This window comes from Salvelinus namaycush, chromosome 30 (assembly GCF_016432855.1).
Source record: "Salvelinus namaycush isolate Seneca chromosome 30, SaNama_1.0, whole genome shotgun sequence".
NCBI lineage: Eukaryota > Metazoa > Chordata > Actinopteri > Salmoniformes > Salmonidae > Salvelinus > Salvelinus namaycush.
In genome coordinates, this window is record NC_052336.1 from 17,586,475 (window position 1) to 17,730,653 (window position 144,179).

Genomic DNA, 144,179 nt, shown 5'->3' on the forward strand with positions numbered 1-144,179 from the left:
TGTCCTTCAGTCCCATAGCAGCATCTAATCTTGTCCTTGTCCCTTGCTAAACTGCACTAGCAGTCAAGTGCATGCATACTTTTATTACAAAAGATTGTTTACGATAGGCTGATCCACAGCTATAATGAACTGTATTTCTGAGTAAAATCAAACTCTCTCACCTTTCCTACTGTCTCATCAAGGACAAGGTTACTTTTATATTGTGATAGCTACTGACATGTACTCATTCTTGGAATCAGAATGCTACTCTCCCCTCCAACTGTATATGTGCTTTCTATGTCAAAACAAGGTACATTTTACATATAGGGGAAGATGCTCTATGTTCCATGCCTTTATTGGTGGGCTTACAAGTTGTTACTTTTTAACATCTGATTCCATTGAGGAAAACATATAGGCTTCTTTATGGAAGATTATATGCATAAACAGAATGCAAATTATTTAGTATCCCCTCCAAGTAGGTACCTGAACAATCAGAGCAATGGTTGCCAAGGGACCATAGACAGCTGCCCAGCATAGTAGGCACCCAGGAGGCCAAGCTTGATTGGTGCATCTAAACACTGGCTATCCGTTTTCTGTGTTAGAGAGTTACATTGTATTTCAAATCAATATATTGGTTTTAGATCATTAAAAGGGTGGATTGTTTCTCTTAGCTCTTGCCGATATACAGTGATGTGCCCCCAGCCACTATACTGATGAACACTTAAAGTACAGTACTTTGTAGTGTTTTTTTGTTAGTTTATTATAACCTCTCAAGGACAGATTCTCGTGGACAGATGAAACGGTGAGAATCTGTCATGGCTCACGTTGAATTAAACTGGTGCAGTGATGTTCAAGCCTGTGTGTGGATGATAAATGTTTCCCACTAAATTCCATAGCCACAAAGTCAAAATTGGCTATATCGTAAAAATTCATGAAAACAAACATTTCCTTTTTGACCATGATACATACGGGGAAATTAGCGGAAGGGAGAGGTTTGGCCGAGAGTTTCCGTTTGCGAGGGAGGAGACTTCGCTTCCTTCCTTAGCACAAAGGTAATCACAATTGTTAATGGTATTCTCCCAGAAGTAAAACAGGAAATGACAAACTTTTGCGAGAGAATATTAGGTTTATTCCAATTCTAGTCTCATGTTTATGTATTCATTAACATGTTTCTCCCCCCTGTTGCCTGAGTAAGTGATCCCAATATTCCCTCATCTTACAATGCTGGGGTAACATAGACATCAGTAGCTTAATCCAATTATAATGAAGAATACACAGACTGTGTAATGGAACATGAGTAAAAAGAATAATCTAGTGGATAACTCCTGCCTCTAGTGGCCATCAGTTGACATTTCTGGGATGCATTACAATGAAAAATGGAATAAAGTAATTTCTGGGTAGATAAAATATGTTGAAATTCATATTCCCAATTAGATGTGGAAAACATTTAAGATTTTACCTAATTCCTTATCTAATGAAGTCAATTACAAATCTGCACACTCTGATTCGGGCACCTTACTCACAGTCAGAGACATTTATAACACTTTAAACGTGTATCCAGTTTGGTGAAGTACTATGTAAGAGAAACAAAGCTTTAAGACAATTTAACACTCCTCTTTCCTCTGGTTCAATTTGCTTGGCCCAGTTCCTATTGATTTTGTTTCCTCGAGATTGAGACTGATGGGCACTAAGGTTACATTGAAATGAGATGTGGAAAGTTTTGTGTACTCATTCCCTGGGTGGCTTGTCTCTCACTTTCTTCTGGGCTCTGTGCAGTCACTGTATAATTAATTTTGCTCAGTGTGTTTGCCTTTAGGAAACAATTTACTGCGGCTTAGGCTTTTTTCTCCAACAAATAAGTGACTTTTCTCGTGTCATTAAATATATTGTTTCAGATTCTATTTTGAGTGACTCCTGGATAATTTAAAAAAGATGCATTGCAGTAGGGAACAAGCAAATGTGAATTGAACAGGCAGCAAATAATGACAAGACTCATGATGTTAAACTGAGGAAGAGTAGAGAAGGGATGAATAAAGCGTTATAACACACTTTAGTCTACCCTAATATTTGATACTCTGTGCACTTAGTGATACTGTATGTATGTACCTAACTCTACAACAACAACAAAAACGGAGATGTGTTTGTTACCTTGATTATTACTCAACTCAAAAGTCACCACCATTTATCGCATATTAGAGTTCATTCAAGTACAACACACAGATTGTTTGACAGAATAAGACATTTTCAGACGTGGTGTTATGCTGTTGGAGTGGTGTGTCACTGAGCTGTCATCCCCCTGGCAGTGGCCTAATTCTCTGGGTGCTCCATTCCTTCATTCCTGTAGACAGACAGGCGGTGTAGGAGGCAGACGCAGAGGGACCACCGTGTCTGTCTGCCTCCTCAAACAGCCACTTCACACACACACACACACACACACCACACACACACACACACACACACACACACACACACACACACACACACACACACACACACACACACACACACACACACACACACACACACACACACACACACCCACAGTCTTGTACAGCTAACCTTGTGGGGACATACAATTCAGTCCCATTCAAAATCCTATTTTCCCTAACCCCTAACCCTAAACCTAACCCTAATCCTAACCCGTACTCTTACCCTAACCCTAACCTTAACCCTAACCCTAACCCAAAAACCTAAACTTTATCCTAACCCTAAACCTAACCCTAGCTCCTAACCCTAACCCTACAACTAACCCTAGCTCCTAACCTTAATATTTAACTTAATTCTAACCCTAACACTAATTATAATCTTAACCCTAAACCTCCTAGAAATAGCATTTGACCTTATGGGGACTAACAAAATGTCCCCAGCTGGTCAACTTTTTGTTCGTTTACTATTCTTGTAGGGACTTCTGGTCCCCACAAGAATAGTTAAACATGTCCACACACACACACACACACACACACACACACACACACACACACACACACACACACACACACACACACACACACACACACACACACACACACACACACACACACACACATACACACACACACACACACACACACACACACACAGAGAGTGTTTGTCAAGGCTGGCGATGCCTGTCACAATATCTATCTCACAATACTACAACAGGCGAAGAAATATTCCTGGCCCATCCAAACGAGCTCTCTCATGAGAAGTGACAAGGACACAATGTGCAGCTCAATACGTGGCTCAGTGATCAATATGTTTGATAAACTGCTGGGTAAAATCATCAGGGTAAAATCAAAGCCCATGCTGTCAATGTGAGCACCACTCTGAATGACCTCACAGCACTTGGCCTTGCACTTCATCCTTCCCTGGCTGGCACTCCTTCTGTGGTCATTCCACAGTCCAAACTTCAAGGGCTTCCATTACTGTGGCTTAGCGCTGATATGAGCACATCATCCCAAATGAATTGCAGTAATGACTTCTTCTTTTCTCCCCTCTCTCACTCTCTGTAACCCCCCCCCCCCCTCTTGTTCTTCCTGTCTCACACATTCTTTGTCTCTCTGGGTAGAGTGCTGCCATGGATCAATATTTTGTACTTGCATATTTGTGTGTGTGTGTGTGTGTGTGTGTGTGTGTGTGTGTGTGTGTGTGTGTGTGTGTGTGTGTGTGTGTGTGTGTGTGTGTGTGTGTGTGTGTGTGTGTGTGTGTGTGTGTGCGTGCGTGCGTGCGTGCGTGCGTGTGTGTGTGTGTGTGACCTTGCCCACTGTTGTGCAGTATCAAACACCCTCCTCTGCTTACAGTTTTCTCCTGGCAGATATCATTAGCATATCAAACTATCTCAGCATCTGTCGCATCCCTTGTTCCGGCCAAGGAAACAACATCAGAGCTGCTCACTGTTAATGCCTCTGTGTTTCATGCTACTCAGGTCAAATGGTTTCAGTGGGGAAGGAGGAGTGAGAGGCATATTAAATCTATGCCTAGTGTTTGTATGGTTTTGACCTCGAGGCTGTCTGTTTGGATTCTCCCATTTGACTCTATTCTTCTACCCAACACTAAAATGATCGGCATGTCTGTAAATTAATGTTTAGAGAGTGCCATTTCTGGTTTCTTTAACATTGTCAAACCATAAATCCTTTTCATAATCAATACAATTGCATTGTTAACCCCGAGTGCAGCAATGTACAGTCATACACTTCCAATATATACTGTATACTGTATGTTTTGTTCAGCGGAGGTGATAAAACACAATCTCACACACTGAAAATCTCAATAGCTATTATATTCTATAATCTAATTGTATTTATGGGTAACAATGGGCAACAAATAGTTTAAAACCTGAACCTTTTTTTGTCATATCAAAAGCTATCATCTTCAGGCTTGTGGGCACTTTGCTCCCTGGGAAACTACTAATCTCAAACAATGAGTAAGAGGGCAGGTTTGTCTGCAGGCAGCCTAATCAGTTCTGCAGCCAGGTTGCATTAGCGGGATGAGGATGATAAAACCTGCACCGCAGAGGGTAATACTGCAGCGTCTATGAGGCATGGAGCTTGTTATCACACATAGTTCTATCAGCATATTAATGCAAAGGTAACGCTCCTTCATCCATGCCCCAGTTTCCCCTTTTGTGTTTTGGATCCCAGCCATCAGACAATCATCGAAAGTCAGGAGAAGGGATGAAAGAAAACCTGGGGTCATCACACGTGAAATTACACATATAGACACTTACTCATAACACACACCTCCTGGCTCCTACTGAGGCATCTGTCTCTGTGGAATTGTTCATATTGTTTGACAATACAAACCACAATATGAATGTGATTAATGCTGTGGTGAGGTTTGGTCCTTGTCTAGCATACACAGTGAGCATGCTACTCAGGTTACAATATCTGTCCAAGATGAAACCTAAATCAAATCATATCATACATACAGTACACAGGTAGCCAATTTCTATTGTAGGCTAAGTGTCTAACCTCTGTTTAAATCTTTTGGCGCCGGGTCTGGTCAGCCTTAGAAGGCCAGCCTAGTAGGAGGCCTCATTTAGTGTTGCCTTCTGTTTGTATCTATTCACCCCATATCACTGTTATGTGATCCCTACTTGACACAAGCATGGGGATGTGCTAACAAATGTATTCCTGACCTATCCAAATAAAGCAAACCTTAGCTCAGCTGTATGAAAACACTGCCTCAGTGATTGAGCTGACCTGTCCCCCCTATCTACCCCCACCACCACCACTATGAGAACTGTCAGTCTTCTAATGGGGGGCTAGACCTCCCCTGTACTCTGAATGAATAAACTAATGGATTTCTTTGAAGTTGCAGTGTATGGCTTTCAGTTATCATCTATCCATGATAAAAGCCTGTTTTTCATTCCCTCTTAAATTGCAGGTTGATGTTTACTTTCATAGTCTTGTCCTGGAGGCAGAACTGAGCGATTTCTGCCAGATGGGCCAGCTGCAAAGATAAAATTGGCTATATTGTAAAAATGTATGAAAACTAAAATGTGCTTTTTGATCCTAATTTAATGTTAGGGTTAGGCATTAAGGTTAGCAGTGTGATTAAGGTTAGGGATAGGTTTAAAATCAGATTTTATGACATTGTGGCTGTAGTGACCACTCTGCAGAGCTGCCTCCAGTGCAAGATTCATGATGAAAAACATTAACCTGCTCATAAATTAGGTAATGTCAAAGTGTCTTTAACTTTAAGAATTACAGCTCAAGTGAGAAGATTACTGATCATGCAAGGCAGAGACGTAAATAAATAAATAAATATTGTCATTGCATGAACTTTTACTTTATAGGAAGATCAGTAGCCTACATAAAAGATCAACCTTGCCTATAAATGAGAAGTTCATCTCTCATATGTAGATGATTTCATTGAGTTGAGTTGAGTTTATTTTATTTTTACAGGGACAGTGCACATTAATCAACGTTTCAGTAAAAGTGCCGGTTTTAGCCAGCCGGCTAATTTTCAACCGCAGTCCCTGGGCAGGTTATTAAAAACAATTACAATATAGACAATCATTGAGCAGTGAGCAGACGCAGAGCAACATAAGACAAGCAAGACATAGCATACAGACAGAGCAACATAGGACAAGCAAGACGTAGCATACAGACAGAGCAACATAGAACAAAAAGCAGCAAGACAAAATTCATAAAAGCAACAAAGTGTTTCCACACCTCACAAGCTACAGACAACAGACAACATGGAAAGCGGCAATACACAGCTAGGGATCATGTTCACAAATCTGATTGACCTTTAGCCATGTCTTCATGCATTTTGTGAAAGTGTGATATATGGTGCAGTTATGTGTGTCTGATGGCAGTGTATTCCAGACATGGGAAGCTCTCACAGAGAAAGCGGATTTACTAAAGGTGCTTTTCCTTAAGGGAACTATACAGTCACCACTCATGGCAGACCTTGTGGATCTGCTGCCATATGTTTGGGTTTTCTGTTTAACAAAAATACTGAGTGGAGGGGGAGCCAGGCCATTTAGGATCTTGAATACAAGACATGCGTCGGTGTAGTGCACAAGATTTTCCCAACTCAGGAGCTCATGCTTTCTGAGAATGTAACAGTGATGATGGCTATTGGGCTTCCTATCAAGCACTTTGAGAGCCTGTTTGTAGACAGACTGAATAGGTTTTAATGTTGTACAGCAAGCTTGGGCCCAACTAGTCAAGCAGTATGTTAAGTGAGGAGTATCATAGATTTGAAGTACAGATTTGCTACCTCTGTAGTCAAACAATTTCGCATAAATCGGAAATTAGCTAGGTTGAATTTGGTTATCTGAATTACCTTTTTCACATGCTTATTAAAAGAGAGGTTGGAATCAAGTATGATGCCAAGGTACTTAAAATCAGATAGCACCTGGAGCTTCTCCCCTGACACATAGACATCTGGCTCAGTAGAATCTGTTGCCCTCTTTGTGAAGAACATGCAAACAGTTTTTTCACATTGAGATGCAAACACGAGTCACTGAGCCACTTTGTAACCTGGACCATTACAGTAGTGAGTTCTTGTGCAGCTTGTTGTTTGCATTACACAGACCGGTAAAGCAGCAGGTAGCCTAGTGGTTAGAGCTGTTGGACTAGTAACCGAAAGGTTGCAAGATTGAATCTCTGAGCTGACAAGGTAAAAATCTGTTGTTCTGCCCCTGAACAGGCAGTTAACCCACTGTTCCTAGGCTGTCATTGAAAATAAGAATTTGTTCTTAACTGACTTGCCTAGTAAAATAAAGGTTAAAAAAATTGCACAGAAAACTAATTTGAGATGTTGTTCAAAAGTATATTAACTAAACTAGGAACGGCTTCTGTGTTTGCAGACTTAAAGGATGAGGTTCATATTAAAACTCTTAAAATGAGAAATGACTCAGACATTTACAAATCATTGCGCAAACTAGGACTCTAAACCCAATATGCATTGCCAGGAAGCATATTATGAGTTTCAATGCCATAAGCAATGTCTTTTATGAAGCTGATAATTGAGTCACAAAGCCTTTCAGAAGTATTGATGGGTTTGCAACTGCAATATACAGAGGATTAGGGCTTATTGTATTGTGTGCACCGCCGAGAGAAGTTCACCACCAGGTGGTCATAAAATGGGTCTTTATCCCTGTAAAGTAAATACCATTGAAATATTGAACTCCAACTTGAAAGGTGCCGTTTGCCTAAGAGGTAATCTATGATTAATTTTGAATTTCGGGTCAGCGTATTTGATAGCACTTTTTAAGATCAAACATTTCAGTACAGCAACAAAATCTCAAATATTCCTTCACACTAATTTCAATTGATATTTGGTTGTGTTGAGAGGTTTTCTGAGCTGTGTGCATGTCTATTTATTTCAATAAAGATCCACTCACTCTTTATATTGCCTCCCAGGATAGTCTCTCCAAGTGATGAGCTCATACAGAGAAACGCTGACTCTTTAAAAGGTTCTCTCTCCTCTCAGTATGTAACGAATTCATTTGCAGACTTGCTCCAAATCTGTCTGCTTCATGACGCCAAGATACCTGGGTAATTTACAGCTTGATTTATTCACGCACTGCTTAACACAAGGTGTGGTTATATACAAGAGAAAAGTAATTTCACAACAGTCCATAGGAGGGTTTGGTGCAATTGGAGGGCTGGTACAGTAACTATAGAAATGTATACAGTAAGACTTGGCAAAAGAACAAAAGCAAAATGCACTGGTATAAAAAGACAATTCAACCTTTATTTAGAGGATTGGAACTCTTTATTTAAACACCATTCCATTGGGCAATGGCACAATCCGTTACTGCAGGCGCCGGCAAACAGCCAAATGGTTGTTAGGCAGTAATTGAGGTGTGCAGACATACTGTATGTGTACCTTGTGTACATGTACACTGTCATCCATCATACTGCTGTAATCCATAAGCATAAATAAAGTGCGGCACAGGAAATTAGCCTTATCATTTATCAGGGCTCCCTCTGCCTCTGTGATGATCCAGCAGTCTGACAAATACAGAAAGCCGTAATATTCAGCTTCATTGCTCTGTTTGGAGCAGAGAAACTTACACTGACTGCTTCAATAACTTGCTGTATCAATCTACTGATAGACAGACAATCTGACATTTGCTTTGGAGGAGCTTTGGTTGCACTAGTGGATGTCCAATCGAAATAAGCACTGTCAAAACAGTGAGGAAATGGGAAAGGACTAGAAAAATACTTCAGAGTAGTTCATGGATGAGTTGAATGGCTTCAATTCACTTCAGATATGGTTTGTGTCTGGTCTGAGATGTGCAAGGGGCCTAACCTCAAACAAGCTGATGGTACTGCATGCTATTGTGGTTGTCTTTTTAATACGTGTGAACCTCCGGAAAGCTAACCATCAGTGCATAGCACACAGAACGCCTCGTGAATGGTCTTTCACTATCTCCATGTCCCTTTTGTACCACACACAGACTATGCAGATATAAGATGTTTGTCAGTCAGTTCCTGTGCATAGCTCAAGGCATTCAAGCGTAATATTAAAAGGTCAGAGATTAATCTTGTATCAACAGGAAATATGGATTTGTTGAGTTTGTATGTTCACCTCTGGTGTGACGGCTTGGGATCTGAAAATAGCTGACTTAAATTAAGCAACATTACTATGGCAACATGCAGTGGTTGAAAAAGTACCCAATTGTCATACCTGAGTAAAAGTAAAGATACCTTCATAGAAAGTTACTCAAGTAAGTGAGTAAAATACTACTTGAGTAAAAGTTAAATATACTTAAGTATCAAAAGTAAATGCAATTGCTAAAATATACTTAAGTATCAAATGTAGAAGTACAAGTATAAATAATTTCAAATTCCTTATGTTAAGCAAAGCAGACGGAACCATTTTCTTGTTTTAAAACATTACAACACTCACACATTATTTACAAAAGATGCATGTGTGTTTAGTGAGTCCACCAGACCAGAGGCAGTAGGGATGACCATGTGTTCTCTTGATAAGTGCGTGAATAGACAATTTTCCTGTCCAGCTAAGCATTCGAAATGTAACGAGTGCTTTGGGTTGTCAGGGAAAATGTATGGAGTAAAAAGTACTATATTTTCTTTAGGAATGTAGTGAAGTAAAAGTAAAAGTTGTCAAAAATATAAATAGCAAAGTAAAGTTCAGATATCTCAAAAAACGACTTAAGTAAAAATAGTTTAAAGTACTACTTAAGTACTTTACACCACTGGCAACATGAAACATCCTCGAAGAGATGGTATGGGTAAAATGCACTTTAGATTTGGAAAACAACTAACAGGGACATTTCACTATGTGTTGGATGTAGGGTCACACTAAACCAGAGTAAAGCTATTTGACTATAAATCCGTCTCTTTTACAGCTCAGTAAGCTTGCGATATATATGCGAAATAGAGATGACAAATGATTTAATTGAATTTTCAATTGAAAGTTGGCTCCCCATTACCAGCCCCAGTTCTCGTATCCCCTGGGCCCTCCTGTGGTGGTTCTTCTGCTTCACTTAGCCACCTGTAGCTTACCTGCAGGATCCACAACTGATAAACTCTCTCCTCCAGTGAGTCCTGTGGGACATTTATTCATTCTCAATTCAGACAAAACTCCGACTCCCTCCATATGCTACCCAAACCTTTTCTGATTCCCCTATCATAGTGGGCTTGTTTTGTGCCAAGAATATATCTCTTCTCAGTCTGTTTTATTGCGGCTGTGTCAGGGGCAGCAGTAACTGCGAGTGTGCATGATTATCGAGGTGCACTCTCTCATTGCCTTTCTCCCAAGAGGCAGAAACCTGAATTATAAATGTGGGCAAGGGTAATGGGACTGTCTCACACACACAGACCAAGGACACCACTGCTTTATTGGGTTAGGAATTCTAGATTTCTCAGAAAGCTCTGGTTTTCAGATGAAATAAAAAACAAGGAGCGATGCCATTCATAGAATCATCAAACCCGCATTTCAGCTATTGGAAGAATTTTTCAGTGTTCAAAGCAAGATGGTTATTACTCAGTGACGTATCCAGGAATGCAATCAGTATCTTTATGTAAAGTTTGTACGATAACAATACCATTTCTCATATGACGCACATGTTTTTTAGTCATCTTAGAAACACTGTTACTGGGATTGATTGAACAGGTCCATGTTATTGTCATGTAATAAATCACACTTCCATTTCTTTGGCTTTAATTCATGAAATGGTATGTGAATCCTAATGCTTTTACTGTGAGTATGAAGAGGCCATTTCAAAGCAGGTGGTATCTCACCATTATGCTCATCTGAAAGGTTTTAATCATTCATGATTAACATTATGCAAAAAAGCCACCTACTGTATGCGTTAACAAGAAGAGCTCCAGTGTCATAAATAACTCAATGTCACGCTGAGATTCAAAGATTTGAATATCTCACTTTGTGAGATCTGTTTGAAGAGTTCACAGTATGTGGTTCTGCATTATTTTATGAATTTAGAGCAATACAACTACTGTGACAAAATTTGAGATGATGATTATGGTATTCCACATATGAGAAGGTTTGTGCATATCAATTCCCAACCTTTGGGAAATCAATTCCGTTTTGAATTTGAGAATGCACAAAAATATTTTCCAGATTTAAATCTGTTGGCGAAGGAAGTGGGTTTACATGTACACTACCGTTTGAAAGTTTGGGGTCACATAGAAATGCCCTTGTTTTTGAAAGAAAAGCAAATTTTTTGTCCATTAAAATATCAAATTGATCAGAAATACAGTGTAGACATTGTTAATGTTGTAAATTAGTATTGGAGCTGGAAAAGGCAGATTATTTTATGGAATATCTGCATAGGCGTACAGAGGCCTATTATCAGCAACCATCACTCCTGTGTTCCAATGTCACGTTATATTAGCTAATCCAAGTTTATCATTTTAAAAGGCTAATTGATCATTAGAAAACCATTTTGCAATTCTGTTAGCACAGCTGAAAACTGTTGTTCGGATTAAAGAAACAATAAAACTGGTCTTCTTTAGACTAGTTGAGTATCTAGAGCATCAGCATTTGTGGGTTTGATTACAGGCTCAAAATAGCCAGAAACAAATAACTTTATTCTGAAACTCGTCAGTCTATTCTTCTTCTGAGAAATTAAGGCTATTCCATGCGAGAAATTGCCAAGAAACTGAAGATCTCGTACAACGCTATGTACGCAAACTGGCTCTAACCAGAATAGAAAGAGGAGTGTGAGGCCCTGGTGCACAACTGAGCAAGAGGAAAAGTACATTCGAGTGTCTAGTTTGAGAAACAGACACCTCACAAGTCCTCAACTGGCAGCTTCATTAAATGGTACCCACAAAACACCAGTCTCAACGTCAACAGCTAAGAGGCGACTCCGGGATGCTAGCCTTCTAGGCAGAGTTCCTCTGTCCAGTGTCTGTGTTCTTTTGCACATCTTAATCTTTTCTTTTTATTGGCCAGTCTGAGATATGGCTTTTTACTTTGCAACTCTGCCTAGAAGGCCAGCATCCCGGAGGTCGCCTCTTCACTGTTGACGTTGAGACTGGTGTTTTGCGGGTAGTACTTAATGAAGCTGCCAGTTGAGGACTTGTGAGTTGTCTGTTTCTCAAACTAGACACTAATGTACTTGTCCTCTTGCTCAGTTGCGCACCGGGGCCTCCCACTCCTCTTTCTATTCTGGTTAGAGCCAGCGTTGTACGAGATCTTCAGTTTCTTGGCAATTTCTCTTCATGGAATAGCCTTCATTTCTCAGAACAAGAATAGACTGATGAGTTTCAGAAGAAAGTGCTTTGTTTCTGGCCATTTTGAGTCTGGAATCGAACCCACAAACGCTGATGCTCCAGATACTTAACTAGTCTAAAGAAGGCCAGTTTAATTGTTTCTTTAATCAGCACAACAGTTTTCAGCTGTGCTAACAGAATTGCAAAAGGCTTTTCTAATGATCAATTAGCCTTTTAAAATGATAAACTTGGACTAGCTAACACAACGTGTCATTGGAACACAGGAGTGATGGTTGCTGATAATGGGCCTCTGTACGCCTATGTAGATATTCCATAAAAATAAAAAAATCTGCCGTTTCCAGCTACAATACTCATTTACAACATTAACAATGTCTACACTGTATTTCTGATCAATTTGATGTTATTGTTATGGGCAACAAAATGAGCTTTTCTTTAAAAAAAATGACATTTCTAAGTGACCCCAAACTTTTGAACAGTAGTGTGTATATTTAATGGCATGCCTCCCCTGGCCCAGCATGAATGTGGATGCTAATGAGGACTGGCATGTTGAAAACCGAATGTGCCACTCCTCTCCTCCCCTGGTACACACAACAGTCAGAAGAGAAAGGCTGACAGAAACAAGCCCGGATTCTAGACTGCTGTCTGCTTCTGTGAGAAACTGATTAGATGCCATTTCTCAAATGTTCTCCCTGTGCGTGTGTGTGTGTGCTCCCAAAATGTTTTTGATACATTACTGCACAAAACCATAAAAATAAGGAAACATGTAGGATATTCATTTGAAAATAATCCTGCAGCAACAGAAAATGTGAATTGTTAAGTGGATTATTTTTCGTTAGGGCAAATCAAGTCTGACATTTTAAAGAGGCAATTACACACTTTAGAAGCCTTTTTAAACCTTGAATACACTACAAGTTCCTGCTGTGCAGGAAAATTCTCAGCAACAAAAGAGTGATCAAATTAAGATCCTACATCTGTATGTGATCATTAATATAATTTGTGTAATCAGCTACCATTAAATAGTGAACATAAATTATTAACTTCTGTATGTTGAGAGAGCTATAACCTTAAAGACATGAGCTTTAGGGGAAAAACACACATTCATTTTGATAACATGACATTTGCCTTGTGTCACATGGGACCAGACGCACATATGGGACAGCTGGTGGCAGTTTACATGGAAAGGGCACACTCAATATTGTACCATTGGAAAAAAAACACACTACCACACATTCACGTAGCATCAGTTCTTTTACTGGCATATATTATAAATATTTTGAATATTTACACTTAGAAAATAGTATATTATTTTCATATATATATCCCAACATGTTGGCATTTCGCCAAAACTGTACAGCTTAATCGCATAATAAACGTATCCTACAAACCTGAGACACTAGAAGAAAAGAAAACAGCAGAGAACTTTTCGTAATGCTTGCTACACAGTAGCAGTTATGTACCAAGTACAACAATGAACATATAGAACCCAGTACAACCTTCAAGTCAACAGAAAACCAACTACACTCTTCACAAAATATGTTTCATAGTATCTCATAATGAACAATATCAACCATCTATGGCTGATCCATAGGCTAAAGAAAATGTTTAACATTTATCATGTGATGTCAACTGGTGAACAAAAAGACATCATGGTGCTCCAATGACTGTCATTAACCATACACCATTCTCCTTTATCCACAACAGAAAGTCCCGAGGAGTAACAGAGTAAGCACCCCATCCAGTCCAGTGTGCTCCAGTATATTTGACCAGTGTTCTCTCAGAGGAGCCCATTATAGGGCACTGCCAGGCAGTGTGTTGGTGATGGACCATTTCTGTCCAGTGCATTTTTGAAGGGCCAGCTGGTACCCAAACTCGTTGTCATTGCTGGCCACCAGCTCAAGGCATCGCTTCGATTTCCTGTTCTGAATGGAACCTCCCTGAAAGAAAAAACAGGTAGATCTAAGACAGTGGGATGCGACAGCATCATTGGTGTGCATGACGTTGATTGCTGTGTCACTTTAACCCCGCCGCGCTATGAATTAATGGATGGGGTTGATGTGTATAGCTTAACAAGCACCCACAGCACTGTTTTGTACTGATTTCCCTTCGGCGCCAGCACTGGGGCCTTCCCAGATAGCATCAGCATGCTCACGAAGCAAGAACACTATCTACCATTATACTCAGTAGCACTCTCAGTAGGAATGGCAAGATTATGTGATAACATTAGATGAGAAGAAAACATTTTTCACACGTCACCTGAGAAAACAACCCTCACACTTACAGGAAGAAACTCAATCTTTGTCACCTAAGGAATCGTGTGCTTCGAAGTGTCTCTCCATCTCATCTCTCTTCCCCATTTGTTAGAGCGGAGAGTCTCTCACATGTACGTGGAGGCCTTAAAGCTTTGGGTTGGACTCAACTGTTGGGACCAGTGTGATGGGAGTCACTGCACAGATCAGATAAGCTCACTATCTCTGTAACTGGGATCAGAGAATCTCCCGTGTCACCTCTCAGTCAGGAGAACGACGACTCAAGCTGGAAAGGCAATCGTTTTAAAATGGGCTTTAATTTTGGTTCAAGACTAGATGCTCTATAAAGAAAGATGCAAGGGCATGTTAAGGTTCAGAAATTCAGACCAATACACATCATTAAGATTTGCACTAACCAATTGATAATTAACATCACTTTTTATGAGAGATTAATCTTTATATGTGGAGTCAACAACCACCTCTAAGCAATCTCATTGTCAACTTGTCATCAATGTTTTGTTGCACATACAGCATACGGATGATTTGGTCAGGTTAATTTGAAAGTGAATTAATCAAAATGACAAGAAGTCTAGTCGATGTCACTCTGATTCAGGATATGATAAGTTTTCATTAGAATAGAATACTGTCTGTTTAGTTAAGAGTGCTTGTCAGGTCTTGCATGCCTAAAAGCTATGGAATGAAACAATTATCTGCTTGAGTGCATTCTGCAAAATACATGGGGGATGGATACAGTTTACATATTCACTAATAGTTTTTCATCAGTAATCAACATCTCCACATGTAGTAATGGTTGTCAGATGTAGCATGAAATATAACATGGTGGATTCCATATGTTCAACCAAATGAAAGAACCATTAGCCATTAGATACACCTCATTGGCCACATGGTGCATATAGCCTGGAATGAGTACAAGGAAAACAACATTACCTGCAAATAAGATATGAGAAAGAAAACAAATAGAGCTACACAATGCAGTAGAACCAAAAAGTCCCATATGAAAAAAGTTGTACATGTACTTTATGTTATCATTGCTGATTAATTTATTTCAGCTCATCAATTGTTAAGACTATGTCTAGACATCTGAAGTTGTTTCAAAATATAAAACAATAATACATTTGTTTTTCATTCTGTCATTATCATACTTTGCCAGAGGCGCATCCTGAAATATTTACGAGGCATCTACCAAGCAGCTAAAACACGTATTTATTTAAAGAAAATATTCATAATTTCATCCTGATTCTATTCATATTTGCAAGATTACCATCTTGCAGCAGGAAGCCTGCCAAGTAACCTCAGGGCTTCGGCATAATGTTCTTAACCTGATGTTTCAGCTATACATGGCTAAATAGCAAACATTTTCTGAGGCAGTTGAATTCCAGTGGGTCACTGAACACTTCAGAACAATTTCACACAATAAAAAATATCAGCATTACTCAGCCTTTCTCTATCTGGGAAGTCAACATCAAAAGATGCTAAACACCAATAACCATTATAACCTTCAGGGTGCTTAAAAAGCCTGCGTTCTCTCCAGGAGAGACTGCATTACAGTACGTAAGTCCTGAGGTTGAATTCTGTACTGGCAGAAGACCAGTCCTGTTTGTTCCCTGTGCTTGATCCTGTGGGCTGCTGCCAAATCAACATATTGATTTGCTATAGAGAGTGAACCAGCGAGCCAGAATGATAATGGTCCTGGGTTCACAAGCAGCGGTGAAAAGTTAACCAACTCTCCTGTGTTCTTTCATCTAATTGATTATTTTTGAGTGAACAGTTTGGGAGTCTGTGTGTGCATGCAGGTGAATGTGTGTGCATGCATGTGTTTACGTGTTGTGTTACATAGGGAGATAGGAAGCGTTTGCAGTGTGTAGGCCGACATGAGAGGTAGAAGATACACCATGTAGTAGAAAAGCACAAAGGATAGTAGAAAACAGGAGCACTTGGGAAGGTGACGTCATTGAGTCAGTGAAAGCACTGAGGATGAACAGAAAGCTAATTAGATGTGTTTAATCGGCGTGTTAAGATTGTCTCCCAAGCAGGGCTCTTTACACCTAAACCCTCTGTGTCTCCATACTACAGCCCACGCTACAGCCACCTTAACTGCTGACAAAATCTTTACAAATACAAACACCCACTTCTTTTCTTCTGCTTCCCAAGATACATCAAAATTATTTAACTTGAGGAGAGCATGTTGAATTTCCACTATAAGGCTCTAAAGCGAAGAAAAGTCACAAAATTGTCAGGCACATTCAACCAGAGAGATTCATTGATTGCTGCTCTTCTCCTCCTCTCCATCTCGTAGAATTTAAGTGTGGTAACGCTTAAGCTAGAATGGGAATAGGAACATTCCTCCTCGCTACAGTACTGTACAACCCTATGCTTGAGTTGTATCGATGCATTTCCTTTTGAGGTAAAACACATTTCACACTATGTCTAGCAGAAATGTGATCAATAATGCATGGTGTCTGACTATTCCTTCTTAAATTATACAATGCTAAACCAAGAAACCACCTACAGAAGAGCCATGTAGATATGTGAAACGTGAGATCAAGCATTTCAATCCTTTTACACTCCAGAGCTACCTATACTTCACCCCTTTATCTCCCCAATTTCGTAGTATCCAATTGGTAGTTACAGTCTTGTCTCATCGCTGCAACTCCCGTACGGACTCGGGAGATGCGAAGGTCGAGAGCCGTGCGTCCTCCAAAACACAACCCAGCCAAGCCGCACTGCTTCTTGACACAACGCCCGCTTAACCCGGAAGCCAGCTGCACCAATGTGTCGGAGGGAACACCGTACACCTGGCCACCGTGTCAGCGTGCACTGCGCTAGTGCGCAATGGGACAAGGACATCCCTGCCGACCAAACCCTCCCCTAACCCAGACGACGCTGGGGCAATTGTTAGCCGCCCCATGAGTCTCCTAGTCGCGGCCGGCTGCGACAGAGAATGGGCTCGAACCCAGAATCTCTAGTGGCACAGCTAGCACTGCGATGCAGTGCCTTAGACCACTGCGCCACTCGGGAGGCGCCAACTAAGAATTTTACACAGTTCCATCAACAATGATCTCCCCAACATAATCAAAGAAAAATTGCATTAAGATGTAAAACTGTGCTTGGCAGCATTTCAATAAAAACCTTTGAACGGAACATACAACATGATTTCCTTCTCAGTAAGTTCACAAGGCATCACACTAATGTCAAAGCTATAGACGCAAATAGGTTGAATCCATAATTGACAATACCTTGACTTTTAGGAGTTTTAGTGATAGAGATTCAACCAATCCAGGCATATGACATACAGTACATATATATATATATAATATGTTTTCAATGTCTCACTCGTTGTTATCATTTTTTGGGGGGATACGGTACAGAACCTACAAGTTTCTAACTTGTGCGGGCATCCACTCAAAATAAATAAGTGATCCACCAATGGAGAGAAAAATACGTCTTTATCTGAAAACACAATTCCTAGAAGTTGAATTCAAGGTTAGCACCCCACTATTTTGAGTGGATATTTTGAGCGCATACATTATGATGACACATAATCAGAACGATTTTAATTGCGCCTTCTAAACTGGGTGAAGTGGGTGACGCACCCTTCAGACCATGTTGATGTAGCCCTCATTACAGGCCACTGTGCTCAGTGAGCCAGTCCAATAATGAAGACAGAGAGAGTCATTATGATGCATTTACTGTTCACGTCTAAATGGTTTGGAGGAATGTGGAGAGGTCTGTGGACCGTAAAACTCTGTTATATCTGTGACACTCCTTAAATGGAGACCAATCCAACCACACTGAGCCATTGATTTCCGCCAATATTACCCCCTAAAATGTACCCAAGATACCTACCTCCACTGGTGCCACATTTACTAATGATCCAACTCCCTGACAACAAAGTATTAATTTAGATCATTGACTTACCATTTCCTATCGCTTGCTGGTCTATATTCAGTGAGCAGTCTGAGTGTGTTGGTCAGGTCTGTATGGTTTCTTACCTGAGTAAATAGCCAGTGGAGCTTCATGCGCTTGGCTGTGGCGTAGCTACACTCGATGAGGCGCGGTCGGCTGTTCACATCCACCAGGCACTTGTTGTCATCGTCATCGATGGTGGGACTGAGCACCCCTACATGTAACTGCTGAGTGCTGGTGTAGTACACATTCTGGAATGACAGAAGAAACAGCACATACATAAGCTACTGAGAGCTGGAGGCATTCAAGCATTTCACAAAATGTTGATTTGTTTTAGGCTTTTCACTAGGACTTACTTCACCCATAGGCATGTCTATTCATGCAGCTACCCTCACTGAACTGAAGCACAGGGCAGGAAATGGCATAGTGTGGGAAATGGCTTATTGTTTATGGAGAGGAGCGCTCTCCATAAACAATACAAATCGACCAGCTAGCCCAAACACTTCTAATTGCACTCTGATGCGGTCCTTCCAGCCCGTATTTTCCAAGGGCACTTGAGTGCCCATATTTAGCTAACAGGCCGTAAAACACCACTGGAAGGAAAAAGCATCTGTTTGAACTGAGTGGAGCAGCAGAGGTAGTGGTGTGTACTACAGATGGCAGCTGCATCTGTGCTCTGACTCCATTGCCGTGCATATGAGGGATGAGGAGGCTTGTCTGCACATGTGGGGTAGCTAGACATGTTGGGTAGCTAGAAGCCTGGGAGAGGCGGGGGAATGTAACAGCTGGAGGGGAGGGAGGACATCACAGCTGGATAGGGGTGGGGATAAAGGTGGTAGGTAGCACAGGGTTACATTAGGAGGGGGTTATTGCTACCTTGTCATTCGCAAACAGTTGTCATAAATACACTGTGTATGTCACCTTAAACTATCCCATCAATCTTACAGGTAGAATAAATCTCTTTAGAATGACAAGGCTGCCAATGTTTTTGTATTTATTTTCGGTAATACTAATTACCCCACCGATGACATTCTTTAAAAAAGTATACTCGGTCATAACGGACTTTATATGGGCAAATAAAATTCATAAAATACAAATCAAAGTGTTACATCTTCCTAAGTCCGAGGGTGGTTTTAACCTTCCAGACTTGGAACTGTATCAACTCGCTACCCAAGGCTTTTCCTTGCCACATATAGTTAAATGTACTAAAGAGGAACAATGGGATACACATTGAAGATGTGCATGCTCATCTCCAGAATATTTTTACGTGTCTATTTTCAAAGGATAAAGCTATGAACATTAACAACTTCATAGTTAAAAACACTAACGATATGGAAGAAAATAAAAAGGATTTTACAAGATCCAAACCAAACAGACCGAGTGCTCACATCCCTATCATCCAATACACACAGGATCTGTAGTACACAGAGTGACTATGACAAACAAGCCGACTGTCTGGATGAGCTTTGCAGACAGCAGGGTTACCCAGAGGAATGGCTGCATGATGCAAGGGATCATTAAAAAAATTATGACCAAGAATGACATCCTCACACCCAAATCACCCCTCCCCCCCTGACCAACGAGTTCAGTGTTCCTTCAATTCTCCCCACTTGGCAAACAGTTTGACCATATCATAAAAAAACAGGCACATCTTGAGGCCTGATTCACAAATGGAAAAGACATTTAAAGAACCCCCGCGGGTAGTCTTTTGACGCGCCCCCAACATCAGTCAAATGGTGGTGACGTCTGATCTTCCACCGGTGCCACGTAGCACCTTCCTAGACAATGTGCCGGACGGTAATTACAGATGTGGCCGATGTACCCAGTGTAACTTCACGAACAATGCACACAATGTTCAATCACCCTATCATGGGCAAGGCCATTAAGATTAAGGGCATCATTACGTGTTCCACCAAAAATTTGAGACAAGGATAGCATAACACAGGAGTAATATCAGGACTCTTGATCAGAGAATCCCTGTGGCTACGGATTTCATGGATTGCTCTCTGAGATACATTGGTATCCAACATGTTAAGACTCTTAGGAGGGGGGAGATACTGATCATCTATTACTAAGAAGAGAATTGTATTGGATTCACTATGTCGGCCATGTCTCCTAAAGGTCTAAACCAAGAGTTTGATATCAGACCATTCCATGAATATGTCACGTTGATTTGTCCTGCCATAGTGGTCTCAACTTGGTCATTTTGTAAATATATTCCATTTTTTGTAACTACTGATACCAAATGATTAGAGGTACACAAGTTGTTTTTGAAATAGATATAATTAGTGACCTATGGCCACTGCGCGTTCCGCATGTAATGGTCATATGGGCGGGTATTCCAACAGTTTCCAACGTAATCTAATTGTTTTACCGTTGCCTAGGTTTTAACTTGGACCCATTTGTATGTATATAATACTTTATGACCATATGTATAGTACTTCTGTGATTAATTATGATTGACTATGCGCAAAAGGGAATTTAATTGTTTCCACACCCACCATGTGATGGTCATGTGAGGTGAAATGTGTATTTTTTTAATTTTTTATAAATTTTATCCCATTTTCTCCCCAATTTTCGTGGTATCCAATCGCTAGTAATTACTATCTTGTCTCATCGCTACAACTCCCGTACGGGCTCGGGAGAGACGAAGGTCGAAAGCCATGCGTCCTCCGAAGCACAACCCAACCAAGCCGCACTGCTTCTTAACACAGCGCGCCTCCAACCCGGAAGCCAGCCGCACCAATGTGTCGGAGGAAACACCGTGTACCTGGCCCCCTTGGTTAGCGCGCACTGCGCCCGGCCCGCCACAGGAGTCGCTGGAGCGCGATGAGACAAGGATATCCCTACCGGCCAAACCCTCCCTAACCCGGACGACGCTATGCCAATTGTGCGTCGCCCCACGGACCTCCCGGTCGCGGCCGGCTGCGACAGAGCCTGGGCGCGAACCCAGAGACTCTGGTGGCGCAGTTAGCACTGCGATGCAGTGCCCTAGACCACTGCGCCACCCGGGAGGCCCGAAATGTGTATATTTTGAGATGTAAGCACTCAAGTCTGTTTGACCTGACGAAGATCAGTTTTGGATGGAAACGTAGTCCATAAAGCGGTGAATTGGGAGCAGAAACAGTGTGCGGGCCTTCAGGTTCTTTACTGGACGATCATTTTCTCATCACTCATCTTGAAAAAATGTATAGACACAATGGAAAAAATAAACAGATTTATCATTGAAATAGCATGGGTGACCGAGAAAAACAAATTGGTACAATTTAAAGCCAAGTGGCAAACAATAATGCAGGCACTAAGGATGGGGGTGTGAGCATGCGGGTCTCGATAGATGAGATGTAGCCATTTGTTGTGTGTGTCTGTAAGTTGATGATCATATGTATAAGTTTGTTTAAAAAAATACTTAAAAAGGGAAAATTAAATATAATAAAAAAAGTGAAAACTATCCTCCAGTCCCTCACTATCAGTAGGAGGTAAAGCAGGAAGAAAACGACATCAGTAGTGGTGTGAAATTAAAACGGATTCTAAAAGGAGTAACAGCACTGTAACCCGATAACTATTCAACAGAGACATTTGAACAGATTTCTAACATTAATGAGTTCTTAAATTAGCCTGCTCTCGGGATGTGAGATTGGGTGTTACAGTATGTTTTCTCTGGAGTTATCTGTTAAGAAAAGTGTGCAAGGCATCTTGGGAAAGATCAGCTCCGACTGTCTTTCTTTCTTGTAAGAGATCACAGGAGATTCCTCCAGAGTTTTATTTTGTAAACTAGCGTAAACATCAATACAGGTGCAATGAGAGTGAATGGTTTACCATGGAGATGTTTGAATAGGCAAGGATGACAGTGGATGCAACTTTTTGCTTCACTTTCAAGGATTATACCACTTTTTACGACACATCTGGCTAAAAGATTACTGTAGCTCTGTTGGCATAACTTTTATAAATAACGTTGATACCTTTTGGAAACAGAAGATACTCTACAGGAATGATGGAGTCCATCTAAATCATTTTGGTGCTTGGACCCTGTCCTCCCATTTCAAGGCCGCGTTGAGACAATGACATACCGGTGACCCAAGCCCTGCTCAGATAATCCCTACCATTGTGTTGCTGAGTTGTCGTCGTGCTGCTGCAAATGTACAGTTTCCTAGGAGAGTTATCAGTCATAATGTAAGTAACCTAATTTATGTTCCTCTAACTCCCCTGAATGCCTCTGTCAATCCGACAGCTATTGTCAGCAGTAATCATGCGCCTACACGAACCTGAGTTATGCTGTTAGCACTGATACGGTTTGCCCTAGTAGGAAGCCCACTGGGAGTAGTTCACCCTGCACTTCAGCTCAAATATAAACATCACTGTCATGTCTACCTCTGATAAGCCTCCCAGTAAAGCAATAAAAACAATAACGCAACACAGAAAAGTGCTGAAAATAGCCCACATTACCATACTGTATGTAGCCAAAGAAACAAGGTTGATGAAATCAATACCTTGCTAGTAACAGATAACATTCATATACTGGATCTCTGAAACGCACTTAGATAATTATTTGATGATAGTGGTAGCAATACATAGCTATAAAATCTACAGAAGAGACAGGAATACCAATGGGGGAGGTGTTGCTGTTTATATTTAGAGTCATATTCCTTTAAAACTTAGAGAGAATCTCATGTCAAATGCTGTTGAAGTAAGATGGCTACAGGTTCACTTGCCTCACCTAATGTCTATTCTTGTGGGAAGTTTCTGTAGACCACTAAGTGCTAATAGTCAGTATCTGTATAATATGTGTGAAATGCTTGATGATGTGTGTGATATCAACAGAAAGATACTATATATTCTTAGTGACCTAAATATTGACTTTCATCAAGCTGTCCACTGAAGAAAAAAAAAAGCAACCTGGTTCAGGTTATCAGTCAACCTACCAGGCTATTTACAGAAATCTGCTCTAAATGGAATGTAGTGATCATACAGTAGTAGGCATATCTAAGAAAACCAAAGTGTGGGCCTAATATAGCGTTTAAGAGATCATACAAGAGGTTTTGTACTGATTTCTATGTTGAAGATGTAAATAATATTTACTGGTCTGTGGTTTTTAAATGAGGAGCAGCCAGACACTGAACTTTAATAATTTATGAAATTGCTTATTCCATTTACTAATAAGCATGCATCCATTAAGAAATGACTGTAAAAACAGCTAAATCCACATAAATTGATGAGGAATTTAAAAATTGTATGGTTGACAGGGACGAGACATAGGGAATGGCAAATAAGTCTGGCTGGCTGCACAGCCAATTGGCAAACATACTGTAAATTGAGAAATCATGTGACTAAAATAAACAAAAAGAAGAAGAAACTGTACCATGAAACAAAAACATAAAGGATGATAGTAAAAAGCTTTGGAGCACCTTAAATAACATTTTGGGCAAAAAGTCGAACCATTCATTGAATCAGATGGCTCAATCATCACAAAAACCCACTGATATTGCCAACTACTTTAATGATTTTTTAATTGGCAAGATTAGCAAAATTAGGCATAACATGCCAAAAACAAACTCTGAACCTACACATCCATGCATAACTTACCAAATTATGAAAGACTTCTAGAATGGCGTTGGAGGGGATGGCTGCCGTTTTACCGGCTCTTAACCAACTGTGCTATTTTGTGTGTTTTTCACATTGTTTGAAACTTATTTTGTACATAATGTTGCTACCATTGCTACCGTCTCTTATTACAGAAAAGAGTTTCAGGATATCAGAACAGCGATTACTCACCTCGAAGTGGACGAAGATTTTTTATTTAATGAGTCCGACGCGAAGGATACACTGTTTCTCCGAGACCAGGCCCAAATCCCAGTCATTTGTATGAAGAAAAGACTGAGGTACAAGGGGCAGAGATCGGGGGTGCCTTGTGAAAATTCGTTGGCGAATGGATAATCCACCTCTACCATCCGTTCTATTGGCCAACGTGCAATCACTGGAGAATAAACTGGATGAGCTCTATTCCGAGACTATCCTACCAACGGGACATTAAAAATTATAATATCTTATGCTTCACCGAGTCGTGGCTGAATGACAACACGGATAATATACAGTTGGCTGGGTTTTCCGTGCATTGGCAGGACAGAACAGCTACGTCCGGTAAGATGAATGGGGTGGTGTGTCGATTTGTCGATAACAGCTGGTGCACAATGTTTAAGATTAAGGAAGTCTCGAGGTATTGCGCACCTTAGGTAGGGTACTTCATGATAAGCTGTAGACCACACAATCTACCAAGAGAGTTTGCATCTATATTTTTCGTAGCCGTCTATTTACCACCACAAACCGATACTGGCACTAAGACCGCACTCAAAGAGCTGTATAAGGCCAAAAGCAAACAAGAAAATGCTCATCCAGAAGCGGCGCTCCTAGTGTCCGGGGACTTTAATGCAGGCAAACTTAAATCCGTTTTACCTCATTTCTACCAGCATGCCACATGTGCAACTAGAGGGGGAAAAAACTCTAGACCACCTTTACTCCACACACAGAGACCCATACAAAACTCTCCCTCGCCCTCCATTTGGCAAATCTGACCATAATTATATCCTCCTGATTCCTGCTTACAAGCAAAAACTAAAGCAGGAAGAACCAGTGACTCGTTCAATACAGAAGTGGTCAGATGATGCGGATGCTACACTACAGGACTGTTTTGCTAGCACAGACTGGAACATGTCCCGGGATTCATCCAATGGCATTGAGGAGTATACCACCTCAGTCACCAGCTTCATCAATAAGTGCATCAATAACATCATCCCCACAGTGACCGTACGTTCATATCCCAACCAGAAGCAATGGATTACAGGCAATATCAGCACCGAGCTAAAGGCTAGAGCTGCCGCTTCCAAGGAGTGGGACACTAATCCGTACACTTGTAAGAAATTACGCTATGCCCTCAGACGAACCGTCAAACAGGCAAAGCGTCAATACAGGACTAAGATTGAATCCTACTAAAACCGGCTCTGATGCTCGTCGGATGTGGCAGGGCTTGCAAACTATTACGGACTACAAAGGGAAACCCAGTCACGAGCTGCCCAGTGACTCGAGCCAACCAGACGGGCTAAATGCCTTTTATGCTTGCTTCAAGGCAAGTAACACTGAAGCATGCATGAGAGCACCAGCTGTACACACCTCCAAGCTATGTAAGGGCTATTTGACCAAGAAGAGGAGTGATGGAGTGCTGTATCAGATGACCTGGCCTCCACAATCACCGGACTGCAACCCAATTGAGATGGTTTGGGATGAGTTGGACCGCAGAAGGAAAAGCAACCAACATGTGCTCAGCATATGTGGGAACTCCTTCAAGAAAGTTGGAAAAGCATTCCTGGTGAAGCTAGTTGAGAGAATGCCAAGAGTGTGCAAAGCTGTCATCAAGGCAAAGGGTGGCTACTTTGAAGAATCTCAAATCTATTTTGATTTGTTAAACACTTTTTTGGTTACTACATGATTCTATATGTGTTATTTCATAGTTTTGATTTCTTCACTACTATTCTACAATGTAGAAAATAGTAAAAATAAAGAAAAACTCTTGAATGAGTAGGTGTGTCCAAACTTTTGACTGGTACTGTATGTGTTATGGCTTTACATCATCTTTAATTAAAGCCTCTCCCACATAGTCCAGGTAGAGTCGCGAATACCACAGGGCAGCTGTCTAGGCCACTTACCTTTTTCTATTTTCACTAATGACCTGCCACTTGCACCGAGTAAAGCCTGTGTGTCTGTTTATGCTGATGACTGAACATTATACATGTCAGATACCACAGCAAGTTAAATCATTGCAACACTTAAAGAGCTGCAGACAGTTTTAGAATGGGTGGCAAGTAATATGCTAGTCATAAATATTTCAAAAACTGAAAGCATTGTATTTGGGACAAATCATTGACTAAACCTTAAACCTCAACTATATCTTGTAATGAATAATGTGGAAATTGAGCAAGTTGAGGAGACTAAACTGCTTGGTGTAACCCTGGATTGTAAACTGTCATGGTCAAAACATATTGATGCAATGGTAGCTAAGATGGGGAGAGGTCTGTCTGTAATAAAGCGCTGCTCTGCTTTCTTGACATTGCTATCAACAAAACAAGTCCTACAGGCCCTAGTTTTATTGCACCTGGACTACTGCCCAGTCATATAGTAAAGTTCCACAAAGAGGGAAATAGGCAAATTACAGTTGGCCCGGAACAGAGCAGCACGGCTGGCCCTTTTTCACGGAGAGCTAACATCAATAACATGCATGCCAATCTCTCCTGGCTCAAAGTAGTGTAGAGATTGACTGCATCACTAGTCTTTGTGAGAGGTATTGACATGTTGAAAGCACCGAGCTATCTGTTTAAACAACTAGCACATAGCTCAGCCACCCATACATACCCCACAAGAGATGCAACCAAGGGTCTCTTCACTGTCCCCAAGTCCAGAACAGACTCTGGGAAACGCACAGTACTACATAGAGCCATAACTACATGGAACTCTATTCCACATCAAGTAACTCAACCGAGTAGTAAAATCAGATTTAAAAAACAGATATAACTAAACACACGCACTCTACACACGTACACTGTAATTTTGTTGTATTGTGGTATTATACATTTTGTATTGTAGATATGTAGTGGTAGAGTAGTGGTGTAATAATGTGCTGTATGATGTACTGTTTTTTTGTGATGTAATTGCCTTAATCTTGTTTGGATCCCATTGGCTCACAGCAAAAACTTTACCTTATTCAAACAACTGTTTTGATGTTGTCTGTTTTAGTCAATTACAAAACTACATTTAAGAAAAGTAAAACATGTCTAAAGATTACTTTTCAATTTTGCCTGCTCTCTAGTGTTCTCACTACTTAGAAAAACATATTATAGGGCTTCCCTCAAGTCCCTTTTTATGACGGTGCTAGCAGCCACTAGTGCTAGCTAGCTAGCTAGCTACCAACCAATGACCGAAACATTAAGCTAGCCAAGACCAACAAAACAAACACATAGACTATACAGCTACAAGTAGTGAGTGGACTGTACTTAACAAGTTAAATGTCTTCCCTGTGATTAAATGCTTTTTTACACACATAGCTACGTGTAGCCTAATTGGACACCAATTACATTTCCCACTCTCCCACCCTGAATAGCCTGAATCCACAGGGCTCTTCTCGCAGGCTCTATTTCCCTACGTGGGAGCATTGCGAACCGTAGGTTGTGATTTTTGACCTGGCTACATGTACATTGAGCAATGCAGCAGCTTTTCGGCATGTTTTGTTATTGCTGTATAACAATAACAAAAAAAATCGATGATTAAGTTGCCTCTCTTACAATTGGGGTCAATAGAAAATAATGTGGTCGAGGGGCATATTCGTTATTATTATTATGTGAATACCGACTGGGACTATAGGGATCCTTACAAAATACAAATACTAGTCAGGTTAAGGATCACATAAAACTCTCTAGGCATTGTTCTTAGCCCAGGGCTAGCTAAGCCAAATGCTAGACTGGCCCTGGGCTAGCTTAGCCTTTGTTAATCCTGGGCTAAGCTTGAGCCATTCTAGGCGTTGTTCTTGACCCTGTTTCACACTGGTTATTTTGGCACTGTGTTTTCTGGGGCTAGCCCCGAAAAGTCGATGCTAACACTAAATGACTGAGCAGGGCTAGCTAGGCCTGGGCTAAGGTTGGTGCTAGCCCACTTTAGGATGTGCAAGTGTTGATTAGACTTGATTAAGCCCGGGCTAAAATTTCCCTAAGCCCAGGGCTAAAATCTCACCTTCTGCAAACTTGAGAGAAGTCTATTCAGAAACAATAGAACCAAAGCTCTAACAAGAAATGACTGCTGTGCATATTTATGGCAGAAAAATATACAACTAGGTAGCCATTGTAGAAAGTTATATGAGTTTCCATTTTGGTTTTGGCTTAACGTTTACATAGTCCAAGGTATTTCAGTTTTCAAAACATTATGGAAATTGTTAGAGAAGGTGAGGCTGATAGGGCTGTATCAGCCCGCCAGCCTGACCCAGATAGAAACAGTGTCAGGGGATGCTCTCCATCTCAACAGCACTGTAGTGGCTTCCTGGAATTATCTGCTAATGCCTGTCTGGAAACCGGGAAAGTATACCTTTTATAAAAACTACTGGATTCAGTTTTTTTTCTCTCTCTCGCTCTCTCTCTCTCTCTCTCTGATGATAACAAATACAAACACAAAGTGAAGAAAGAGACAAGTTTTGTCTAATCTCTGAGGAAGCTTCCTGTAAGTTTACTCCTTCCTGAAGACTTGTCACTTTTGAAGTAGAAACTATCTACAAATGGATTCCACTTTGCATTCTGTCAATACAACACAAATGCAGCTTAGGCTGAAGTTCAGAAACATAAAGCCCATGGTGGATGGGGGCCCTTGGCAGTGAGGTGAATTATAAGTGGAGTCCTGCTGGTCAGCTGGTAGATCATGACGGCTGCTGCCATTACTAAGCCATAAAAGAGACCAGACACGTTTCATACAATAATAGCTCTTTAAAGGGACCAGTCGTACTGTAGCAGAGTTGTGGACTGAACTTCGCTGATAAGCCTCATGCAAGATAAGAAAGGGTCAAAAGGAGAGATAAGAAAAGGTGGACTATACACATGTGGGAGATTTGACACAGAGACAGAAATGATGTAGCAGCGATGTGGGCTGAAGAGGGCTCGAGGGGGTTCTAACCTGAGGTGTCATCCCATGACAGAGGTACAGGATGGGGACATTGTCGGTGTCCGGCCCCTGGTCCAGACACAGGTCACTCTTCAGAGAGTTCTTCAGCTGAGGGAGGAAATGCACACAAAAAGGGAGTCATAATTTGATATGTCACTCAATCGGCTAGTTCAGTGAGAGGTTAGCTGTGTGACAGAGAATCAATGAGACCTTGAATTGATTCAAATATTCCTGCTATCACAACGCCCTATTCAATCAAACCAGAGAGCAGGTTTCCGGTATAACTTCAAAACAACACATGGAGGGAACACTTTCTGTTCTTTGCAGAACAACATGACATAGAACATAATTGGGATTTGTAATTCAAACATGAAGCCTTGCGTTTGCACAGTTATTTCAATCTGTAGCAGCATTTATTTTAAAGATCTAATCAACAGGTTTGTGTGAGGAGAGGGGAGGTACTCTGGAGACTGGGATTGGTGGCTGGGAGGATTAAGATGTGTTTGCCTTGCTGTCCGTGAGGACAGGATTAGGTACGGATATGACATTACAAGGACACAGCCAGAGACTGGGCCTGTCAACTCCCCACTGGCACAGGATATGTCTCATTCTGTCTGCTGATCATTAAAAAGCCAGGCAGGGACTGAACATGATGGAATAAAGTCTAACAGACAAGGTATAAAAATTTCACTGAGGTTCCATGAAATGAAAAAAATGATAACGTGCAAGGTTCATGTATGAGTGAATAAAACCTGGGGCTGCTTGTCAGTGTGGTGTGTAGCATAACCTTTGACCTCAAATGCTGTGCTGAACACAGTCTGCATTCTGGATAACGAATTCTCTGACAAAAATGATTGACAAGTTCATGAAATGCACCTAGCAAATGCAGTGTAATGAGGATATGCTATTTTCGAACCCGCTTACTCCTTGAATTAATTTTAATAAGGCTGACCTATTTTCCTCTCTGTATCTTTCTACCTTTCATAATAAATGGAAATACAGAGAAGGAAACCAACCATAAAATGAAGACTGTACTCCAATGAGACCACTTTTTGGGTGTGTCACTGTAGATTCAGGCATATTGCACTGATGCACTGTGGCCACAGAAATAAAGCTGTTTGTGTTGAACATGAATTGCTAATATAAATACTGCCAGCGTGCCCTCATGGCCAGAATACAAATTCAGAAACATTTGTCTAGCATTGCTGAGAATTCCATTTGGCCACACAGGTAGATCTCTGTGAGAGGAGGTGACATAAAACAAGCTCTGCTCACCAGCCCCACCACTGCACAACAATATGTGCATACTCAATGGTATACCCTCATGAATACACATTTCACTGTTTCTTACATGACAGTGCACAATGCTCTGTTCGTGTGTGCATAGACTACACAATAGACAACCTTTTATATACTATGCCCTCAGAACAGCCTCAATTTGTCGGGGCATGGACTCTACAAGGTGTCGAAAGTGTTCCACAGGGATGCTGGCCCATGTTGATTCCAATGCTTCACACAGTTGTGTCAAGTTGGCTGGATGTCCTTTGGGTGGTTGACCATTCTTGATACACACAGGAAACTATTAAGCGTCAAAAACCCAGCAGCGTTGTAGTTCTTGACATAAAACGGTGCACCCGGCACCTACTACAATACCACTTAAATATTTTGTCTTGCCCATTCATCCTCTGAATGGCACGCATACACAATCCATCTCAATTGTCTCAAGGCTTAAAAATCCTTCTTTAACCTGTCTCATCCTGGTCATCTGCACTGATTGAAGTGGATTTAACAAGTGATATCAATAAGGGATCATAGCTTTCGCCTGGATTCACCTGGTCAGTCTATGTCATGGAAAGAGGCTTCTGTTTTCTCCCAGAGTCTGAGTTCCTGCACCTTTTCCACATCATGCCCACATCATGCCCAAGCTTTAGCGTGCCAACCCTGGCAGTGCACACAAAGACTGAGGCTATGGTAGGCATGTCCACGTGTTTCAGAGCCAAACTGCCACAGAAATGCATCTCTCTGTGAAATTAATGTATTCCTAACTGCAGTCATCCAAATCGTAACTCAATGGATGATTATTTGTTCAGGCATGGACCGCATGGTTTATTCTGTGGAGGCTTTACTTGACATAGCATTTCCATGTTTGCAGAGGGCATGTTGCTTACCACTCCATATGCAATGGTGTCTGTGTACATCCTCATCTCTGGGTAGATGTTGACCAGGTACCACCGAAACGTCTTACACTGGAGCCTCTTCCTCAGGGCCTTCCTCTCAGAGATATCTCCAATGTCTATTCCTGAGTCCTGCAGACACACATGCATGCAAACACAGAGATAAACAGTTCGGCCGTGATTGCTGTAAAGATACAAATGCATAAAGATATCATGCATAGGAAAGGGCATATGTGCCAAGCTCTTAGGTGGAAAGAGGAATCAGATTCCCAGTTTCCCCTGATTTCAGAGAGGCAAGACTCACTGAGGAATAGTTTAAGTCCGTTTCAATGTGACATAACTCCTGCGAGCCCTTCATGTTCCCTGTATAAAGAACCGCAGGACTAAGTGACTGACTTTAACATCATCTGCCATTTCCTCACGCTCACGTCCTCACGCTGCCACAGTCACGCTCTGGCCCAGGCTTCCTTCTGCAGCAAGCTGCCGCTCCTGTCCACTCTACCCTAATTATCTTAATTGCTGCCTCGCAGACAAACTTAAAAGCTGAAGCAGACCTGATAGATCCAACATCAACCGCAATGGAGGCAACTTGCAGCCTACTGAGATACGATAAATGGACTGACGAGAGTCTAATAGACAAAACAGCAACAGCTGTGACTTGAAATGGAATAGGTTTCTAATACGTTCGGACAAAATAAATTCACGAGACTAATCCTGAGACCAAATTTCCCTCCAAGCTTGTTGAGTAGAATTGCAGAATTCAGTGATTCGATATCAATTTAGAGATTTGCCTGCTGATGCTCATCTAATTGCTCATCTATTTGAAAGGAGTTTACATAATTGTGAGTATTGAGTGCAAACAGGAAAACTATTAAGCATCTAATCATCTCAGCCTTTGTTCAAAGAAACACCAGGCATCCCTGCTAATGTATTACAACATCTATATGTTATACAGTTGAAGTCAGAAGTTTACATACACCTTAGCCAAATACATTTAAACTCAGTTTTCACAATTCCTGACCTTTAATCCTGGTAAAATTGCCCCGTCTTAGGTCAGTTAGGATCACCACTTGATTTTAAGAATGTGAAATGTCAGAATAATAGTATTTCAGCTTTTATTTCTTTCATAACATTCCCAGTGGGTCAGAAGTTTACATACACTCAATTAGTATTTGGTAGCATTGCTTTTAAATTGTTTAACTTGGGTCAAATGTTTCGGGTAGCCTTCCACAAGCTTCCCACAATAAGTTGGGTGAATTTTGGCCCATTCCTCCTGACAGAGCTGGTGTAACTGAGTCAGGTTTGTAGGCCTCCTTGCTCGCACACGTTTTATCAGTTCTGTCCACAAATGTTCTATAGGATTGAGGTCAGGGCTTTGTGATGGTCACTCCAATACCTTGACTTTGTTGTCCTTAAGCCATTTTGCCACAACTTTGGAAATATGCTTGGGGTCATTGTCCATTTGGATGACCCATTTGCGACCAAGCTTTAACTTCCTGACTGATGTCTTGAGATGTTGCTTCAATATATCCACATAATTTTCCTGCCTCATGATGCCATCTATTTTGTGAATTGCACCAGTCCCTCCTACAGCAAAGCACCCCCACAACATGATGCTGCCACCCCCGTGCTTCATGGTTGGGATGATGTTCTTCGGCTTGCAAGCCTCCCCCTTTTTCCTTCAAACATAACGATGGTCATTATGGCCAAACATTTCTATTTTTGTTTCATCAGACCAGAGGACATTTCTCCAAAAAGTATGATCTTTGTCCCCATGTGCAGTTGCAAACCGTAGTCTGGCTTTTTTATGGCGGTTTTGGAGCAGTGGCTTCTTCCTTGCAGAGCAGCCTTTCAGGTTGTCAATATAGGACTCGTTTTACTATGGATATAGATACTTTTGTACCTGTTTCCTCCAGCATCTTCACAAGGTCCTTTGCTGTTGTTCTAGGATTGAGTTGCACTCTCTAGGAGACAGAACGCGTCTCCTTCCTGAGCGGTATGACGGCTGTGTGGTCCTAAGGTGTTTATATTTGCGTACTATTGTTTGTACAGATGAACGTGGTACCTTCAGGCGTTTGGAAATTGCTCCCAAGGATGAACCAGACTTATGGAGGTCTCATGATCCCATGATGTCAAGCAAAGAGGCACTGAGTTTGAAGGTAGGCCTTGAAATACATCCACAGGTACACCTCCAATTGACTCAAAGGATGTCAATTAGCCCATCAGAAGCTTCTAAAGCCATGACATCATTTTCTGGAATTTTCCAAGCTGTTTAAAGGCACAGTCAACTTAGTGTATGTAAACTTCTGACCCACTGTAATTGTGGGTCAGAGTAGATGTCCTAACCGACTTGCCAAAACTATAGTTTGTCCACAAGAAATTTGTGGAGTGGTTGAAAAACGAGTTTTAATGACTCCAACCTAAGTGTTTGTAAACTTCCGACTTCCGTCTTCTTCACAATACAGGTGTAGGATTTAATTTTAGCCAGTTTACTACAGCAGTAAAATAATCCTGCTGCAACAGTTAATTTGAATTATTTCTTTTTTATTTAACTAGGCAAGTCAGTTAATAACAAATTCTTATTTACAATGACAGCGTAGGAACAGTGGGTTAACTACCTTGTTCAGGGGCAGAACAACAGATTTTTACCTTGTCAGCTCGGGGATTCAATCTGGCAACCCTTCGGTTACTGTTCCAACAGCTTTAACCACTAGGCTACTTGCCACCCACAAGGCTACCTGCCGATTTATGTGGTTTATAATTAATGGACATTTGTTTAGTGGTTGATACATATTTGATAAGGGAAAATTAAGTCTGACATTTCAAAGTGGAATTTACAAACTTCGGAAGCCTTTTTAAACCTCAAATACTCTACAAGTTTAAAATGTCCTGCATTGTAGGAAAATTCTCCTGGGTGATCAAATTAAGATCCTAAACCTGTACACTAACGTACTACACATCACTCTTTATTTACAAATTACCACTAGCGAGACAATATTCCCCACCCTGACCACTTGCCCACCCTCCAATAGACATGGTTCAGTAGACATGTTTCAGTAGACTCCATCCAGTTAGCAGCTGACAGACTCTCACCTCCTGGGGGATGTTCCAGGCCATGTAGACATGGCTCTTAAACTCGTCCATCCAGACCTCCGCCACCCTCAGGGCGTTCCGTCTCACGTGAGACGTCAGGTCCTCAGTGTAGGGCTTGTGGGCACGCTCTATATGGGCGATACGGGCACAGGGCAGGACTTCCACACTGCCCCCACACTGCCACACCTGGTATCACACATAAAAAGACAGAGGGAAAAACTTGGTTAATCATCAGTTGTGCTAAAATCATGTTGCTGGGCAAGAAAAGACCCAGAGCAGATCTAGAGCTCCAGAGGGTGCTCCAGGAGAAAGACTCAGATCTGAAGCCTCTTACTTTGAGGCTGACAAGGCTACATAAGCTCCACCTCTCTACTTGATCCAAAAAGCCTGGAAGAAGAAAACCTGGAGACACCTCTCCTTGGTCCAGATAACACCTCACAGTACTGAGGGTGCCAGAAGCCTCATCAAAAAGGAGCACCATGTCTTCACTGACATCTGACATGCTGTGTCTGACTTAGTGGGGTAACAGTTTTAATTGCTGATGTGAGATGACATTTGGAGTCCCAGTGCCTTATGCTTAATGTCATGATTAATGGCTGCTAGGAGAGCGAGAGGGAGAGAGAGAGAGATAGAGACACACACAGCAAGAGCGAGAGAGGAAGAGGAAGAGAGAAAGAGAGTGTGTGAGAGAATGAGAAAAAGGGAGAAGGAGAATTCAGAGTGTCAGTAACAACATTCCTACAGTATGGCCATATATCCTGCTCTTTCTTAGATGTAGTGTAATGCTGTGAATCACTGTTGTGATAAAACTGTCTGTTCTTTGTCCCCTGTGGCTCTGTATATCTGTGCTCTGCCTGCTTTTATCTCTGCTCCGGCCCTGAAGAGCTCATAGCCTCCAGTCAGGAGCCTCTCTCCTCTCGACTCCCTCCACAGCACAGCACTAACTGACGTCCAACCGGGCTCCAACGGGCTAACATTCCATCCTGAGAATTCCTGCACACCGACATTCATTCCACATCTCCTCTTGTCAGGTTCAACGCGCAAAAATTCACTACAAAGCTCTGATGTTCTTCCAGAGTTTCTGGAGAGGTAATGCTCATTCCACAATGTTATCATTTCCTACATTGCTGCCCACAGCACTGCCTGAACTGGCATGGAGAGTAGATCCGCCTCAGCTATCTGCAAGGAGTTTTCCTTCCTCTGTCTACCTATAGCACTCAGGGCGAGCCACAGAAAGCTCTAAGTCGTCTATCAGGGGATATGAAGCAGGACACATACATACATGCACACACACAGACAGACCCAGAAAGAGAAACAAGAGCACACAGAACAAAACACAATTACAGACCACAACAGTCAGACGACAGCGTTACAGGAGTGATACAGCTCAATGACGCAAGTCCTGTAATTGATGATGTCTGTGACTGCTGTGCTGTGATCTACTTCCAAGGATGAGGCACTCTGTCACATTCTCTCACAGTCTTCTCTTCAGTCTTGCTTTCCAGAGTCACCTCCTCTCCTCTGTTTGCTGTGCTCATTTCTCCATGGCAAACTAACCAACTGGCAATGTCAACACCCACAGTCCTATTTCCCCATCCAGAGTTTCTACTAAACAAACTGAAGGGGCAAAACAGGCATCTGTGAAAAAGTAACGTACATGTATGTCAATATTTTCCCCTGACCTGAGTGAACCAAGTGAACTGTTGTTAATACACTACAGACAGAGAACAGACAGAAATCGTCATCAGTCTTTGATTGGAGAGGTGCAGTATAGGTCCTCAAGAACATCAAACTGCTCTCATCATCATTATCATCATCCTCTAATCTTCTCAGCACTTATGGCATGGGGCAGAGTATGGACACGCCAGATACAGACAGATTACAGACACATGACCTCAGTGAACCTTCTTCAGGAAAACCATTTCACAACCCACTCATTCTCTCTCCCACATGTCAAGACTGTATTTCATGTTACAGGAGCTGTGTATACCAAGCATCACAGAGAATGTGTTATGACATAGTTTTCCAGCCATTGGCTTATTGTGTCAACATTGTGAATAGGGTGTTGAACGGAGCACCTCACAACATACAGCGTACAATTGGCTTTGGAATCTATGGAATATTTCCTGCCTACAATAACTAATATAGTAAAACAGTCTCAAAGCCTATGGACCTTAACATTAATAAAAATTCAATAATTGTTTTACCTGACATTTTCAGTAAATTACTTCTGTGTGACACATAGGCTACATTAATAGTCATTCGATGCAGTATGTGTTAATTTCCATGCAGTCTGCAACTACATTTGCAGTTCCAGCACCTACTTATCAACCAGAGATACCTGTTGCAGAGCATACTGTAGGTGCATGCTATGACTCCTGTTTACACAACATGACTGTATTGTATACTGTTTATAGGGATAGGATAGGGCTAGGATATAAATTAGTCTAAAGCTAGTTATGTTTTATTATGAAAATGTTCATGCTTTCCATACTCATTCAAAAACCTTTATTTTAACAGGGAGTCCCATTGGGTTATTCATAAACAGTCTTAGAGAGCATATAACATTTGCATAACTGATCTATGAGCTTCTTCACAGCGTTCAATGATCCCAATTTCTCCATCCAAAAGAAGTCACAATGGCTGCATCTCCAAAATGTGCAGGTGTTATGAAAGAATATGTATGCAAAGCCATACATTCTCAATAGGGTTGAATGGCAGGAACCTGGTTACCGGTAAATTATAGTAAATTATTTATATGAACAGCATGGTGTGAAATGGAACTGTTAAATTATATGCAATGTCTAAAACTGGTTTCTCTACGGCCTCTGCATGATGAATCAACGCTCAGGGTGGGGACAGACAGCCCATCTCACAATGCATGTAGACCTATCATTTTTAGGGATGTGCGATATATCGGTGAACATATCGGCAATCGGACGATATTAGCTAAAAATGCCAACATCGGTATCTGCCCGATGTCTAGTTTAACACGGATGTGAAAAACCGATGTCAAAAGCTGATGTGCATACCTATATAACGTAGGTACATGACGTAAAGAAGCTATGTTAAGTTTGGAATACACGTGCAACACAGCATTCCTAACCTAGCCCACAATGTCTGCTATGTGGATCGAGCAGTCAGCAAGTCGAGCAGTCATTTGAAAGAGTAAGAACATTTCAGCGAGACAACTCAAAGGCGAAATCCATTAGCGGCAAGATAGTGGAATTCATTGCCCTTGACAATTAACCATTCTCTGTCATGGTGATGTTGGCTTTCGCGACTGGTTGAGCACCGGTACACGTTACCAAGTGCGCTATTGTTCAGATGTTGCCCTACCAGAGTTACACAGTAATAGTGTCACTGCTATTAGCTTCCCGACATACTATGGAACGCCATTTGGGTCTTTGCGTGTCAAAAAAGATACACGTGAAATAACACTATTTGACAATAACACTATTTGACGGTTAAATAAGCTTTTAATTTCACACGTCAAATAACATAGTTCTATTATAGAATGTTGTGTGTTCTGAATTTGCACGTGCAAGCCAAGCGCCACCACTACTATCAGTAACACTGACAAAGCAGTACAAAAAAGTCTCCAAACAACCAAACACCGTCCACGAACAATGTGTTTACAATGCCGCGTTGGTAATAAAGCATTATTTGTTCGACCGCAACTTCTGGGGTAGCTAGCTAGCTTTAGCTTGGTACCTAGATAGCACCAATACAACCAGCCTGAAAACAATGACCAGTAGAAACTGCAGTCATTTTCACTATTCTTAGCAATGATTTAGGAATCCTTGTGATTAAGTATTAGATAGGCGAACAACAAGTGGCTACCTATTGAAACTGAACTTCAGGTCATGAAAATAAATAGCTAGCCAGCTACTTAACACTGTTGCCCAAAGCTAACGTTATAAGCAGCCTGCTAGCTTCATCTGGCTAGTGAGGCTCGACCGCACCGGGTTATGTGTTGTGAAGCTAGCCACAATAAGGATTAGGCACAATAGCGGAATTTGCGGTTTGCCTTCAAAATAAAAGTACCTATTTGAAAGTGATGCAGAAGATTACAATTGGTGGAATCATGCCATATTTAGACTTTGTAATATTAAACAAGGTTGGAATGTGAAGTAATGAAATGGGATATCAGTCTACTCGGTGACACCCATAGAACACAACTGAAGAGTTTACGCAAATATTAGCATTGTAGCTCTTATCAAAAAGGCTTCTCAACAGTTTACCACCCTGAACAGATAATCAAATGGCAATTTGCATTTGCACCCGGACAATTTGCATTGTGTGCCCCCCCCCAACCCCTCTTTTTACGCTGCTGCTACTCTCTGTTTATCATATATGCATAGTCACTTTAACCATATCTACATGTACATACTGCTTCAATCAGCCTGACTAACCGGTGTCTGTATGTAGCCTCGCTACTTTTATAGCCTCGCTCCTGTATATATAGCCTGTCTTTTTACTGTTGTTTTATTTCTTTACTTACCTATATTTAGCACTATTGCTTAGACCCCGTAAGTAAGCATTTCACTGTAAGGTCTACTACACCTGTTGTATTCGGCACATGTGACAAATAAACTTTGATTTGATAACGTGGGACTGTGACTGTGTGAAATCCCCTCCCAAGTCAGTCTATTGAGTGTATTGACATTCATATTGCACTGTACAGCTTTACCTAAGGATTGGGGATCAATGAAATGGGGTAACAGTCTACTCAATATATTTTTTCCCAACAACCTCCTCAGAGTTATCTGACTCCAAAACATCCACACAGTATTGTTTTTCCTCTGGAATAGTGTTCAATACACATAGTAGGTTGACAAATGTGGCTCAATTCACAGTTGTTTCAGAGTCCCGCAATAAGAGCTACGATGCTAATGTTCTCTGGGTGTCACTGCACTGAGTAGACTGATACCCCACCATGTCATTGATCCACAATCCATAGGTAAGGCTGTACAGTGAAATAAGTATGCTCCCAATGCAATTCTAAAGTATAATACATCCAGTGTGATTTCAACAGATTTTTGTCAAATTAACAAATGATTGTCTTTTGTTGATTTTATATAGCAACATTCCAACCTCGTTTAGCATGATCTATTAAATTATGGCATAATTCTACTATTTGTATTCATTTGCATCACTGTCAATGACATACTTTTATTTTGAAGGCTAACCGCAACGTTCACGATTGTGGCTAATCCTTATTGTGGCTAGCTTCACATAGATGGGTCCGACAACCGTTAATCAAATAAGAACTGTCTTATAAATTAGGGTTATTTTAGATGACACCTAACTATATAGTTAGCTATAGCTACTGAAACAGATTGCCATTTTGCTATGTTTTTGGGGAAGAACATTGTTTGCATCCTAGAAGGCCAGCATCCCGGAGTTGCCTCTTCACTGTTAATGTGAGACTGGTGTTTTGCTGGTACTATTTAAAGAAGCTGCCAGTTGAGGACTTGTGAGGCATATGTCTCTTAAACTAGACACTCTAATGTACTTGTCCTCTCGCTCAATTGTGCACCGGGGCCTCCCACTCCTCTTTCTATTCTGGTTAGAGCCAATTTGCGCTGTTCTGTGAAGGGAGTACAGGATCTTCAGTTTTTTGGCAATTTCTCACATGGAATAGCCTTCATTTCTCAGAACAAGAATAGACTGATGAGTTTCAGAAGAAAGTTCTTTGTTTCTGGCCATTTTGAGCCTGGAATCGAACCCACAAATGCTTATGCTCCAGATACTCAACTAGTCTAAAGAAGGCCAGTTTTATTGCTTCTTTAAATCAGAACAAGTTTTCAGCTGTGCTAACATAATTGCATAACGGTTTTCTAATGATCAATTAGCCTTTTAAAATGATAAACTTGGATTAGCTAACACAACGTGCCATTGGAACACAGGAGTGATGGTGGCTGATAATGGGCCTCTGTACGCCTATGTAGATTTTCATTTTTTTTTTTTTTTAATCTGCCGTTTCCAGCTACAATAGCCATTTACAACATTAACAATGTCTCCACTGTATTTCTGATTAATTTGATGTTATTTTAATGGACAAATGCTTTTGCTTTTCTTTCATAAACAAGGATATTTCTAAGTGACCCCAAACTTTTGAACGGTAGTATATATATATATATGTATATACATATATACATACAATATATATACATATATTATACATACATACATATAATATATACACACACACACACACACACACACACACACACACACACACACACACACACACACACACACACACACACACACACACACACACACACACACACACACACACACACACACACACACACACACAGTACCAGTCAAAAGTTTGGACACACCTACTACACACACACACACACACACACACAAACAGTGCATTCGGAAAGTATTCAGAACCCTTTAAGATTTTTTTGCACTCTTCCTAGAGCTGGCCACCCAGACAAACTGATCGAAAAATAATTTAAGCAATTTTAGAACAAGGCTGTAACCTAACAAAATGTGGAAAAAGTCAAGGGGTCTGAATATTTTCCGAAGATGTCATATTCTACATCTTCAGGTAATAAATTAAATGCAGTATTAGCCTTATATTTAGCTAATTAATGATGGGTTATGCATAATAAGCTTCTAACTCATAGAGTCTGTCTCTTGCGCGATACACACGCACCAGTGCTCCACTGGCCTCTCTCCTTAAAAAACGCTCCTTAGCTCTTGGAGTCCCATGCAGGAAAATCTAGACTCGAATAGTTTGCTGGATTAGCATTTCTTATACCAATAGACTACTTGAAGAGGGACGGAAGCTCTTGTTAGCTGAATGTTGAATACAGCAGCCAGAAGAGTGAACGCGATATGGCGGTAGGCTATAGCAGTTATTTACTCAGACCCACAATCATTCAATCTTCGTGAAGAGAAGTGAAAGCCTTCTGCATCTAATTCTAGTCCTATATTATTCATGGGTGTCATTAGAATGATGAAGGTAAGGACAACAAAACGTATTTCATTTAACTGTTAAAAGTGAGGAAGGAATGAAGCAACAATAGAGAGAGAAAGAGGAGGTAGACTAATAACATTAGGGGAAATATTATGAAAGGTATATATATGTGCCAGCCTAGTAATTTGAAAAATAGGCACTATTATATTTCAAAATTCATATCTAATTCTTTAGTCTGTACTTGTAACTTTGTAGGCCGCATGTGCTGCACCAGAATTGGATGTTCTGTCCATGCTTTTCATGGTTTGAACGATGTGCATAAAATAGGCTACAGTATAATACAATACAGTAATAAGGTTCACAATCAAAAGGATTAGCCTACTGGAGCTAGTTTAATTTATTTACCTAAGAGAGCATATAGCTAGCTACATCTATGGGCTTTTATGTTTTCTGTCGTGGGTAATGTGCAGTAGCTTATATAATATGTATTGAATAACGGCACAGTCATTTGGGCTTTTTTGGGCTTGGGCTCATTAAATGTCTAATGTAGGGCCCATAAAATTGATTTAATGGCTCAGGCTTGAATTTTTCGATCAAAGCTCTAATCAAATCCAGACATAGGCCTATTTATATACTTTATAATGACACTCCCGGTTTTGGCGGGAAATACTCAGGATGGAACATTTGTAAAATACCGGGAAAATATTCAACCCTAATTCTCACCCTCTAGCAAAACAAAGTACATTTCTGCTTTGTGTTTTATGACCGAATTAGACTTGAGGGATTATCTTTCAGAAATATAATTTAGATTTGGCCGACGTCTACAGCTGGGTTTTTCATCAGAAAGGACAGAAACATGTTGTGCCCTCTAGCTCCAACAACAGCCAGTCAGCACTACTGTATATTTCCATTCCCTAGCAACACATTCTGCAAGCTAAAGCAGCACACAGGGGACGGTTATGTTAAATCTCTAACACATACAATAAATAAATGAACACCATTCATTGTAAATGCCATTCACATGACATTTCATGATCCTTGCATATTTTCTTCCAGTGAAATAATGAAAACATGGTGCAGCTGTCATCCTGATACACCCAGGACATCCCCCTACAGATTAAGCCCAAGCCTGGACCAGAGAGGTCCCCTGCGCTGTGCAGCAGTGTTGGCCTTGTGTGTGAGTGTCTCTGTGAATGTCCCTTAGCGCTGTTCTGGTGTCAGCCAGAGTGTGTGCAGGTAGGTGGTCTGCAGGCAGGACCAATATCCTGAAACAGGCCGGCCCTGCTGGAGCTCAGTGGGGTTGCTGATCTGGGACCAGTTCCAGGGCCTCTATGGGCTCCAGTCCTGCAGCTCTCAGTTCACTGCATCACCTTGTCAGACCAACGCCTCCCATCAGTCCACACATCCAGGACACAGACAAGGGCTGCAGGCTACGCCACATTAACCCTCCAACCAGGGACCAGGGGTCACTTCCTATATGACTCCGTCCAGATACAGACCCCAGCCATTAAAACAGCACGGGGCTCAAGCAGCACATCCGGAGGCACAGATATCCTTTGTCTCTATTTTTTAGAGGTAGAGTTAACTGAAATGATTCATCAACTGTTTGTACATAGCGGTATGCAGGACACTGATGTATTATGTAGGTGATAAAATCACCAATGTTTTCAGCAGAAAGCAATCAGCAGGGCCATTATCAAGCCCCAAATCCTGAAAGCATGTAATTTTTTGAAGGAAAATTACTTATGGGACTAATCTCCTCCTCTTTCCTAAAGAGTGACTGTTGATTACATCTCTGTCATTACCGAGGATGGATATTTCCCCACGTTGGCATTACATGGTAAGCCTTCTCTCTCTCTCTCTGTCTGAGGCTGTACTGTAATCTACAGAGTACAGCTGGAGGAACACTGTGTTTGTCCCCTGTCTCTGGGTGTTATTGTTGGAGTTGATTGCTGTTTTAGTGGCGGTATATGTACAGTGAGTGTGGCAGGGTTATTATTAGACCTCCCTGGGGAAGTCCTGCCTCCTCTGGCCCATCTGCTCATTGTACTGCTGAGATCACACTGACTCTGGCTCGGAGACAGAGCTGAGGCAGGGGAATGGACCGTCACTCACACATACAGGGAATATACTTGACTGGAGGTATGCTCGACAGTCTGGAAATATGACGTAAGATTAACACAAAGCAATATAACTGGCACAACCCAAAGCAGTCTTTGAAGTGTATAAAAGGTGTTGATTTAAAATCTGACATTTTTCTTTGCTAGGAACTAAGGGGGCCTTTAAAGACTGAAATAGAAAAAAAAAAATATGACTTTGGGGTGGTATAACTCCTCCTAGTCCTCTTACTACACATTGTTAATGTGTTCTAATTACAGACCGCACAATGCTTTGAGCCAGAGGACACTTTACATAAAAAGTAGAGGGAGGCCAAACTCTAAAGGTAGGGCTGCCAAAAACAGTGTGGGTCATTATCACTGTTAATTCTCCAGGATCCGAGCCATTGCCTAAATGAACGATGCCCTGTGCCTGCTGGAGGTGGCGTCATTACTCACCCTGACCCCCAGCTCCACGTTCTCGCCCCCGTACACCTCCATCCCCTCATCAAGCAGGCCAATTTCCTCAAAGTACAGCCTGTCCACCACGAAGCAGCCAATCAGAGAAGGGCTCCTACACCATCACACATGGAGTAGATACAAAATGTATTTACATGTGTTAGTCGACCTACTGGATACTTTGCTTAACTAAAAAAGAATAACTTGGGAGTCATGAACACATTAATCAATCAATCAATGTGTATTTCAATGTGTTTTCCTATGTGTTATGTCCTGTTTTTGTCCTACACGAGGAAATAAGTGTTTTTACGCTTTCATGTGTCATCTTCTCGGTATCTTGTACTTAAATACTGTATTTTTTAATTTGTACAAACTGTTTAACCCCAAATATATCAATCAATCAAAATAATATTGTGTTCACATGACTTACAGTATATTCTAATACACCTGGATGCTTAATTGGCCTGTATACTGTATGTATGCATTTGCCTTGTAAATCGGAAAACACACTGCATGTTTTAACAGGTGTTATGAAACAACACAACCATCACATTCTGCCTGCATACAAAAGCGCTGAAAGAAGTCCCCATATTCCTACTTACCTAATTGGAGCACTGTTGTTGGCCTGGTGAAACCAGGACTTGGGTGGGTTGAGGTAGCGGCACCACAGCTCCCAGTCGAAGCCCTGAGCAGACAGTGGGTACTCTTCAATCTCAAACGTGTCGTATTTGATGTTATCAAACGACGGAGAGATTATGCGTGTTCTGTCCTCCTGAATTCTCATGAGAACAGGCTCAGCCCTTCAAACACATAGTAGAACACAATTAAGTTTGAGTATGTGAGAAGCTATCTCAATTACCTACCCTACACATGTAAACGAGGACCATGTGCAATATATAAAAACTCTGCAGGGTCCATTGTAACTAAGGGTCCAAAAAATGTAAAATATAAAAATGTGTATTTTCCTACTAGCACTGACTTTGCTGATAACTACTTTATTGAGGGAACATGTATTACTATGACTGATCTGTGGTTGTCTCACCTAGCTATCTTAAGATGAATGCACTAATTATAAGTCGCTCTAGGATAAGAGTGTCTGCTAAATGACTAAAATGTATATGTAAAATATAAGCCACTGGGAAAACAGAAACGTGAGAATAGAGCATAGATGTGTTAATGATTCCTTCATACACAAAACAATGCAAACAGTATACAATAATTGTGCAATCATGCTCAGTAATGGCTTGGATTAGCCACATACCGATAGTTACAGGTTACTGGGTGGTAGGTAGCCTAGCGGTTAGAGCATTGGGCTAGTAAACGAAAGGTCGCTAGTTTGAATACCCGAGTAAAGAAAGTGAACATTCTGTTGATGTGCCCTTGAGCAAGGCACTTAACCATAGTTTGCTCCAGGGATGCTGTACTACTATGGCTGGCCCTGTAAAACAACACATTTCTCTGCACCTATCTAGTGTGTGACAATAAAAACAGATTAGGTTGTAGAAGCTGAGTTGGAAAATGAATCTATTGTATTCTGAACAAACCATGTGCGTAGGCACTCCTGCCAAGTATTCAGACTGAAACAATGAATCAGCCTGTAGCAAGTGCACATCTAGGTAAAAGCATTCCTGTGAGATGCTATTTGTGCTATGTAGGTTTAATACCGAATCAGCACAGATTAAAAACAGAAATACTTGGGATGCTGTTCAAACCCCCCTGACAGATTTGGGTCAGGCTGTTGAGACCACAATTCGACGGTATGAGAACTCTGTCAGAGCAATGATCGTTGTGCCCCAGGGAAGTATGGGAAGGGCATATGTGAAGGCCTCACACACTTCCTGCCACACTGTCATCATAGACAACATGCCATGCCAACACACTGGCAACTCTTAGCTATACCTCAGAAGGCAATAGTCCACAATCAAATGTGGCTTTGAGCATGGCCATAGAGTGCTGTACCTGAGAACCCATATGCTTCATAAATCAGTGTATTGAAGTGTGTTAATGTACTTTGTGTGTATGTCATGTGACTCACCAGCCTATGTTGAACTCCACGTGGGCGTCGAACAGGGCCACAACCGGAGCGGTGGCCGCCCTCCACCCACTCACCCTGGAGCGGATCAGACCCTCCTGCTTATCATGGCGCACCACCTTGATGAAGCCAGGCCGCTGGCTGTTGGTCGCAGACACAAAGTCCTGTAGCTTCTCCTTCAGCTCGTCTAAAGGAGAAACACACATGATTATGCACACACACACGCATATGCACACAATAATGTGTTAAACCTTGAGTTTCCTCATAATCTTTGGTGAGGTAAGTAAGAGATGCTACTGATGATACATAGACGACACCACACCCAATAGACTCCATCTTAACCACCTTGGGGTATTTAAGGGTAGGGGGAGGCAGCCAAAAGCACTCATGCTCCACTGGTTTGATCACTAGACCAAAGAACTTGCCTCCAGTTGTAGGGCTCCATAGGGCTTGCTGTACATGAGGGGATATTGCAATCCTGAAGAATCAGGCCGTAATTCTATCAAAAGCGTGAAAGTAAAAGCAGGAATTGGGCACAGTTGGGGTGCTTTTGGCCTCAATACAGCATTTAACTTTTTGACAAACCAACAAATCACCTCATAATCAGTTCAATATTATGCTTTTGAGTCACACAAAACTGTAGGTTTATGGGAATGAATAGGCCTAAATAAAGATGGTGGCATAGTGCCACAGGCTTGTAAAGTGTTGCTATAGGGGTCAACCAAAGACTGTTTTTCTCTTAACCCCTTACACTCATGGGTATTGGCCTATAGGGCTAAATTAAAATGTTTCTTACAGAAGAAATATGGAAAGCATAATGTATGCATAACCATGGTAGCAATTAAAAGGGAACAGATTGGAGATTATGGGGAAATTATTAGACTAAACAGTTCAACTGACACAAGACTCAATCCAAACATTACACTTGATTTTATTTACATTTCACATTTACTGTACTTTTTGCCACATTTGTTAATAACAAAATCTGAAAATACTCTGGATACATTCAATAATATGATAAGAATATTCACAGGAAATTTGTGGTAGATTCAACATAATTACAAGGGTTTGAGTAAGAGATCTATCTGGTGTCTCAAAATGGCCACACACCTCTCCAAAGTGTGCACAGTTCCTAAGTTATTTCAATGCACTTTTATGACTCAAAAAAGAGTCTTCAATTATAAGGTGCATTTTTTTTGCTCTCCTAGCTGTGAGGTTGAGGAACTAGAGCCAGCACACTTGTAGTTGTTTTGCTTGGAACACAGACCTGCATCCCTGTCTTCACACAAATACTACTGTTGTTTATGCAATCCAAAAACGGTCCATTACAAATCACAATCTGGGTTAGGGTGGGCATAATTTGAAAGCTTGTTCTATTTCCAGCATAACTAGCTAAATTCTAAAATATGATCTTACAATGTTAGGTTTTCACAAGGCAATTCAGAGAAGCAGATTGTCATTTGTGTGGGCATAGAATGGAATCATAAGTGCATGACTCCATTCTAAACTCAGCAAAAAAAGATTCGTCCCATTTTCAGGACCGTCTTTCAAAGATAATTCGTAAAAATCCAAATAACTTCACAGATCTTCATTGTAAAGGGTTTAAACACTGTTTCCCATGCTTGTTCAATGAACCATAAACAATTAATGAACATGCACCTGTGGAACGGTCGTTAAGACACTAACAGATTACAGACGGTAGGCAATTAAGATCACAGTTATGAAATCTTAGGACACTAAAGAGGCCTTTCTACTGACTCTGAAAAACATCAAAAGAAAGATGCTCAGGGTCCCTGCTCATCTGCGTGAACGTGCCTTAGGCATGCTGAAAGGAGGCATGAGGACTGTAGATGTGGCCAGGGCAATAAATTGCAATGTCTGTACTGTGAGACACCTAAGACAGCGCTACAGGGAGACAGTACAGACAGCTGATTGTTCTCGCACTGTATATTACATGAGTTTTATGATATGGAAATGTGAAGTGCACGTGGCTTGCTTATATGACATCAAAGCAGTATTTATTATAATCCTCAACATCTCATCTTTCAAAATACATTGAGTTCTCGTCATATACACACACCATTTCCATCACTCAAACAACAAAAAAGTTCCAAGTTGCTCAATTAGCGGGAGTGGTGGAGGCAAGTTTGACCCTTTTCACACTACGACAGATTCTCTAGAGGTTTTGGGAGAACACCCTTGGCTATACTGTTTATAATAATGCGAACTTGCTAACTCTCTACCGCAACCTTAGGAAGTAGCGCACAGCGCTCGCCCGACAGTTTCCCCCTTTGAAACAAGCCAGTATGAATGGAACTCCTAGAGCAATAATTTTGAAACAGCTGAAATGTGTAGACATTTTCCTAAAATTTGACACTAATTTTCTTGAGTTTTTACCTGCACTGAGCCACTTAAAATTCTGGAGGCCCATCCCCACCACCAAAATAAATGTATAATGTTGATAGTAGATCATACAAAAAGGATATATTTTTTTCTTTCATTTTTAACATTGTGTGGTGATTTCAGAGGTGGGATCACAGGTCCCAGAGTAAGTTAGTAGCCTTGGCTTGTGTGAGCTGGAACAGCACATAGCAGCAGGAGCCTACCGTTGAAGTCGGAAGTTTACATACTATAGCCCCACGGTTTCAACCCCGGAACCCGAGACCATCCTTCCCACCTCATGCCTGGCGATGGCACTCAGCTGGGGAATAGGGAAATATGTTTGTGAGGCACAGCACAGCTTTCTTAACCGGATGTCCATTCCTGATGCGGTCCATTCCTCGATTTTGCCACCTGGGCTCCCGGCGGACCATGGCCTTTGTGCGACAATATTTTTGGTGGCCTACCATGGTTCCTGACATCTCTGCGTCCGTCACTGCATGCACGATCTGTGCACAGAACAAGGCTCCGGCTGGTCTCCATCAACCTCTGCCTGTCCCTCACTGTCCCTAGTCTCACATATCCCTGGACTTTGTCACAGGTCTCCCCCCGTCTGATGGCAACACCGCCATCCTGACCGTAGGGGATCGGTTTTCCAACGCCGCCCACTTCATTCCTCTCCCCAAGCTACCCTCTGCCAGAGAGACGACCCAGCTCATGGTGCAGCACGTCTTCCGGATCCATGGACTGCCTGTGAAAATGTCTCTGACCGGGGTCCTCAGTTCTTGTCCTGGAAGGCGTCCTGCACACTCACTGGGTCGTCGGCCAACCTGTCCTACAGGGTTCCGACCCCCAGTCCAACGGCCAGTCGGAGCGAGTCAACCAAGACCTGGAGACGACTCTGCGCAGCCTGATCTCCGCCAACCCCACCACCTGGAGTCAGCAAGTTGTGTGGGTCGAATATGCCCGCAACACCCTTCCTTGCTCTGCCCCAGGTTCCATAGCCCTTTGAGTGTTCCCTGGGATATCAGCCCCCGCTCTTCCCTGAGCAGAAGGAAGAGGTCGGCATACCTTCGGCCCAGATGTTTGTCCGCCTGGAAGGCTCTCGTACCTGGAAGAGAGCCCGGTCGGCCCTTCTCAAGACCACCTCCAGGTATCGACAACAAGTGGTTCACCACCGGACCGGCTCCCCGGTATCATCTAGGGCAGAAGGTATGGCTGTCCACCCGGGATCTGCCCCTCCAGGTGGAATCCCACAAACTCTCCCCCCCGGTTTATCGGCCCTTTCCCCATCTCCAAGGTCATTAGCCCTTCTGCTGTTCGTCTTCTGTTGCCCCGTACCCTCCGTATACATCCCACTTTTCATGTTTCTAGAATTAAACCCATGTCTCACAGCCCTTTGTCTCCTGTTTCCAGGCCCACCCCATCCACCGTCTCATCGACGTCCAACCGGCGTACACGGTGAGGAGTCTCCTGAAATTTCGACCTCGGGGCAGGGGGTTCTGTTTTGCATGTCTTTGTGCAATCTTCCCCATTATCCCCAGTGTATTTATACCTGTGGTCTCTGTCTGTTTCCGGTTCGTTTTGTTTCGTGAAACCTACCAGTGTTTTTCCCCTTGCTCCTGGTCTGTTCTAGTTCCTGTTTTCTAGTTTTTCCCGGTTTTGACCATTCTGCTGAGTCTGCCTGCCATTCTTTACCTTGCCACACCACACTGGATTATTGACCCCTGGCTGTTCTGACCCCGAGACTGCCTGCCGTTCTGGACCTTTTGCACCCTATCTGGATTACTGACCTCTGCCTGCCCTTGACCTGTCATTTTGACTGCCCCTGTTCAAGTAATAAACTTTTGTTACTTCGACACGGTCTGCATCTGGGTCTTACCTGAAACATGATACCCTAGAGCCATTTTACCACATATAGACCAAATTATTTGCATGATATTGATACAAATTAAGCCTGACTTGTAATGTTGTAAGGTAGGCCTACTGTACTTTTATATTTGTATGAGAGGGGGTAGTGATAAAGACATGCTGTTAAAAACTGTGCTTATGTCTTGAAGCTAAAATGTATTGTGTAGGGAAAGGGGATACCTAGTCAGTTGCACAACTGAATGCATGAATCGGAGAGGTGTGGGGGGCTGCCTTAAATCGACGTCCAAATCGGCGCCCCGGGAGCAGTTTTTGTTGGGTATTAACTGCCTTGCTTAAGGGCAGAACTGCTGATTTTTCCACCTTGCCGGCTCGAGGAGTTGAACCAGAAGCCTTTCGGTTCCTGGCCCAACTTGTCTGCTACTGGCCAACTTATTTCCTGCACATGCTTGTGAATTGTTGCCTTATTCAAGAGTGTAATGTGGTTTGGTTCCTTTTTCAAATGTGTCGCTTGCATAGTTAAAGCATACTGGTTGTGGCTATAGACTACTGGGATAGTTCATAGGAATATTTACAGTAAATGTCCGTTGTCGAGCGCCGAACTTTCTTGTGGCACATGACATTCTGTTGCTAATGTGAATTGAAAAGTGAATAAACATTATGCAAACTGATACATCACGCTGCCTCTCCAACTTTCATCAATGAGAATATTTTTTTTTATTGTCGTGCGCGGTGCTCAAGTTCAGAACGGCAGTCATTCAAAACCCACAATGAGCTGTAAAGACCCTGAGCTCTGACGTCATGTATAGCATGTAACTGTACAGCCACTGCGTTCCAATTTAGGCACTTTTCAGTGTCCAAATCTGCCATTTTCAACTCGTATAGGGGTACGAGTGTAAAGGGCTACTAATCAACATAATGTCAAGCCAAGTCTCCAACTGAAGGAAACATGAGGTCAACCACCTGATATCAACTGATGTCAGCGGACAGATGGTGGTTTCACCTGTGTGCTAACTGGAACTCTGTGTTACCACTGACTTAACCTGAGACATTACAATTCACTCTACAGGACAGGAAATCTTTACATTCAGAGTAATCACACATTGGGGAATAGCAGCCTATGAAATGCCAGCCAATCCAAAAGGTTTCAGTCAATTACAAAGAATATTAAATACACTTTTATGAGATGTGTAAACCTCCAGAGAAATGCCTACAGTATGAAGAAGATAGTTAGACTCTTCCAAAGTGCTATTGTTCAAGTCTCAGCGTTCTGCTGCATCATTATAAAGCAGAGAGATGTGGTAAATGACTTCGCACACCCCCACCAGGCACCTGCTTGTTTGCATCTGACGTGCTATCAGTCATCTCTCGCAATATTCACCAGATGGTACGACTACAGGCCAGGAACAGAGGGACCCCTAAACAGTACAGCTACTGTGCTCTGTATGGCTGGCAGCCATAATCCAATAATCACACATTCCACCATGTGTAACACCACACTAAACAGTCCACCTGGGAGTAATGACTTACTGTAAACACTAATGGATCCACAGAAGGCCTCTCTGCCTACATTTTTTGGGGTGGTTCCCTTTCGGTCAGTACACTCATTACACTGAAGAACCTTTGAGAAAGCATTTGTAGCTACCCAGCAAACTGGGAACCTTCCTAGAACATTAGCTAAGGTTCCCATTAAGTTCTAGTTCATGTTTTATCTAACATTAGAATGATAACATCCCAAAAGCATTCATTCAAAGAATGTTTTTGATAACAAAATGTTGTTTTTCTTCAGAAAATGTTTTAAATGAAATATCCTTGGAATGTTCTAACATTCACTAAAACGTCTGTAACCACCACCACAGAACATTCCCCAAACATTCTCATTAGGTTTCCCGGTTATGTAATAACACAGAAATATGTTCTGGGAACGTTCTTGCAACATCAGGCGATTGTTTTATACAAACATTGTATGCTCATCAGCACAACTGGACAGTGTTTGTGTTATGAGAATCTTTGCCGCACCCTAACAAATGTTCTGGGAACTTTCACAGAACCAATTTTGGTATTCTGGGTAGACACTGCACAGGTACCAGGTCTCAAGATTTTATAAGACACTTTGATGGTCATCCTGTTCAGAGGGAAAGCATTGAGTGTCATTATACTCAAAGAGGCATTGATTTCATTACAACCCAAGCAGAGGTAAGTAGAGAATGGAGGGTGTTATCTTTACTTGGCCATTTTGCTTCCTCATTGTTTTCCATAATGCCGCTGTAGTTCCCCTCAAGCAGCAGTCTCCATTCTAATCTTCGCTTGTGAACAGCAGCATACTAAACATTGTCTGAGGGAGTTGAGCTCCAGGTACCATAGAATCTCACTGAATAAAAAAGCACATGAGATCTCTACTAGACCTAAGAGACTTGTGATTTCACGGACAGCATACATTTTCCAGCACATATAGGAATAATACATGGAGCAGAATTTGAAAAAAAGTATATGAATCCTACATGATTAAATTAGATTATTTTATAATACAATGGTTACATTTGTTTATAATAACCACTCCAGCACCATGCAGTCCCAGTTCAGGTCAAGTAGATTGTGTTCTGAGAGAACCTTGTTTGCTGCCTTGAAGCGCAACACCTTGCCCTTGAAATAGTTGTTCTTTTTGGCTGAGCACCCTAGCGTTTTGTTTATCCTTGAGCAAAATGTGTCCCTCATCAATCATTGGGTAAAGTTCAATAGCCCAACTGGACGTGCTGTGAATGGTGGTGCTGTTCTATTTCAGAAAATGAGCGTTGGTTACAAGCTGCTAGATGTTTCACAAATTGTGTTAATGCTTTCAGAGTGGCACATATCAGTTCAATGATGGAATGGAGAGTAGCTAAATGACATTCTCTGTTTGTCACACCCTGGCCTTAGTTATCTTTGTTTTCATTATTATTTTAGTTAGGTCAGGGTGTGACATGGGGAAGTTTGTGTGTTTTTTGTATTGTCTAGGGTGTTGTATGTTTTAGGGGGTTTAGTAGAGGAGATGGTTTAGTGTTCAGTGTAGGTGTCTAGGAAAGTCTATGGTTGCCTGAATTGGGTCTCAATTAGAGACAGCTGGTTATTGTTGTCTCTGATTGGGAGCCATATTTAAGGCAACCATAGGCTTTAGCTTTTTGTGGGTAATTGTCTATGTCGAAGTGTTTTGTGTCAGCACTTATGTTTGTATAGCTTCACGGTCGTCTGTTTTGTTGGTTTGTTTTGTTGTTTCCTTCTTTAAATAAAAAGAAGATGTACTTTCCACGCGCTGCGCCTTGGTCCTCTCTCAGTCCCTTTGACGATCGTGACACTGTTCAGATCATTCCCTTTATCAGTCTCCTCAGGAAAGCAATAGGCACCTTATGGGCACGTGCTGATGACGTTTCATCAGCCGCATTAAGTCATTTGTTTTATACAATTAATAATTAAGAGATTCAGATGTGTGTGAATTGAGAAGAAGAATGATGAAGTGTAATGGTTTCTAATGAATCATAATAAAGCACATGGAGTTACAGGTTCATTACCCTGGGAACAGCTGATGACCTAGAACATCAATCTTTTATGACTGATATCCTAACTGAAGCTTCCTAAGAAATGCTCATGTTTGAATGTAATAGGCACAGTCCTACAGTCAGAGTTGTGGGAGGACCCTGCTGCACAAAACTGCAACATCCTCTCGATTTGTGAAGTCATCAAGTGAAAAGTGTTTTTCATATAGATTCAAAGTTCCTTTTATAAAGATTATTCCGTTTTGTAAATTTGTGGAAAAAGCTAATGAAGAAAACTGCAGAATCATTGTTGCTATAACAACAAAATGCACAGTACAGATGTAGGATCTTAATTTGATCACCCTGTTTCAGGATACGTTTCCTTTAAAACGTGTCGTGTATGAGGTTTAAAAGTCTTCTGAATTTTGTAATTTCCACTTAGAAATTTCAGAAATGATTTTTCCCTCACGAAAAATGTATCGACCCATTACAAAAACGTCCATTCATTATAATACACATAGTAATTCACATTTCCTGTTGCTGCAGGATTATTTTCCTGCTGTAGCAAACTGGCTAAAATGAAGATCCTACATCTGTATAAGAAGCATAATGAATAGGTGATGATATACAGTGAGCTCCAAAAGTATTGGGACTGACTATTTTGTTGTTGCTTTGGCTCTGTACCCCAGCACTTTGGATTTGAAATGATACAATGACCATGAGGTTAAAGTGCAGACTGTCAGCTTGTTTATATGAAAATACCCTCAAATTAAAGCTGACAGTCTGCACTTTAACCTCATAGTCATTGTATTATTTCAAATCCAAAGTGCTGGAGTACAGAGCCAAAACAACAACAAATTTGTCACTGTCCCAATACATTTGGAGCTCACTGTTAAGCCGTTTCCTATATTTCAAATGTGTCTTTCTAAATCGGGCACAGTTGAGGAGTTTATAATCCAGGGGGGATGGACCCAATCCTTGTTGTTGAGTCAAAGTTTCTGTATGTACTGTAGCTAAAAGCTGGGAGTTGGAGAGACACAGAGGCTGCCATCCATCACTCAAAATGAGCTCGGGTTGGCAACTCTGTCAGGGCTGTGAATGTAATACATGAACAAATCCTCGTCACTCCGCCCAGACCAAGAGACAGCGAGGGAAAGAGAAAATAAAGTGAGAGAGAGTGAGTGCGAGAGAGAGAGAAAAGGCAAACGTTAGAGAGACTGATGTATGGAGTCTGAGAGAAGATGATGAGGGACCAGAGAGAGACTGAGACAGAGAGAGTGGACAGACAAAGATGGATCCTCCTTCATGCTTCTTTCTCTAGCCCTGTGATATACAGCCTTTCTCCCTGCAATGGAGAGTAGCTGGATAACAAGGCTGTTAGGATGTGCCTAAGGGGTTCTCATTGCCTGTTCGTAAGGATAATAATTTAGAAACTCACTCTGTGATACAACCCTGTCAGATGACCTCATGCTGATTTGAATACAGAGAAATACACAAGATGACAGCTTCAACTAAGGACCGACAACATTCCAAACAATATAAGTTATGCTGTTTACAATTATCCTTAAAATACAGTAGTGTGTAGTTCAATGTTGAAACATTGAGGAGTCATTGACAGCCATTCCAAATTCTGCTTGGCTTCCAATGAAATCCTGAGTCTTCCTCCAATCAATCAGATGATTGGACACCTGTCAGAGTCCCTGTCAGAGTCCCAGAGTCCCTGAGACATGTCTTCCTCAGGCCGGGTACATCATCCAATCAGCCAGGTAAATTGGCCCTTCTTCCCCTTAACGGTCACAGTGTCTCCTGCATGCTAATGCTGGGTGGAGGTGGAGGAGAACTCTGCAGACAGAGATTCACATTATGATGCTCCTGGTGCTGGAGGACAGCAGCTAGATGGTGACCCCCTGAAACAGCCTAAGCAGCACCATGGGTCAACAGGCTGACAACGTTTAGTAGAGAAGATTAGCAATCATGACGATAATGATAAGGATAAATCTATCAGAGTGAATCTGACAGAATGCTCTGGCGAACAGGTTGCAATGCCATTAGCAAAATGTCACGGCGCGACTAGCTTTCCTGAGGGACCTCAGGGGTTGCTTTCTGCCTCCCAATTACATGATAAAATCAAAGATTCCATGGGACACGGTAATCCACTTGAGCTGAGAGAGGACGGCAACAACCTTTGGAATTTCACCTCACATAGGGGGGAAACAGATGGCATCTCCAGATAAGGGCACTCAGCCTACACCCCGTACCCAGGTAATAATGGACTGTCCCAGGAGGCTGTCAGCTCGCTGAGGCAATAAAGTGTGCCTCGGGTACCTAGGGATTAGCAGAAGGGTGCAGAAGGTTGAGTGCACAGTCGGATAGAGAGGAGAGAAGAGACGAGGGAAAAAAGGAAAGAGGGGTATCTTTAAATGAGTTCTTATCCCAGCAGGGAGAGTATGAGGTTCTTCTGGCTGACCCAACCCACTGACCCACCCATCAGCATTCTCTCCAATCACCAGTCTACACCAACTGATAGCTGGCATTATTGACTTTGTGATGTAGTCCTGCACAAACTCTACAACAGCAGGATGTTAGCCTACATCTCACAGCTGGCGTCATCTTTAATCAGCCTTCCCCTCCACACCTTACTGTGTGACGGTGGTCATTAGTAACAGTAGACACAGGCCGCTCACCGATACGGCTGCACTGTTTTAAAAGACTGTGTGCTTGTGGTGAGACTCCATAGGATCAGCTGGTGTTTTAAACCAGGCACAGTTTGAGACAGATCTCAGAACCAGTGGGCTCACACAGCTTGGAGGCCATAATAAAATTAAAAATACTTAATTACCTCTCTGGATAGTAATCTACCATCAGGCAGATCTCCCTGCTTGTCCTGCTAATTAGTATTCTTTAACCTATCCTTTAAATCCAGTGAGCACAGCCCATAATTAAGGACATTAAAGAGCTAGATTATATAGAAAGATAGTAATTACCCCTTTGTTTCCTGCAGACTAAGACTAGAAGATTCCCACTGATAAACTGGAGGCCAACAGAGCCAAGACCCAGAGCGAAAGAAAAGTACCGCCGCTCAAGTTCTCAAAGGAAAAGGCAATCAAACAAAATATGGGCAAGCAATGGCTGCTTCAGACAAAACACTTTGTTGCAATACACTTTCAACATGGGTCATTTCAGTTCAATACAGTCTAATGATGCTCACCGTTGTCACTGTAGTCGTCAACCAGGATGATCTCTTTGAGGAGGTGGGAGGGGGTCCTGTGCATGGCAGAGTGGATGGAACGCAGGATGACGGACAAGGCCTCGTTCACAAAGATAAACACAATGCTAACTTGAGGGAGGTTAGAAGGATACGTGATGTTTTTACACCTGGGGAGAAAACAGACCTGATGTGAGCGGAGTGTGGAAAGAAGGGACCTGATTTAGAGAAGTGCACATTCAAAGCAATAACATTCTAGCTATATTAAAAAGATGTGTCTGTTTCTCAGACGCCTGGGAAATTTGTGGTCTCAATGTTGAGGTGGTTGTTATGATAATGTCCCTGGCAGACCTCCAAACCCAACAGCAGAAGTGACAGTAACAATACAATACGTGTATTTCAGTGTGATCCAGATAAAAGCATCTGTGAAGCAAATAATGGGATAAGATATGACACTTTTCACAATGTAACATTATTGTATGAGAACCGCAGATAGACAGAGAGGGGGAGTGAGGGTCTTTTATGCTCCTACTGGGTAGACAAGAGTTGGTAATTATGGGAGATAAAATTGCACCCCACTGTTTTGAAGTAACACTTTCCTTCTGGGTTGTCTGTCAAAACAGGGCTTGAGTCAAATGCAGAGGCATATTCTCAACATGAAAACCCACTAGGCAGCTTTGTTTTTTATGCTCTCGACAGTCAAACAAGTGGGGACTCTAATGTGTGCTCTTCCATATAGTCTGTATCCAAAACGATCACAACTAGTGTGTTATAGTCAGACCATAGTGAAATCAGACAGTCTGGATATGAAGGTCCTGTTAGCCCCTGGGCTACTGGTATGACTTGGGGGGACAGCAGAAGTTTAAGTGGGTGATATTCCCAGTGGTTTTCTGTGCTCTATTCAGATAGCTCAGCTTACCCATCAGGTCTGAGGTCTGGGATGGCTCTGTCCAGGGCGAGGCGGTCACTGAGGTAGCCGTTGTAGCCGTAGTACTGGAACATCTTCAGGGCCACCCTGCGGCTGTCAGCGCTCAGCTCCTGACCCCAGTGGGCAAACAGGGACGAGTCAGAAAACGATTTGTCTCCTAGAACATCCTCTCCTTTCAGGGGGGTTTCTGTGGGAGCCAGAGAGAGAGAAAAAAATTATTATTTGTATAAGCCAGCCACACATAGACCCTGTCTGTTACTGAGGGTGCATGAGAGGTGAGAGCAACGCCTCAATAACAAGGTCAATGTAACTGCCCTTAGAACACTTAGTAGAGCTCTTACATGAATAAATGAATTGATGTTACACTGCTTATGTTCACACAGCTATCACACCTTGGAAAGCAGTAACAATATTCATATCAATATACAGTTCTGAATGTTGAGTAAATAATTGTATAGTATTACATTCATATACTGTGATAGAAAATAGACTGTATTCATTTATACAGCTTTTCAAGATAATAGATTTCCATGGTCACTGAGAAAGTTGTAGTCAAGCATTATGATGTGAGCCTTCAGAGAACGCAGCCACGGGCTAGTGGTTTGTAAACCAAAGACACATTTAACGAAGCCAATAAAAATAAAAGCTCCAGTGAGCGTGATAAAGTGAAACATTAAAGCTATCAAACAGACAGGCAGTTGGTACATGTGATTACAGTGTTTACTCCTGGAATCCAATTGAATTTAAATAGATCCTGCGTCTTCCTCTATGACTCTCATAGCCACACTGAGTGCCCCAGGGCTGTCATTTAATGCACTCATTCCTTTAAATCCCAGTGTGGAGGGATTCTACACTGTCAGAGTGAGGACAGAATGATACATCTGAAAGCTCTGTAAAGCTGAACGCTGCAGTGTAATTTGAATGTGACATTGTCGTACAGCTCGATGACATTTATGATCGCTGTGAAGACAAGGAAAAAAGACCCAATACATTTGTGCAAATCTTGAATGTCGCTTCATCATAAATTACTCTAAAGGGGATCAGTGGAAAAGGTTATGTTACGATGGTTCAGTGTAGTGTGTCTATCTAGGAGCTTTCAATAGATCCAGAATGAGCCTAGAGAAAACTGCAGAAAATCAAGCTGAAGTGCTGTAGGTTTTCAATCTCCTCATTTTGTTCTGGCCGCTGTGAAGACCTTAAACCTACAAGGTCTCCCATTTCTTCTCAAATACACATCTCACATGGTGACCACAGTGGGCTCAAGTTTACCAGGAGAACAGTCATTGTTTAAGGGGTTTAGCCAATACCTTGTAACACAAGGGAGTTGGGGATGTCACCGAGTAGTCATTGGTTTCGGTGTACACATCACAGACAAACTGAAATGGTCCACCCACACAGACAGCGTGGTGAAGAAGGCGCAGCAGCGCCTCTTCAACCTCAGAAGACTGAAGAAATTTGGCTTGGCCCCTAAGACCCTCAGAAACTTTTACAGATGCACAATCGAGAGCATCCTGTCGGGCTGTATTACCACCTGGTACGGCAACTGCTCCGCCCACAACCGTAAGGCTCTCCAGAGGGTAGTGAGGTCTGCACAACACATCACTGGGGGCAAACTACCTGCCCTCCAGGACACCTACACCACCCGATGTCACAGGAAGACCAAAAAGATCGTCAAGGACAACAACCACCCGAGCCACTGCCTGTTACCCCGCTATCATCCAGAAGGCGAGGTCAGTACAGGTGCATAAAAGCGGGGACCGAGAGACTGAAAAACAGCTTCTATCTCAAGGCCATCAGACTGTTAAACAGCCATCACTAACATTGAGTGGCTGCTGCCAACATATTGACTCATCTCTAGCCACTTAATAATGAAAAGAAATGTAATAAATGTTTCACTAGCCACTTCAAAACAATGCTACTTTATATAATGTTTATATACCCTACATTACTCATCTCATATGTATATACTGTACTCTATACCATCTACTGCATCTTGCCTATGCCGTTCGGCCATCCATATATTTTTATGTACATATTCTTATTCATTCCTTTACACTTGTGTGTATAAGGTAGTTGTTGTGAAATTGTTAGATCACTTGTTAGATATTACTGCATGGTCAGAACTAGAAGCACAAGCATTTCGTTACACTCGCATTAACATCTGCTAACCATGTGTATGTGACAAATAACATTTGATTTGACAAAACAAGGCAGAGTGTGCACGGCCATTGTAACAGAACAGTAAGGGAGAGCAGCTCCAGAGGCACCGGTCAGGACACTGAGACTGAGGGGTCAGGGAGGGTCCCTGGGCTGAATGGTCTGTCAGATGTGGGCATGTGATAGGATGCACACTCCCCAGACAACTACATGAAGAAAAAATAAGGTAACTCATATCCAAATGTACTATTATACAGTGTTTTATTCAGAAACCTGGGTAACAACATACTGTAAGAAAAAAAATGAGATAATTAACATGAAACCAAACAAAATGTCAAGGGGCCAACGAATCTAGATTGCCTCCAGCTATTTCCAGATCAACTCAGCAGACTAAAACAATTGCTTTGACAAGCCAAATTAAATTTCCTCTAACATGAGGTCATATGAAAAAAAAAAATGGGGTGAGAATTAGACTCGAGTTGAAACATCACTATGAGAATCTGTTTGATGGCAGCACGACAATGAACCATTACCCTTTGACAGAAACCCACTGCTACTGATTAAAAAGAAAATGAAGCTAAACAGTGGGGAAAAAAACATTTCCATTTCTTTTCCAGGTATCAAAAATGCGTTTTCCAAACCAAGAATAGATAAACATTAACAAGTAATGCTACTGTTAACAATCCAACAAATTCAGAAGGAAATATGTGCTTTTAATGAATTATCTAAAACTCAAAATAAACATAGCAGATGGTTGATTATTGTTTACCTCCGATTGAATGGTATACTTTCAGAGACAGAAAACAGTACCTCCAATGGTCTGTCTATCTGTAGGTAAAGGTCTTTATCAGGAACACAGTACTGCATTATAAATCAGTGCAGCATCTCTGCCCTTGCTAGCCTGCTATGGTGACAAAGTAAAGCATTTAATCTTATTACTTGAGTCAGTGGTATGTATGCAGAGCGGCATTGGACTTTCCTATGAAACAAACAACCTTGTTATTGGCTGCGTTTCAAACTCATTAAAAGACACACCCTCCTCCACTTACCCTGGCCTTATGCCCTTGGTGGAATCCCCACGACCATCTTTGCCGTCGGTCCAAACAATTAGCCAAGCAAGGGAAGTTGGCAACTGTGCGAGTGTACAATTCTGTTCACTCTGGGGCCTGAAACGCCCCATAATTCAATTCGTGATGATTGTAGATCCGCTAAGAAAAGTCTACCAAAACTTAAAACCAACATCTACATATAAGTGTAAGTATTATTTTTTTTAAAGTTAGAAACTGTGCTGTTAATGCGCATGACGGCAAAAACACGAATCATAAAAGTAATTATGTTTTAGTTTGGCTAGATTTTGGAAAAGTTAGCTAGCGCATAGAACTTCCCTGCTATCACACTCATACATTGTAATTTTCGATTTACTTGATATCGTCGGATAGTGTTCGATGTCTGCGGATGCTTGTCTTCCAGCCAAGATATGAAATGCAAATCATAATTGACTAGCGCATATAAAGCACACACAACAGCTACCGGTGGTTCCATGATGACTGAAAACACAACCGTGGGACGAACGAGTGACAAATGTCCAGGCAAGGGCGGTTAATTTAAAATGAATTCATTCTTCCCTTCCCCCTTGTCCTGCAAGTGTCAAATCCTCATACGTCATTAGAAGTGTCCACTTAATTTGAGGTCTGAGGGGAAGGGTGTGTCTTTTACGTGTTTGCAATGCAGCCAATATCTACTATAAGTACTGTATTTGGTCACATGCTAATTAGAAAGAACATTGTGAAATATGGTGTATGATTATGAATAATCACGAGAGTCGCTTGAACAACAGCAGAAATGAACAATGTGGTCAGCCAACAAATGTTGTACCAACATCTGATTTCACTCAAAGTGCAGTGTTCACTAATATTGGCACCCTTGGTAAATACTGTATGAGCAAAACGGGCTGTGAAAAAAAATCTTTGCTATTTATCCTCTTGGTCTTTCATTAAAAATGTTCACAAAAATGGAACCTTTAATTGAAGTAAAATGATTGAAAAAAAAGTTAAATAGATATTGTTCTCTGAAACATGTGTGCCACAATTATTGGCACCCCTAGAAATTCTTATGAGTAAAATCTAACTGAAGTATATTCCCATTCATATTTTACGTTTTTTAAGTTCACCCGAGTGATTAAGAACACTTAAGTGGTAACCCATGACTTCCTGTTTCACTGGGGTATACACTACCGGTCCAAAGTAGGTATGTCCAAACTTTCGACCGGTAGTGTAAATATAAGGTCACACATGCCAAGTTTCCATAGTCATCCACCACTATGGGAAAGACCCGAGAATACAGTAATGATGTGAGACAAAAGGTTGTTGAGCTGCACAAATCAGGAAATGGCTATAAGAAAATAGCTCAATAGTTGAAAATGCACATTTCTACTATCAGGGCAATAATTAAGAAGTTTAAAGCAACTGGAGATGTTAACAATCGGCCTGGAAGAGGACATGTGTCTATATTGACCACACGCACAGTGAGGAGGATGGTTTGAGTTGCCCAAAAATCTCTCAGGATCACAGCTGCAGACAGCTGTTAGTTGGGTCTTGGGGTCAGAAAGTCTCCAAAACTATGATCAGAAACTACCTACATAACCACAAGTTGTTTGGGAGGGTTGCCATAAAAAGCCTTTGCTGTCATCAAACAAACTGAAGCGCCTACAGTTTACCAAACGTTACTGAATCTTTCTATGGGACCGGGTTCTATGGTCAGATGAGACCAAAATAGAGCTTTTTGGAAACAAACCGGCAGAGGTGGGTTTGGTGTAGACAGAAAGACAGCCATGCAGAAAAGTACCTCATTGCAACTGTGAATTATGGTGGTGGATCTTTGATGCTGTGTGGCTGTTTTTCTTCCAAAGGCCCTGGACAACTTGTTAGGATACATGGTATTACGGACTCGTGGTTTTACATGGTAAAACCTGACTTTTTTTACATGGTAAAACCTGACTGCCTCTGCTAGGAAGCTTAAACTGTGCCATGGTTGGATCTTCCAGCAGGACAATGATCCAAAGCACACCTCAAAATGAACACAAAAATGGTTCACTGACCACAGAATCAAGGTTTTGCAATGGCCATCCCAGTCCCCTGACCTAAACCCCATAGAAAACCTGTGTGATGAGCTGAAGAGGATTGTCCACAAGCGTGGACCTCGGAATCTGAAGGATCGGGAGAGATTCTGTATGGAGGAATGGTCTCAGATCCCTTGCCATGTGTTCTCCAACCTCATTATGCATTATAGGAGAAGACTCAGAGCTGTTATCTTGGCAAAGGGAGGTTGCACAAAGTATTGAATGAAGGGGTGCCTATAATTGTGGCACACATATGAGAAAAATATTTTTTTTATGATAATGTATTTTTTCTTTCAATTATTTTACTTTAATTAAAGGTTAGATTTTTTGTGAATATTTTGAATGAAAGACCAAGAGGATAAAAAAATATGTTTTTTAATTTTTTTTATCACAGCCCGTTTTGCTCATTTACCGAGGGTGCCAATATTAGTGGAGGGCACTATAATGCCTGGAGATGGGTAGCGTAAGTGTAACAAATACTCAGGGAGAAAAAGGTGTATATTCATGCGCAGAGTGCGGCAGATGTTAATTAAGCCTTCGCAGAAGGCGGGAATCATGGTCGCAGGCAGGCAATGGTCAAACACAGGTAGGCAGGCAATGGTCAAACACAGGTAGGCAGTCAAAAACAAACACAGGTAGGCAGGCAATGGTCAAACACAGGTAGGCAGTCAAAAACAAACACAGGTAGGCAGGCAATGGTCAAACACAGGTAGGCAGTCAAAAACAAACACAGGTAGGCAGGCAATGGTCAAACACAGGTAGGCAGTCAAAAACAAACACAGGTAGGCAGGCAATGGTCAAACACAAGTAGGCAGTCAAAAACAAACACAGGTAGGCAGGCAATGGTCAAACACAAGTAGGCAGGCAATGGTCAAACACAGGTAGGCAGTCAAAAACAAACACAGGTAGGCAGGCAATGGTCAAACACAAGTAGGCAGTCAAAAACAAACACAGGTAGGCAGGCAATGGTCAAACACAAGTAGGCAGTCAAAAACAAACACAGGTAGGCAGGCAATGGTCAACCACAAGTAGGCAGTCAAAAACAAACACAGGTAGGCAGGCAATGGTCAAACACAAGTAGGCAGTCAAAAACAAACAATACCTCACAACAATACAAACAGAAAGAACTGAACTAAATAGGGAGCTGATGAGACCAGGTGAGAAACGAACACAGGTGAAATCAATGAACAAAAATGAAAGACAGGGCTACGTTCCAGAAGACAAAGAAACAGGGCTATGTTCAAGAACACAAAGAAAAAGAACACAAGGTTGACTAAGAAAAGACAAGCAGAACCTTACAGTAAATTAAACATACAGCATTGAAAGTTTCAGTTGCTTTGAATAGCAAGGGAATGCCTCCATTCTTGATGGGAGAAGAACACAGTGATTAGGCTCAGACCGGGATGATGTTCTAAAAGTCTGCCAATCCCAGCAAACATGCCTCCAGGCTCATTCATGTGACTACTTGTGCTGGTGATTAATTAGGCCTTGTGAGACGCTTTCCTCAGGAGTGAAAGGCTAGAGCGCCGGCTGGGTCAGGGGTTGATGTTTTGCAGACAGGGTAACCTAGGCAACTTGTAATAGTATGGGCAGTGTGTCATCCCAAAGGCTCTTTTGTTGGGACAAGAACTCAGAAACCCCTAAAACATGTAGGCAGCCTCATACGCCTATTGAACACATTAGAGGAACCACTCAACTGCTGCATGCTCAGTGCTCTCTGACAAAAAGGGTACAGTAATTCAATGATGATCGCCTCTAAGACAAAGGAGAGTGTCGAGAACTCAGTAACACTATGAACCAAGTCTGTGTAATGAATTATAAATGAATGCATTAATATATTTATAAATGCTTATAGCTAGTCGTTTTATCCCACTTTCTTCTGACACACAAGTCCCAATCGCAGTTCAACAAAACAAGACTTAAAAAAATGTAGAAGGAAGAAGAAATGTATCTCAAAAACATGACACGAAGTAGATAAACTGGTGTTTCAGTAGGAGAAGGAGAGGGAGAGTAGAAGGAAAGAAGGATGCATGTCAATATATGTCTGGCTGAGGAACGCTGAGTTTTGATAGCTGGTCATGCGATTTGTTAGCAACAACATTGAGTTACCAAGCGCATTCACACTGAGATGAGCAACACAAATGAGGAAAAATTTGGTGGTTGAATTCAATAAAAGTTTTTTATTAAAAGTATGAATGTAAGCACACGTCGGAAGGACCGCAGTTGTACAGGACAAACATAGGTACAGGTAAGTGTTTTCAGAATTGACATTTGTACAAGTATCGACTGATGGTGGCTCAATGTTGTTGATAGCAAATCGCGAGACCAGTTGTCAAAACTTAACTCTGTCTCAATATAAGAGAACAGAGTTGAGCGTTCCTCAGCTAATACTAAGCGGTTCCATTTAAGTAACCTACAACTGCAACTCCTATAATAGGAAGAGGAACACCCTGCCTGTCTCTCTCTCCTGGCTTGTTTCTCTGTGGGTGGGAGTGTGTGTGTATGCGGTGGGTTTTGAAGGGCTCAGGAAGGGGGAACCAGCGGGGTTTTGCTTTAAACTGTGATGACTCTGGTCCAGACACAGAGAGCAGCAACATAGGCCCAGAGCTTATCAGCAGCAGCCCAGCCTGGTGAAGTGAGTCAGTCAGTGCGCTCCATTGTGTGTACATCAGGACAAGTCAGTTAGGGCCATGTGCTTACTGTGGCACATCCACAGAGGAGGAAGGCTGAGAGACAACATGAAGAGGGAAACAGGACACACAAAGTGTCTTTATTCCTGGTTCAGGAAGGCAAACAGCACAATATAGCAAAGGGATTATGGCAACGAGAGGGGAGGGAGAGGTTTACAAAAGGAGATCCACCGCAGAGTGAGAGAAAGTTAGATACAGTGAGCAGGTCTGTATGCTGCAGAAAAACATGTGATCCCTATGCTAACCTCCATGACAGAACACACAGAACCAACCCAGGGTGAACCGTACGAGGGAAGATTTCTGCTGTTTTATGGGAAAACAGGGATTTCAGAACAATAAGACACATTGCACCAGAGCTCCACTCTTGCCTGCCGATCACTGTTCTCCTCAGTTGTTCAGTGAGATGAATGTCTCGTCTGGGGTATAATAGGTAATTAAGACTCAACAGCTCTCATCTGTGCTGCTGTACCATGAGGCACCATATCAAACACTATCAGATGATGTACATGATGATGGATTAAAGCTGCTCCCCAGCAGAGTGAGGGGAGGTCAGCAGAGACAGAGGGAAGAAAACACACTGAAGGTCTACATTAACCCTTCACATCCCCTTTCCAACCCAATTAAATCATTATGACGGACTACAAATTATTATTATATTTTTAAAGCTATCATATCATGCCATCATTTTCAATTACACTTTCCCCACAAAACACTAACAGTATCCTTTCTGAAAAAATCACTGTGATAAGAGTACTCTGAAGACGAAAAGAGATATCACATTAAATCTCCTGGTGGCCTCACAGGGAGAACATATTTCAACCAGGAGCCGTTTGTCTTTGACACCTCCAAGTTGAGGCACTGCATACATGGTAACTGACTGAGGCAAAGTTGTGTTGACAAAAACACTAAATCTTTGCCTGTCGACAGAAAATATAGGAAAAATGTACACCCTCAGTACACACCTTAGGCCCTTATAAATTGCCCTTGTGTGTAACCTTATTACCCCAGAATCCATCCGGTATGACGCAACATTGTGACAAAGTCCCTCTCACTACACTGGAAGTTAATAGGAATACGACTTTTAGATCGCGAAACGCCGATGTCATAACTGGAGGATGTCTTCTCTCAAATGAGCCATTGATTATATTTTTGCGATATTCCAACCTCGAGAAATGTATAATTTAATGGAGGGCTTAGCATTGTTCCTATTTGTCTGCCTCTTTTGTTCAGGGTGCATTGCATGTTGCCATTGCCAGAGATATTATAGAAAGGAGATTGGAATCCAATGAACGATGGACCTTATAATACTCCACCCAGCAGACTGTCGACCAATCGCGCTCATGTTGTCATGCTGCACCATGCAGTTGCTAAGCTAATAGTCACACAATCCCTTCTCAGTCAGTGTATATGTCGAGAAACGTGCCTATTTGCCTCGAAAGCCCCTTAGTCACGATTCTAAAGCTATACGATACTACAGATTGCAAGTTAATCTCACGTTGGAAAATATTTATAATGTTCTTGTTGACGTCTTGCTGACGAAATTCGTGCTAATGTTGGGTTTTTGAGCTAGTGCCCAATAGACTCCCATTCACTCCTTGAAAGAGAGCACTCCTTGTCCCAGAATGCACTGCGTTGCTCATTGACGTTTCCCATCTTCTCAAAAGTATATCTGCTGTTGCAAATGTTGACCCCACTCTGTGATGCACATCGATCTGCAGGTTGAACATGGTATGATTTGACTAAATTGATAGCTGTAAAATCGCCTAAACAAAATGCACTAACTACAGCAGCTACGTTACATGCTGATATTGTCTTTGGTGTTATTGTGTGTAGCTACGTTTGTTAGCTAGACAGCAAGTCCATAGAGAGAGCATTGCATTGCTTTACTCCACACACACAGAGGAGCGGGACACTTATCCGGACGCTGATAAGAAATCCCGCTATGCCCTCAGACGAACCATCAAACAGGCAAAGCGTCAATATAGAACTAAGATTGAATCCTACTACACCAGCTCTGACTCTCGTCAGGGCTTGCAAACTATCACGGACTACAAAGGGAAATCCAGCCGCGAGCTGTCCAGTGACGTGAGCCTACCAGACGAGTTAAATGCCTTTTATGCTCGCTTTGAGGCAAGCAACACTGAAGCATGCATGAGACCACCAGCTGTTCCGGATGACTGTGTGATCACGCTCTCCGTAGCCGATGTCAGCAAGACCTTTAAACAGGTCAACATTCACAAGGCAGCGGGGACAGAAGGATTACCAGGATGTGTACTTAGAGCGTGCCAACTGGCAAGTGTCTTCACTGACATGTTCAACCTCTCCCTGACCGAGTCTGTAATACCTACATGCAGACCACCATAGTCCCTGTGCCCAAGAAAGCGAGGATAACCTGCCTAAATGACTACCACCTCGTAGCACTGACATCGGTAGCCATGAAGTGCTTTGAAAGGCTGGTCATGACTCACATCAACACCATCATCCCGGAAACCCTAGACCCACTCCAATTCACATACCGCCCCAACAGATCCACAGATGACGCAATCTCAAATCACACTCCACACTGCCCTTTCCCACCTACAGCTCAGCGTTCAACACCATAGTGATGAGCTTTGTGGGCACTAAGCTAAGGACCCTGGGACTAAACACCTCCCTCTCCAACTGGATCCTGGACTTCCTGACGGGCCGCCCCCCAGGTGGTAAGGGTAGGCAACAACACGTCTGCCACGCTGATCCTCAACACTGGAGGTGCGTGCTTAGTCCCCTCCTGTACTACCTGTTCACCCACGACTGCGTCGCCAAGCACGACTCCAACACCATCATTACGTTTGCTGACGACACAACAGTGGTAGGCCTGATCACCAACCACAATGAGACAGCCTATAGGGAGGAAGTCAGACCTGGCAGTGTGGTGCCAGGACAACAACCTCTCCCTCAATGTGAGCAAGACAAAGGAGCTGATTGTGGACTACAGGAAAAGGAGGGCCGAACAGGCACATTAACATTGATGCGGCTGTAGTGGAGCGGGTCGAGAGTTTCAAGTTCCTTTGTATCCACATCACCAACTATCATGCTCCAAACACACCAAGACAGTCGTGAAGAGGTCACGACAACACATTTTCCCCCCCGGGTGACTAATTTGGGATGGAATCGATGATCCTCAAAAAGTTCTGCAGCTGCACAATCGAGAGCATCCTGACTGGTTGCATCACCGCTTGGTATGGCAACTGCTCGACCTTCGACCGTAAGGCGCTATAGAGGGTAGTGCGTACGGCCCAGTACATCACGGGCAGGCTTCCTGCCATCCAGGACCTATATACTAGGCGGTGTCAGGGGATGGCCCAAAAAATAGTCAGACTCCAGTCTCCCAAGTCATAGACTGTTCTCTCTGCTACCGCATGGCAAGCGGTACCAGAACGCCAAGTCTAGGTCCAGAAGGCTCTTTAACAGCTTCTACCACCAAGCCATAAGACTGCTGAATAATTAATTAAATGGCCACCCTATTTACATTGACTGACAACCCCCCCCCCCCCTCCCCCCCCCCCCCCCCCCTCCTACCTACATGGGCAAATTCCCTCGACTAACCTGTACTCCCGCACATTTACTCGGTCCCCGTGCCCCCTGTATACAGCCTCGTTATTGTTATTTTATTGTGTTTTTTACAAAATGTTTTACTTTCGTTTATTTAGTTAATATTTTCTTAACTCTATTTCTAGAACTGCATTGTTGGTTAAGGGCTTGTAATTAATCATTTCATGGTAAGGTTGTATTCGGCGCATGTGACAAATACAATTTTATTTTATTTGTGGATTTTGTAGTCGACTTAAGCTGCAACAGATTTCCACAACAATTTTCCATGTTCCTAACAACCTTATTATGATACCAAAATGAAACATTTGTTCACATATTAGTGTTATTTAAGACTAAATTAAAGGAATTTGTGTTTTTGGGTGGATTCTTCCTTTAATATTTGTGTTTGGCTGCGCAAGTGTTCAGGTGAGCTGGGGTGTTGAATAGACACTAGTGTGCTACCTAGACAAGAGAGGCACCTGGCTCATTGAACAGCATCACCATCCCGTGTGGATAGACAGATGGAATACTTTGGCTTATGCACACTGCCAAGAATTATTACCCCCAAAAACTTGGACCAGAACACAAACATTACCTTCAACATGCAGAATTGCCGCTTAAATAAAGAACCAATGGTGCTGCTATTTTAATGTACTGCATAATCACCTCTTGACATGGAAAACTCTAGAATGTGTGGGATAAGGAGGTGGAGAAATGTTGTTATTCCCTGTGTGTATATGGCCACTACTTCTACCACTCTCATCTATTCATGCTACAAGGTTACATAACTCCAATCCAGCCATCAACCCCCCCTCCCCTTTCAACAGTCAAAGCCCTTTACAACTCGCATCTTCACAGAACAAGACTTCTCCTGTGAAAATAAATGCACAATTAGCTTACTCTCCAACTCCACACAGCTCAGCTCAGTGCCATGACATACTGTATCACTTCTCTCTCAACGACTGTAGTTTGGTTGGTGCCAGCGCCCGCTAGCTTGAAAGCACATATTACAGCTAATAGCCAATTAACGTGCTCACAGGTTGGGAGGCTGTGTACTCTGTCATACTGGGCCCCAGTGGAGACTGATGAAGTTCTCTGACTGGGTCTGTAAAAGGGGCACTCTCTCATTAGAACACATCAGCGGCTGACACGTCTTCCTGACATTATTCTTTTCTGGGAGTAGGGGAGGAAGAAGGGTGTGGTGGGGAGTAGGCCTACTCTCTGGGTTTATTCCTGAGAGGGGAAAAACACACAGCCAAAGTTTGGATGTAGGGTGGCCTCTGCTCCCCACAAGCTATTGTTAACCCTGCTCCTTCTTCCTTTCTGCTCATTAAAGTAATACAATCACTAGGCCCTTCAGGAAGGCACTCACATGTCTATCCCTGACATCCCTTAGGAAACCAATGGGTGGTTCACAGATGATAAATATGGCCTATTCCAACAATTCCAGGCTAAAAAATGAAAGATAACATAAAAAACAAGAGAACATCAGAAGGGGACATTTCTCTCCCCAAAGTAAAGTACATGTTAAAAAACAGCACAAAAACATTGTTTTGTTTCTTGTGTTTGTGTACATTTTTCAGTCTCTTCAATGAGGTAGACAGCAGTCTCTGAGAGACTAGATGTTAGATGTGCCACTCTATTAAATCAGTCAGTGGAGGTGCGACTCCTGTTGCCTCCTATCATGTTGATCTGACTCCCACTACACTTGGTGCCTGTGGATTAGCGTTCACTCTCTGAAGAGGGAGATTTTTAAAGAGATTCTGTTTGCTTTGTGAGTCTCATCTGCACAGCGCTCTGAGCATGATTTCTCCTGAAGGGTTTCTATTTTCAGTGTAGGGTATGGCCTCTGCTCAGGAACAAACTCACCACCGCAGGAAACGAATCAAAACATTTCACAGAAACATATTACAGTGTCCGAACAACAGTGGTTGCCAAAGGCTTGCAAAGACATAGTCAGGAATCAATATGAAAATACTGTGCATCTTCTTATCTAAGCATAGGCATCTTTACAGTACATGTCACAAGTACCATTGATGATTGCCTCTGTTTTTGATGGTGATTGCGTCTGTTTTTGATGGTAGAGCAGCCACTTAAGCAAAGGTTTTTACAGTAAAATCCCTTGATCAATGTTTGTATAGAAATCAACAAGCGAGTGGTATTTTTTCAAACAAGGAAATGTATTTCAGATCGATACATGTTTATTCTAGGACAAAACGGTCGAAACGTTGGACATAAAACATTTCTGCATCTGAGCTCCTAGAGTCCTTAATTTTAAAAAAGTATTCTAGGACAAAGACCAGGAAATACAGCGATATGCATTCTTCAGGAAATAGTCAGGCAACTATTTCTTCACCATTTGACCAGCCTTAAAAAATTGCTACAAAACCCTTATACATTGATCCAGTCTAGAAACTAAAGAAGAAATATTCAGCGTTCTCAAGTTTCGAACCCCAAAATCTATGTCTAATATCACATATAGCAAGCAGCTCATTGTATTCTGTGAGACGAGGAGTTGAGTATGGTACAAACTACTACCTACTAAATGCAGGAGGACAATTTAAAGAAGTACATTGAAAATGTAAATGAAATATGGATAGTGTGGGATAATGTGTGTGGGCGTTGTTAAAAAGCTGTTGCACTGGTGCTATTTATATCTCCTTGAATCATTCATTAGGTTAAATGTCACATGGTCACAGATGGAGTGCACGGAGCATGCTTTAGTGAGTGCAAATTAGCATGGAAGTGTGGTTACATTTTAAACTCTCATTTCCTTTGGCTACTCCACAAAACTGCAAACCTAGAGGGGTATCAAGAAACACTGCTAACTTTATGGGACAGGCATATCCCCCAAAAGACTAATTTCTTATGTAAATGATCCTGTGTCTCATTTGCTCAGATCTATACTAGCCTGTTGGGAATCATCTATCTGATTTAATGTCCTCAGTTGCCGGACAGTCTGACTCACAGCACATCACTCAGCTAACAAGTTTGGCAGGGCTAGAGCAATTACACCAATGACATACAATAAGCTCTAGGGACGCACTGAATATTCCTCAATGAAAGACCAATAAAAAGTCAACATGGCTCACATTTGCTTTGTATCAAATTAAGTTCTAGTGTGTGCGCCTTAATGTTGGACTACATTGATTTCCAGTAAGCTATTACTTGCCTTGATTGTTCACCACCTAAATTGAAAATGTTTCTCCTCTGCCACAAATTAAGTATTGTAATTCAACACTTTTTAAAAATTTAGAACATAAATCTGAATGTCACACCATAACATTCAGAGAGAAAGAGAAAGAGAGAAAGAGAGAAAGAGAGAGAAAGAGAAAAAGAGAGGGAGAGAGAAAGAGAAAAAGAGAGAAAGAGAAAAAGAGAGAGATGCGTGATGTGCCTCCCTAAGCATTTTGAATATTTTCCAATATGGTAACAAGACTCTGAAGCTGGAAAGAGACAGAAAATGATTTTCATGCCCATAACATTTCGCCTTCCCTTCCCTTTTAGATTGGATCACAAGATTCAGGAAATAAATACTTGGCTGAGCCAAATGAAATGAGATCTGTCTGATGATAATAGAGAGTTATCTGGTCAAAATCGATGATAAGTACAGCATTATGGTACTTGATCCATTACAGAACATGAATTTCCATCAACTTGGATCAAAGCCATGCAGGTTAATAAGTTAGATATTTTTTATCACAGAGATAATACTGAGATAAGATAATACAAATATTTTGCAAAGGAGCCTGCTTAAGCAAAGTTAATCTAAGTGCAAGATAACTTTTTGTGAGAGTGACATTGTTCAAATAATGGGTCTGCATGTCTGCCATGATATCTAAACCATAACTACATCTTAATTATTGTATCAAGCAAATGATACATAATATTTTCTAAAGAAAATTTTGAACAGAAAGAACAAAAAAAATCTAAAATCTCTAAAACATGCTCCAATCCATGAAGACACCAGTAGATAAAGTGAAAAGGAACTTGAGAAGACTCATTTAGACACCAGTAGATAAAGTGAAAAGGAACTTGAGAAGACTCATTTAGACACCAGTAGATAAAGTGAAAAGGAACTTGAGAAGACTCATTTAGACACCAGTAGATAAAGTGAAAAGGAACTTGAGAAGACTCATTTAGACACCAGTAGATAAAGTGATAAGGAACTTGAGAAGACTCATTTAGACACCAGTAGATAAAGTGAAAAGGAACTTGAGAAGACTCATTTAGACACCAGTAGATAAAGTGAAAAGGAACTTGAGAAGACTCATTTAGACACCAGTAGATAAAGTAAATAGGAACTTGAGAAGACTCAAGGTTTCTTCTATCTGCTGTGTTACATATTTTTTAAACAGCCATTCTACAGATGTCACACCCACCACTTGTGATGTGCACCTGAACTTGAGTTGTTTCTCACTACATCTAAAAACAGACTTCACTGGCCTATATGCTAGAACACTATGTCCACATAGATTTCGATTGCAGGCCCAATCACTGGGATCTCTCATCATCATAACATCACAGTTATTCCAGCTGGTGTTGGTTTTCAATGAATTATTCAAGTTGGGAGCGCTCAGATTTTTACTGAGGGAATGTTGATGGGAATCTGGCACAGGTCAGTGCAGCCTGAGCCTTTTGCAAGTACTTCAATCAGATGAGCTGCTGCTCGCTTGGTGCTTCGCTTTTGCCTAGGAACATAAGTTCCTAGGCTGCACCTAACTCTGAATGGAATAGATGACACTGTGGTAGAGGCTAGAATCACACGTACACTGCCCTTCTTCACCAAAGCACAGAGTTGATGGAAGTACAGTAAGCATGTGATTTGTCTGGCATTATATTCTGCTAACCCAGCTCTACTGAACCAGCCTCCTCTGTTCTGCTGCCGGTGTGAACAGGGGTGCTGCATCAGGGAGAGATGGGATGGGTGGAATGATAGCCTGAGGTAGTAGTGTTGTTGTTGTTTAATGGCAGAGCCTCCTTAACTGAACCAGCTGGCTGAATGTGTCACCAGCCATTGAAGGTGGAAAACAAGCCCCAGAACCCAAGAAGTCTCCCATAAGGGTACATGATGGAAACATGCTGCCAACCAAATTCAAGACATCAAGATGGGAGCCTGGGAATAATACAAAATAGATGGTGAGCCTCCCTATTATAAGATGTATTTTCTGTACCGTACCATCCCACATGCAAACAGCAAGAAATGTCCACCATCTTTCTATTCTCCAGCTCAAATACAGTCACCGCCTTTTCCTCCCACGCATTGACAGAATAGATGCATGATGAAAAATGACAAACAACTGAATGGAAGTGAAGGGAAAGTCAGTCAACTGTTGTTATCTATTGTCCTCCCCTTTCCTGTATTCATCACTTACATTCCACTCCAGTTAGACTGCAGTCTGAAAATAAACAGCTTTCTCTTGAGTCCTGTCTCCACATCCTCCCAATCTCTCTGGGGGAGTAATATGGGCACAAGGAGAGCAGGATTGAAATGGTTACCCATCTCAGAATGAACCTGCTCCCTCCCCTCTACCACAGAGCCAAGGAGCGTTCTGGTGACTGTGGAAACCCTGTGACAGGACCAGTAGACCCATGAGTACTTCCATTACCCCCATTCCCTTCTCAATGAGGTCCAGATCCCCTCCTCTCCAGAAGCTTTTAGATCTCTAACCAGAGGGAGCAGGACTGGAGGAGACTGGGTGAGGCTGAAAGAGGCTGGGGAAGACTGAATGGGACTGGGGGAGGCTGGAACAGGAAGAAAGTGGCTGAAGCAGGAAGGAAGAGGGAGGAGGCTGGGGGTGACTGGATGAGACTGGCCTTTAAACAGGGCCTGACTGACTGGGGGGCTCAATGCTGCTGAGCGTAGTCAGTCTGCGTGCTGCAGAGACAGACATCCAGCAGGGAGCTTAAGGCTCCTCTCAGAGGGAGAAGTGCTTGGCTGACTGCATTATGTGTACCAGAAAAACACCATTACGCTTTGTTTGCCCGGGGTGGAAGGCAACTCAACGAGGCTACAAAGATCTGCATTCAGATGTCTTGTATTTTTTTCCATAGATGTTTTTCCTCTCTAAATATGTATGGCAAGGTAAAAGCTTTCTCATTTGTGATAATTACCATTCACCAACCTTGCTACAGCAGAGCGCTTTTATTTCTCTCAAAACTGGTGGGTTTGGCCTCTCTACTTAGCAAAGTTTTTCTCAGACACAACAAACAACACATTCTCATTCTTTAGAGTGAATCACAACAGGGAACGGCAGCTGCATGGACCACAAGTTAATGCCGCGTTCATGTGCTAGTCGGAAGTAGGAAACTACGAAATGTCCAACTTGCTAACTGGTTGAAAACGGCACATGTATAACTACAACCTGTTAGCAAGTCGGAAATGTACGAGTTTCCTAGTTGCAACTAGCACGTGAATGCGGCATTGGATTATGGGAGTGCTGAATAGTTTGTGAACAGTTATGAAAACAACAGGCTTATATTGGGTGGCAGGTAGCCTAGTGGTTAAAGCGTTGGGCCAGTAACAGTAAAGGTTGCTGGATCGAATCCCCGAGCTGACAAAGTAAAAATCTGTTGTTCTGCCCCTGAACAAGGCAGTTAACTCACTGTTTCCTGGTAGGCCGTCATTGTAAATAAGAATTTGTTCTTAACTGACTTGCCTAGTTAAAAAGGTTCAATTAAAAATATTAATCCACAACCTACGTCTCAAGAAAACAATAGATAACCAAGGAGGAAATGCATTTCAATTGTTGACTTTAAGGTGAATCATCTACGGTTTACAGTCTAATTCATTGATGAGACCTTTGACAGTATGTAGTCCCTGGAAGTCTCTGCATTTTGGAGAAAAAAAGCATTCTACATCACATCTATGCTTTTTCTGTCTCCTGGCATAGAAAACACTAGAGCCATCATTCTTATACTATTAAAAGAAGTGTTACCTTCAAAATCATTAAACGAAGTAAAACTCCCATGTGAGGTGAACTTGATGAATTGAAATTGACTAGAGGATGTGGAATTGGCAGTAACACCGATACTCAGATGTGATAAGATTAAGTTTAAACTGTAGCTCTAATTCAAAGAAAATGGCAGTCTCCTGGCATATATAGCACAGTGAGAGGAAGAAATGCTTAGATGTTCAATAATTCTGTAATCAGAGTAAAGCACATCCATGCTTACCTTACTGTTTGAGGGGTTTATGACAATAAACCCAGGTATCATTTCACAACATGTTCTATCACGACTGGGGTTGCAAATTCATAAATTCTGAACCAAACAATTGCCCTAACTTAAATTCCAGAAAGTGCTATGAGAGATTTAATGGACTTGAAACTGTCTGCAGTGAGGGAAAAAATTAAACAGTCCACTCCTTATCACCGCTCCACAGATGCCCCACTAAAGCACATGAGAGGGAAGGTTTTCGCTGTGCAGCTTCGCTAACACCTAAGGTCAGACAGAGCGGTTGGCCGCTGATGGCTGCCATTGCCCTCTGTGCCAGACTGACAAAGCCCTGCCTGGTGGCTATATCCCTCATATCATGTTTTGTCAGAATATCTGTTTTCCAAAGCTTCAAATTGGGATTTTATGAAAGGCAGCTCAGAAGCATCCATTTAGAGCTTTCAGAAGTAACACACAATGCCCTGTAGCCTTCTAATTCAAGACCATTCTCTTTTCTGTTCTTCTCAAGCTGCTGGTGCCAGGACAATATTCTCCAACCATAGCATGAAGACATTCAAAGCTGTGACCGAAGAAAGAATATCTTGTTACTAAATAGGCATTATTTGCATTGTGCTCTGTGCAGCATGTCTGCTGTAGAGTTATTACTAGATACGGGGTAAAACATTTATACAGTTAAATATCAGGATATTATTTTTTACAATATATTGTATCGTATCAGTTTGAATATATCGCAATATTAGTTTTGCACTAGTTGGCTGTACTTGCACCAAAACTCCAGTATTTTTCCTTCATAGCTATAGTGGTTATTTCTTTATTATCAAATGAGGAGAGACAAACTTATCACACAAGTCAGAGTTATACTTAAACTAAATCTTTATTCACTTATTAATAAGGAGAGCAGGTCACACACACACAAGGGAATGACTTGAGTGCCCTGCAATAACGATGGCTGGTCGACGAACCACCCTTAGATGATTCGTTGAGAGCTCCGACACAAAGAATACCAAAAGCTTTTATATGGCAAAGATACACCCCCTTAGTCTACATGACAAACAACAGATGTGTGGAATGGGTCACAAGGTGAGACTTGATATATGAGAAAGGAATATCCCCTAGACAGATAGCATTTGCTATGAAGACTGTTCTTATTGAGTTTGTCCCCTAAGACAAGGCTCTGATCTTGTCCCTGGTACTTCGCAGTACAGAAACACCAACTCATTCTATGGCATAAATCAATTGTCAGCTCCAGATACCCTTATCTCAAAAGCGCCTCTCAGTTCACACAGACACAACATAGTTCTAAGAACCCTATTATATTGCATCAAACAACCATTTGATGCAATAACAGTATTATAACATAATCTTGTAATTTCACCCACAACGTAGCTTGTTCTCCATCTCATTTTTAAATAGGGAGCTAATTCGTTTTTAGCATTTTTATTTCCATGGCTCACTCTTGTCCCTCTGCGGCAGATGTATCAGACAAATAGTTATTTTATTACAGAGCAGTACTGTACTATCCTTTCTACAATGGGGAATTGTTGTCAGAGTTGATATAAACATGTAATAAGCCAATACAATACACTGTGTGGAACTAACTTTAGAAAGTAATACCTGCATCAGGATTGTTGTTAACATTCCTCTAGTCTTCTCCACGGCGTGCTATTTGTCTTCACATAGATATTTATCTGAATAATTGCAGTTTAGGGAATTTATTGAATAACTGATAAAGAGCGGGAGTAGCTAATGAGGCTGAACCTGAGACCTGAGATCTGAGGGGTCATGTCATGAGTGTGAGAAGTATTAGCAGATGCACATCATACACTTCAGGCTATCCTCTTTGATGAATGCACCACTACCATTTCAAGGAGCCTTGTGGGTCCAACAGAATCAGACTGCAGCGAGCCAACACTACCGCTGTTGGAATGCTCAACCCGAGTTCATGAGAGTTCTGTACACAATTCAGTGGAGTTAGTCAGATGCGAATGCAAACAACATTTTAAGTATCTTTTGGGAGAATGTGTAATGACTTCATTCCTTCCAGTATCACCACCTTAAAACATATTGGATCTATTTTAACACTTTGCATTTGCATTCTAAAGGCAGCAGTGAATATTTGATGGCTTGCACTTGTGCAGTGAGGAGGCGGAACAGAGAGGCAGAGGAGAGAGGCTGGCAGAGCACTCCTGGCATAAACTCATTTTATGACCAAAGATTCTGGCTCCACTTCAGCCTCTGACTGGCGTGGGCTACTTCTCTATACAAGCTGATGGCCTTGATTCTAAATCAATAGAAAGAATAGCAGCTCTTTGAGATCCAAACATTCACAGATGAGGGTTTAAAAACAAAAACAACGCCTGTAGAAGGTGAAGGTTTCATGAGGAAGTGGAATATAGAAACCACACATGCTAAAGATATCAGTAATGAGGTTTACAGATCAATGCCTCTCAAATGTACAAAAACCTCATGTTAATTGAGCACACACGTGTGATGCCTGTGTGTCAGAGGCAGTTGTGGGAACAAGTAATACATCACTCAGACTGTTTCAGGAGTAGAGATGCCATGTTTCAGAACACCCCTCATATCTCTGGGCATTCCTTCAGGTATGGCCTGCAGTGACATAGTGACAGCTCTAGAGAGGTGGACAGGACTTAACCAGTGTTGACAAGTTGAAGAGACCTTTAACATTTAAAACAGAAAACATTTTATACTCCTGAATATTGTGTATGATAAATACCCCCACATTGTTTCTGCTGATGCACCTGCTGTAGCCAATGTGGAAAATGTCCCCTGCGACACTGATGCAACTCAGGTGCAAGCTCTGAGCTTCAAAGGGCCTGATAACTTCACCTAGCATCACGCCCTACAGTTACAGAAACACAGAAAAATCTCTGTATTGGTTCCCTGTGAAAACAGACGTATAAAGGGCTCTCCTCCTCCAGGCTGTGGTCTGTGCTCTTCAACATGAGGCATCTGACACCTTCACCCCGAGTCTAAGAGTTTACTGAAACAGCAGAGGACAGGCTGCTATCTGTCCTCGCATCTGACGTATGCTAATGCAAATGTCACACGGGGCTTTCAATTTCAACTGGAGAGAAGAGGAAGAGGGAGTTGAACTTGGAGGGTAAATACATTATCATTCTCTTAAAATTAGAATTTAAAGCTACTATCTTTCATGCTAATGTCACAACTTAAAGTGAAAATAACTAGGGTTTCTCTCTGATGTAAGGTGAATGAAGTTATCAAAAGAGGATGGGATAATGAGAGTGGTTGATATTCTTTGAAGCAATTTTCTCTCAATTCAAAGGTTACAAGACGCGCCTACATGGTAATGCCAGAGGCGAAACACACCGACACAGGTGGCAAAGTTAACACAGTGGGAAGGTTTACACATCATTGGGTCTTCTGAGCAGAGCAGATTAGGGGCTTGCCTTGAAGCATACCTGAACCGTTCCTGGGAAACTGCTTAAAAAATCTTTAAAAAACACAACTATTAAACCCAATCCAGCGTTTTGTTTCAAGACAACAGTCTCTTGAGTGAGCTACGCTTAATTTGAGTGTCTTGATAGGCCACTGTATGCTTCTACAGCTCTGTTCTTCCATACGAGATTAGTCAGTCGATGAGACAGAGATGACTAAACCGCTGCCCTCCGCCCACTGGCAGGAATGGAGAGGTTTGATAGTGCAGGCATGGATGATTTCCCCCTCATAATAACATCTGTTCAAAGTTAATCTTGAGTCGTCTGTGGTTTACAACAAAAAAACAACAGCGGGTGCACTCAATGGGCTTCAACCGAACCGTGCACACTCCTCTGGCTTCAAAACAAATCATCATTTCTAGTCTTTGTACCTGCATGCTTTTACCACTGTAACAGCATTTCAAAGAACATCATTGCTTGCAACTGTTTTTGGCTTCAGCCAAAACTCCTGATGCAATGAGGCCAGAATGACTCTTTGTCTTCACCTGCAACTGTCTCTTCTGGCCTTGAAACAGACAGAAGGGTGCTATCTTACATTCCCTTTCAGTATATGACAACTTCTAGACTGCAATCATACAACAAGATATCCTTTAGTCATTACTAGTTTTACTACAACATGTCTATATGCCCACATCAATACAACTACAGTAGTATGGCTAATGATGGACATCACTAATGCCCAGTGACAGTTGAACATGCTTGGGATTAGGACTGTTCCGTTGATCGTATTACCACCAAACCGGCTTCACGAGTCATGACCGCAGTCAAATTCCACAAGATCATTTAGTCATGGTAACTAGGCTTCTCCAAGCGCTGATGGTCATTAGTAGCCTACCAAACTTGCTAACTGCCTGGTACTCAGCACTCTATTGTCCCTCTAATCACTCTGACATCAATGCAAATGTTTTCAAAAAATCTAAATCAAACACTTCATGAGAGCATATGAGCTCATGTTGCGCAACATTTCTATAGGCTATGCAATTGTGTGAGAAAACAGTTGATGGCCTCTTTTAGAAAGAGGAGGAACCCATCAGCTTTCTATAGGCTAAGCCTACTATATTTATTTATCCTAATATTAAAGCAGATTGCTTTGCTTAATAACAACAGGAGCATAGCCTTCCTGGCTGGCATGAAAATGAACCATGGGAAAAGTGTCCTCCATTCGCTATTTAAGTGCATGTTTCGAGACAGGAGCATGATAATGGTCTATTCTAAATCAAAACCAATTTCACACATATATTATTGAGAATATGAAAAGACAACATTAAGTTAAGAATCATCTGATGGGTGACAATACTTGTGAATGATGTATTATCACTGTGTGTGTGTAGTAAGGCAAGAAACAGTGCATGCCTTTTTTTTGCTCCTTTAAAAAAAATCCCAGTCGCACACCTCATGTAGCTTAGTCCATAGGCCTATATGTTTAATACATTTTGAATCACAACTAAAGTGAGTATTTGTGTCTGCAATGAAGTCCTTTTGTGGGGGAAAACTCATTCTGATTGGCTGGGCCTGGCTCCCTAGTGGGTGGGCCCATCTGCCAAGGGTGCATCCCTGCCCAGTCATGTGAAATCCATAGATTAGGGCCTTGTGAATTTATATCAATTGACTGATTTCCTTATTTAAAACTGTTACTCAGTAAAGTCTTTGAAATTGTTGCATGTTACGTATGCATTTGCAGTCACTTTTGAGAACAGTGTTTTCCTGCTAATTGATTGCATTTTGGAACATTCGCGCGTACAGCCTACTGCCGTGTACGCATTGCTGCATTTATAATGTGAAGAAATAGCCTAATTGTTTATCAACATTTTAAGTCAAATGTTGTAATCTGTTGCATCAGCCTAATTTCTTTAAGTTCCCACAACTGTCCCAGAGTATGTTTGGAATATTTATTTATTGCACAGAAGGACAAGTTGACCAATAGAATAGGTCAACGTTTGTACTATTGGGGAGGCTAGTGCTTTAGCTGTTCGGTAAGCCTAGTTCTTCTAACATCTTCAATATGCGCCTCTGAACTCGATAAGAGGGATGCGCACAGTAGCGTCTATCTTCACTTGTAGCCTACTCCTTACCTGAGATTCCTGTGAGAAGGACCTGATAATGTGACGGGCATTGGCAAAGAATTGAGATATGAGAGAGTCACGTGAGTGAGAGGCGCTTTGGAGTGCCACAGCCGGGAGAAGGGAATTATAATTGTTATATTCAGCCCAAGGGCATTATGGCCACACAAGGGGGATGCTGCTGGGAAATTCATGGTCTGTTGAGAATATTATCAAGTGCTTGTCAAATTGTGAATGAGTGATTGATGAAGTTTGTGCAGCCTGCACAAGAAACAAATCACAGCTCATGCCTTTCATGAGAATGTTTTCAAATCATCATTAGAGTTGCATCATGCAGCTTTAGAATGTATTAAAAATCTAAACATATAGCCCAAAGTTTACATCACAACTAAAGTTGCATAAATAACTCGATATTAAGCATATGTGAGGACCTATTTTTTGTGAACCGCTCAACACAGAATTGCATGCACTTCTTTGGAAATCGTTTGGAGAAAATATATTTTAAATTTTATTCAGCTATGTTCAATTGTATTCTTCATACTATAAAATAATAAAAATAATGTGTAATCTAAGCAACTCTTGTTGCTAAATTAACTAGTGTAGCCCACGGCCATAGCCATATCAGGGCCTAATATAAGGACAACTCAGTATGCTATACTGTTCTTCTGGAATAAATATTTTCTTCATATCATGTTTCTTTAGACCTGTCTAAAATAAATCATGGATGTATTGTGATGTGTAGGCTATATTAAATGGATTAATTAGACTTTTTAAAATGTAGATGTTCCAAAGGTCGCATCAGTAGCTTGGGCGCTATGCGTGGAAGCAAGGAGATGCTAAATGTGTTTATGTTAATTAACAGTCAATTGCCGTGAGACCGGCAGTTATTTACTTGACAATCACCGTCTGACAATTTCATGACCCCCACAGCCCTACTGTACTTGCAATATGTTCAATATAATGATGAATGAATAAATATAAAGATAGCCTACACAGGAAGGCACATTACTATAACTGGTAGTATTAATGTGCACTATAGGAAAACACGACAGCATGAATGGGGCATGTCTTTAATGCGCACAGGGCAGATTGTGATTATATGGATTGGTGATAACTATTATCAATAACAGGACGTGTTGCAGCCCAGTGGACAAAAGTGGCCAGATGCTAATTGCTGTACTGATTTTAATGAACATCTGACAATAAACCTGTGTGGTGTGTGTGTTGCCTTCAGGTGGTTTATGAGGAATACTGAAAAACAATTAGATAACAGGAGAATTTAGCGCCACGAAGTAATTAAGTTCCAGGGTAAAAATTATCAAATGAGACATGGTGATAATTGAGGCTGATTTTCAACATCCTGTGGGTATGAGATGCCTTAGTAGCACTCTCTCCCAATACATCAGCACAAATGCCAGTCTGCAATGGAGCACTAATTTCTGTCAGGTTCAGGGAATGTTCAAATCTGGCTGATTGGGCCTATACTCGTAGCTCCTCATAGGTTCTTCATTCCCTCTAATTAACTAGCAATTAGGTCCCATTGCCGCTAATTAAAATCCCCTGCTCAAGATATGGGAGCAAAAAAGTGGCTCCTCTGTAATTAGCTGCTTCATTTACTCAATAGTTAGTATAAGTTAGAAAGCCTCTCCACTCAGTACACTCCGTAATAAGAACACTGACGCAGGAGGGAGTTGTTTCACTCACTGACTGTTCAACAACGACATAGCAACAACCTCAATAGTCTCACAGCTACGCATGTGCCAATGAATAACTATCATAGAATAACACACAATGACCCACAGTATGACAGTTAGGTCCATTCAGTTCACTTCTGGATCAGTGATGGATTATTAATGTTTTATAAGCCCTGGGAGCCAGTGAGTAAGGGACATGAGACATATGCATTTTGATTAACATCCCAATTAGGGTTAACAGTGATGAATCCTCAGGCAGGCCACTGGTGATGCAGCCTCCTGCTGAGTCTCTTCCTTCCTTCCCGTCATCATCTCTCTCTGTCTCACTTCCTTCAGTCTCTGGGTTATCAATCCACGGTTTACACCAACCTTCAGCAGGATACAGATGTAGGATATTAATTTGAGCCAGTTTGCTACAGTGGTTAAAATATCCTGCAGCAACAGGAAATGTGAATTATAATTAATATACATTTTTGTAGAGGTTGATACATTTTTCATAAGGGTAAATTCAGTCTGAAATGTCTGTGAAAATGTCAAACTTCTGAAGCCTTTTTAAACCTCAAATACACTACGTTTGAAAGTTCTCCTGCAACAGGGTGATCAAATTAAGATCCTACAACTGTAGTCTGCTGATTCATCAGGGAGAGGTGCAGAGGCATAGAGAAATAAGGCATGCAATAAGAACAACTCTTCTTTTCCTCTTTGCCAATAGAGTCCAGCGATACCCTACCTTAAATGTCTTAACCTGCACACACTACCTACGGAATAAGATATCTTCATTACAGATATAGGATCTTAATTTGACTGTGTTGCAGTTGAACCTTCCTGAAATGTAGTGTATTTAAGGTTTAAAAAGGCTTCTGAAGTTTGTAATTGAAAATTTCAGACTTGATTTTCCCTTTGAAAAATGCATCAACCCCTACAAAAATGTACATTCATTATAATCCACATAATACTTACATTTCCTGTTGCTGCAGGATTATTTTCCTGCTGTAGCGAAATGGCTCAAATTAAGATCCTACATCTGTAAATTTCTCCAGACCTGTTTTCGAATGCAGTCATCGAGTGTGCTATGCTCTGCACGACCTCGATTTGCACCACCGAGTTTCTGTATGAATTCCTAAATAAGAAAATGAGTTTGTGCATTTCCCCTGTGTAGTACATCCTGGTATGTTTCCTGCTCTATGAGAAAACAGTCCTACTCATAAATCAATACATCAAAGAATAATACAGTATTAGAAAACTAGAAAGACTATAGAACTCCAGAAATAAAGGGCTTTTTCTGCTCAAACCAAAATGTTACTTTCTTACTCAGAGGCATGAATTATGAAGTAAATAGGATGGCAGACGAATATGGGTAGACAATCTAGCATGTAAAAACAAAGCACTCCAATTTGTCTAAGTTACTGTCACCTTCACTCAGCTTTCTCGTTTCGCCACATGGAGATGAGCCTTCCCTAAACAGCCTGTATGGTGGAACACAAGCTGTCTTTGTGCCCATGTGTGCACTTAGCAAATAGACCGGGCAGATATGAGGGACTGAGACAAATTGCTTGGGATGATGGTGGGGTATAGAGGAGAGGCAGAGTCTGCATGGGACCATCTTAATCATGGTATAGCCAGAGAGGGCTGTCAAATGCTTTTGTTTCAGTGGGACACTTCTAAACGCTGTTCTGAATTATCTGTACGTTGCTTTCTAGATATTTTAGCAGATACGGAGTAAACTGTAAAAATAACCTCCTCCTTACACTTCTCCAGAAATGAGACATAAATCTACCTCAGAATCACAGTAGTGACTAACAACAATTACATGAAGACACAATTTTATCAGTTAATTCAAATAAACATGGAACAGCAGCCTTGAAAAAGTGCCATAAATAGTTTCCAGTTTAGAGTAAATTGTCAAGGGACACTCTTTGAACTGAAATACTTGCAAGGGAGGTTACAATTTCTAATTTATTTTGATTTTCTTCATGATGCTTTTGCCCTCTGGATTCAAGGTAATTAATTGTTTTCATTAGCAATCATCCTCCAGTGCATTTGTTTCTCTGTAACTCAATAATCGTTCCATTACTGGTAAAGCAAATCAACATTCTGGAGACTTCCTTTCCACACTCTCACACTCCACCCCTGCTTCAGCACACTTTCACTGACACCACATTCCCTTTGGATTGGTAGATCTTAATTGTCATTCCAGTAAATTGTCAATCCCAAAACCACTACATATATTGAGGCTGTACTCTGTAAAGAACAGACACCCTGTAGAGAAATGACAACATTTCTACTCTATTACCGTGGCACCAATGTTACCCTGACACCCAGCTTCTACCAATCCATAACCTGCAAAGGTAATTAACTGTGGGAGTTGCTAAGAGGCATTCTGAGAGTTAAAAGGAAGCATGGGAGAATGAGATACTGTATCTCCACTTCCCTTTGAGGGAAAAGGGTGACAGCATTTCTGCATTCTGCTCTGAAATTAGGATATTCATTGGTCCCTTTATAGTACATAAAGACTGTCAGTGCAAAGCAGGGTACTTCCAGTTGAAGTCGGAAGTTTACATACACCTTAGCCAAATATATTTAAACTCAGTTTTTCACAATTCCTGACATTTAATCCTATTAACAATTCCCTGTCTTAGGTCAGTTAGGATCACCACTTTAATTTAAGAATGTGAAATGTCAGAAAAATATTAGAGAGAATGATATCAGCTTTTATTTCTTTCATCACATTCCCAGTGGGTCAGAAGTTTACATACACTCAATTGGTATTTGGTAGCATTGCCTTTAAATTGTTTAACTTGGGTCAAACGTTTCGGGTACCCTTCCACAAGCTTCCCACAATAAGTTGGGTGAATTTTAGCCCATTCCTCCTGACAGAGCTGGTGTAACTGAGTCAGGTTTGTAGGCCTCCTTGCTCACACACGCTTTATCAGTTCTGTCCACAAATGTTCTATAGGATTGAGGTCAGGGCTTTGTGATGGTCACTCCAATACCTTGACTTTGATGTCCTTAAGCCATTTTGCCACAACTTTGGAAGTATGCTTGGGGTCATTGTCCATTTGGATGACCCATTTGCGACCAAGCTTTAACTTCCTGACCGATGTCTTGAGATGTTGCTTCAATATATCCACATAATTTTCCTGCCTCATGATGCCATCTATTTTGTGAAGTACACCAGTCCCTCCTGCAGCAAAGCACCCCCACAACATGATGCTGCCACCCCCATGCTTCACGGTTGGGATGGTGTTCTTTGGCTTGCAAGCCTCCCCCTTTTCCCTCCAAACATAACGATGGTCATTTCGGGCAAACAGTTTGATTTTTGTTTCTTCAGAACAGAGGACATTTCTCCATGAAGTACGATCTTTGTCCCCATGTGCAGTTGCGAACCGTAGTCTGGCTTTTTTATGGCGGTTTTGGAACAGAGGCTTCTTCCTTGCTGAGCGGACTTTCAGGTTATGTCAATATAGGACTCGTTTTACTGTGGATATACAGTGGGGAGAACAAGTATTTGATAACCTGCAAAATCGGCAGTGTTTCCTACTTACAAAGCATGTGGAGGTCTGTAATTTTTATCATAGGTACACTTCAACTGTGAGAGATGGAATCTAAAACAAAAATCCAGAAAATCATATTGTATGATTTTTAAGTAATTCATTTGCATTTTATTGCATGACATAAATATTTGATCACCTACCAACCAGTAAGAATTCCGGCTCACAGACCTGTTAGTTTTTCTTTAAGAAGCCCTCCTGTTCTCCACTCATTACCTGTATTAACTGCATCTGTTTGAACTCGTTACCTGTATAAAAGACGCCTGTTCACACACTCAATCAAACAGACTCCAACCTCTCCACAATGGCCAAGACCAGAGAGCTGTGTAAGGACATCAGGGATAAAATTGTAGACCTGCACAAGGCTGGGATGGGCTACAAGACAATAGGCAAGCAGCTTGGTGAGAAGGCAACAACTGTTGGCGCAATTATTAGAAAATGGAAGAAGTTCAAGATGACGGTCAATCACCCTCGGTCTGGGGCTCCATGCAAGATCTCACCTCGTGGGGCATCAATGATCATGAGGAAGGTGAGGGATCAGCCCAGAACTACACGGCAGGACCTGGTCAATGACCTGAAGAAAGCTGGGACCACAGTCTCAAAGAAAACCAGTAGTAACACACTATGCCGTCATGGATTAAAATCCTGCAGCGCACGCAAGTTCCCCCTGCTCAAGCCAGCGCATGTCCAGGCCCATCTGAAGTTTGCCAATGACCATCTGGATGATCCAGAGGAGGAATGGGAGAAGGTCATGTGGTCTGATGAGACAAAAATAGAGCTTTTTGGTCTAAACTCCACTCGCCGTGTTTGGAGGAAGAAGAAGAATGAGTACAACCCCAAGAACACCATCCCAACTGTGAAGCATGGAGGTGGAAACATCATTCTTTGGGGATGCTTTTCTGCAAAGGGGACAGGACGACTGCACCGTATTGAGGGGATGATGGATGGGGCCATGTATCGCGAGATCTTGGCCAACAACCTCCTTCCCTCAGTAAGAGCATTGACGATGGGTCGTGGCTGGGTCTTCCAGCATGACAACGACCCGAAACACACAGCCAGGGCAACTAAGGAGTGGCTCCGTAAGAAGGATCTCAAGGTCCTGGAGTGGCCTAGCCAGTCTCCAGACCTGAACCCAATAGAAAATCTTTGGAGGGAGCTGAAAGTCCGTAATGCCCACAGCGACAGCCCTGAAACCTGAAGGATCTGGAGAAGGTCTGTATGGAGGAGTGGGCCAAAATCCCTGCTGCAGTGTGTGCAAACCTGGTCAAGAACTACAGGAAACGTATGATCTCTGTAATTGCAAACAAAGGTTTCTGTACCAAATATTAAGTTCTGCTTTTCTGATGTATCAAATACTTATGTCATGCAATAAAATGCAAATTATTTACTTAAAAATCATACAATGTGATTTTCTGGATTTTTGTTTTAGATTCCGTCTCTCACAGTTGAAGTTTACCTATGATAAAAATTACAGACCCCTACATGCTTTGTAAGTAGGAAAACCTGCAAAATCGGCAGTATCAAATACTTCTTCTACCCACTGTAGATACTTTTGTACCTGTTTCCTCCAGCATCTTCACAAGGTCCTTTGCTGTTGTTTTGGGATTGATTTGCATTTTTTGCACCAAAGTACGTTCATCTCTAGGAGACAGAACGCGTCTCCTTCCAGAGCGGTATGACGACAGTGTGGTTCCATGGTGTTTATACTTGCGTAGTATTGTTTGAACAGATGAACGTGGTATCTTCAGGCGTTTGGAAATTGCTCCGAAGGATGAATCAGACTTGTGGAGGTCTACAATTTTTTTTCTGAGGTCTTGGCTGATTTCTTTTGATTTTCCCATGATGTCAAGCAAAGAGGCACTGAATTTGAAGGTAGGTCTTGAAATACATCCGCAGGTACACCTCCAATTGACTCAGATTATGTCAATTAGCCTATCAGAAGCTTCTAAAGCCATGACATCATTTTATGGAATTTCCCAAGCTGTTTAAATGCACAGTCAACTTAGTGCATGTAAACTTCTGACCCACTGGAATTGTGATACAGTGAATTATAAGTGAAATAATCTGTCTGTGAACAATTGTTGGAAAAATGACTCGTGTCATGCACAAAGTAGATGTCCTAACCGACTTTCCACAAATGTATTGTTAACAAACTATAGTTTTGGCGTGGTTGGTCTGCGTTGCCAAGGGCTAAAATAGAAGTCATTTCTATTACTGACTCAGATCGGCGCTGGAAGTCCTGCTTCTCCCATCTCCTCATTGGTTTATAGAAGCAGGTACCCACGTGCCATCTCCTCATTGGTTATACCCACATGGTTGATTGAAAGACTAAATGTTTTGCCGGTTGTCGTGGTAATACTATGAAAATGTAGATGCCAATCACCATATAAGTTCAAAGATGAAAAAGCCTGGAAGGAGGAGAGATGACTAGAAACGATTCGGTTGGCCGTTTTATGTGTGGATTAATTGTCGGAGTAGAGGACCTTGTGCATTTCAGGTAAAATAACAACTCAATGTTTATATCCCAGGACAAATTTGCTAGCAACAGCAAGCTAGCGCAATAGGACAAATTAGCTAGCAAGTGCAAGCTAACTAGCTAAATTGCCATACATGTTTATTGCTTTTCGACCTGTCCCCAAATTAATGTAATTGGTTCAGAGTTTGTTTTGATATTTTAACCTGCGTGTCGTGATTGCGTTTGGTGTAGGGGGACAAAATAAATTTGCACACGCGCGCAGCCGGTTTGGGTTGCGTGTTAGTCTTTGATGCATTAAGTAACGTTTACAAAAACAAAAGTAACCTGGCATCGCCAATGATTTGATTAATATTTTGGGTAGCTTCCCAACAGTCAGCAGATCAGATGAACACGGCCTGTTAGATGTTAGATCAAGAGAACCACTTGTTTGCAATCCATATTCAACATATATTCAGCAAGTTAAGCATCATGTATTATTATGACACTTGGTCAACGCCTGCTGCCTCTTGCAGCCATTATGTCATTCAATATTTAATTGAAAGGATGTTGGGGCAAACTGACTTGGCATGGCAGAACACGGGGGGTGATATTTTAGTGGAAGCAACAAGGCAGATAAGTGCGCTGTAGCCAAAACCATGCAAAAAGATAAAACCATCGGCTATACGTGTCTTCTTCCATTATACAACATTTATTACCTGCCCTCCAGCAAGGAGTGTATAACACACACACACACACACACGTCCCCTCTCTCGCTCCTCTTCTCAAGAGTAAACACTCATTGTGATTTAGAGGGCTTTTCAATTGATTTGACAGGTTGATTTGATTGAGGCCTTCCAATCAAATAGCATCATCATCTCCCTCTGAATCAGCAACATAGCATGAGTTATCCCCAGGGGTAATATACAGCCCCCGAGGTAAAATAAACCAGAGGACCACTGCCTTCTCACAAAAACAATCACCATTAAATACACCCATACTTTGTCTTTGCTTTCCTCATGTTCAGAGGGGAGATCTATAGTAAAGTCTGAGGCACAGCTGTACTTTACGGAAGAAAACTCCTTTGAGTTCTGTCATGTCTAAATTCATATTCACTTTTTGATGACTCAGGAAGACCTCAAGTGAATTCGCAGTTACCTGTGTAGAGGAACACCCTTGAACGGCTCAAAATGTGAGCGCTGGTATGCTCATAAAAAGCCAGGTAAACACATTGCAGGAGGAAAGACATCACACTTACAATACAAAAATCATCATTCTGAGTGAATGATGCCTGAATGATGCACAGTGTTATACAGCACAAGACACAATTCTATTAGAGGTCGCCCGATAATGATTTTTCAACGCCGACACCGATTATTGAAGGACCAAAAAAAGCCGATACCGATTAAAATCGGCCGATTTTTATATATACAGTATATATTTGTAATAATGACAATTACAACAATACTGAATGAACACTTATTTTAACTTAATATAATACATCAATAAAATCTATTTCGTCTCAAATATATAATGAAACATGTTAAAATAATGCAAAAACACAGTGTTGGAGAAGAAAGTAAAAGTGCAATATGTGCCATGTAAAAAAGCTAACGTTTAAGTTCCTTGCTCAGAACATATGAAAGCTGGTGGTTCAATATTCCCAGTTAAGAAGTTTTAGGTTGTAGTTATTATAGGAATTATGACTATTTCTCTCTATACCATTTGTATTTCATATACCTTTGACTATTGGATGTTCTAATAGGCACTTTAGTATTGCCTGCCTAATCTCAAGAGTTGATAGGCTTGAAATCATAAACAGTGCTGTGACTCAAGTATTGCTAAGAGCTGCTGGCAAACACAGTAAAGTTTGAATGAATGCTTACGAGCATGCTGCTCCCTACCACCGCTCAGTCAGACTGCTCTATCAAATCATAGACTTAATTATAATATAATAAACACAGAAATACAAGCCTTTGGTCATTAATATGGTCAAATCCGTAAACTATCATTTTGAAATCAAAATGTTTATTCTTTCAGTGAAATACAGAACCGCTCCATATTTTATCTAACTGGTGGCAACCCTAAGTCTAAATATTGCTGTTACATTGCGCAACCTTCAATGTTATGTCATAATTATGTACAAATCAGTTCGCAATGAGCCAGGCGGCCCAAACTGTTGCATATACCCTGACTCTGCGTGCAATGAACACAAGAGAAGTGACACAATAGCAGTTAATATTGCCTGCTAACATGAATTTTTTAAACTAAATATGCAGGTTTAAAAATATATACTTCTGTGTACTGATTTTAAAAAAGGCATTGATGTTTATGGTTAGGTACATTCTTGCAACGATTGTGCTTTTTTTGCGAATGCGCTTTTGTTATATCATCCCGTTTGGCGGAGTAGGCTGTGATTCAATGATAAATTAACAGGCACCGCATTGATTATATGCAATGCAGGACAAGCTAGTTAACCTAGTAATATCATCAACCATGTTTAGTTAACTAGTGATTATGTGAAGATGTATTGTTTTTTATAAGATAAGTTTAATGCTAGCTAGCAACTTACCTTGGCTCCTTGCTGCACTAGCTTAACAGGTGGTCAGCCTGCCACGCAGTTTCCTTGTGGAATGCAATGTAATCGGCCATAATCGGTGTCCAAAAATGCTGATTACCGATTGTTATGAAAACTTGAAATCAGCCCTAATTAAATCAGCCATGCCGATTAATCGGTCATCCTCTAATTTCTATGTCTCTGTACAAAAACACTGTCCATATTTGGTTGTCACATACTAAATGTGTTCAGGGTAAACAAGTGTAATTGCAGCGTATTTATTAATAGAGGACTATGTAAGTTGTTGTCCATTTAGTACAGCAGCACCCTCACACACATGCATTTACAGTATGAAGGCTTTTGGGAGCACGAGGAAAGCTGTAGAGTGCAGTAACAGCACTTATGGTGGGCGTGTGTGGACTTCTCAGCTACCCAGCCGAGCCTCATTCAGTGACTGTGCTTAATACAAATCAAGGGTTGTGTGCAGTGCCTTATGCGCTCTTTAGACAAATGCAGACCACTGCCCTCTATCATCAAATACTGATATGAGGAGTTTTCAAGCCTTATTATATTGAGTATGGAGGTGACATCAGTCAGACACATTTTAAGAGACTGTCTGTGTCCAACATGGTGATACCACGCCTACTGTGTACCGGTGAAAATGTTCACCGGGGACCAGAAGTCCTCATAAGGATAGTAAAACAAGAAAAATCGAACAAGTGGGGACATTTCGCCAGTCCCCACGAGGAAAAAGGCTATTTTAGGCTTAGTGGCTAGGTTTATGGTTACAATAAGGATTAGGGATAGAATTAAGGTCAGGGTTAGAGGTTTAGGAGTTAGGGTTAGATTTAGGGTTAGGGAAAATAGGATTTTGAATGGGAATACATTTGTTGGTCCCCACAAGGATAGTAAAACAAAAGTATGTGTGTGTGTGTGTGTGTGTGTGTGTACACGCGCACGTGTGCATTTGTGCGTCAGTACATCGTGTGACAGTTACAGGGACAGCAAACTCTAGATGTGTTCTGAGTAGTAGTCTTCCTAGTTTACTATTCTACAAAAGGAATCCACATTTTTTTATGCCTGTCTTCAAACCGTGTCTTCAAACCTCTCTCAAACCTGAGGCCCATCTCTAATAGGCTTAGTGATGATACATTCCAAATCAACATGCATGTACAGCTGAGTTACAGTGCATGTTTTATCAGTCCACCCTCCATCCATACAGTATAGTGCTATAGACAGAAGGCATTCTGTCCTTCCAGCCGTGTTCTGTGCCACATTGAATTGATCTTTACAATCTGACCTAATGCGATATTTCCCCTTTTGAGTAACACAAATAGTCCAAACATTTCCTGAGGAGATAAGACAGTTAGGCAGACACTCTTACACAGAAAACGTATAGAGCGCTGTTCAACAGGCTGCTCTCTGTCAGTGCCAAATAGTGAAATGTAGTCTTGGCACCAATTCTGGCCAGCCAGGCTTGACTATGTACAGTGCCTCACAGCTCAGTGAAGTCCACCTCTGCCCGTGACCTAGGGATGGGTGTCTCCCTGTAACTCATACTCTAACTGTCAAATCAGAGCCTGGTTAACATTATTCTCTTGTGTTGACAAGAGTGAAGCTCAAATCATGACACAGAAAGGGAGGGAGAGAATTACAGTATGAGTATGGAGTAACTGTATGCTGTAGCGAGGGGCAAAGCATGAAGGAATTTGAGAAGGGAATTCCAGACATTCCCAAGAACACAAGAGGAATCCAAAGTCAAAAGGATATTCAATGTTTTTTTTTATATCAGATTCCCATTAGATTAATTGAATTAATGGCCCCATTCTGTAGCATTTGAGCTTGTCAGATAATACTATAAAGAACAGTATAAAAAAAAATGTCTGTGGAAATTCACTCACTGCAAGTTCAACAGTATCTCCAACACTATGTCTGGGGAAAACAGACCAACCTCTGTTTGGGTACAGTCTATACTGTGTGTGCCGTATTACATTGACATAACATCCTTCAAAATGTAGTCCCAGTACATTTGACATTGAGTTTTAAAGCTCAAAATAGATGACATTGTAGCAGATACGTACAGTACGCTGGGCTAGTTTTCACATTCACAGTCTACACTACAGTTTTCATGAGACTATTGGCCTAACAGAAAAACAAACTTCAAGTGTCACAATAGGCAGTCATAATACACCTGATGAGCAGATGCAAAAAAATAGACAATTATGCCAAAATGTATAAGGAGACAGACTCGGGTTTTGAAAAATAAGGTTTTAAGCTTCAGCATGTGAGACAGCAAACAATGAGGTTGAGTATAACTGCAGCTACACATTTACTATATGTATATTTCACGCTGTGGGAGAAGCAATTAAGTTCACCAACACTGCTCCAATTATAATACATAGACTACTAGGAATTTTGCCTCCAGAGAGAATAAATGGCTTTTGCAATGATCTCATTGTCCTTTTCCCTTTCTGTCACATGGTCCAGACAGACAGACCACTCAAAGTAAGGAGATGACAAATGTTGGTCACATTATTCACAAAGGAAAATGTTAGGGTCATCTTATGTTATAAATCAACAATGTCATTATTTGCTGAGTTTGGAGATATAGGCTAATTCACATAGGTCGATATCATTAATACATCGCAAACCATACATTCAATGCAATTGAACATATGCAACTCAGAATCTATCAAACAGTAAGTAAAGGATACTTGCTCAGTGTAGTGGTTACTTTACCTTGTATGTGCTGGTTGACCACATTCTCAAGTCGATCAAGTCTTTCTATGATCCGTAGGGTGTCCCCCTTCTTGTCGCCTTCTAACTTTTTCTCTGGGACAGGCATGGGGACTTTGATGTATACATTCGCGATATAATTAGTGACCCATCCAACATAGAGCAGACACACGATGTTGGTCATGCCACTCAAGATCACGCATGTAGACACCAAAGTTTTGGTTCTCCTGGTGCAAGCCATCCCGACATCCCTCCATACAGCCAACGAAATTCAGTACACCTGAGGACAAGTGCGACTGTCGCCCACCAAAATCCTAGAATGTGCTATGCGCGTCACTTGAGAGCAACCTGGATAAATTACTACAACTCCACAACGATGCAATTCGTTCTGCAAATGCGGGCATCCAGCGCCTCCGGATCCAATAACCGCACTCTGCCTTCACGCGCAGAAGGCTATGATTTAATCCAAATAGGTAGGTCAAAAATGGGAAAAAATCTCAGTCGTTGGAAAGTAAAGGTGATTGTCTTGGTGACGAACGTTCCCTATTTCGCTTCATTTGCAAGTCCACACCAGTCGCGATTTCACCGACAGACAGACAGAAGGCGTGTGGAACATGCGTTTAACCGCTGTCCAATGAGATACAATAGTGAAATTGTGTAATAGGCTACTGTGCATTCACTTCCACAATTATCCATTTAGATTAGAATGTGGGGGCGTTTTATTGTGAAGGTTTTCAATTGCGCTAATAATTAATAGATAGTAATTACTAATTTAAAATGTCGCAGCAATTATTAACTGTAATTGTTTCAAGATGTTCCTATTTTGACATAAAGGTAGGCTACTGTACAGTCCAATAAGTCATACAATGACTGAAGTTTGACTTTACTGTTTTCCAATCAAGGAATAGATTAAACCTAGGCTACAATTTACATTGTGAAATGTGACATTTACATTCTTGTCAAATAATTATTTATTGTCACATGCATTCTTGTCATCTGCAACCTGTCACATACTAAGAGTAGGCCTAGTAAACATATCCTAGAGATGACAGCATATTAAATATTGCCACCTTTACAGACAATCAGACTGACTGGCTTGGAGAAAAAACTCAGTTGGTATGTTGGTATGTCATGTGTTGTTCTTGTGATAAAAGTATACCCATATTGCTTATGGTAATTGTTGACACCTAATGGTTTTTGTATCCAAATAAATTATTGACCTATTTTTTTAATCGCGTCTCCCTGCAAATTGAACATTCAACTTTGTTTCCAATGGATGTGGCACTGAAGAAGAGCGTGAGAGATCACTTGCAATACTTTATCAAGCCACAAGATGGAGACACTGGGACCTAAATGGTAAGGTGTATTATAAGTGTTTGTACACACTACTTCATCAGTTCGACAGGAGAGGTTCATGTTAGAAAATGAACACGTTTATCTCATAACAGTGTCCTGCTTGTTGCTCCTAGATGAAGCCTATTCTCTCTCCAAAGGGAGGAACACTGGACAACCCAATTACTACATTTCCATTGATCATCACAGTTCCGCTATGTGAGGACACAGTGGAGTAGACAAACAGACAACCAAACAAAACAATAAGGTGCTGAAACACATTTTCATCATCATTATTATTATAATCAAAGTCGCTTAGAATACACATTTTCCCTGCATGCACAACATATTTCATTGCACAATGGCACAGAATCTATCTTTGCTGTGTGCATTTAGGTGTCCCTGAGTGAGAAGCCTACTTGAAACAGGCTACAACTGTTTGAGTGGGGACCATGGTGAAAGCATTTGGCCCAGTTCTTCCTTCAATGGTCTTAGAACCAACCCCATCATGCACAGTGGCTCCTTCTGGAGGGAACCCAGTGTGCCCAGCTGCTCCTGCTGTGTGCATCAGATAGGGCCTTGATCCCTCTCCCCCTGTATTCCTCTGGAACATGAAAGCATGAGAGAAATGTCAACCCTCAGGCCTAAAAACGATTTCACCTCTTCAGGCCTAAAAACGACAATAAACACTGAAACATCTCAGCAGCCGTTCAATGGGGGGCATCATGGAAGATGGATATGCAATATTATATTGTAAGGTTGAGAAGGCTATTGATCTCTGATGCCAGCGTGAGTTCAGTGGAACATTGAGACTTTGGTTTTATGCCTCGTAGGAATGCAAATGTACTGGTGGAAAGGCATTATTTCCTCCCCTCTAACAAGTGATTCAGCGCTTGAACAATATGGCGTCATTATTTTGTAAGGTAATGGTTTTACAGTAAAGCAAAGATAACATATTCAGCACCACAGCGATTCATTGATGCATGGTTTTGCATTGTCTTTTTCTACGAGACTCATCTATCGACAGTGCATTCGCAAAATATTCAGACCCCTTGACTTTTTCCACATTTTGCTACGTTACAGCCTTATTCTAAAAGGGATTCAATAAAAATAAATCTACACACAGTACCCCATAATGACAAAGTGAAACAGGTTTTTAGAAAAGTTTGCTAATTTATTACAAATAAAAAACAGAAATACCTTATTTACATACTGTAAGTATTCAGACCCTTTGCTATGAGACTTGAAATTGATCTCAGGCGCTTCCTGTTTCCATTGATCATCCTTGAGATGTTTCTACAACTTGATTGGGGTATACCTGTGGTATATTCAACTGCTTGTACATGATTTGGAAAGGCACACACCTGTCTATACAAGGTCCCACAGTTGACAGTGCATGTCAGAGCAAAAACCAAGCCAGGAAGTCGAAGGAATTGTGCTAGAGCTCTGTGACAATATTGTGTCGAGGCACAGATCTGCGGAAGGGTACCAAAACATTTCTGCAGAATTGAATGTTCCCAAGAACACAGTGGCCTCCATCATCCTTAAATGGAAGAAGTTTGGAACCACCAAGACTCTCCCTAGAGCTGGCCGCCCCACCAAACTGAGCAATCGGGAGAGAAGGGACTTGGTCAGGTAGGAGACCAAGAACCTGATTGTCACTCTAAAAGAGCTCCAGAGTTCCTCTGTGGAGATGGGAGAACCTTCCAGAAGGACGACCATCTCTGCAGCACTCCACCAATCAGGCCTGTATGGTAGAGTCGCCAGACGGAAGCCACTCCTCAGTAAAAGGCACATGACAGCCCGTTTGGAGTTCGCCAAAAGGGACCTAAAGACTCTCAGACCATGAGAAACAAGATTCTCTGGTCTGATGAAACCAAGATTGAACTCTTTGGCCTGAATGTCAAGCGTCACGTCTGGAGGAAATCTGACACCATCCATACGGTGAAGCATGGTGATGGCAGCATCATGCTGTGGGGATGTTTTTCAGCGGCAGGGACTGCGAGCCAAGTCAGTATCGAGGTAAAGATGAACGGAGCAAAGTACAGAGAGATCCTTGAAGAAAACCTGCTCAGGACCTCAGACTAGGGGCAAATGTTCACCTTCCAACATGCCAACAACCCTAAGCACACAGCCAAGACAATGCAGGAGTGGCTTCGGGACAAGTCTCGGAATGTCCTTGAGTGGCCCAGCCAGAGCCCGGACTTGAACCCGATCGAACATCTCTGGAGAGACCTGAAAGTAGCTGTGCAGAGACGCTCCCCATCCAACCTGACAGAGATTGAGAGGATCTACAGAGATTAACGGGAGAAACTCCACAAATACAGGTGTGCCAAGCTTGTGGCGTCATACCCAAGAAGACTCGAGGCTGTAACCGCTGCCAAAGGTGCTTCAACAAAGTACTGAGTAAAGGGTCTGAATAGTTATGTAAATGTCATATTTCAGTTTTTTATTTTTAATACATTTGCAAAAATGTCTAAAAATCTGTTTTGCCATTATGGGGTATTGTGTGTAGATTGATGAAGGGAAAAAACAATTTAATCAATTTTAGAAAAATGCTGTAACGTAACAAAATGCGGAAAAAGTCAAGGGGTCTGAGTACTTTCAGAATGCACTGTATATCCAGCCTTTATGTATATGACATTGGTCAGAGGTGAAAGGCTAATAAAGGTAAAGGTTGGGGGCGCTGCACCTCTTCACGTCCCTTCATTCCTCATCCTCCACCCCAACAATGCATCCTCCTTCCTGAATGACACGCCCCACTGTACACTAATTGCCTTTCTGGGCCTCCCTTTTGTTGTGATGCCGTTAATGGATCTCAAATCGTCTAGTCGTATGAAATTTGAATTTTGAAAATTGGTATTTGCGTCTGCCCAGAGTGCAGGCCCTTTGTGAATGGCTTCAGTGCCAGTTTTGTAAGTGCCAAGCACACTGCAGCTGTGGGAGAGAGTGGAGACTCAATTAAGGGGCACAGCAGAAAGCCAGTTTTGTTCCACAGAACCTCGTCAGAGTGGCGAGGGTTTTGTAAAAATCTCAGTCCAAAGCACAATGCTGTAATCCTCATATCTGCTGGAATATAATGTTCTTGGTGCAGTGGGGCCAATGGATTTTCTGTTTGTGTGCCAGTGGGAACAAAACGTTCCCAAATCCCATTCTGATTCGCTCTTCATGCTGGCTGCTTTTAGAGATGAGCGACATCTGTGTAATGCCTCAAGTGTTCCTCTGATACCAGCAGCTTCCAACAGCCCTTTTCCTGTCGCTAATCAAGAGGAACTAATGTATACCTTTTTACAGGTCAGTCCACTCTATACATTGTATTCATAAATCCCGCTGGCCCCATGGTCCTCTTGTGAGGTTTGTTGCAGTGTGACCAGAACATTACTTTTGTGTAGCTCCCTATTGCTAAAGCACCGGGTTTCTAAGCCTCCTCTCCCTCAGGATTCCTAATGGGCATAAATGGCAGTATCAAAGTCTGGTATCAGCATTCAACCTAAAATTACATTTCTCAATATGATCTGAAGGAGAGCTAGAGGGTCATTTGCACTCAGTGTCTTAGTCATCACAAGCACCAGTCAAAGACGGCAGCAGGGCCAGACTCACAATAGATGTGATGAAAGAGAGGCAGGGAATGTTGCCCCAGCAGGCCAGTTGTGTTTTCAACACCGGATTAAAGGCGGATAATTATGACAGATCTTTGCCCCTGACAGACGTCTGCACTGCTTAAGGAGTTTGACCAAACATATTTATGTCACAGCAGGGAAGTGGCGGGTGCCCTCTCAACCTTCGTTGTGGGACACTCACAGTCCCTGGCTCTTCAGAACAAAATGAATTACTGGACGCCTGTGTGGCTGGCCTCGATTACAAACTTGATTAGAGAGAGGATGTCACAAGTAGAGAGCACCAAGCAGCCTCAGCATCTGTGGGAATTAAAAAGCTTTAACAATTGCATTGATGGGAAATTTGTAAGGATCAGTAGGGGAAGACATTATGCAAACACAATTAGAAGATGTAATACCATCTGCTTACCATTTGATATCAAATGTATTCCTTTATAAACCCATTAGAATCACATTTGAACATAGAGGGCAGTGTTATTTAAGCATATTTAATAATCAAGATGGGATCCATTTGTTTTCCATTCCCCCTTCCCTGTGTAAGCCCTGAGGTGACGTGACAAACAACCACTGGTCTCCTATGCTGCTCCATCTCATCAGCTTCACTCTCATGGGAGAATGAGTTAGGCCCTTATACAGTATGATCAGTGTGGTCCATTCCTCCCAGCTAACAGGCATACATCCCACTGCACATCTGTGATTTACTACAGTGTGGAGGCAGCGGTTTGTAGGGCTACCTGGGTGTGATGTAAAATGGCAGCGCTTATTTTCATCTGGCACTGATCATACTGTATAAGGGCCTAACAGTGACAGAGCAGTGACAGAGCAGTGTGTTGTCATTAAGCTTGGGGCTCATGCGCCTGTCATCTCACACCTCTGTCTAAATTGTATATATACTGTATTGTCACACTCTGATCTGTTTCACCTGTCCTTGTGATTGTCTCCACCCCCTCCAGGTGTCTTGTATGTTTCCAAGTCAACCAGCGTTTTTCCCGTTCTCCTGCTTTTTGCATTCTCCTTTTTCTAGTCCTACCGGTTTTAACTCTTGCCTGTTTCTGGACTTTGTACCCGCCTGCCTGACCATTCTGCCTGCCTTGACCACGAGCATGTCTGCCACTCTGTACCTCCTGGACTCTGATCTGGTTTTGACCTTTTTGCCTGTCCATGACCATTCTCTTGCCTACCCCTTTGGTTTAATAAACATTGTAAGACTCCAACCATCTGCCTCCTGTGTCTGCATTTGGGTCTCACCTTGTGCCTTGATACTGTATATTTCTTATAAATAATTTTGACAGTAACCCTCCTTTTTAATTTCCACATGTAGCAAGCAGAGTTATTGTGTTGTCCAATCTACAGTAGGTGAGTCAGACAATATAGTTTTCATTAATCTAATTAGCCTATTTCACAACGACGCCGGCGGCAGCCCGCCTCGGCCTCATCACCTAATTGCCTATCAAGTTAAAAAAAGTTAGGTGAATCGGATCGGACTCGGATGGAGAGTGAGTGAATTGTTCAAGATGGATAAATAATAGTCAAGACCAAGAGGTGCACAAATACGCCGCAAAAAAAGCTTTATCTGATCAACCTCGTGCCAAATTGCCACATCAGCAAAGCTACCCCCTTGTCCTCGTTTGACGAAACACCATCGCAGGTGGAAGCTAGTAGGCCTAGTTTTGCAGCAACTAGCACTAGCAGCCTCCCAGGCCCGACAGGGACCCGGACTTTGCAGGGGTCCAGAGAAACTGCCCTAAGTCAGTAGAGACAGGGTCCATTAATCAACATACCTTACACTGGAGTGGGTGCTGTATATTTATAGAGTCTGACCTTTACATTACAGAGAGAACAACAATTCACTGTGAATGGATGTAGGGAGTTTTATGTCTATTGTCTAAGTACCAAGGATGCAATCTGAACTATAGCCTGCAAACATGGATGTGACTCAACCCATAGTGTCTCTGGCTTGAAATTAATTTCCTCTTTGCAAAAACTTGCTAGAGAGGAATATTACAAAACTAAAGTCTTGCAAGACACAGAACTGTACTTAAATAAACTATGCTTGTCAAACTACATTATGCAGTGGTGTAAAGTACTTAAGTACAAATACTTTAAAGTACTACTGACAGTAAGTAGGTTTTTTGGGGTACAGTGCATTCGGAAATGACTTTTTCCACATTTTGTGACATTACAGACTTATTCTAAATTAATTTAATTGTCCTCCCCCCCCCCCCCCCCCATCAATCTACACAAAATACCCAATAATAACAGAGCACAAACAGATTTGTAAAAAAAAATTGCCAAAAAAAATAAAAAAAATGGAAATATCACATTTACATCAATTTTCAGACCCTTTACTCAGCGATTACAGCCTTGGGTCTTCTTGGGTATGGCGCTACAAGCTTGGCACACCGTTATTTGGGGAGTTTCTCCCATTCTTCTCTGCAGATCCTCTCAAGCTCTGTCAGGTTAGATGTTGAGTATCGCTGCACAGCTATTTTCAGGTCTCTCCAGAGATGTCGATAGGGTTCAAGTCCGGGCTCTGACTGGGCCGCTCAGGGACATTCAGAGACTTGTCCTGAAGTTACTCCTGCCTTGTCTTGGCTGTGTGCTTAGGGTCATTGTCCTGTGGGAAGGTGAACCTTCGCCCCAGTATGAGGTTCTGAGGGCTCTAGAGCAGGTTTTCATCAAGGATCTCTCTGTACTTTGCTCCGTTCATCTTTCCCTTGATCTTGACTTGTCTCGCAGTCCCTGCCACTGAAAAACATCCCCACAGCATGATGCTGCCACCACCATGCTTCACCGTAGGGATGGTGCCAGGTTTCCTCCAGACGTGACGCTTTGCATTCAGGCCAAAGAGTTCAATCTTGGTTTCATCAGACCAGAGAATCTTGTTTCTCATCATCTGAGAGTCCTTTAGGTCCCTTTTGGCAAACTCCAAGCGGGCTGTCATGTGCATTTTATGAGGAGTGGCTTCCTTCTGGCCACTCTACCATAAAGACCTGATTGGTGGAGTGCTGAAGAGACCTTCCAGAAGGTTGTCCTTTTGGAAGGTTCTCCTATCTCCACTTAAGTATATTTTGGCAATTACATTTACTTCAGAGGTGGAGGGAGAGAGAGAGAGACACAGCTGCATGTGAGCTCTCACATTTTTCAACATGTTTTTTACAAAAATATAGATTTTGAGTTAGATCAACTTAATCACTCTGAGAGCTTAAGGCTACCCTCCACAGCATAACCTTCACTCCAGATCAAAACTCCAAACCTACAACCTAATTTATGGACAACATTACCTGGAAGGATTAATACACCATCCAACCTGGAACTGAGACAGACCAGACGGACCAGATACAACTTCAATTAGTGCAGAGGTGTGAAGTGAGAGGTGTCGAAGCCTTTGAGGCCAACAAATGGCAGGCTACCCCACCCAAATCCAGAGGCCTTGAAGCCCCCTCCTGTTCAGAGCATCCACTGGAATTTTCTACAATAAATCTGCCTCCAGAAATAAAAGCTTCTCCCAAGTGGGTGTAACACCTACTCCTGTTGCCTTCTGCACTGCTGCTTGGATTCCACCTGGCGATCTGTTCACCGTCTGCCCGGGTTGTCTCCCCCTGTCTTGTACAGGTACCCCCACCACACTCCCCCCTCTCTACCGAGCTTTCGTTCGCCTCCAGCACACAGGCACTGTTGGGGCGATTGACTCTGAACTTACAATGGCTATCCCCAAGTCGTTAACCACATCTCAGTAATGACCAACGCATCTGGATTGGAGCTGTGAACCTACACTTTCAATTTATCCATTTTAGGTAATACGTTTCTAGTGTTAACGTGCAGAAAACCCAGGCTTTTACGAGAGCAGAAGTCTGTGAAACAGATATCAGAGCACAAGTCAGAATTGGGGCTAGCAACAGTAGATGGGCCAGGGTGTACATGCACATTTCCAGATATCATCAACAGTAATACAATCAAGGCACGGCAGAGGACAGGGAGAGCTCTGCAGTGTTGATTTATGACATTTGAATGTGCATTATATGGCAACAAGATCATATTATACAGCAATTTCATCAGGTAACATGAAAACAAACCCGGCGAGAGGTGGTTAGAATAGGATGGGAGGCCAAAAGTCTGTGTAACCAATAGAGAGTCAGAATCCCGAGTGTGGGAACAAACATATTCTGTCCCACAGTTGGGTAAACAAGAAAGTTCATAGTCAACAAAGCATGCAGGAGTCATGAGGCAAATACCAAAATGCACAAGAAAAAAAATATATTAAGAAAGAATGTTTTGAATAATGATGTTAACCTTTCTGGTTATAACCTTGTTCAGCAAGACAGATCTTGGGGGAGTGGGAATCTTTAACAAGGATCACCTTCAGTGCTCAGTTGTCTCCACAAAGTCTGTCCCCAAACAATTTGATTTGCTGGTTTTAAGCATTAAACTTTCAAAAAGCTCTTCGTTGACTGTTGCCGGGTGTTATCGTCCTCCATCAGCCCCGGCCTGTACCCTTCCAGCCCTAAGCTCTCTCCTGGCCCCTTACACTAAGTCTGAATTTGTCCTGCTAGGTGACCTAAACTGGGACATGTTTAAACCACCTGATCAAGTCCTAAAGCAATGGGACTTGCTAAATCTTTCTCAGATTATTACCAATCCCACAAAGTACGACTCCAAACACCCAGAAAAGGCTACTCTCCTCAATGTTATCCCCACAAATAATCCTGATAGGTATCAGTCTGGTGTTTTATGTAATAACCTTAGTGATCACTGTTTTACAGCCTGCGTTCGTAATGGCTCCTCAGTGAAATTACCTGTCCTGATTTGTCATAGACGCTTGCTAAAAATGTTTAATGAGCAAGCCTTCCTTCATGGCCTGGCCTCTGTAAAATGGTATAGAATCAGCTCGATCCCCTATGTCGAAGACGCTTGGACCTTATTTTTTGATATTTTCAGTCATATTTTTTTTAAACACGCCCCATGAAGAAAATGAGAATTAATAACAGATTCAGCCCCTGGTGCGACCGTGATCATGCAGAGTTACTCCACCTCAAGAATTGCATTTGGCGAAAGGCTTGGCACACGCATACTCAGGCTGACTGGCTCTCGTTCAGGCAAATGAGAAATAAGTTCATTCAAGCTATCCGGAGGGCCAAAGTTAGTTACTTTAAGGAGCAGTTCTCTCTCTGTGGGTCTAAACCCAAGAAGTTCTGGAAAACGGTTAAAGACCTGGAGAATAAACCCTCCTCCTCACAGCTGCCCATGTCCCTTAAAGTTGATGATGTGGTTGTTACTGACGAAGCACATGGCTGGGCTTTTTAATAACCACTTCATTAAGTCAGGATTCCTATTTGACTCAGCCATGCTTCCAACATTTCCTGATCTCCCACCCCTTCTAATGGGACTAGCCCCGATGCTCCTCCCTCTTCTTCCCCTGCCCCGCTACAAAGTTTCTCCCTGCAGGCAGTCACTGAGTCCGAGGTGCTGAAGGAGCTCCTTAAACTTGACCCCAATAAAACATCTGGTTCAAATGGTTTAGAGCTTTTCTTCTTTAAGGTTGCTGCCCCTATAATCGCCAAGCCTATCTCTGACCTTTTTAACCTGTCTCTCCTCTCTGGGGAGGTTCCCATTGCTTGGAAGGCAGCCACGGTTTGTCCTTTATTTAAAGGGGGAGATCAAGCTGGTCCTAACTGTTATAGGCCTATTTCTATTTTGCCCTGTTTAACAAAAGTGTTGGAAAAACATGTCAATCATCAACTGACTGGCTTTCTTGATGTCTATAGTATTCTCTCTGGTATGCAATCTGGTTTCTGATCAGGTTACAGATGTGTCACTGCAACCTTAAATATCCTCAATGATGTCACCACTGCCTTTGATTAGTGTCCAACAAGCTTTCTCTGCCCTTAACCTTGTTCTGGACACCTCCAAAACAAAGGTAATGTGGTTTGGTAAGAAGAATGCCCCTCTCCCCACAGGTGTGATTACTACCTCTGAGGGTTTAGAGCTTGAGGTAGTCACCTCATACAAGTACTTGGGAGTATGGCTAGACGGTACACTGTCCTTCTCTCAGCACATATCAAAGCTGCAGGCTAAAGTTAAATCTAGACTTGGTTTCCTCTATCGTAATCACTCCTCTTTCACTCCAGCTGCCATACTAACCCTGATTCAGATTACCATTCTACCCATGCTAGATTTATAGTAATTTATAGATCGGCAGGTAAGGGTGCTCTCGAGCGGCTAGATGTTCTTTACCATTCGAACATCAGATTTGCCACCTATGCTCCTTATAGGACATATCACTGCACTCTATACTCCTCTGTAAACTGGTCATCTCTGTATACCCGTCGCAAGACCCACTGGTTGATGCTTATTTATAAAACCGTCTTAGGCCTCACTCCCCCCTATCTGAGATATATACTGCAGCCCTCATCCTCCACATACAACACCCGTTCTGCCAGTCACATTTTGTTAAAGGTCCCCAAAGCACACACACCCCTGGGTCGCTCGTCTTTTCAGTTCACTGCAGCTAGCGACTGGAACAAGCTGCAAACAAACACTCAAAATTGACATTTTTATCTGTTATGGGATTTTCATGAATAATGACTAAATGATGTATACATTGAACGTAGAACTATAACTAAAACTACCCTGTCATTGTATGATTGTATGACATTTATTAGAATCATACCTCTATAAATCTGATGTGTGTAGTTTTAGTCAGAATTAGGACAATGACTTTTTGTTCCTTTTTAGTATGTAAGCAGGGTGCAAGTGTGAGACAATGTATGAGATAAGAGGAGCTATCGACAGACAAGCTCTACTACTGTGTTCCTTACAGGACATTCTGTCCCCACCCAGGGAGGGGAGAGACCTTGGGCTTGTAGTAAATTGTATAACAGGTGGCAGACAATGTATGACAGGAAGACTTGTGAACTATATTGTCATTGTTTCTGAGAGGAGGAGGGACATTTATGACGAAATGTGAGGTATATAGACCAATGTACAGGAAATGATAGGCAGAACGTTCCCGTAAATAAATATTTGACTATTGTAGACTGGGCCTCTGTCTGTTTTTATTTCTATCAGTATCCTACATATCCTGATATAGCAGACTGAGTAATTTAATTTAATTGGTTAAAGAACATGAGAACTTAATTCTCTTAACATTATCTTAATCTCTTCATTCAAAGACTCAATCATGGACACTCTTACTGACAGTTGTGGCTGCTTTGTGTGATGTATTGTTGTCTCTACCTTCTTGCCCTTTGAGCTGTTGTCTGTGCCCAATAATGTTTGTACCCTGTTTTGTGCTGCTACCATGTTGTGTTGATACCATGTTGTTGTCCTGTTGTGTTGCTACCATGCTGTGTTGTCATGTGTTGCTGCCATGCTATGTTGTTGTCTCAGGTCTCTATGTATTATTGTGTTGTCTCTCTTGTCGTAATGTATGTTTTGAGCTATATTTTTATTTGATTTATTTTTAATCCTAGCCCCCGACCCGCAGGAGGCCTTTTGCCTTTTGGTAGGCCGTCATTGTAAATAAGAATTTGTTCTTAACTGACTTGCCTAGTTGAATAAAGGTTAAATAATACAAAATAAAAAAATACTTTTGATACTTAACAATATTTAAAACCAAATACTTTTAGACTTTTACTGGGTGACTTTCACTTTTACTTGAGTCATTTTCTATGAAGGTATCTTTACTTTTACTCAAGTATTACAATTGCGTACTTATTGCACTATTGACAATACGATACTTGATAAGTCCCACTGATGTGAACAATGCTGATGTAAATGTTTTCCTCTGGCTGCTGGTCTGCAGGCACCCTCCTTCGTCTGAGCCCCAGAGAACACTCATACTCCGTTATCATGTCAGAAAATGTTCAGTGATGACCAATCTCCATGATCAATACTTTGATAGGATTCATACAGATTCATTATGGGTTATGGCATCCCCTACACTGTGATGGAAGCTCTGGGGTCCCATGAGTCCCTCTAGTAATCAACCGATTGATTCTTAGCTAGGGAATGTGGTGGTCGGGTGATTCGTGGAATAATTCATGGGATTCATGCTTTTAATCCCCTCTCTGCATGCATGAACAATCCACACAGTTTATAGGCCACAGGCAAAGATGAAATAAATAACCTCAAGGAGCTTGAGTCATTTTTCTAAATGTCTCCACATTGTGCATATTAATTATTAAGAGTGGACTAGGGGATTTTAAAAATTTGAAATGGATCCTCTCAATAGTAAACACAAACACACAGCTCCACATTAATGAGCTCACAGCTTATTACAGCGTACAAAACTTAAAGGCAACAGGAAGGAGGCAGGTGCTCTGTGTACCTTTTGTGCATCTGCAGGGATTACAGCGTTGCGTTTGGCATATATAACTATAACTAATTGACTTCATACAGTATCTTCCCTAACACTTTGAAAGAGATCTGTGTAGGGTGTTTGAATAGCTAAGCAGTTTTATTGGTCTTCATGGTAGGTCTTTGGGGGATGGACTCCAATTTCTTCTTTGGACAGTATAGCTCAGTGTGTGTGGTGTGTGTGTATTTGTATTTTGGAAGCCTGGCATACTTCTAAACTGATGTTGCAGTGTTTAGAGATATGTTTTTTTTATTCAAAATTCACATGCAAGTCATACGTCTATAATAATATCAGAGGCAGAGCGCAGAATTTTACGTCATCTTGTTCTAAGCTGTAAATGGACCCAGAGGAGAATGTCTGTTTGTTTTTCATTACTGTCTGTGCCCCATTCTGTTGACCCGTCCGATGGGTGGTCACAGATGAGATTAAGGTGGAACAGGGATATTACATTTCCTGCCCTTGGCCAGTCTCTTCTGACTTCGCTGGCATCAGATAAATTCACAATAAATGAGCACAGAGAATGGAGGGAAACAGAGGCCTTCAGACAGGAGGAACAGACACTGTAGGTCACCAATGAGGGGGAGTTAGCAGGGGACATGTTTTAATTTTCTCATCATGCTGCATGCTGGGAAAGCTCAGTGGGGCCAGATGTGAGCCTTTAAAAATAATTGCTTCAGATTGTGGAAAATAATCAGGAAACAAGGAGAAACAACAGGCAGGAAAATAAAAATGTGAAGAGAATCGTCTGTGATGTTAAAGGGGATTTGAGAGGTAATAAGATTAACAGGCACAGTTGGGTCCCCTGGAACAAAAGTCTGGGGCCTTTCTCTCTGCAGGCAGCCAGGAGTCAAATAAGGATAACTTATCACTGTGCTCGAGTTAGTGAGACAATGCTGCAGCAAAGGACATTGAATCATAATGGTCTCTTTAATTTCCTTAATTTCATAAAGTCCCTAATCCAACAGTTGAATGAGTTGAACATTTTTGAAGCCCTCCCAGAGAGAGAGAGAGAGAGAGAGAGAGAGAGAGAGAGAGAGAGAGAGAGAGAGAGAGAGAGAGAGAGAGAGAGAGAGAGAGAGAGAGAGAGAGAGAGAGAGAGAGAGAGAGAGAGAGAGAGAGAGAGAGAGAGAGAGAGAGAGAGAGAGAGAGAGAGAGAGAGAGAGAGAGAGAGAGAGAGAGAGAGAGAGAGAGAGAGAGAGAGATAACACTAGCTACCAGTCTGTTGACATGATGCCAGGCTAAACCTGACAGGATTATCCTTAAAAATACCCTGGGTTGTGAAGCAAACCACAGTCTGCTTGAATGAAGTAGAAAAGCAAATAATTTTGACTTGGAGAAACATTGTTCTTGAACTACAGTATGAGACATAAGTTACATCCATGAGGTTAGAAAATAGGAGAAAGCTTCGCTTGCTGAGGGCACATGTTTAGCAATGTTAAATACATCATAGGGGTCTCTTGTAATAGAAACAAAATAAAACTAAAGTCTTGGCAAATAAACTGCAATTTATCTCTGAGGCGTTTTAGTACTGAATGTCGCTTTGCATCATGTAGGAACAACCGTACACTTCGTTCGTCCCACATAGATATATAAAGATGCTTGTCCAGTTAATCTGTGCTGGATGGGTGAAGTATTTATTTGACCTTAATCTGCTTTTTTATGCTGAGGAAAAACAACCAATTGATAACGCTTGTCAAGTACAGCTTTGGTTTAATCAATTATTCTAATCCAATCCAATAAACTCTCCTCCTGATCAACAGACTTCGAGTAACCAGCCAACGATGCATCGAGACAGCTGCATGTCAGTTCTATGCTACTGGAATGTTATGTATAGATAGTGCTGTACTTATAGCGTGTGGTTCCTGCTGATACTGCAGGTCTTTACCGTTTATGGCCCTTTATGAGTTAATGCGAAATTTGCGTTCCCAAATGTTGTACAAATTCTGCTCTGCTCTCTCCCAGTAACCAGAAAGTAGCAATAATAACATGATAACAGTAGTGGACTAACACCCGGGAGAAAATTTCTTTGCCCAACTTTTTCAGTTAGAGTTACAGGTGGAGGCAGCAATTCCACTCCATTTATTTCTCTGGTGTATACAGTAAGAAGAGCACTGACAATACTCTGAGGAGAGGACACAGTCTGCTCTTGAATGTACTTTTGCCTCTCACATTTTCGCTCACATGTCAGGGTGAGCAGTGAGTCACGTATCAGCAGTGCAAGGAGCAGCCAGGCATCATGTGGTCAGAGTAGATCAGGGTCTAATTCCTGACCTCCCATGATCCTCAGTCCCTGACCTCTCATCTTCATCTGAGGAAATTACCATCGTCAAGAGGATCTCTTTAGGAGATAGGTCATCATGTCAGTGATAATGACTGCATGGGGTTTTTCTATAGAGTAGAGACATTTAGACAGGAAAGGAACACCGCTGCATCTGTCCTAATGCATCATCATCTCTGCAAGGGGGAATTACATTTATACTAGATATTGTACTCTAGGCCTATTTGAGAGTGATCTTCCAAGCCCCTGGTCACTTTTGCCCTATTTCACTCCTAAATCTTACCACAGTCATTTCTAGGCACCCAGGGGTCAGGGTAAATGTAAAATTGTTCTAATACAGCTGTACCTCACTGTCATTGCTGCATTCACCGTGACTCAGATCCTTCTCAGCGGAACTTGTTTTTATGTTTATGTTTTTATTTCTCCCTAGACCTATAAAACTAATAACATACATACATATACGATCAATATAGCATATTCATATGTTTGACAATACTACAGATGATACTCATTTATCTTGACTGTGTGTCTTTGTAATCACCACGGTATGGTGAGTAGCTAGCTTGCTGTTGAAAAGCTCTTTACATATTGTGGAAAGCATTCATTGTAGCTGGGGATTTTAACAAGGCTAATCTGAAAACAAGACTCCCTAAATTCTATCAGCATATCGATTGTGCTACCAGGGCTGGTAAAACCCTGGATCATTGTTATTCTAACTTCCGTGACGCATTTAAGGCCCTCCCCCGCCCTCCTTTCGGAAAAGCTGACCACGACTCCATTTTGTTGCTTCCAGCCTACAAACAGAAACTAAAACAAGAAGCTCCCGCGCTCAGGTCTGTTCAACGCTGGTCCGACCAATCTGATTCCACGCTTCAAGACTGCTTCGATCACGTGGATTGGGATATGTTCCGCATTGTGTCCAACAACAACAGTGACGAATACGCTGATTCGGTGAGCGAGTTCATTAGAAAGTGCATCGGAGACGTTATACCCACAGCAACGATTAAAACATTCCCAAACCAGAAACCGTGGATTGATGGCAGCATTCGCGCGAAACTGAAAGCGCGAACCACTGCTTTTAACCAGGGCAAGGTGACCGGAAACATGACCGAATACAAACAGTGTAGCTATTCCCTCCGCAAGGCAATCAAACAAGCTAAGTGCCAGTATAGAGACAAAGTAGAGTTGCAATTCAACAGCTCAGACAAAAGAGGTATGTGGCAGGGTCTACAGTCAATCGCGGATTACAAAAAGAAAACCAGCCCCGTCGCGGACCAGGATGTCTTGCTCCCAGACAGACTAAATAACTTTTTTGCTCGCTTTGAGGACAATACAGTGCCACTAACGCGGCCCGCTACCAAAACCTGCGGGCTCTCCTTCACTGCAGCCGAGGTGAGTAAAACATTTAAACGTGTTAACCCTCGCAAGGCTGCAGGTCCAGACGGCATTCCCAGCCGTGTTCTCAGAGCATGCGCAGACCAGCTGGCTGGTGTGTTTACGGACATATTCAATCAATCCTTATCCCAGTCTGCTGTTCCCACATGCTTCAAGAGGGCCACCATTGTTCCTGTTCCCAAGAAAGCTAAGGTAACTGAGCTAAACGACTACCGCCCCGTAGCACTCACTTCCGTCATCATGAAGTGCTTTGAGAGACTAGTCAAGGACCATATCACCTCCACCCTACCTGACACCCTAGACCCACTCCAATTTGCTTACCAACCCAATAGGTCCACAGACGACGCAATCGCAACCCCACTGCACACTGCCCTAACCCATCTGGACAAGAGGAATACCTATGTGAGAATGCTGTTCATCGACTACAGCTCAGCATTTAACACCATAGTACCCTCCAAACTCGTCATCAAGCTCGAGACCCTGGGTCTCGACCCCGCCCTGTGCAACTGGGTACTGGACTTCCTGACGGGCCGCCCCCAGGTGGTGAGGGTAGGTAACAACATCTCCACCCCGCTGATCCTCAACACTGGGGCCCCACAAGGGTGCGTTCTCAGCCCTCTCCTGTACTCCCTGTTCACCCACGACTGCGTGGCCATGCACGCCTCCAACTCAATCATCAAGTTTGCAGACGACACTACAGTGGTAGGCTTGATTACCAACAACGACGAGACGGCCTACAGGGAGGAGGTGAGGGCACTCGGAGTGTGGTGTCAGGAAAATAACCTCACACTCAACGTCAACAAAACAAAGGAGATGATTGTGGACTTCAGGAAACAGCAGAGGGAGCACCCCCCTATCCACATCGACGGGACAGTAGTGGAGAGGGTAGTAAGTTTTAAGTTCCTCGGCGTACACATCACGGACAAACTGAATTGGTCCACCCACACAGACGGCATTGTGAAGAAGGCGCAGCAGCGCCTCTTCAACCTCAGGAGGCTGAAGAAATTTGGCTTGTCACCAAAAGCACTCACAAACTTCTACAGATGCACAATTGAGAGCATCCTGTCGGGCTGTATCACTGCCTGGTACGGCAACTGCTCCGCCCACAACCGTAAGGCTCTCCAGAGGGTAGTGAGGTCTGCACAACGCATCACCGGGGGCAAACTACCTGCCCTCCAGGACACCTACACCACCCGATGTCACAGGAAGGCCATAAAGATCATCAAGGACAACAACCACCCGAGCCACTGCCTGTTCACCCCGCTATCATCCAGAAGGCGAGGTCAGTACAGGTGCATCAAAGCAGGGACCGAGAGACTGAAAAACAGCTTCTATCTCAAGGCCATCAGACTGTTAAACAGCCATCACTAACATTGAGTGGCTGCTGCCAACATACTGACTCAACTCCAGCCACTTTAATAATGGGAATTGATGGAAATGTATGTAAAAATGTATCACTAGCCACTTTAAACAACGTAATATAATGTTTACATACCCTACATTACTCATCTCATATGTATATGTATATACTGTACTCTATATCATCTACTGCATCTTGCCATCTTTATGTAATACATGTATCACTAGCCACTTTAAACTATGCCACTTTATGTTTACATACCCTACATTACTCATCTCATATGTATATACTGTTCTCTATACCATCTACTGCATCTTGCCTATGCCGTTCTGTACCATCACTCATTCATATATCTTTATGTACATATTCTTTATCCCTTTACACTTGTGTGTATAAGGTAGTAGTTGTGGAATTGTTAGGTTAGATTACTCGTTGATTATTACTGCATTGTCGGAACTAGAAGCACAAGCATTTCGCTACACTCGCATTAACATCTGCTAACCATGAGTATGTGACAAATAAAATTTGATTTGATTTAATTTGATTTGTAAAGCTTAAGAATTGTGACCAAGAACTCTGCAACAGGCCTTTTTGAAACAAAAGCTTTTAGGGCAGCCTACCAGTCGGTGCTTGCCGCTCGCCTGCCCGTCCTTGTGTCTGCCACTTCATCTCTCATATCAATTTGTTACTGTCACTTATCTCCATGTTCTCTGTGGGCAGCAGAGAACAAGGACTCGAAAGGAAACACTGTCCCTGAAGTGAGGCTTTTACAAATCAGTGTGTGAAGAGAACACTTTGTCTGAACACCCAGTAGCAATGGTGAGTGTTACGCAGAGCGGAGCAGGTGAACCCAAGAGCAGACTCAGACGAGGAGATTGGGATAAGGTATCCAAGGTTATTTATTGAAAAGCAGGGGAAAGATGGGGTACAGGCCAGGCGAAGCTTGGGCGGGTTGCAGGAAGCCAGGTTCTGAGGCTAAGGCTGGAGCAAGAGGAGTTGGGGCTGGGTAAGTAGGTCCGGAGCAGAATCCAAGGAAGCAGTGGAGTGGGTGTTCTGGGCAGAGTGGCAGGACTGACGAGTCGTGGGGCTGGAGACAGGGACCAGAGTCAGAGCGGACGGAACTGTAGCGGAGAGAGAACAGTGTCAGGCAAGGGAAAACGGGCACAGCATGAAAACAGGATCTATGCGTGAGCCAATGACTAAAATGCAGACTGACGGAGTAGAGGCTACGATCTGGCAGCGTGGAAGTGGCAGGGCTGAGTATTTGTAGAGGTCTTGATTATGGAACAAGTTGCAGCTGGTGGAGATCTGCTCCGACTCCAGCACACCTGTCTCTGCCCACACAATCACACACACACACACACACACACACACACACACACACACACACACACACACACACACACACACACACACACACACACACACACACACACACACACACACACACACACACACACACAGAGAGGAAGAGAGCACTGGGGGAGTGGCGGCAGGTCAAGGAGACACAGGATGAGCAGTAGAGGGCATGGCAGGAGTAGATGTAACAGGTGAGTATATTTAAATGCGATTCTAAAGGAAAATCCCATTTTGAGGATACATATCGTAACCAAGCGCCTATAGGAGGATTGAACAACATTAGTATTTTCCTGAGAAATGTACTGTATTTCCTGATCAGGTCACCATGGTCTTTGATAATCTAATAGCCTATGGGTTTGAGCGGTAATAGCATCTAAGTACAGGCATAGCAGGAACACTTGAGAAGAAAATCAATTGTGAGGATTCTCCTGGCTCCGACCTCTCGACAATTTAATGATTTAGCCCATTAGATGGATGCTTTTTGAGTCTCTGAATTATGAACACAAAGATAGACCCATGAGCAGGGATAGAATTACATCAACAGACTATTAGTGTTCTGACCCATGTGCGTGGGGGATATTATTTAATTGAACAACCAGTGCTTGACTTGGGCAGGAGCTCACCAGAGCTCACCGGCACCTCAAATGTTCTACTGCTTGAGCTCCTGTTCCTCCTATAGAATATTAGCACAAAAGTACTGTTGAGCTCTTGCCCCTAAATATTAACAGTACCTGCACCAAAAATGAGTACCAGAACCTATTTCAGTCCAAGTCAAGCACTGTGAACAACATTGACAGTATCATGTGTATATTGGGCATTGTATGATACCTGATTCTGATTTATGCTACTAACTGAATCTGATACATTTTGGTAGCTATACAAGACCTTTTCAAATCAAAATATTGGTCATATGCACTGAATACAACAGGTATAGACTTTACAATGAAATTCTTACTTATGAGCCCATTCCCAACAGTGCAGAGTTAATTAAAAAGTAAGACAAATATTTGTAAAATAAAAAAAGGAAATAGTAACACAATAAAAACAATAACGAGGCTATACACAAGGAGTCAGTACCGAGTCAATGTGCAGGGGTACGAGGTAGTTGAGGTAATTGAGGTAATACAGTATACTGTACATGTGGATAGGGGTAGAGAGGAGTAGAGACAGACTTTGGAGGATAGCCGACTGCGTGCATGAACCCATGAAGTGAATCTTAGTTATCAAGTGTATCTTCTGAAGTAGAATGGCCATATGTCAGTTATGGAAGTCTGCATTTGTTTCATGTCAAGGCTTTAACAAACCCATTCTACGAGGTCCCTTTGACAGAATAAACACACATTTCTTTGAAATGTCAAACCTATTTAGACAAGGAACATTTGCTCAAGCAGTGCAAATTGAGGTCACAAAACAAACTGGCTCAGAGCAAAGTTAAAGTCTACCCTCTTGGGAGACACGGAGTTGCTCCCTCCTCAAGGCAGATGGATTTCTTGTGAGGTAGCTAGACGACAAAGGGGTAACTGTAGTGAAGATCACGATTCATTAGGAATAGACACAGGTCACTTCCCACTGAAAAAAACTGGTTGAATCAACATTGTTTCCACGTCATTTCAGCAAAAACAATTAAATGTGATGACTTTGAATCAACGTGGAAAACTGACTGGATTTGCAATAAGTCATCAACATAAGGGCATTTTGCCTTTTCTTCACCCAATTTTTAACCTAAATCCAATGTCATGGTGAATTCTTGTTGAATTCACATTAGTTGACAACTCAACCAAATGTAAATCCAAAATAGACGTTGAACTGATGTCTGTACCCAGTGGGTTCTTATCTTCTGCTTCCCCGTTTCCAATGGCAGGTATGACCAAATGCAGAGTGATGTATAACATGACAAGCCCTCTGCTAGTTGATGGGGTAGTTAGTGAAGATCATTGGATGAGCAGTAGCAGCAGGTGTTGGGCCTGGATTGTTAAATGCTAACTAGTCTTGACATCCTCTCTCCAGGGGGACTGTGCGAGCCCATCTGGACGCCTTGACGTCTGCCAGCTTTGTCACGTAGCACCGAGCGCATCATGTTTACCCTGTCAATCACATGGTGATTCCTGTCACTCACTGACGTGTTAGTGTATGTGAGTGTGTGTTTTGAGGCGGAACGACAAACCTGCATTATTGAAAGAGCTCCAGCAACACAGGGGACAGATGTCATCACGGAGGAATCAAATGAGGACATCACTGTGTGTGTTGTCGTTTTGTTCTTCTCTCTATAAATGTCTGCAAGTGCAGGAGGTGGGACGGCTAATTCATTAGATCTTATCACACATCAGCGTCGCACACATCATTTAATGCCAGAAGATAGTATTATAGACATTATGAACTGAACAGGAGACGGTAATATATGGGACCAAAAGGGAATTATGTAGTGAAGTGGAGGAGTCAAGGAGTAAACACTGATCAAATCCATCCTGAAAAGTCTGAAAAGAACCCCATTCATGTCAGCCAAAGATCTTCAGTGGCTGTCAGCCATAGTTGTACATGGTGCTAGGTTACATAAACTATAGAATAAGGGCCTCGGTAAGTAACAAGTAACAAGTCAACTGTAGGCCTAATCAGGACAACCCTTAATTCTGTCCTTTCTATTCTGTCCATTTCTATGGTAAGCACCTCCCTCCATCCAACACAAACTCTCTCTCCTATCCAACAGGAACACCATTAATAGTTTGGTTAACTGGAAGCCCAAACATAATTAGCAGTAATCCAGTGATAAGGATTATCTCTAAATTGTATTGTTCCGCTGGCACTGAACACTGCCCAGTGGCCATAGGCTTGTATATCTGAGCCAATGTTGTGGTGTCCTTGTAGCAGTTAAGCAGCCTGCCCTAATGACTGCATTATCATGCTGTGTGAAGTAGTTGCATACAAAATGTAATAGGGCATGCTTAGTCATGTTTTTTAGATTGCTCATACATTATACAGTAAGAACAGTTGTGTGCAGCCTACTGCATATGGCTGTTGACATTTTTTATCATAAGTTTGCACCACTGAATTTCTGAACTCCGTCTCTGACTCTTAGCTCACCAGTTGCCCTCATTGATATTGACTATCAATTTTGAGACATTTTCCACCATCCAGATTGAATCACATGGAACAATAACCAATCCTCTAGCTCTCTGGCGTTAAGTCCATATAGCAGAAGTGACAAGTCTGAGAGGACCATGTCCTGATCCGGCGCCCTACTGATAGTGTAACGTGGACCTCTCTGAACTATGCGTCTGGTGAAATAGATGCACTCTGACACCCACCGACCTCCTGCATGCCCTCTGTGCTTTAAAAGGTCTCTTGTGTACGATCTGAGCTTTCTGCTTTCATACAGCAGTCCAATCTAATTTGCACTTCAAAGCAACAGCGAAAGAGAGAGAGAGAGAGAGAGAGAGAGAGAGAGAGAGAGAGAGAGAGAGAGAGAGAGAGAGAGAGAGAGAGAGAGAGAGAGAGAGAGAGAGAGAGAGAGAGAGAGAGAGAGAGAGAGAGAGAGAGAGAGAGAGAGAGAGAGAGAGAGGGAGGGAGGGAGGGAGGGAGGGAGGGAGGGAGGGAGGGAGGGAGGGAGGGATAGAAAGAGGGAGGGGGGAGAGAGAGCCTTCCAGACTTGGTTTTGATTTCATTAAGTCTGAGAAAGAAGGGGAAATCAATTGGAGTGAGGGTGATGGTTCCCCCCAGTTACTCTGGGCCAGCGTCTCTCTAACATTAGGACAGCCAGGCAGGTGCTCTCTGTGCCCAGTTGATATGGTTAGGGATTCAGACTGAGGCTTTGATGAGCGAACGAGACCTCAGCTGTCACTCACAGCACTTGTGTTTGTTTCCTTTGTGTTGGGAGAACATCAAAAGCTGACGGGCAGCTCCTTGCTCTGTTTCCTGTGTGCTAGGCCGCTAACCTCCTGATGCTGTGTCTGCTAGAAATGTCACTCTGCTATTGCTCTGTGCTGTGGCCGGATCCAGAGTGCACTGCTCCTCTCATTAGTCAGAGTTATAAAGTGGGGAGTGCTGACTGGGTGCTTCGTCTATTAAAAAACTAAATTGGGCTCAGAGGCTTGTCGTAGAGTTGCTTACTACGCAAAGTTATTTGAAAGTGTAGCCGTGACCTTGATGTCTTATTTAGAAAATAAAAAACATGGATTTTGTATAGAGGTGGATCATGGACTGTTTTAGCAAGACCACCCATGCGGTTTTAACTGAATTTGGATGGCTACAGGGTGAAATACAGAAACACAAAGTGAATGTTTTCTCATGTTTTACAACAGTGTGGTACAACACTCACCGGTCAGTAGATTGAAATCCAACTACAATCCAGTCCACAAAACAAACTAAAACAATCCTCTCTCAGAGAAGGTGATGCATCTCTCCTCACTAAAACAGTGTTCCATCAGCCTACAGCTTCACTGCAGGACTCTAAATGAAGTCCCTGGAAGCACAGTGATATAAGGCAGAACTAATGTAGCTCCTTCTTCACTCTCAGACAGAGGAACCCACAGAAAACAGCATTAGGCCATACATCAACTACACCCACCCTCATTTGAAAGGCCTTGGCAGAAGCTCCCTAGACAAGCAAGGGACCCTGTCTCTTCCATATCCCAGTGTCACCAGTAACCAGTGTAAACGAAGGCCGACACCCAATTTGGTGCCACAGCTATGTCCAATCAGGTATATCCAATCACAGCCAGTGAGGTGAAACAAAGTTTGGGAGGTGAGACAAAGGAGACATTAGAGAAATGGATAGGGCTGGGAAACCTGGGGAAGAACATTTGGATCGATCGGAGTTTGGATGGATCAGCCAAGAGGTGAGGTCGGAAACAGGTGTCTGTGTGGACATGTTGTGGGTGTGTCTCAAAGCTCAAAGCTCTGAAGCTGAAACAAAGGAATATGAAATTATTCACAAGCCTGAAACTATTAGCAATATTAAAACTGAGCACAGAGCACTGCTTACCTTTCCTCTAATCATCAGATATCGATTGTGAATGTATAATACTCTGTGGAGTATTTTGCAGTTAATTTACCCTCTTCTGAGACATGAGCAACATGACTTCACTAATAGGACCGAGCATGCATTGTACAATTCACAGTCATTAGGAAGAGTCCCTATTCTATTAAAAAGCGTTACTTGAATTGACCTGATAGCCCACTAAATAATAAGCTTGGCTGACACAGAGCATCATTCGTCTCCATTATAAATTATCACATGTAAACAGTACAAGTACTGCAATCTTGAGTTAGAGCCCCTACACCAGTGTTCTATGATATTGTAGGGCAGTCCAGGCATCTTCTGGTTCTTTTAACATTTGAAATTGGGGTGACACGCCTGTGGAATATACAGTTCATGGCTGTTGGTTCTCTGTCTCACTAGCTTCTGATATTCTCTGAAGCACTCTAGGAATGGAAAGAAGTGGATTTAAACCCCAAAAGGGACACCACCGTAGCGATTACGTTTTCCAGCTGCATGTACTAGCTGCAGAGACAATAGCAAAACAGGTTTGGTCTTATTAACTTCCAGACATAGACTAGCCTACAGTACAAACAGAAAAGTTTCAACAGCGGCTTTACTGCACGTTTTGCCACTTGTGTTTGTGTGCTGGAGAGTTACTTTGGCAAAGGATGATTTAAGCTATAACTGAACCCAATTTCCCTATAAATGGCCTGTGATTCCACCGGGTCTTTGATTTATCCTATCAGACTCACTCACTCACTCACTCACTCACTCACTCACTCACTCACTCACTCACTCACTCACTCACTCACTCACGCACTCACTCACTCACTCACTCACTCACTCACTCACTCACTCACTCACTCACTCACTCACTCACTCACTCACTCACTCACTCACTCACTCACTCACTCACTCACTCACTCACTCACTCACTCACTCACTCACTCTCTCTTTCTCTCTTTCTCTCTTTCTCTCTTTCAGACCTGCGTTTAAAGTTTAAAGGGAAGCAACAGTGAAACAGTAAGGACTCAGGGTTTGTTTGCAGGAGGAGGTTACAGTTTTTCTCAATTGCTAAAACACTAAAACCCATTGGCTGAACAAAGTTCTCAGTTGCCTGGACTCATTTAACTAATTATGCAGTCTGTTGTCAATACCTTAAACCATTTCACATGGTAAAACACAATTTGCAGATCTCACTTAGACTTTTCAGCAAAACTCTAAACACATTCTCATTCTCAAAACACATTCTGCACTCTAATGCACATGTCATCCATACTGGTAAACACAAGTGGCAACAATCAAATACAAATAGAGAACACATGTCATTGATTGAACACAACCACTCAAAATTGATTTAACCTGTTTCAAATGATGCGACACGACCAATATAAGCCAGTTCAGAGAGCAAACAGGTTGTTGAAGGTGGGAAGGAGAAAGTCTGAGAATGGATAGAAGAAACAATGTGAGAGGACGAGGACGAGTGTGTATGCGAGGTGGGCGACGAGGAGGAGGAGGGCAAGAAAGAGGGAGAGGAAGACAAAGAGTGGAAATATCTGATGAAATTCGAGCAACAGTTATAGACCATGTTCTTGTCCATGGACTGACAATGAGGGAAGTAGGACTTAGAGTGCAACCCAATTTGAGGCGATTTTCTGTGTCCACCATAGTAAGGACATTCAGAGAAGAGAACAGGTACAGTATACTACTGTATTTTTATTATTGCAAATTTACTGTACTACACTATATGCAGCTGTTTCAATAGACATTTGTAAAGTTAATCACTGTATGTATTGTACTGCATGAATATGTTTTGTAACTGCACAACTACTTTTTGTAGAATTGCAAGGCTGCCACATGCAGGTGGAAGGACAGCTATATTCACTCGGGAGCAAGAGGCCGTTATAGTTGGCATGGTCCTTCAAGATAATGCAATACGACTCAGAGAAATCCAGGAACGAGTGATACAATACAACACACACTTCCAGGGAATCGACAGTGTGAGCATTTCCACAATTGACCGAGTCCTCCATCGTAACATGATGCGAATTAAACAAGTTTACAGAGTACCTTTTGAGCGCAACTCACCAAGGGTGAAAGAACTGCGAGCTCAGTATGTGCAAGTAAGTGTACATTCAGAAACATTTACTGTAATCCAGATTGTCTACAGTACTAACACATACTATGTGAATGACATTACTCTTCAGTACATACAATGTATGTGAATCAGAAGCCTAATCGTACTCTACAGTATACCACTGTCTCTGTACGACTTACAAAATCCTACATACAGTATATTGTATTTCTACACAGACAATATTTGACTTGGAATCCTTGGACAGACCCCATGAGTTCATCTTTGTCGATGAAGCAGGCTTCAATCTAACAAAGAGGAGAAGGAGAGGCCGAAACATGATTGGACAGCGGGCCATTGTTGAAGTCCCTGGTCAACGAGGTGGCAATTTCACAATCTGTGCTGCTATCAGCAACCATGGTGTTCTACATCACCATGTTACACTCGGGCCATATAACACCCAGCACCTTCTAAGATTTATTGCCAATCTAAGAGATATTTTATTTGAGCAGCAGGTTCAAGAGCAGCAGGGTCAAGAGCTAAATGAGAATCCCATTCCCACCTATGTGATAGTGTGGGACAATGTCAGTTTCCACCGAGCTGCTCAGGTAAGGGAATGGTTTAACATCAATGGGCAGTTTATGAACTTGTACCTCCCTCCATACGCGCCTTTCCTGAATCCGATTGAGGAGTTTTTCTCCTCTTGGAGAGATGGAAAGTGTATGATAGACAACCCTACACCAGAGTAAATCTGCTGCAAGCCATGGATTTAGCCTTTGGTGATATAGGTGAGGAATCATGTCAGGGCTGGATACGGCACACAAGAGGCTTCTTACCCCCTTGCCTCAGGAGGGACAATATTGCTTGGGATGTCGACGAAGTGGTCTGGCCTGACCCAGCCCAAAGACAAGAGAAACACATTGATCACATGTTTACTCCTTTGATTTTTGTCCCTTTTAGTATTGTATACTGTAGTACAGTGCATTGTAGGCTGTATACTGTACAATGGACAAATTGTATGGCCCTGAACATTGCGCTTTCCATTTATTAACAGTACTGACTGCTCAATATATTTTGACTGGTTGCAGGTTCATATCAACAAAGAACAAGAATTACAGTATCACAGAGACAAAGGACAAGTTTGTGAGATGCAGGGTACAGTACTGTAAAAATAGGGGTACAAGGAGGAGGAAAAACAAAATTGCAAAGAGCAAAGCAAAGTAGTAATTTCTGATCAATTTTGAGCTACTATGATAGAACATGTTTTCGTTCATCAAAAGACAATGATGGAAAAATAGGAATATTTTTTGGGATTAAAAATGTACTTCTCCCTGAAAATTGTATGTTTTGAACAATGTGTTTTCTATTTTTCGGTTTATTGTTTACTGACTGCTTGAGAGTGTATATCATTTTGATCATTTTGTTTATGATTTGAGAGCAGTGTTTGATTTTGAACACAGGTAAAACTGTTTTGAGGCGAATGTTTCATTTTGCGAGAGGGGTCAGAGGTTATGTAAATAGTGCTTGAAGATGAGGTATTGTGTTTAATGTTTTCAGGAAATGGAGCAAGGTTTCAGAAATTGTGTTTTAGCAATTGAGAAAAACTGTAATGGCCACAGACAGGCCTCAGTAGGCTATATAGAGCATCCAGAGCACCAGAGCATCAACCCCTGCTTTGGGGGTTGATTCATGCAGAGTCAGAATAAAGGCCAGGCTTTTCATGACCTGGCATATTTATAGGCTTAGATATGCTGTGGGGGTTTAAGACGTCATATTATTATTTTCTGTGTCTCAAGAATTATGCTTCTCATGCATTTGTGCCACATAAAAGCATTGTCTACACCTAGTCATAACAGCTCTATGTGACCAAATATCCACTGCAGCTCCTGTACTCCTGGCTCAAATACAATAGCTCCAGTGTGGTTCAAATCCAGTGTTCTTTGCCTTCACCTTAGATTGATGCTGTGCCAGAGGTGGCATGATGTAACCATTCCTCTCTACCTGAGTTATATGGTCTATTCTACAGAGTAATACTATTTCATTGTATTATTTCTAAAGCTGTAAGAACTTTTATGTAACAATTGTAGTAATTATCTGTCTCGAAATAGACAGTCCTTTGAAATGCTACATAGCCACTGGTCATACCCATCAGTGAAGCAGAACTCCACTGCAGTGTGTCCATAACTTCCTTGGTGTGATTCATTGGTCTTGAACGCTCCCCTCCTGTATGCCAGACCAGACTGCACTACACAGGGTCTGTAGCCAAAGTGCTACTACAGAACGCTCTCCTGTGAGAAATGAACTGAACCTGTTCAGCAGGACATCTGATCTAGATGTATGCATCCATGAGGTCCTCTGACCTCAGATGTGCACATCAGGGAGATGTGCAGACAAAACACCAATGCTGTCAGAACACATATCCCCCCACTTACATGACAAGCCATTCAGACTGTCTCCCGAGTCTCACAAATACAGGTAGAAGTGTGACTTGGTTCACATCTCAAATCGTTGAGGGACTGCTGATTTACTGCCTGCTGTCTGGGATTTGTAATCGGCCTCTTCTTCCACCGTGCCTACACTCACCACACGCTATCCCTCTCTGCAGAACTAGTACTGCATATGCCATAACCTGGAGGGCATTCATGGACACTGTTTGTTTACTGGGCAGTTTTTTGTTGACTCGGATCAACAATCACTCTTCATCTTGGACGTCAGGCCCTGAGAAACGTAGCTGTCTTGTGCCAGAGTCAGAGTCAGGGGTCAGAGTAGAGCTTTAGCCCGGGCAATCATCTTCCCCCATGCCTCTGCCCTAGCCAAAACACGACATCACATATTCGCTGCTGCCCTTTCAATGCAAACTCTGGAGGGAATAAATAGCACCAACTCATTTTAGAGTGGTGATTAAGAAGCATAAGGAATAATCAAACATTCTCACAAAATGCACAAAAAGAATGTTAACTTTGCCCCAGCAAGCCCAATCTGAATACTGCAGAACTGGCAATGGCATGGACTCCTTTTCCTAAATAATATTAGCAGCCTGAAATTAAACTTTCACTCAACCACAACCAGAAACGCAATGTTTAAAGAAATGTTTTTCCTCAAAGCATTTCACTTTGTGCTTCCTTTTGAGCTTTGTACTATAGTTAGCCAATTAGACTGGGAAACAATTGAACAGAAAACTATTGAATCCCAGATGTGTGAATGACACTATCTCAAAGTGAACTTTAACAAGTGTCTTTCTCCTGCTGTTTAGTCAATCTAATTGTAAATAGGGCATGTTATAGCCATTGCGCTAACCTTGATTGTTACGATACTATTGACCCCTCTCTGAATTGTAGACCTTGGCTGTATGGGCCCTGGGGCAATCGATAGCAGTGTGGGCTCATTATTCACCAGGGTCAGACGGAGGGGAGAGAAAAAGCATCGCAACACCAAGGAAATAGGAATGCAGGAAATCGCTTAGCAAAGACATTCACGTAGAGAAGCTAAATTATATTGTCCTCGAGGCACACAATGCAGTAAGATAAAATTGTCTCACTAACACAACAACATCCAAATCCCAGTGCCTGTGTTTGCAAATGGAGCATATAATGGTGGCTGCCTGAGACACATACAGAGTCACCCAAGCAGGTTCTCCCTCTGAGAGGAGCCTAAAGCTTCCTGCTGAGATGTCCCTCTCAGCAGCACAGGACCTCCTTTTTCCTGCCTCCTCCAGCCTTGCTCCAGACTCCCCCAGTCCTGCTCCAACCTCCTCCCTCTTCTTTCCTGCTTCAGCTCCTCCCGCTTCCTTCCTGCTCCAGGCGTTCTCCAGTTTCCTCCAGCCCTGCTCCAGCCTCCTATCTCCTTCAGCCTCCTCCTGCCTCCCCCTGCCTCCTCTAGTCTACCCCAGCCTCCTCTACCCAAGCCTCCTCCCTCTTCCTTCCTGCTCCAGCCTCCTCCAGCGCTGCTCCAGCCTCCTTCCACCTCTTCTTGCCTCCTTCCACCTCCTCTTGCCTCCCCCAGTCTCCTTCAGCATCCTCCTACTTCCCCCAACCTCCTCCCTCCCGCTTTATACGTGCTCCATCCTCCCCCAGTCTCCTCCAGCCCCCCTCCTTCCTCCTCCAGTCTCCTCCAACTGTGCTCCCTCTGGTTAGAGGGAGCACAGTTGCACAGTTGCACAGCTTCTGGAAGAGGAAGGGATCTGGGTCTCATTGAGAAGGATGGGATTCATTTGTGGAAATGGAAGTGCTCATGGATCCAATGGTCCTGTCACAGGTTTCTACAGTCACCAGAATGTTCCTTAGAGTGGCTGTGTGGTAGAGGAGAGGGGGCAGGTTCATTTGGAGAGGGAATCATTTGCATTCTGCTCTCCTCATGTCCATGCTACTCCTTCACACTCTCAGACTGAAGTCTAACTGGAGTGGCGTTTGCCTGATGAGTGAAGATACTGGAAGGACAATGGATATGAAAAACATCCTATTTCTCCTTCCTCATTATTGTGTCAAAGTCAGAGAGAAGGGCAATGTCCAGTGGTTTAGGTGCAGAGAGTTAACGATGCATTAACCACAAATTGCTTCAGCAAATTGGAGACCATCAGTAAAATGGATGTCCACACATAAAAATGGAAGTGTAACTGTACTGTTTAAAAGCATAATTTTTTTAATCAACAACCTCAGCTCGGTTATTGTCTTTCTCCTGCCAGAGAGCCCAATTAGCTGTGCATTAAAACCAATTACTGTCTAACGGCAAGGAGCGCAGTACAATGAAAAGGCCAGCTCGTCTGTTCAGCAAGGAAAACTTGCAGCTCTAAAATATCGTAAATGTCTGAACATTATTCATTCAGGCACTGCACCAGAGGCTAAAATCATTTATGGACCTACTGTTATGGCTTTTAGGCCATGGTGACGTTTCCTCAAGACACAAGTCATTCATCATCCATTTACCAAAGTCGAGCGTCACTCAAGCAGAACTGGGAACTCACACTTGGTCCCTTTCAGAGTTATTTTGGGGAACTCAGTGCGGTTCGCTTACATTTCTGTGCATTGTGAATGCTCCAAAGGAACTCAGAGACCCGTCAGAAGAGCCCACGAAGTGAACCAAACTGAGAACATCTCCAGAGGTGGTCAGAGTTCGGTTCACTTGAAGTCTGTAGTTCGGTTCCCTGTTTTAGTGCAATGTGAACATAAAGCTCCCCAGGTTCACTTGTCATTATTTCCACATCAAGCACCTTAAGCTACTGCAACACCGTTTCCCCTGCCATAGCCCCTCTCATTAGTGCCACAAACTAAAAAAAGATGATGTGCAGGTTGGCAGTAAAATTTGGGTATTACATTTTCAATTTAAGCATGATTTAAACCTGCAATTATTCTTCTGCTATTTATCCCGCTACCAGTAATTTTTACATGTAAATATATATATATAATTCTTATTTTGTAACTAAATACAAACTATTACCTTTCAAAATGTATGTAGGTACATCCATGGCTGTCTGATAGCAGGTTCTGGTGGTATGGCTTGTCCTGCGCTGTGTATTTACCCAGAGTGCATTGAGTGAATGTTGGAAAAAAGATCTTGGTTCTTTTCTAACCTCAGCAATGTGAATGCAAAGAGGACTCAGATCACTTACATTTTGAAGTGAACTGGCAAGAGAGCTGAGACATCATCCTAAGGCAAGAGCAGTGTGAATACAAAGAGAACTGAGTTCTTTTGCTTTTTTAAAGAGGGCCGAGATCGGTTATTTTAAAGAGGACTATACAGTGGACTCCATAAGTATTGGGACAGTGACACATTTTAGTTTGAGTTTTGGCTCTGCACTCCACCACTTTGGATTTGAAAGGATACAATGACTATGAGGTTAAAGTGTAGACTGTCAGCTTTAATTTGAGGGTATTTTAATCCACATCGGGTGAACTGTTTAGAAATGACAGCACTTTTTGTACATAGTCCCCCTTTTTAACCTCATAGTCATTGTATTCTTTCAAATCCAAAGTGCTGGAGTACAGAGCCAAAACCAGTGGTCTAAAGTGTTTAAGTTCTACTTAAGTCATTTATTGGGGTATCTGTACTTTACTTTACTATTTATATTTTTGACAACTTTTACTTCTACTTACTCCATACATTTTCTCTGACACCCAAAAGTACTTAGCAAGACAGGAAAATGGTCCATTCGCATACTTATCAAGAGAATATCCCTGGTCATCCCTACTGCCTCTGATCTGGCAGACTCACTAAACACACATGATTCGTTTGTAAATTATGTCTGAGTGTTGTAATGTGCCCCTTGCGACCAGTGAATAAAAAAAATAGAAAATTGTGCCATCTGGTTTGCTGAATATAAGGAATTTTAAATGATTTTTACTTTTACTTTTGACACTTACTATAAGTATATTTTATAAATTACATTTAGTTTTGATACTTACATGTATTTAAAACCAAATACTTTTACTCAAGTAGTATTTTACTGGGTGATTTTCACTTTTACTTGAGTCATTTTATATTAAGGTATCTTTACTTTTACTCAAGTATGGCAATTGGGTACTTTTTCCACCACTGGCCAAAACAACAACAAAACGTGTCACTGTCTCAGGACTTTTGGAGCTCACCGTATGTGAAAACCCCCTAAGAAAGAAGTGAGAAAGAAAGTGTGAAATCTATTCTGTCTTGAGATGTATTAATAGCTTCTTCTGTCTCCATCACCCACAGGCTATGTCATTTGTGTAAACCCCTACCCTTACTACAAAGTCATAAAGCAGATGGAGAAACGTAAACTTCCAATTAAGCTTTTTACATTTACATTGTTGTTCAATTGCTTTCCGACTGATTGCATGTGTCCCTAAGGAATGATTTTGACCAATTTCCTTTGCAGCACAGTACACATCTAATTTGTCAGTTTTCATTACAATGTCATTTGAATTCCATTTTCCCAACCTACGCTCTCCGCAAAACAAGAATAAAACAAATATATCTGATTCAAACATTGTTGTCCTGTAGTACTGCTGCTTCTGATCAGAATCCTTCTGTAATAAGACAAGACTGGCTAGATGAATACATCAAACGGCTGGTCTATTCTCCTGACTGTTCAACAGGAGCTGGGTACGTCATTAGGTCAGACCCTCCAGGGTGAGGATCAAGCTGTCTGGGTCGGCTCCACACAGCAGAGAGAGCAGGATTTGTTGGAATCTAATGGCCATTTGCAAAGAGGGATAAAGCCCTTAACACTTACTGAGCTCAAGAGGGTTTAACTTAGCTTGATACAGCCAGGCAGATCCCCATAAATTCTTACCGGGAAGCAGATTCTGACCATTCTCTCCACAGAACCTGATGTAATGACTTAATCTTTCAGGTTATTTGCATTGTCGGGGGTTGTGAAACAATGGCCAACACTTTTATATGTATTTTAGGTTTTACTGTGACCTTACTGTACAAAGTACATTTGGAAGTTAACTGATGAATGACAATTCACTCTAGGATATGTCCTTTGTCTTTAAGATGCATGTTATTCTCAGACCAACAGCAATTCAGTTTTGAAATAAAACAATGATTCACGTTCCCTTTGATACCTGCTGTAATCTGGTGATAGCGTCTTTCATTTTTATCACAATCCTTTCCCCTTTTTAGGGGAAGATATTTGATCTTTATCTTGAACGAATCTATACCAATAAGTCATAATAAAATGTAAATCCAAGAGGAGAGTGTCACACTGGCTCTGTGTCCGTTTTTAATGTGTTCTCCCTTTTTACGTCTAATGGTTTTAACAGAAGACATAACATAGGTTTATCTTACTGCCTATTATTAGGATAAATCATAAATTCCATTCATAAAATTGACAGACAAGGATGTGACACATATTTCCGAAATGATATTGATACCTCAGGTCTTGGAATGTCCGTTCCCTGATCACTCAATCCACCACCATTCAGACTGGATTCTATAAAGATTTACTGCGTGAGACCAATTTATGGGAACCTATTGGACAATGTCCTTGAACAGGACATTTTAACAACCTAATTAATGAATTATAATTTCCCAAGTCCCATAAATCAAGCAGTCAGTTCACACTTGGTAGAAAATGTAGAGGGGATGGAGGACCATCCATTATCATATCCATCTATAATGGCTGATACATCAAAACGGATCAGGGAGCCAGATAACTATTGGGAATTACTGTCTGTTACATCTTGTACTGTCAGCTTCTTGTGATCTGATTTAAGATTCTGAAGCTGCATTTTGATGATGCATACTATCACTCCAAGGACTTGCTAAAGTGACCTGTCAGGCGTCTTCTTAAAATGCCATAAAAAAGTTATTTTATAAAAACAACACAGTCATCATTAATTTCCAAAATTCCTTATAAAAGTCCCAGTGCAGTCAAAAATGTGATTTGCCTGTGTTTTATATAGATTTCCACACTATGAGGTGGGAATAATACTGCGAAATGGTGAAAATTATGATAACGCCCTTTAAGTGTAAGAGCTGTTTGAAAAGACCGGCTAGAAATGTTGCCTGTTTTGGTAGGATGGAGTTTTCACCTGCCTGGTGACATCCCCAGGTGGTAAATTAGTCAATAGACCAATAAAAAAGAGAGTTCCAAACCTCTCTGACAATAACAACTAGTTTTCAGTTTTCCCCTCCCCATCCAGATAGTCCTAGCAAAATTCTTGCATGAAAAATAGCTTTTTGCCAATAAGCTATTTTTGTTTATTTTTGACCATTTTAATTGAAAACAATCCCAATAAGGTACTTTATTGTTACTCAGAAATGATTTGATATTGAGATAAAAACTGCTGCATTTGACATTTATGGCTTCATTACTAACCCTTTAAAGTTGGAGGGACCACACTGATAAATCCTATATAACTTTTGTGATTAATCTATTGTGATTGGCTCTCTCTCTCTACACCTGTTTAATATCTCCATATATTATACCTATAGTCACAAACCTAATTAAATCCTCTCTGTCAGCCCAGTTCCAGCCAGGTAAAGGAAAGTCTGGCCTCAGTTTGTTTCCAGGCTGGCACACCGCTCATCTCCATCACTGGCCACACTGTTGAACAGAGTGAGGGCTGTACTGCTCCGATAAGTGGATTGAGCCTAAGTGCTACTGTATCATAAATTAATGAGAGAGAGAGAAGGAAGAGGAAAAGAGACAGTCATTATCCACTTGCTCCAGATGGTGGAATCCCTGAGTTACTGTCACGCCCTGACCGTAGAGAGCTTTTTATGTCTCTATTTTGGTTTGGTCAGGGTGTGATTTGGGTGGGCATTCTATGTTCATTTTCTATGTTTTGTATTTCTTTGTTGTTTGGCCGGGTGTGGTTCTCAATCAGAGGCAGCTGTCTATCGTTGTCTCTGATTGAGAACCATACTTAGGTAGCTTTTTCCCACATGGTTTTTGTGGGTAGTTGTTTTCCGTTTTGTGTTTCTGCACCTGACAGAACTGTTTCGATTTAGTTCGTTCTCTTTGTTGTTTTGGTATTTAGTGTTCAGTTTTAATAAAGAAATCATGAACACTTACCACGCTGCGCTTTGGTCCACTCCCTCTTCTTCAGACGGCCGTGACAGTTAGTGTAGTCCAGAAAGCTGATGCAGCTGCACTGCACAGAGGCTGGTGATGCACTCTTTTTTTTGTTGAATGAATGGCCATAATCAGCATTCATATGATTCTAAGTCCTTGTCACTGAGACAAAGGCTGTGAAGAATGTGGTGATGCAGAATAATTATGAAATGGAACCTATTGGGATTTTCTCAGAACTCTGCTGGCTGTCCTTAGTGTGAAAATGCAGCTGTAGTCCCTCCTCACGTGCTGTGGCTCACCTGGTTATGTTTGATGATTGGACTCCCATTCAGGACTGACGGTGAGCTGTGGAGTCCTAATAATTTTTTAGAACAAGAGGTAATTAATAATTGTGATGAAATGACAGGTAGAAGAGAGGAGATGAGTGATAGAGAGGAGGGCAGTGAAGCCGTGTGTGTTACTGTGTTTATGGCCTTCTTCATAATATGCTGAGTTTGTATTATGTTGTATTGTTGCAGGTTTAGAGGGGGTATAATACTTCCTCCTTCATTAAGGGTAATAAAGGATATCCTTACATCTAAGCTTTCCATATAGAGGAAGTGGTGGAATACATGCATGTGGTGTTGGACATTCTGGGTGGTCAGATTGTAATTCTGTCTGCTTAGCCAAACTCAATGACTCTAGATGTGGTATTAGATTCAGAGTTAGGGCTTAATAAAGGCTGAGTTGTCACAATGTTCCCACCAGTACCAGATCATATTACCGAGAAACTTGGAAATGGACCTGAAGCATAATTCAGATTTCCTTTCTCTTGCTGAGTTTCTGTTGGAAAGAAGTTATATGCACTTGGTCTGTGGAGGATAAAGAATAAACAATCGAAGGCTGGGTTGGTTGACAAACTTCATACAAGATGAAATATGTCTTTAAACAGATTTGATCTATTTTTCCCTATCATAAAACAAAAAGTAGAAACACATTTTTTTTCGGACTTGCCTGCCATTGGGAATATGAAAGTCAACAAACTTTGAACAAACAAATAACAGTCCAGGTTCTAGGTTGCATAGCCTTCAGCTATCACATCAAACACTAGGATGTACAGAACAATAGCTCTTTCCGCAAGATATCTACTTAAAATCCTTATAGTAGTGCATCCATAGACTAGTAGTTTCTGTTTGAGTTTACCCATGGTCTTGTTGAGTGTACCCAGGGATATTTGGGGCAGCACTCCTTTTCAGAGTGTAACATCCTCCCACGTGCCAGTGTGCAGGCTTTAAATGCGGCTGATTTAGGCTTGGGTATTTTGTTAAAGGTTTTGTGTGTATTCGCTCCCCTTGCTGAGGGTATAATTGCAATAGCTATCACTTCACATAAATTGCTGATTTTGGACAAAACAAAATCTCTGAAATGTCTCGCAAAAAGCAGCAAACAAACTTGAACACTCCAGACAATTGCCTGACAATTTGAGTTTAAATACATCCGACTCAAATGAATTCCAATTTGTCTAGATATCATGTTATCAAAGAGGAAAGGATGTCTATTCAAGTTTCATTTAGGGCTACAGTTGAAGTCGGAAGTTTACATACACTTAGGTTGGAGTCATTAAAACTCAATTTTCAACCACTCCACAAATGTATTGTTAACAAACTATAGTTTTGGCAAGTCGGTTTGGACATCTACTTTGTGCATGACACAAGTAATTTTTCTAACAATTGTTTACAGACAGATTACTTCACTTCACTGTATCACAATTCCAGTGGGTCAGAAGTTTACATACACTAAGTTGACTGTGCCTTTAGACAGCTTGGAAAATTCAAAAAAAGGATTCATGGCTTTAGAAGCTTCTGATAGGCTAATTTACATAATTTGAGTCAATTGGAGGTGTACCTGTGGATGTATTTCAAGGCCTACCTTTAAACTCAGTGCCTCTGCTTGCCATCATGGGAAAATCAGAAGAAATCAGCCAAGACCTCAGAAAAAAATTGTAGACCTCCACAAGTCTGGTTCATCCTTGGGAGCAATTTCCAAACGCCTGAAAATACCACGTTCATCTGTACCAACAATAGTATGCAAATATAAACACCATGGGACCACGCAGCCGTCATACCGCTCAGGAGGAGACGCGTTCCGTCTCCTAGAGATTAACGTATTTTGGTGCGAAAAGTGCAAATCAATCCTAGAACAACAGCAAAGGACCTTGTGAAGATGCTGGAGGAAACGGGTACAAAAGTATCTATATCCACAGTAAAACAAGTCCTATATCGACATAACCTGAAAGGCCACTCAGCAAGGAAGAAGCCACTGCTCCAAAACCGCCATAAAAAAGCCAGACTACAGTTTGCAACTGCACATGGGGACAAAGATTGTACTTTTTGGAGAAATGTCCTCTGGCCTGATGAAACAAAAATCGAACTGTTTGGCCATAATGACCATCGTTATGTTTGGAGGGAAAAGGGGGAGGCTTGCAAGCCGAGGAACACCATCCCAACCGTGACGCATGGGGGTGGCAGCATCATGTTGTGGGGGTGCTTTGCTGCAGGAGGGACTGGTGCACTTCACAAAATAGATGGCATCATGAGGCAGGAAAATGATGTGGATATATTGAAGCAACATCTCAAGACATCAGTCAGGACGTTAAAGCTTGGTCGCAAATGGGTCATCCAAATGGACAATGACCCCAAGCATACTTCCAAAGTTGTGGCAAAATGGCTTAAGGACATCAAAGGTATTGGAGTGGCCATCACAAAGCCCTGATCTCAATCCCATAGAACATTTGTGGGCAGAACTGAAAAAGCATGTGTGAGAAAGATCTACAAACCTGACTCAGTTACACCAGCTCTGTCAGGAGGAATGGGACAAAATTCAGCCAACTTATTGTGGGAAGCTTGTGGAAGGCTACCCAAAACGTTTGACCCAAGTTAAACAATTTAAAGGCAATGCTACCAAATACTAATGGAGTGTATGTAAACTTCTGACACACTGGGAATGTGATGAAAGAAATAAAAGCTGAAATAAATATTTTTTCTCTACTATTATTCTGACACTTCACATTCTTATAATAAAGTGGTGATCCTAACTGACCTAAGACATGGCATTTTTACTAGGATTAAATGTCAGGAATTGTGAAAAACTGAGTTTAAATGTATTTGGCTAAGGTGTATGTAATCTTCCGACTTCAACTGTACATGTTTTGTTGTAAATATTTCATGAACATTAATATTGGTAATAAGTGGACTGTGACGTTGTTTGGTTAATTGTATCCCTTAGAGAATATATACGTTTCCAGAAAGCTGCTCAGTGAGAGCCTGCAGTGAATAGATCATTTTTGGTCACAGTATTTATCCCTAATGGTTTCCATGGAGATGCCTTAGGAGCATTCATGATAAGAGCTTACAGGTACTGTATATTTTTCTAAAACCAGGAAAATTACAGTTGTTATATTTTAAAAAACTGAAAGCGGAGAAATAATAGACAATGTCAACAGCCTAACAATATGCTTTTGTCTCTTTTTCTTTTTAGTTTAACTGCCAGTTGAAGTTTAATTCTCTATTCTCACTATTCTACCTAGATTTCCATACTGCATTATCCAATGTGTTCTTGGGATAACATGTGTATATTTTACTGAATGTGTGAAATTTGAGACATGAACCATAGCAAATGTCTGCAATTTGACGCTCCATGTTTGAGCTCAGTAGATAATGGGAAAATATAAACTAGATTAGTTGTGAGAGAGAGCACCTGTCACAAGGCAGAGTGAAGGGAAATTAGAACGGGGGAAGTTGATAATTAGGTATAGGTGTTTCCTCATCACCTTTTAGCATTCCATTTTAGCAGCATGTCACGTCTGCTCCTGCTCCTCCCCTCCAGCTTACGACGTCGCCAGAGTACTAACCACAGGTCCTGGGATTCATCATTATGCACACCTGGCACTCATCATTACGCGCACCTGTGAATCATTATGATTCACAGCTGGACTCCATTACCTTCATCATTTCCTCTCCTTTATATGTCACTCTCCCATGTTCACTCATCAGTTGGTATTGTTCTTGTGTATTGGCGTACTGCCTTATGTTTGTGTCTTGTTCTTGGTTTTGTTGTTTTATTAAAATGTTTCACCTGCTTCCGACTCACCGCCCCATCATTACACAGCATGCGCTATTTCCCCAGCTACAGGAGCATGGGTAATGATGGCATTACCCATTCTGTTGTAGAGGAGCAAACAAACCTCTGGGAGAATATCGGGAAGGCTACAGTATCCCACAGGGTTGGTAAGGCAACATTTCAGCTGCAGGATGTTGTTGCAGTGAGTCTTTCCTGGGTCATGCAATATTATATTGTCATTCTTCCTAATTCATTGAATGGCTGCAGCTTTAGCAAAATGCTAAACCAACCAAGTAGAGCGTAACTTCGGATAGGTGTGAGTCAGCGATCCATAAGGTCTTCCATCACAAAGATGCTCTAATTTCTCTGTATTATCCAAAAATCTACTCAATAAGTTAAATTATTCAGCAAGCCCCAACTTGCCCCAACTTACAACTTTTACAACCCGATCTTAGGTGCTTAAATTCTTGGTTGGATATGTTAAAATGAATATATTGCAGTAGAATTGTCCCTTTAATACTTGGAAGATACCGGTGAAGAGAAATTATGGGCTTTGCATTATCAGTTGACAGAAGATTCTTCTCCCTGAGAAGAGTGGATCTTGTGAGGCATAACATTCTCTTTCATATCAATATACTTTTTAAAATTCTTTAGCCTAATTACATTTAAGGATTCCATATTTTGGTATGGTTTGTCTTCTGTGGTTGTTAATAATTTCCCATCTACCATTGGCACTGTGTCATCCACCACACATTGGCAGGCCAATTTACCTCAAAGCTAATTAATTTGCAGAAACAAGAGACTGGGGAAAATAATTTATGCAAATTATCTGTGTGTATTTCCAGTCATTTGGAAAAGCACATTAGATGTAATGTATATTTCCAGGTTAGTGGAGGGCAGGCTGTCTTATCAACAATATAAGGCTAAGAACGTGTGTGTTTAATCTCTGAACATATGCCATATTCATCTGGGTCATTTATTGATTGGAATGTGTACAGTGCCTTCGGAAAGTACTCAAACCCATGACATTTGTGGATTAAATGGATTAAAACTTCTTACGGCTAGCGGTTCCGCTAGACAACATTCTGCTGAAAAGGCAGAGCGCAAAATTGAAAAATATATATTTTTAATATTTAACTTTCATACATTCACAAGTGCAATACATCAAATTAAAGCTTAACTTCTTGTTAATCTACCCATCGTGTCCGATTTCAAAAACAGCAAAAGCACACCATATGATAGGACAGAGCCTAGTCACAAAAAAACATACAGCCATTTTCCAGCCAAAGAGAGGAGTCACAAAAAGCAAAAATAGAGATAAAATGAATCACTAACCTTTGATGATCTTCATCAGATGGCACTCATAGGACTTCATGTTACACAATACATTTATGTTTTGTTCGATAAAGTTCATATTTTCATCCAAAAATCTCAGTTTACATTGGCGCGTTATGGTCAGTAATGTTGTTCCTCGAAAACATCCGGCGAATTTTCAGAGAGCCACATCAATTTACAGAAATACTCATCATAAACTTTGATAAAAGATACAACTGTTATGCACAGAATTAAAGATATACTTCTCCTTAATGCAACCGCTGTGTCAGATTTCAAAAAAACTTTACGGAAAAAGCACACCATGCAATAATCTGAGTACGGCGCTCAGACACAAAAACAAGCCATACAGATACGCCATGTTGTGGAGTCAACATAAGTCAGAAATAGCATTATAAATCTTCACTTACCTTTGTTGATCTTCATCTGAATGCACTCCCAGGAATCCCAGTTCCACAATAAATGTTTTTGTTTGATAAAGTCCATCATTTATGTCCAAATACCTCCTTTTTGTTAGCGCGTTCAGTTCACAATCCAACCTCACGAGGCGCGGGCAAGTCCAGGTGAAAGTTCAGACGAAAAGTCCAAAAAGTTATATTACAGTTCGTAGAAACATGTCAAAGGATGTATAGAATCAATCTTTAGGATGTTTTTAACATAAATCTTCAATAATGTTTCAACCAGAGAATTTCTTTGTCTTTAGAAATGCAATGGAACGCAGCTCGCTCTCACGGCCATACACGTGACCAGCTCATGGCACTCTGCCAGACATCTGGTTGAAACAGCTCTCATTCTCTCCTCCTTCACAGTAGAAGCCTCAAACAAGGTTCTAAAGACTGTTGACATCTAGTGGAAGCCTTAGTAAGTGCAATATGACCCCATAGACACTGCATATTAGAAAGGCAATGAGTTGCAAAACTACAAACCTCAGATTTCCCACTTCCTAGTTGGATTTTTCTCAGATTTTTGCCTGCCATATGAGTTCTGTTATACTCACAGACATCATTCAAACAGTTTTAGAAACTTCACAGTGTTTTCTATACAAATCTATTAATGATATGCATATATTAGCTTCTGTGCCTGAGTAGCAGGAAGTTTACTCTGGGCACGTTTTTCATCCGAACGTGAAAATGCTGCCCCCTATCCCAAACAGGTTTAAAAAGTTTTTTCCCTCATCAATCTCAATCTACACACAATACCCCATAATGACAAAGCAAAAACAGGTTTTTAGAAATGTTTGCTAATTTATAAGAAATAAAAGAAACATCACATTTACATAAGTATTCAGACCCTTAACCCCGTACTTCATTGAAGCACCTTTGGCAGCAATTAGAGCATCGAGTCTTCTTGGGTATGACGCTACAAGATTGGCACATCTGTATTTGGGGAGTTTCTCCCATTCTTCTCTGCAGATCCTCACGTTCTATCAGGTTGGATGGGAAGCATTGCTGCACAGCTATTTTCAGGTCTCTCCAGAGATGTTCGATCTGGTTCAAGTCCGGGCTTTGGCTGGGCCAATCTAGGACATTCAGACTTCTCCCAAAGCCACTCCTGCATTGTCTTGGCTGTGTCCTTAGGGTTGTTGTCCTGTTGGAAGGTGAACCTTTGCCCCAGTTCTGAGGTCCTGAGTGCTCTGGAGCAGGTTTTCATCAAGGATCTTTCTGTACTTTGCTCCGTTCATCTTTGCCCTGATCCTGACTAGTCTCCCAGTCACTGACGCTGAAAAACTTCCCCACAGCATGATGCTACCACCACCATGCTTCGCCGTAGGAATGGTGCCAGGTTTCCTCCAGACGTGATGCTTGGCATTCAGGCCAAAGAGTTCAATCTTGGTTTCGTCAGACCAGAGAATCTTGTATCTCATGGTCTGAGAGTCTTTAGGTGCCTTTTGGCAAACTCCAAGTGAACTGTCATGTGCCTTTTTACTGATGAGTGGCTTACGTCTGGCCACTCTACTATACAGGCCTGATTGGTGGAGTGCTGTAGAGATGGTTGTCCTTCTGGAAGGTTCTCCCATCTCCACAGAGGAACTCTAGAGAGTGACCATCAGGTTCTTGGTCACCTCCCTGACCAAGGACCTTCTTCCCCGATTGCTCAGTTTGTCAGTTTGGCCGGGCGGCCAGCTCTAGGAAGAGTCTTGGTGGTTCCGAACATCTTTCATTTAAGAAGGATGGAGGCCACTGTGTTCTTGGGGACCTTCAATGCTGCAGAAATGTTTTGGTACCCTTCCTCAGATCTCTGCCTCAACACAATCCTGTCTCAGAGTTCTACGGACAATTCCTTCGACCTCATGGCTTGGTTTATGCTCTGATATGCACTGTCAACTGTGGGACCTTATATAGACAGGTGTGTGCCTTTCCAAATCATGTCCAATCAATTGAGTTTACACAGGTGGACTCCAATGAAGTTGTAGAAACATCTCAAGTTTGATCAATGGAAACAGGATGCACCTGAGCTCAATTTCGAGTCTCATAGCAAAGGGTCTGAATACTTATGTAAATAAGGTATTTCTGTTTTTTTAAATTTGATAAAATTTCAAAAAACCTGTTCGCTTTGTCATTATGGGGTATTGTGTGTAGATTGCTGAGGATTTCTTTTATTTAATCAATTTTAGAATAAGGCTGTAACGTAACTGATAGAGGAATTTGATTCCTATGTGTTCGTTAGCCAATTCAATTATAACAAAGCAAACACTCTGTCCGTTTCTAAGAATTTGTAAGGTTCTTATTTGCATAAAATAGACGAAAACCAGCCACCAAATTAATCAATAGCGTTTATTCTCGAGAGCTCTCCCGTGCATATACAAAACAGTTATTTTTATCCCTTCTCTTAAACTAACGCACATACATTACACACTATATTTGGATTATCTCCTGAAGTCTCACCACAGTTTATTACCACTTAGCTGACAGTTCCAGTCCCCCCCAGATACGGAAAACCTGGAGGGGCTCTCGCTGTCTTATTTTATCTCCACAGAGTTATAGCTGTGTCGGTTCAAACATAGGTTAATGATCCACAGAGTTATAGCTGTGTCGGTTCAAACATAGGTTAACGAGTCTCTTTGCTTTCTTTCAGCACACACATACATTCCTTTCTTCCCCAATGGTTATCATTTTTAATTACCCCTTGTCCATGCTACATAACCTCTAATCCTAATGGTTAAGTTTCTGGGTAGAATTATTTAATCATTTATCTTAAACCTTGATAAAATATCTTAACACTAACAAAATGTGGAAAAAGTAAAGTGGTCTGAATACTTTCTGAAGGCACTGTATGTGCTATTAAACCACAGTTTCCAGTCACATTTTATGCACAGGGGCTTTTACAGTGGTCATCACAAGGACTGTCTACTGTGCACCTAGGGCAGTTAGTGTGCTTGTCTGAGGATGTGGTCACCCAGTGTGACAAGACAAGTCAGGAAAAATTGCCTCTGCTTGCTCTTAGCCTCTGTCTCCCATGGTTTGTGCATCTTGCTCTTTTCTGGCAGGCTGATATAAGTGCCAGTGAAATATTCATGTCTGCTTGACGCTGGTGCCCATGAGCAGAGACAATTAGGTCTAGCTGCAATCAAAATGTGGTGAGACAGGTTGTTAGAGCCTTCCATACGGAACCGATGGCTCTACACTTATTCTGTCTGAAATAGTTCTACTCATACAAAAATTAACAGGACAGGTCTGTGTGTGTGCGTGTGCATGCATGTGGGTAAGGCATTGCCAATTTCCACACTCTAGACCTGTGTTACTCACCCTTTCTGCTCTGATGACTATCACTTCCTGTCTGAAATGTCATGACCTGTTGTTACCACGGTGAGGAAACTGCCAATGTACCAATGGAAACTGCCATTCATAGGCTGAAAACACACTGGTGCCAAATAATGCATAAATGTCACCCAGTTTCCACAATAGAACACAATGGAACAGAAACCTGCTGTGCAGACACAACATCCAGGCTGGACCAGTCACCCTGTCTGCTGGCACAGTCATCATTCTCCCACGATATACAGCACAAAATATGGAGCCTGAAAATCATTCAGAGTTTAGCACCTGAGAGTAAGGATCAACTGTTTTCCATATATTCAATATATCATTCCTCTCACATCGTCTCTGGAGACTAGGCCTGAGTAACACCAAGCAGTCCCAGCAGTCCATGGCCACGGAAATGGCATGCCATAACAAACTGAATCTCTGAGACACGATTAAGCGCCAGTGAGAGCGGGCAGTTATCGGTAGAGGGGAGCCCAGATCGACAGCTCAGTGGAGGCAGTGCTGTGTTAAAGATGAGCTCGGTCAGTGAAGAGGGGATGCAGCCCTGTCATCTCCAAGAAGGCCTGAGCATCCATCAATATCTTTTCATTTGCAGGCTGGTGCATGGAGGCAAACAACCTTAAGAGAAGCAGCTAAAACAGCAGGCTCCCTGGTTCCCTGGCCTGGAGATAAAAGCAACAGGGCATGAACACAGTACAGTCCCTGAGAGACATGGCACTTGAATGGAAAAAAAGAGGCTAGGGAGGGAGAGACGGGGAAGAGAGGAAGAAATCCAGCAGCTTGTTACCAAGTGTCCTCTCCAATAAAAGAAGGGAAGTTAACCAAAGTTTGTTTGCGGCCCGTGTGTGCGCACGTGCACGTGCATGAGTGAGATTATCCTTGGGTTTGTGCTACTGAACAGGGGAGTGACTGTTATGACCTATCAGTGTTCCTTCTCCATATGAGCCTCATTATAGTGAAATGGACAATTGTAAGAGACTCACATGCAGCAAGGAACACTGGACTATTCTGATCTGCATTCTGTTACTGCACCAGTGTCCAACCAGATTAGGAGAGAGTAGGTGTGTCTTACATGTCTCAGGCATTCTGGTACGTCTGAATGAATCTATGTGAACTGATATGGAGACAGAGTAGTCTGTGTGCTGCGTATGTAAAGATGAAGCGGACATTGAACACTATTGTGTTGTGCCAATTAAAACAGATTGTATCCCCCACTGCCTACGGTGCTAATGGAGATGGTAGTACTCTATAACCCTCCACAAAGTTCACGAGTGTGAATCTGACACTCAATAAACATCCTGACCCCAATGCATCAGAGACAGAGAGGATATTTCTACTTTTAATCTGCTCTGACAGGGTGTTAAAAGTAAGCAGTGAAAAATAGCCTCACAAACAGCAGCATGGGTTTGTAGGTTATGGGTTTGTAGGTTATAAATACTTAATTTCATTCGGTAACACAAGAACATCTTTAGCATTGCAGCACTTTTGAGTGCTTTTTGTTTTTCACAACACTTTTCCACTGAACTGTGATAATAGGCTGAAACAGATCAGCCTACAGGATGGGGTATCTTGAGAAGGGACATGAATAACATGACAGACAGACATCTTAATAATGTCACTGTGGACCTAACATTTCCGTTTCCTGGGAAACGCTGGATGTTAGTGATCAACAGGTTCCATCGCTGTCATGACAGCTATGATTTATTTTCCACTACACCAGGTTCACATCACTGTCACCCAAACGTATTCCTTCTCTACATACATATACACTTAGTGTACAAAACATTAAGAACACCTGCTCTTTCCGTGACAGACTGACCAGGTGAAAGCTATGATCCCTTATTGGTGTCACTTGTTAAATCCACTTCAATCAGTGTAGATGAAGGGGAGGAGACAGATTAAAGAAGGATTTTAAGTGTTTAAACACTTGAGACGTAGATTATCTGTCTGTCATTCAGAGTTTGTATGACCAAGTCAAAAGATTTAAGTGCCTTTGAACGGGGTATGGTAGCAGGTGCCAGGCGCACCGGTTTGTGTCAAGAACTGCAACACTGCTGGGTTTTTCACCCTCCGGTATGTATCAACAACGGTCCACCACCCAAAGGACATCCAGCCAACTTGACACAACTGTGGGATGTATTGGAGTCAACATGGGCCAGCATCTCTGTGGAACCCTTTCGACACCTTGTAGAATCCATGCCCGACAAATTGAGGCTGTTCCGAGGGCAAAAGGGGGGTGGGGGGTGTTCCTAATGTTTGGTATACTCCACAATACTAACAATCAAAGAATATTAATTTATCGTACAAGATTCTGATTTGAGGATGCAGCCCCTATTTATGTTAATCATGATTATTCAAGGTAAATGGTATATTCCAGTGGCACATTTACCACAAAGCACCCCCGAAAGACCACAATAACTATCTCAACAATACTAATGAGCGTCTTGATGGGTGGTGTATATGAGCAGGCAGAGAATCTGCACACACAGCACTTTCTGCATCATAATGACTGTCCAATTCCCATTCCCACACAGTGAGAGAAATCTACAGCTCTGATTAGCTGTAGTTCTGTAAAGGAGTGGTATGGGGGATGGTAAAGCCTGGGAGTCACAGTGAGTGATGATGCCATTTGAACTTCGGCAGGTCACACATACGCTGTACGTTATTAGGAGGAGTTATTAGTCTCGCCCCCAGTGTGATTTAGCAGCAGTGGTAATTACAGGGGAGCTTGGCAGAGACTCAGAGGCTCTGGGGCTGGCCACCCCTGTTACTGTAGCTCTGTCTATCTGTTAGTCCCCTCACTAGGCTGGCTGGGGAGGGGGAGGAGGACTGGAGAGTTACACATGGTGGCGTGACAAAAGAGCCCACTCTCCTTCAAGCTCTTATCGGTTTATTCTGCTCAGATACAAATGGAAAGCTGGATGGCCCTGCCTGCCTGGCATCTCTCTCCATGCTGGATGAAGGTCACAGAATTCTCACTGACCTCAGATCAGATACGCCACATCACTGTAACCTTATCATTGAACATTGCATTTGATATGCAGTGAATTATTTGCATCTTGCAGTGACTGAGAAGTAAAATATATAGTAAATCTCAGTCACTTTTTCTTGTACTATGAATTAATGAATAGCCCAGTTTATTTTCTATTCTCATCCTCGCTGTTGGATTCCTATCAAGTATGAAGGTAAGACCCAGATGCAGACTACGTCAAATAAACAATAGTTTAATGATCCAATAGGGGCAGTGTTGGGGTAGGTTCCTTGTTCCTTGTCAATCATTTGCTTATTGGTGAAATCAGCATTCAGACAATATTTTTAACTTCTCTGCGCTACGGATCCCTTTAGCGGGATCATTTTCCTAAACAACCGCTGAATTGCAGGGCGCAAAATATTATTAAAAATATTTATAATCATGCAATCACAAGTGAAATATACCAAAACACAGCTTAGCTTGTTGTTAATCCACCTATCGTGTCAGATTTTGAAAATATGCTTTACAGTGAAAGAAATCCAAGCTTTTGTGAGTGTATCAATCAATGCTAGAACAGCTAGCCCCAAATTAGCATGGTCACGAAAGTCAGAAAAGCTGATAATAAAGTTGATAATCTTCAGATGTTTGCACTCACGAGACTCCCAGTTACACAATAAATGTTCTTTTTGTTCGATAAATATTACTTTTATAACAAAAAAACGCCATTTGGGTTGCGCGGTATGTTCAGAAAACTACAGCCTCGTTCCGGTCCTGAAAGGCAGAAGAAAATTCCCAAACGTATCAGATTCAAAAATATTACTAAACATATTTATAATCATGCAA

At 41.9% G+C, this 144,179-nt stretch overlaps 1 protein-coding gene across 2 annotated transcripts; it reads right to left on the minus strand.

Annotated features, from left to right (window-relative positions):
• Nucleotides 1–13,895: 13,895 nt before the first annotated feature.
• Nucleotides 13,896–95,170, minus strand: LOC120025347 (polypeptide N-acetylgalactosaminyltransferase 18-like). Of its 2 annotated transcripts, XM_038969884.1 has the most exons (11): nucleotides 94,933–95,170; nucleotides 57,681–57,876; nucleotides 56,765–56,931; nucleotides 45,803–45,986; nucleotides 44,370–44,567; nucleotides 43,768–43,882; nucleotides 34,270–34,455; nucleotides 31,171–31,308; nucleotides 29,015–29,110; nucleotides 18,406–18,570; nucleotides 13,896–14,080 (listed from the first exon to the last, which is right to left on the minus strand). In XM_038969884.1, the coding sequence occupies exons 1-11, from the start codon at nucleotides 95,168–95,170 to the stop codon at nucleotides 13,934–13,936; spliced, it is 1,830 nt and encodes a 609-aa protein (XP_038825812.1). In that variant the 3' UTR covers nucleotides 13,896–13,933. The 2 variants fall into 2 exon arrangements, with proteins under 2 accessions (XP_038825812.1, XP_038825813.1); XM_038969885.1 differs by lacking the exon at nucleotides 34,270–34,455.
• Nucleotides 95,171–144,179: the final 49,009 nt, after the last annotated feature.

Coding starts and splice junctions, on each gene's coding strand:
- LOC120025347 (XM_038969884.1), bottom strand. CDS start 95,170: ATGGCTTGCACCAGGAGAACCAAAACTTTGGTGTCTACATGCGTGATC. Junction 43,883..44,369: donor AACAACAGTGCTCCAATTAG/GTAAGTAGGAAT, acceptor GTGATGGTGTAG/GAGCCCTTCTCTGATTGGCT. Junction 14,081..18,405: donor TCCACTGGCTATTTACTCAG/GTAAGAAACCAT, acceptor TTTTTCTTTCAG/GGAGGTTCCATTCAGAACAG.